This window comes from Mya arenaria, chromosome 12 (assembly GCF_026914265.1).
Source record: "Mya arenaria isolate MELC-2E11 chromosome 12, ASM2691426v1".
Lineage (NCBI taxonomy): Eukaryota > Metazoa > Mollusca > Bivalvia > Myida > Myidae > Mya > Mya arenaria.
This window is the reverse complement of record NC_069133.1, coordinates 5,010,000-5,141,243: the sequence shown is the minus strand read 5'-3', so window position 1 is coordinate 5,141,243 and position 131,244 is coordinate 5,010,000. Positions and strand designations below refer to the sequence as shown.

At 35.9% G+C, this 131,244-nt stretch overlaps 4 protein-coding genes and 1 pseudogene across 11 annotated transcripts; 3 read left to right on the top strand and 2 right to left on the bottom strand.

Moving 5' to 3' along the window:
- Positions 1–17,732: 17,732 nt before the first annotated feature.
- LOC128211700 (heat shock 70 kDa protein 12A-like) lies at positions 17,733–31,141 on the top strand (annotated as a pseudogene).
- Positions 31,142–47,639: 16,498 nt separating this feature from the next.
- On the top strand, positions 47,640–56,760 carry LOC128211855 (ADP-ribosylhydrolase ARH3-like). The gene is made up of 7 exons (XM_052916952.1): positions 47,640–47,787; positions 49,398–49,575; positions 49,858–50,074; positions 51,252–51,460; positions 52,132–52,376; positions 54,740–54,822; positions 55,814–56,760. The coding sequence occupies exons 1-7, from the start codon at positions 47,643–47,645 to the stop codon at positions 56,045–56,047; spliced, it is 1,311 nt and encodes a 436-aa protein (XP_052772912.1). The 5' UTR covers positions 47,640–47,642; the 3' UTR covers positions 56,048–56,760.
- Positions 56,761–64,775: 8,015 nt separating this feature from the next.
- Positions 64,776–80,799, bottom strand: LOC128212438 (cyanophycinase-like). The gene is made up of 6 exons (XM_052917900.1): positions 80,527–80,799; positions 79,981–80,213; positions 79,547–79,674; positions 79,241–79,379; positions 65,549–65,690; positions 64,776–65,319 (listed from the first exon to the last, which is right to left on the bottom strand). The coding sequence occupies exons 1-6, from the start codon at positions 80,728–80,730 to the stop codon at positions 64,870–64,872; spliced, it is 1,296 nt and encodes a 431-aa protein (XP_052773860.1). The 5' UTR covers positions 80,731–80,799; the 3' UTR covers positions 64,776–64,869.
- Positions 80,800–86,851: 6,052 nt separating this feature from the next.
- Positions 86,852–101,093, top strand: LOC128211699 (uncharacterized). The gene is made up of 11 exons (XM_052916719.1): positions 86,852–86,931; positions 90,663–90,779; positions 91,032–91,261; positions 91,751–91,895; positions 92,345–92,446; positions 94,019–94,801; positions 95,073–95,303; positions 96,232–96,317; positions 97,638–97,700; positions 98,135–98,216; positions 101,041–101,093. Exons 1-11 carry the CDS (start codon positions 86,898–86,900, stop codon positions 101,091–101,093), a joined length of 1,926 nt encoding a protein of 641 aa, XP_052772679.1. The 5' UTR covers positions 86,852–86,897.
- A 1,435-nt stretch (positions 101,094–102,528) lies between these two features.
- LOC128211376 (antiviral innate immune response receptor RIG-I-like) lies at positions 102,529–121,556 on the bottom strand. 8 transcript variants are annotated; one of them, XM_052916097.1, is made up of 24 exons: positions 121,433–121,556; positions 117,969–118,788; positions 116,945–117,091; positions 116,457–116,615; positions 116,000–116,218; positions 115,195–115,257; positions 113,149–113,207; positions 112,863–112,906; positions 112,448–112,552; positions 111,702–111,817; positions 111,230–111,348; positions 110,374–110,424; positions 109,619–109,807; positions 109,219–109,305; positions 108,888–109,043; positions 108,500–108,588; positions 107,995–108,243; positions 107,660–107,822; positions 106,282–106,368; positions 105,723–105,895; positions 105,394–105,535; positions 105,003–105,245; positions 104,260–104,427; positions 102,529–104,031 (listed from the first exon to the last, which is right to left on the bottom strand). In XM_052916097.1, the coding sequence occupies exons 10-24, from the start codon at positions 111,704–111,706 to the stop codon at positions 103,412–103,414; spliced, it is 2,541 nt and encodes an 846-aa protein (XP_052772057.1). In that variant the 5' UTR covers positions 111,707–111,817; positions 112,448–112,552; positions 112,863–112,906; positions 113,149–113,207; positions 115,195–115,257; positions 116,000–116,218; positions 116,457–116,615; positions 116,945–117,091; positions 117,969–118,788; positions 121,433–121,556; the 3' UTR covers positions 102,529–103,411. The 8 variants fall into 8 exon arrangements, with proteins under 8 accessions (XP_052772057.1, XP_052772061.1, XP_052772064.1 ...); XM_052916101.1 differs by having other exon boundaries at positions 117,969–118,163; positions 121,433–121,524; XM_052916104.1 differs by lacking the exon at positions 121,433–121,556 and adding an exon at positions 119,506–120,834 and having other exon boundaries at positions 105,759–105,895.
- Positions 121,557–131,244: the final 9,688 nt, after the last annotated feature.

Below are 131,244 nucleotides of genomic sequence, written 5' to 3'. Positions count from 1 at the left end.
GGAACGTGTTTGAATCACACACTAACATAAATGATAGAATTCAACGGAAGTCTTAGTTTCCCCCAATGCCTGCTAGTGTTTTAACATCAATTGTTGTGTCGTATTTATATATTGTAGATTTTACAGTATCAGACATTCGCTTAACTGGAGGCGACGTTCCCAGTAAGGGGCGCCTTGAAATATTGGTCGGAACACAATGGGGAACAATTTGTACATATAACCCTCCTACACCAGGGGGATATTGCCTAGGAAGGAATGAGGATAGTGTATGCAAGATGCTAGGATATTTGTGAGTAACTGGACTTAAATATCTTTTGAAATGTATGGTGACAGCGAAATATACCACTGACGTCAATATATGTTTCTTAAGTATGATTTATTCTTACAATAATTATGTAAAAAGCTACAGAAACAAGCTCAGTAGCATAAAGTTTAAACATAAACCCGGTTTTTTTATGGCACTGGGTAAACGCCAAAGACATATAACATAAAATTACAAACAAGAAACATGAAAAAACAGCACAAAACTCCACAAACAGCACAGTGCATTCATACTATATATAAAAAACTAGCTATGTTTATCAAGAATTGTTAGATACCGCCTTGGCACGGTCAGTAAAATGTAAATTTACTGGCGGTTAAAACCAGTTTATGTGCACAAACCTCACTCTTATCCCAACAATCCTTAATGAAGATAAAACGCAAAAGGTAAATCTTATCAAAGTATGCATTAACTTGAGGAATTTTAACAATAAAACAAATAATAATAATCTTACAGATAAACCCCAAGTACTTCTATGATTAGAGATCCCAACTCTATCTGCAGACGGAGGAATACAATTCAGAGCACCTAACGCAAAAACTTTTCAAAGATACCATGCAGTCATTGTTTTAAACTATTAACATCACACACAGTCTGCCTTATACAATAAAAGGTTTAAAACTGTGTGCTCGTAGAGTTTCATACAAGCAAACGTTGGGTTTAGAATACATGTCAAGGCGTTACCTGTCATATTCAGCTTTAAAACTGGCCCAGGTTTCGATTCGGTAAAAAAACGTTGTATATTTTACCTCGAATTTCAATGATAAGAGTTTGTTTTTAGTGGCTTATTGGGTATTTTTTCCAACTGAATGGATGTATGCTCATTTAACTCCAAAATGTATTTTCATTTGATAAATAAGTCTATTATACGTATGCATAATGACAGAATAACTGTCGGTTCTTAGGTCTGAAAGTAGTGTTCTAACATATATATACAGTAGAAAACGATGTGCCAGAACAGACTTCAACTCTAGTGTCAGATATGTATATTTTACAAACATCTTTAACTTGGCTTTTACAATCAAAAGCCAAAGGAATTTATGGTTTCACAATGAATAAGTCAGGCACATAACTCATAAAAATATAGTTACAATATGCATAGTCAGTTCTCGACCTCACATGAAACGGCCTATTGCACAAGGCCTTTTTCTAGTTGTGACAAAAGGCATATTTGATCAACGTCTACGACGTCAGCAAAAAATCACTTTACTCGTGTATGCCGATAAGTATAATAAAATAATGAAAACTCTCTGCTTTTGTTTATTGTAATTACTACAGACGTTGTCTTGAATTTATGAGTACATAGTTCTAAACTGTATGGTACGGTCTTATGTGCAACAGGTTTATTGGAAGTAAGATTCATGTTTATACAATTTGCTATTGATTAAAGAAAGGTTAAAAAATCAGCTCAAACTGGTGGGTAATAGTATAGTGTTGAACAGGTCAGTTATTCATGAAATATACTCAGTTACTTCACATAAATATTACAATATTCATATCGTTAACAGATAAATCTATTTAAGTTATTTTGAGTGTATGTATTTATATTCTATAGTAAGACTACGAGAGTACCTGTACCTTTCGACAAAAGCCAGCTTACAAACAATGCGTCTTCTCCCGTCCTGATGACACTTGAAGGCTGCACAGATTTAGAGTCACTAGACTTTGAGAAGTATTGTAATGTTATTAAAGGCGAATTCAGTTACTGCCATTTCCACGAACAGGATGCTCTACTTATGTGTGAAGGTATGTATAAAGGACATCTTTGAGAAACTATTTGTGTAAACTAGTTTTACAGCGATGTTTATATCTCCAAAGCATGCATGCAACAGTTTGTTTATTATTCTGATAAAATATTATTTATATATTATTCTACAAAAACAGTGACTAAAATACCAATTGAGCTGTCTCAGAAGTGTGAAATAACCTCAAAGTTGGCAGTAAACAGGAATTGTTAATTGGTACGTTATAACTAAATGCCAAGTACCCGTATGTGGTTGAGAATGCTACTTCAGACTGAAATTGTGTTTAAGGCGGAGTAATGCACATACTTTATCGGTGTTATTCTTTGAATTCAGTTCAATCCTGCAATCAGATAAAAGAAAACGAATATATAAGAATTTTTTTCTGCTATAATATAATTAAACTTCGTCCGGTCTGATGCAACATACCCGTAACTAACTTTATACTTCATCCAGAGAAAAGCAACACACTATTTTATTGTTTAAATTATTTGATTTGTAACTGAACTTAACGGAAATGTATGGTTATCATCTAGGTGAAACGAATGAAATATCGTTTTTTTTAAATGTTGCCTTTTGTATAGGGAAAAGATTTAGCAATGTATAACCTAAATGTCGTGTTTTGGAATTGATATTATCAGCATGTGCATTTTTACATTGTTCAGACCATTTGGGGCAGTAGATGTTTTAAAATGTCACAAAAACTGCAGGTGCACTTCTATTATGCTGACCAACGTTCGCATGAAGTTGGTACTGTTACTTAGGCAAGGGCCATAATTCTTGTAGAGTTGTTGGACAAAGTGAAATATCACATAAATTTCAAGGGCATTATTCCCCATGCTGAAAAATATTACTTTGATATTGCATGTATGAAGATGCAATACTGTTGGAAAACATGTGACGCAAGAGTTATTAGAAAATGTTTAAATACGTCAAGAGGAATAACTCTTGTATAGTTGTTAGACGAATTTAAATGCCATAAAAATTGCAATGATATAATTTATCATGTTGAACAACATTCTTGTTATAGAGGTTTCAGACCGTTTTGACTAATTCATAACAACTTTTGATAGACGAGGTTAGATGTCCAACGAGTTGTATGTTCTCAATTTCCTATGCTGACTAGCATTCCAATGAGGTTCAATGTGTTTAGATAAAATACTGTTACTTGTTAAGATGTTAGGCGCGATGAAATGTCACACAAATTGCAAAGGCACATTTTCCCATCCTAAACAACTGTCCGTCAAAATTTTATCTGTGAAGGTGCAATATTTTTGGAGAAAAATGCGAGGCAAAATATCGCATTTTCTTCTAAGTCAAGGGTCATTACTCTTGTAAAATTGTTAGACGAGATAACATGTCACACAAATTGTAGGGGTATCATTCCGCATGCTGAGCAACATTTTGGTAAACGTTTAACGCCATTTTGACTAAGTAAAACGCCAATACATTTGATGGACGAAGTGAGAGGTCTCAAAGATTGTAGATTCACTAGTTCCTCTGCGGATAACCATTTCTATGAAGTTTAATATGTTAGGATGCAACATGAGTCTTATGTGACACACAATATGTGACATGACGTAATGGAGGAACACAACGTACGGAACTGAACATTTTTTTACAAAATATATGAATATATGTAAAACGAACTTAACACAAACAGTTATGCAGCGTGTTTTTGCTCTTTTTATATTTATTTAAGCAATACGCCTTGTTGGTGGTCAAAACATGTACTCGGGACTGATAGAAACATCAATAAATGGGAAATTGGTGACACTATGCGACTATTTCCATGACAAAGAGACTGCAAACGTTGCCTGTGATATGCTCGGATACAGGTAATTTTACGGGATGTTGGAACTTTGCTTGCATGTGGAAAGATTTAATTTTTACTTGTTACAATTCCTGCTTTCAGCAATTTTTTGATTGTGGTATCTATTTTACATGTGCTTACATTGTGGCATTTCAGTGGAGCAAATCAGGTCATTTCCTCAACTCGACATGGTGTTGGTCAAATACCTTTGTATACTGGGAGAATATTTTGCAATGGTGATGAAAGGTCATTGGAACAATGCAACCACGAAACAACTGAAGATTTACCTTGCAACAACCAACGAGGCCTCGGTGTTGTATGTCAAGGTATATATGTATACCCATATTGATATTGCGCTTGAAAAAAAAAAGATCGTCATAATGATGAAACCTTTGTAAAATGCATAAAACATCTTCTAAATAGACCGCACGTTTATTTTATAAATGGCGGCGTTGTTAATAGGTAATGTATTTATTCCGTGTTTATAATAAACGTCCTTTCGTTACTTTTTTAAACAAAGATACACTAATAAATTGAATTGATTAATGTAAAATAAATGTTTGCCCTAAAATACGATTGAATAATAAACTAAAAAAGAGTATCACTTTTTTCTTAAAAAAACGGAAACAGAAATTCGACAGCTACGTCACAAGCTATAACTTTGCGTGAGAGGCGTCCCACGTCCCACGGGTTGCGATGTAAATAACACTCTTTTGCGATTGAAACTCCTATAACCTTTATGAAATCAAATTGTAAAAGAGCCAACCCCTTCTATGATCAAAACCGTAAACCTTCATTTTACCCACTCTGTTTTGCTCCATGTACGAGCTATTACTAAACACTGAAACGTTTTGAATTTCAACGTCACATTCGACATCAGAGTGTACAAGCGTATAAAATACAATTAATGCACTCAAGTGAGGTCGATATGATGTTGTATCCACCTGTTGAAGCGATATCGACGAAGGGCGCAGTACGAGGTTATTATCGCTTCTTCAGTATTTATGCGAAAAACTACAGAAACAAGCGCAGTAGCAAAACATAAACCCGGTTTAATGGCACTGGGTAAACGCCAAAGACATATAACATAAAATTTCCAACGAGAAACATGAAAGAACAGCACAAAACTCCACAAGCAGCACAGTGCATACATACTATATATAAAAAACTAGATCACCAAATCGACCGAATTGAAAATGCAGCAATCGTCTTAGTATCAATATTAATCTGCAGTCTCTGTTTAGTAGCACATAGACCCAGAGAACATATTTCAGATAATATATATAAAGATTATGATAAATAGCATAAAGGTAGAATTAAAACAGATATATCAAGATGATTCTTAAACAAAACAGAATATAATTACTTAGTTTAAGTGTTACTATTATTAAGTATTGCAAATTATAAGATTACTTAACGATCAACAATTGAACAAACATGTATAACCATCAGAGATGTATCTAGATATATTCTTTTTTAAATAAAAAAGTGCAAAATTTAATCAAACATAACCATCACTGACTTTACTTCTCTTTTACAGTTAATTACGAGAAGTGTAACTGGCGGTAATGTTTGAGCAATCGTTTACAACAGGCATTGAGATCTTTTGTCTTCTTTGTGTGTTCATAATTTGGACTGATTATATATTTGATATTACTTTAGAAATATTCCAATATAGGGACTAGTTCATAAATTGCAGAACAATGCTTTCAATAATTTCCACGTTGCATGATTATATTAAATATTATATAATATTAAATTTAGTTTGTTTAATAAAACTTTATACTTTAATTGATAATGAAACCTTAAATCATAACAGCCCTGCTTATCATTTTGAAAATTTTGATTTTAAATACCAATTCAATCATAACAACTCATCCATCTCCGAAAAAGATACAGGCCGAGGTGTTCCGATTGATATCAAATAGATGAAGGTTACACGGTACAATTAAAATATCCTTTATGTTTGTAAACCTCCTACGCAGTAATCTCCCTAGGTGACAGCAAAAATGCCGAGTTTTTAAAAAATAATCTTGAGCTTAATTGTTTGTTTTGATAAAGTCATTCGAAGGAATGAACTCCAGATAATTCCCCTTTGATGTATAGTGTTTTTATCCCCGTTCTATACAAAATATAAAGCAAGGAATTAACATAACATGTCGGTACAAATAAAAGGTGAATTTCATGCTATTTAAAACCTATGTATTAGACCATTGACTCTATTTCATCCGAAGAAACGTTTGTATATTATAAAAATACGCCTCCGACACTAAGGAACATTCGTTGTAAAAACAAGAGACACGAAAATTATACACAACATGACAGTGGTAGCAAAAAGGTTTATTTTTTATTTATTAAAAAATATCGAATATTCGAATACCGATTTTGACATTCGAATACCATCCGTTCGATCGAATATTCGTTTGCATCCCTAATAATTTTGTTATAATTTAGTTTTAACCGGAGGATGAGCTTTGGGAAAAAAACAGAATATCTTTAATTCCGGGCTTAAACTATTGTAACAATATTATTAACCATAATGTCCTTCGAGCATAGGTACACCCAACATAAAGCAAAATATTATCATTGAAATAATAACCATTTTTGGTTATCTGCATGCACGTTTTTCTTCTTATTTCATTGCGCCGACTTGATGCTATGCATCAACTTTTTTCTTGTGTAAATGTGATGAAACTGTGTAGTTTTAAGGCATATGTTTCAGAGATGAGAAACCACTGGTTTGATCAACGCATCAACATGTTGCTGGTCTTGGTAGCTATCGCGGTTTCAAAAGTCACTAAACCGCGGGATCTTCTTTTTCACATAATAAACCGGAACTCGTTTTTATATACTCGTTCACATTTATTCCATACAATCAAACAGTCAATCAGTCAGCATAACAGTATGTAATGGAACACATCCTACGGCTATTGTACGTGTAGGAACGTAAATGAACGTTTAGGAACGTAGGAACGTATGAACGGTTATCTGAAATAACCCATACACAATAATCAAGACACATACATCATATACACAATAACAATCAAATAATGCAATTAACAAAGCAAATTGATGTTCACAGAGAATTTTCATGACATTCATAAATACTTAAAGTTACAAAAAATGCTCTGATGTTGTCTAGACATCAACAATTGCCTTAACTAACCTTTCCTTTATATTGTAGATTAACTTCATTTTATAAAAAACAAAAATGTTACAAAACTTACTTAACATTGGTACGTATTCCGATTTATTTAACAAAACCCAAACATTCATTCATGTCTTTTCACTCTCACCTCACTTACTGACCAAATTTACTTTCGCCCGGAGCCCTCGCAGCCACCAGCCAATCAAAACCCAAAACAAGCTCATGATAACCATGCTAAATATATTTTATATACGTATCTTGCATATCCCGGGCAAATAATCTAAAAATGGGTCTGATTAATTTGTTCTATTGTTATGATAATGAATCAAACTCGTTAGCGAGCTACAAAGGAATTTAATAAACATATTCCTAGCTGCAGTAAAGTAGCAATATGAGTTTTCCTCCATTTAAACTATTGACTTGGAATCTGTCAATGGTAGGAGTTTTTCTAGGTATACTCATTTTATATTACTGGTAGTTTCCTGATCACCTTCCGACGCGAGATGCTGCTCGTATTACATCAGTACTGTTTAATGATGATTCACTTTTGTGGCCTGTCATCGTATGTCTAGACGGAATCCGTGCTTCATCTAAGACGTGAACTGTTGTAGCACGAAAACAGTTGGAGGTATATTTTAAAAGTCTTGCCTCATAGTTCACTTTTTCCCAGTCTCAACAAATCATAGTTTTTGGTAGCAAACCCATACACCCGCTATATTTGTCGTCTGTGGTTGCTTGGTGGTAGTCTACGGGTGACATGCCATGTCTCTTGAGTTCTTTAGCTACAGATTTTAATAAAATGTTTGAGGTTTTGAGACCCACTCCTTTCAAAATGTCCACCGTATTCACTGTTCTGGATAAATCTCGTTGACACATGTATGCTATGAGTGTTGAATTTTTGTACAGTTTCCCGTTTTTGTGCCTTGTTTCCAAGTTAAAGTTACCGATCATGTGATTCAAATCATCGGAGTGCAGCTCTTCAAACAAGTTCGGGACATTTTTACGGCAATAGTCTTTTAAGCATGCTACGGCCGTTTGGTTCCCTGTTTGGTATTCGCAGCATCCTTGTTTGTTAAATTTTGCTATTTTTGCTCCTCTGAGAGGCAAACAAAACGCTAGTAAGACGTCATTTTTTGTTCTTTATATAGATATTAAATTTACGACGTAACAGTTTTTTACCCAAGCGATGCACACTTGATACGATTTACTTAACTCAATTCGTGTCTAGGCTCCTCGTACGAGTCAACATTGCAATTTGTCAGTCATGTGACAGCATTAAATCTAATTCAAATAATCAATACAATTAAATTCTATTTAATAATAATACATGCATTACATGAGGTACTTTCTGTGGACAATTGTTATATCATTCTTTATCAAAAACAGTGTTTCGGAAAAAACAAACGCAAAAAAGGTGAAATATCATTTTTTGAAAAAATTTACAAACACATGTATATTAGAAAATTAGCGTATTGATAATCTTGAATTTTATTTTGCAGGTGGTCCAATGAAACTAGAGCCATTTGCTGATAAGCCTTATGAAGGAGTTTTCACAACCTCACACTACGATGAATGGTATCATTTCACCGGTAACATCAGTGACGTTACAGCTAAGACGCTCTGCAATATGACTGGCTTTGGGCAAGTATCTTTATACAATAAATGGTTTCACATCGGTATAATAAACAAATAACAGTTATAATAATAATAATGATAATAATAATAATAATAATAATAATAATAGTAATAATAATAAAATAATGATAATAATAATAATAATAATAATAATAATGATAATAATAATAATAATAATAATAATAATAATTATAATAATAATAATAATAATAATTATAATAATAATAATAATAATAATAATAATTATAATAATAATAATGATAATAATAAAATCATAATGATAATGATAATTTTTATTATGATAGAAAATAAAAATAATGTTCATAATCAAATCAAATCTTTGTTAAAACACAGAAAGATATAAATCGTATGTTCGTCTATTATATTTGTCATGCAATTACTCTGAACAAAATAAATAACATGTCACAATCTCGATAAATTATTTACATGTACATACACGGTTCGCACATTAGGTGTAAGGCAGATGCCGTCCAACATTTGTTTTGGGAGATATCTTTTATAAACTGAACTCTAAATGTAAGCTCTAAAATTGATTTTTTTTCATTTGTAATGTAGTTTCAAGGGATATGGAATTAGTCTTCCTGAGGGTCCTTCGACTCTACAAAGACAGGCACTTAAATGCTTCGGGAACGAAACAAATGTTTTGGAGTGTACATCGGAACCCTTTAATTGTATTTATCCCATTTTAATGAAGGGTGGAGGATGCCACTACTTTAAACATGGCGTTCTCGGTCTCTACTGTAATGGTAAAATATATTATACATATGTCTGTTAATACCAGAAAATTTGTTGTGAAATGAATAGCTACATTATAAGTCCTTAATTCCTAAGCTCCATGTAAAGTTCCCAACGTACTAATGCATTTCAGATTATGATATTGAGGATGTACGGCTAAAGCATCTGTGGCCAACGCCATACCAAGGAGTACTGGAGGTGTTTGTCGACGGAGAATGGGGGACACCTTCAGCAGGACTTGGAATGGTTGAAGCGCAAATCATTTGCAAACACTTCGGATATTTGTAAGTGAATAGTTAAGGGACAATTTATGTGCTTAACCATAATGATAAACATCACTTCTGAACATCTGTGAAAATATCTAAGAACAAAACAATGACTTTTTTTCTCTTTTTTCAGTAATGCTAAAAACACTTTTAAGTTGTCCAAACAATACCTAGATTACAAACTAAAATTAATTGGAGTTCTGCGATGCACAGGAAATGAATCGTCTCTCTTTGAATGTGCGTTTCATCACCAAGGTTACCTGGGTACAACTGACACAGGCTTTACGATGGTTAATTGCTCAAGAGGTAAGCTTAAAGGATGTTTTCTCTCAGAATGTCTTTGATATTTTTTGCACTCGATTCTCTGATGGGTGGCTGGAAAACGTTGCCCCGTACCTTAAGCATAGTGCTATGTTTTATTCCTGGTCTTTAAGAATGATTGCGTGAAGCTTTTGCTTAAAATGGTGTTACAGGGTTTGGTTTTAACAATATTTATTCTAATACATAATACAACGTACAGCGTACAAACAAAATGGCAATGACAGTGTTCATATCGCGATTGCTTAAAGCGGTGATATGACAGCACGGTTTCTGCAAATAATGAAGTAATACAACTTATCAGTCTAGTGTATTATCATCCATACATACATGTCATCATTGTCTTGGCATAAATATGCTCCATCATATTGATAGTTCCCTGTTAAAGGTCTTTGAAACAATTTATAATTTATAGTAGACGTGTGTTTGTTATAATTTCCCCTTTGGTATCGACATTTAAAAGAGTTTACGCTGTGGTATTGTAAAATATTTTATTTGTTCCCTAAATATTGACCTGGAAATGAGCTTGTTAATGTATTCCTGTAAGTTGATATATCTCTTTCAAGACGGAATGTAATACTCGTTACTACCTTAAATATTATTAATCTGCTTATGAATGGACAGAGGGTAATTGGCATGGACAGAATAGATGCCATATTGACCTATCTATCTAGCAATAGAATAAATGCCATGTTGGCCTTTTTATCTATAAATAGAATTTCAAGGATTCGAGTCCTAGGTCAATAATGATATAGTCACATATAAGGTTAGTATTTGTAAAATAAAAACCGAGATATTTCGGCGAATATTTTATAGTGTTAGGACTTTTTATTTTAGCCCACGTAACTTGTTAAGCATACACTGATTTTGTACTTTTAAGCAATGCTGGAATCCTAAATATACAAGTATACCAACTCGTACATGTTAGTTTATCATTGTATAATTTAGAGTGCCGCAAAGACAGATATGGCTTTGAATCTTGCGACCAAGAATGCATGTGCATTTCGGCAAATACAGACAACTGTGATGATGTGTCGGGTGAATGTACATGTATCTCAGGATGGACAGGGACACACTGTGAAACAGATATCAACGAATGTCTAACTTCAAACATCTGTCCTGATGGTATGGATTGCGTTAATCAAAGTGATTCCTTGTGCAGTGGAGCTAACACGGAGTGCAGAAACATCGACGGAAGCTTCACGTGTGTTTGTGTAGAAAGGTATGCTCGAGACGACAACGATACATGTTTTGCTAGTAAGAGCCCGCACCCCCCCCTCCCCATTCTTAACAAGATCAAGCTCAGCTCGCTATATTTGTCTGATACATGATAATCACGTTAAACCATTTTTAAATTTGAAAAAAAAATATTTTGGCTATTAAAACATAAATTAAGTCTGTTATGCTCAAGTTGTTTTTAGAAAGTATGGGCTGTACTGAAGTTGAACATCACACGTAAGAAAAGAAAATTAATAGTGCGTTATTCACTCAGCAATGCTTATAATATTTTTATCTTGTGAAGTGATATAAATAATCGTTTAAGGGGACGCGTGACAAATTAACCTGCGATTAATTATCTGTGTTCAAAATGAGAGTATTTGTTATTTTTATAAAGTGATAAAACTTTAAAAGCTTAGTTTTTCAATTTCTTAGCATATGATCATAACATTAAACAAAAGTGTTGAAACCTGAAATATAAAAATAGAAACCAGAAACTTTAAAATCCGAATATATTTAAACATTTTATTTACAATTTTATCAAAACAAAACCATCTGACAACAACCCTTCTATTTTTTTGATTTTTGTACAAATTGTTTACCGCTTCACTAAATATTAATAATAAAATATAATATTTGATATTTATATGAAAAACTACAGAAAAAAGTCAAATAGTCGAAAGTTTAAACATAAACCCCACTCAATGACAAAATGTGTTTTTTCATCGTAATGTGTCTTATATTATTTATGTAAATATTTATATTTCAGTAACGACTAGCTCAAAAACCTTGCTTATAGTGATTATTTCATCTGTGGTCGGTGTCTTGATGGTGTGCGTGATTGTTGGAGTATGCTGGTATGTACGCAGAAACCGACAGAATGGTAGGATACATTTGCGTAAATATCTCCCTTCTTTCCCGCGTTATTGCCGTAGATGGAATTGCTTTAAAAACGTGTTTAGTCTTATTTCAGTACAGAGAACGATTATATGTTATAACCCTTTTGTAATCTTTACAGGAAGGCCTAGTCCGTCAGCTTCGGATGTACGGACAACTCAAGGGTAGGATACATTATTTAGATCTTTGTTTGTTAAGGCAATTTTTGTCCACATCGAAATCTCATGGATCAGATACTTTATTTAAATTCATATACGTAAAAACAACTGTTGCCGATCCCGATGTCCAAAGGATAAGATTCATTATTTATATTTTAAACATGTGCATAAACTATTCTCCTTACCGATATCTTTGTTTATAATTTATACAAAGAAAATATTTCATTTCATCTCTTATCAATATATTTCTTTCAAGGCAAAACTTGCTTCCAGTAATCTTTATTCATATGGCATATAGGTATATATTTGCATACAAAACAGACGGATCCATGCTTTAGCGGTAGAAAAAGTGCGAAACTGGGGAAATGCGTCCATGCTCCAAAAAAACAAAGTGTTCATTCTTTTAATGCGGCAATATGGGTCCTAACAAAATACTGTTTTGTTATTTTAAGTCTGAATTACGCATTGTTGTGTATTCCCTTCATATTCATATTATGGCGTTGACAAATAAAATGCACCTTGAACAGTTTTGGTGTAGGAAATGCGAGGGCTGAGGCCTTTGGGCGACCCTGGATGGGCCTTCCCTAATTCTGTCAAAATGGAGGGAAGGATACTTTGGACAGTCCAGACCCCAAATCCAAATAGTTTAAATGCTGTTATATCGTGCTCCTCCGAGTTATTTTAACTGTTTATGTTCCCTTGGTGCCCCATTCTTTTATCTGTTTGTGCAGAACAAAATCTGTCTTTAACAAAACACTACGTAAAGGGACATTATTCTAAACAAGTATGCATTTTGCACAGAGAAAGGATAACAAGAACTATTGAATGACTCTTCCGGTATGCGCTGTACAAATGAGCATGAATTTTGATCGACCAATTGGCAATTTAGTATTAAATTTGGATGCCGGAACATTTTGATATTGATTCTTTACATATTTGTATCCCCTTTCAAAAGATACCGAAATAATATTGGGTCACTAGCTATCAAAACCCCGACATTATTGTGAATAGGATAAGTTAATTAAGTAGACATCACACTTTACATCGGATTGCTAAACGGGTATCCACCTAATTCAATCAGTTATAAAAAATACAACGGTTTTCAATTTATTATTATTTTTTGGATGGGAATGGAGTGGGAAGGAGACAGGTTATGCACGATGCACACAAGATGTGTAAGCATAACAAAGACAATACAAATTAATGGAAAAGACTTCTGTTATTATTGAATCTGGAACCGATATCATAAAACAATGTATTACAGTAATATTGTTTGTCACATTGTCAAAAGGTGCATACAAGATAATTATAAATCTGCAAAGTATCAGGGTCATAAAGCCTCATGGAAAATGTTCATACAATCATATAAACCAATTTATTGCTGAGAAATGTATATATTAAACTTAACATAGACGTCTGAGTCGAATAAACCACGTTGCAAATATTAATATTAACCAAAATGCTAATCAAAAATAAATTTCGATTTTCAGTTTAAAATATAGTGAGATGAATGTATTTTTTATTTACAAAGGAAATCTCTTCTTACTCCCACGCCATTGCATCTTCACTACGAATAAAGTCATACCAAGCCTTACCCATAAATCTTCCGTATAAAAAGACATTTCAATGTCGCTTGTTTAATGTACGTTATAAACATCATTTTATAATTTGTTCTTAATGTACATTTTTTCAGTATGAAATCTGTTGTTCCAAGTTCAACCGCATTGGAAACCCGCTTGGACAATCAAGAGTCACCGTATTATACTATACAAGACGCAGATAACTACGAGTTGTTGAAGCAGTTGCCAGCATCTGCCGCGGTCTACAAAACACTTCAGCGTAACTATGTCGGGACAGACGGATATCTTAAGCCAAGAGAAAATCGTCCAGTGTAAAAATACAGTATAACGAGTGGCAAAGATACTTTAAGATTGTTCATTCCAACAGCATTCACATTTGGTATTCGACATGATTGTGTAAATAGTTGTTTAGATCTATGCCGTTAAAATAAGTGCTCTTTCTAATGCTTTTGGATTGTACCAGGATTTATTATTTCATTTTCATATTGCACATCTTTGTTAGAAATTGACTGTAGTAATGTTTCATCAGTGTGCCGTAAAACCAATGCTTATGTTTGTTCAATTATGGCACAATATATAACTGAAGTTATTTTTCTTGTTACATTTAAAACGCAGTTGAGGGATTGATACAATGTGTGTAAGTGTTATTCGTGAAATACGTCGATTATTTGCGAAAGCGTTTGAGATCATTGTGTTTTAACATACGTAGTTGTTTATTTCCAGTTGTAGGCATAAGCACATGCTTTTTATACTCGCAAACTTTACTGCAGTTTCCTGTTATATAATTAATCTGGTCTTTATTCAGATTAAGTTGTTTGGTTGATTTTCCATGTATCATGATTAAATAGGTAGCATTCATTATTTGCAAAAGTTCTTTCATTGACCGGGTTGTTGTTTTATACAAGCTTGATTTAAGTGCTAGTGTGTGGTCCGTTGCTCTTTTTAACCGGGTGTGAACCCAAAGTTTGTCTTGATAACTGACCGTGCCAAGGCGAAATTCCTTTTGTCAGTGATATATTTATTTGTGAGGTATTGCTTACCATTATTGTTTACAATTCGTTGACGTGATGGCCTTTTTGTAACATGTGCCTAGACAACTGGTTATGTGTTGTACGTTTCAATTTCCATTGTTGAGTTGTTTCGAATTGCTATGTTTATTTTATAATAGTAATGGTTTATCAGTAGCATTGATTAGGTGACCAATAAGTTGAGCTTGTGTTGTTGTTTTTTGTCGTTACTTGCTTGCCAAATTAAAACACATACTGCTTATCATATTTCGACTGCTCACGTGTAAGTATACAGTCCTACTTTGTTTTGCTTTAATTAATATCATGTTCAAATAAATGGGATTATTAGTTTCTTACAACTGCTTTGGGGTGTTATGTACGTTTTTTTAGAACAGACGTCCGTTTGAGCATTTTACTGGGCCTCAAAATATGTCCTCCCAACCCTGGATAAGGCAACTCACGTGCAGCATAGTGTCATTTTAGAATGATTAATTAATTAATTAATATAACGCGATGTAAAGTATGTTCTTTTAGAAGGGCACATCCAAACGAAGACATATACATAAACAAAAACTATAACACAATTTTAAAACCTTATGGGTGACGTTTCTCGGGAACTGTTTGTCGTTCAGTACAACATACTTAGTTTCATGACGTTCACGACAGTAAACAAATACACACGCTCTATTTTTTGGAATATTTAAAATCAGCATTTTCAACATCAATTTGATGAAAATTCAAATGTATAAGATACACAACAAAACATTACTCACGCAAATGAGAGGCGGGTCGAAATTACCAACCATGGTATCGCTGTGTGACCGATAACTCGGCAGGGTTCGTAACCGGCTCACGCACGTGTCCTTTAGTCGGATAATTAGATCTGGCTCGCTGACATGTGACGGTTACATATATTCCACACCTGATAAGGTGGTAAATGAATTTTACGGAGTTGACTTACAGACAGGCAGACATCCAGGATGTTGAATTGTCAATCTCATTCCCCCCTGCCCCAACACACACTCAATTGTGTGCATTTTAACTGTTTATTATTAATTTTGTTTTTGATTTATGAATTTACCACAAAAGGACTTTCATTTATACTTGCTCCTTGTATCGGATTGAGAAGCTTCGTGTGAACTGTTTCTTAAAGGGAGAGCAATTAGTCGTTGCTTTGTCAGTCAGTTCTTTCTTCCAACCGCCCGTCCTTCCGTTAATATTTTTATATAGCATAATTCAAATCCAAGTGAATTATACGTGTTAAAATTATTGAAAACATGGATGTCGATGAGGCAAATTGCAGTTTTGTTGTGCTGTGGTTCAGGCTTTGGCCCTATGCCATTGAACGGGGTTCATGTTTAACCTTTCGACTACTAAACATGTTTCTGTAGTTGTTCGTATGAATACCGGTGTAAATGCAGTGAACAGGTTCAACAAGTTCAATATTAAAGTACTCATTGAGTTTTATCGCTTTTCATAAAAGAGGCGTACAATGTTTTCCGGATTATTTCTGAATAGCGACGGAATGGATTTCAATGAAACTTGGAATGATGGTAATTTAAATATGTGAAGGGCACAAGAGCCAATACTACACGTTTCATATCTTAAGAATTACTTCTCATTTTTTGACGTAAAAAGCTCATCCGAAGCATATCACTTCACTGTTTAAGAAAACCCTGTATATGAGCATCAAACGTTTCTACCGATGTTTTTGTTTTAATATTCGCGTAGTTAGACGAAATATGCTTAGTTTGAATAATTCTGAAAGAGAACTTACACATTTTCGTTGATGTGTAAAATGGTTTAATATTAATGTCAATTTCAGCTTAGGAGTTCCCTGAAACATATTACATGTAGGTTTACACGTTTGTTCGAACTAAACGTTTGCCATAATAAATAATTACACTTTATACGAATAAAGCATCAGCCAAAGAAACAATTAAAAATATTATAAATTCAGAACTGATTTTAATTTGTATTTTGGCAATATGGAGATGATTATATTACTGGAATCGTCTGTTCGAGCTCTATTATCATATCAAACTTACAGCATTGAATATGTACATTTAAGAAATATATGAACTATGACATTATGTTGTATTTCATAACTTCAAGAATACTTGCAATGAAAATAGTACTCTTCAGGGCGATGAAATATTACTATATAGATCAAATATAGAAATTACAGGAAATTATTGACAATAGAATGACCCGTTTGTGATATTCAAAATCTCAACTGATAGATAAGAATCCCAGACTGGAACCTGTAAAGATTCATCTTCGCCATTAGCTCTTTCATACAAAATTGTTTTCTCAGAATCATATTGTAACATCCGTCTCATACGTTTAAAGTTAAATGATTATTAACTTTCGATGACATGTGGTGGATCACTGCTTACACCAAGTATTTTACCCGGTGAGCCAAAGTATATCTGTGGTGAATCACTGCTTACACCAGGCCTAGTGCCTGGTGGGCCAAGGTATACTGTATGTAGTTTAATAATGATCAGTGATGAATATTCGAAAACGCAAGTCCGTTTCTCAATTAAACGTTATTTATTCAAGTTAATATCAACTCCACAAAGCTAAGTCAATAATTACAATTGCGGACATGTTCAGTGGACAGTTGACGAGTTGATCAATAGTTTAATAAAATTAAGTTCAATGTAATAATAATGATTATTTATTCTTATATTAGTTTAAATAATATGCGAGGTTCATTTCCTTAATAAATGTGTGCGTTGATTTAATTATAATACGTGTCAAAAGAATATACCTCGCATGTTTGTTTTCAAGATGTTGAAAATGGTTCAAGTTTCAGAAATGTCAACTGTCCCAAGCTCGAACTTGACACTTCTTATATACCCGCAAGATGCTGCAGCAATGCTGCAAGGCTTTTGATTGGTCTGCAGGGCTGCAGCTCACATTTGCAGTTGAGAAGAAGGTGCCAAGGCTCGAGTACAATAAAACAAGTAAATATGAAAAGTCTTGCAAGACAATCATAATAATAGATACATCAATCAATCGAGAATGACAAATTGCATCCTATTCGAACACTTAATTAAACAATCTAATTATAATAAAACAAATATCTTAATGCTGCAGAAATAGTATTATCATTCATCCGCGAAATAGTGTCATAGCAACAATCAAATCAAATAGTGCGCTCGCAGCATTGTAATTGTAATCTGTAACATGAGCACATTTATATAAAACATTAATAATAAAATTATGCTTGAAACAATTAAACTTTACAATTCATACAGGAAAAGTTTACTCCAATGAATAAATATCTAATAAATATTACTGCGCTGTAACCCAAAAGTTAAAATGGCGGACATATTTGTGACAGTCGTGTGTACTTCAAATTTATAAACGGGTTATACAGCTTCGATTCAAGGTATACTTATGGAATTTATATCTGAATTGAAATTGTAATTATCAACATATTCATGTACTACAAGACTTCTGGAATAATCATAAAAGAAATGGAAAAACAGCGATAAGACAACAGAGTGTAATTAAATTTGGATATCCGGACAATTGTTAAAATATAAAGGGGGTACAACATATTACAATATCCTTATACCTGGATAAGCTGTGACTTTGACAAAGTGTCATAGCCTAGGTCATTTCAGTTTGGTAGAGAGCAATCAGTTGTGCACTATTAAGCCACACCTTTATGTTAATTTATTCATTGTTGATTTAATATGTAGTCCACATGAAGAAGCTGATTAGGTCTCATTTAGCATGCAGCGTTAAACATCATGATCACAAATGGCATATATTGTCAACTGCAAATAGATGAAATTTGGTTAAAAACATTATCTCTATATTACAATGCATAATATACGAAGTACACGCGGCCCCATCCCCGTACCCGTCCATGCCCTTCTGAAGCACACAACCTTAATACTAACCAATATCCTGTTTAAAGATACAAACAGTAAGGCCAAGTAAACTTTTAAAGACAGACACACATGAATCGGAGTGTCATATTGATGCGTTTGAAAATGCTCTCAGCTGAAGCAGTCACACTTAAAAGGATATACTCCCGCAGTATACAAAGCGACGTTATTGAAGGACATGCAGACAATGACCAACCAAATGTATTCAAAGGTTTAACAAGACAATGTGAAATGGAAATTCAAAAGTATGCGTACTCAACACTGCTCATATTTTTTTTTGCAAATATAGAGACTTTCATAATTATGCTTCGGTTGAATCAAAAGTTTAGACAAGAATTCTAGATGGAGGAAGTCGGGAGTTTTGTACCAGGCTAGATCATATAAGATATCCCAGCGATCTAGTTCCTCCCTGCCACCCACATGATGATAAGCAATAGTATTGGATAATGCTACATCAAGGTTAAACGACACTCGTATTTCGTCTTTCCATTCACTATCTCTTATCGAACAGATATAAATTTTGACCTTATATCGCAAAAATGTGTGATCGATAATATTTTATCCGCCTAAACAGAGCTATCTCATTTACCTGGGTCATCAATTGTGCAGACAATGTTTGGTTTGAGTGAAATATTGCTAGTTATTTGGATGTCGGTGATGTGAACGTGGTAAGCCAATTTTGTGTAAATGTTTGAAAATAAAACAAATGCCGCTCTCGCTAAAAGTCGAATATAAATGTAAAAGGAAATTGGTGTTGAATCCTTTTGATGCTTTTTGATGTTTACTCTTTTGTTATTTGCATATGCTTTTGAGCAACATGAAAAGTATATCGAGGGAAATTTTATCGCTGTCATTTTAAAATAACAGTTTGTTTGATCAAACTTCTTTCGCCGAAATAGAGAAGGCCGTTGTGTTATTTTGGTTTAGAAGGAAGTCAAATAGAAAAAAAGCGTCATGTTTGTATGTGTGTTGTTGTTGTGTGTTTTTTTTATTTGGAATAAAGTTATATTTATTGTTTCTATTATGAATCATTGTTACAATTGTACTATGATTTATAATTTAAGCAATGAGTCTATATACAAATAACTTCGTTGGCTTTATATTAACAGCATTTCGGCTGAGATACTCGTATGTTAGTGTGGATATACTAAAGTTATCAATCATTGCATTCATTTAAGTATACGTAACGGTACAATATTTACTATGTGTGCCAGTCTCTGTGAAAACCCTTGATAAAACTATATCAACCATGTGCCTAATAAAGAATTCCGAACTTAAACTATGTTTTATGCAAACTAATGAGTACCTCCACCTGACCTTCTTGACATGTTATAATGTAATTGGGTATTTTTAAATGATATTATTTTTTCAACTCTGAAAACATGTGTTTATATTTATTTTCAAATAACAACTTAGCAGATACCGGAGTATCCTGAACGATTATACAGGGACTCGCGCAATTCTGGCACCATTTGTTCCGGTTATGCATCTGAAAACACTTACAATTTAATTATTTTGCACTTTCATGCCGAAATTCGCGAAAAGAATACTCTTTAAGAATAAAAAATATGATTTAGTAGGGTGCAATGCCACGCCGAAACAGCAAGTACAAAACTGAATTGAATTGACAACAAAAGCTAACGCCCACTATGACTCATATATAACTTCATCTTTAAACCTTTATTAAATCGCGTTTTAACGCTTTTCGTGGAATTCAAAGACAATATTTTGGCATATGTTTATATTTTATGAAGTATTCCAGACATCGGAATGTTTGTTTTATCTTTTGACTTTTTTGTATGACGAAATAAAGTTTTACAAGGTATTAGAAGTGTAAAAACTAAGATATCAACAGTTGAAACCCTTTAGCAAATGTTGATATTCTCAAATATTTGAAGTTAATAACAACCTCGGAAAAAAATATTAATTAAATCATATTATATTAGAAACCCAAGTATGTACACGTTTATCAAACTAATGTTATCTAAAAATGTAAGCATACTTGGTAGCTTAGATAAACATATAAATCAAGCATTTCTGATAAGTAATTCTTATATAGATAACATCGTTTACATCTTAGAAGTAATATAGCCTCCAATAAAATTTCAACACTCTTTTTTTTATATATTTCACAGTATCGATGTATCTCTTTTTTCTTCTTTTATTAATACCTTCTAGTATGTTCTTCAATCAAATTTACATAGTCTTTCACTTTTCCTTGTGTTTATGCCATGCATCGCTGATACCATACTGGCTATTTATATATATGGTTTTACTATTACATTTTGTCAAGAAAATGTTAAATAACATGTTTACGACAATAGGCATGTCTGTCTGTCTGACTGTACGTCCTTCCGTCCGTCTGTCTGTTAGTAACATTAATTACGGCTTTGTTGTTGCGGGATTGGTTAATTGATAACGAGATGTTAGCAATGTATTGTAAAAAGTTCAAAATACCCATCACTTTTGTGGCCTGTGTAATGGTTGTAAATGCGTCGGGGTTATTAATAAAATAATATTGACTTTACCTGCATGGGTTCGAAACCCACTATAATCAAAATACTTCTACAGTTGAACCCCATTGGCTCTATCTCCCAGGGACCGGCGAAAATACCTCGGGACTCGGAAAATTCGAGCCAAGTGGGAATGTTTACTTTCAGTAAATCGGTCCTTAACATCTAGTTCGAGTCAACTAGGAATTCAAGCCAAGCGAGTTCGAGCCGCCAACGAGATTTGACTGGAAATGCTATAATCCTTTACCCGGAAAACTAATTGTTGGTCCAAAGACATGAGCGATTACCTTCAATACAATTCTCACGTTTGAAGACACTAGTTTCGTACCCTCCTGTAAACATGTAAAAATGTAACCCTGTTAATAGTCAAAGTGGGCATACAATTTATATCAGATGTCAAACGTTTGATAGCTCTAAACACATTTGGCAGAAGCTAGAATGACCATTTTCAAAATAGACTTTAAATGGAAGGAATGATACTTTGTAGGTAAAGTACATGTTGTATTGGCATGGTTGCTATAGCAACAAGTACTTACAAGCATAAGATAAATGGCAATTTCGATCGAATTTAAAAAACAAACAATAACAACAAACACATTTTAGCTTTTATTACAATATCATTAGGAATATTTTGACCGACAGTCTTTAGATGTTCCACTTTATTTGATTTTCAATCGATGGATTGGTGTAGATTTAAAACACCGATTGTTCAACACTTCAGCAATTTGAAATGTTAAATTCACTTGAAAACAGTAGTATGATCTTGTTCCCGTTTAGTACATGTATATATCTATATAGCTCCCTCTATTATTTTATCTTTTAAGCCAATCAGGAATATGGGTCATGGGTGGAGTATGCTGCCGCCAAAAAGGTGATGAGGATTAAAGTCCTTTTTTATTTATTCCATTCATCGTTTAAAAGAAATATTTATTTAACAAATTCAATTTAGCTTTAAATTATAACATTATATACTATTTTTCGGAGCCGGCAATCTGTTTGCAATGTATTAAACTAACGCACATAATTATTATTTTTTAAAGTCGATCAATTTTTTTTACAAAAATATTTAATACATGCACGCTTCATTTACAACACATGTTCATTTCGTTTCAGAACGTTATAATGCGCAAGGTAAGATTTGACTAAGAACACTTTTAAACACTTAACTTTTCCTACCAAAATCTGCACTAAATGACGTATTAAAGGTTAAAAATACGAGTTCAGGTAATTTCAATAATGCTCACTTATTATTGGTTAACGCACTATGTTATAATATATTCGGTCAGCTGGTAATGCACTTTCATTTCAGAGACGTCGCTACATGATCTTTGGTCAGGTAAGATGTATGCTACTGTAAATGCATATAATTGGTAATATTTTTATTTCCATCCATGCGTCTGTTCCAAAGTTACAAGTTCCCAACCATTTCTACCACACTCATGAAATTTCATTGGAATATCTGCATGCGTGGTATAGTGTGCACCTGCAAGTAGTGTGACATTTCTCTTTTTCTAACAAAAGTTACATCCCTACATTTAGTTATAAATGGCCTGTAAAATATTGTGTTGAAAGAATGCTCCAAAGGCTATGTCGGATACTTGTATTTATATGACTTATCGATGGCACTGGATATCTGGCTTGATCCATTCGTTTGCAGGTGACGTTTGTATTAAGTCGTTTAGTAGTTGAAGATAGATTATCAGTGCACTTGACCTATTTCAAATTATCTCCACCGTCTTCAAATTAAAGCTCGCTCCGATTATGCCAGTGTATTAATATCAGCCTTTAAACTAGGCACCAACCTATATTACGCCTACAACATGAAGGAGCAACGCCATTGGTCCAGGTCTGGTCACGTGGGGACTCCATATTTTTACATATTGGGTCACCAAATTTATATCGTACCAAAATGGCATCTATTTTCCGATTCCGATGAATGAATGAAACATTTAAACGTGTAAACATGTTGTCGACGTGATATATACGTTACGGGGTAAGAATGGACCCGATATGGGATATACGGGGCGCAGGCAACCGCACTAGGGCTTCGCTCTCATCCGATTTGGTTTCCTTTGCCCCGTAGCTGATTAGTTTATAATTGTTATTTAAAAAAACAATGTATAATTATGTCAACCGGTTCATGAGCTATATGAGGGGTCAGTATTCTACGTGTGAATGGTCATTTTTCTACGTGCGTCGGTCTTTTTTAGGCTTGATCTTTTCTCAAGACTTTGGTAATACATTACAAATAATCACACTTTAATGTTACGGTAATATATTTTGAAGTCATGGAGGAGGAAGAATAAATTAGGACGTTATCATTTATAATACACATAATGCCAACGGAAAACGGAACTTATATTGTAATAAATGCAGTTGCCCAACATTATACGTATGCACAGGAAAGACAGAAAAACAACCTTTCAATTGATTCACTGTAAAAATAGCAACTTTCAACCATATTAGGATTGCAAACAGGGCTATGGGTTGGTTGGGGATGTATTTTTAGATTGAATGTTTTCCGTCTTCAAATACAACAAGGTCTGTTGTTTTATTGCAGCTCCACCAAGGCCAGCACCTGTTGTTAGACCACGAAATGTCACCAGACCTCGCGGTAGGTGTTGAGTATAAATATTCAGGATTAAACGGGCATTTTAAGAAAACGAACTTCGTGCATTTGCCTTTTGACATATCCTTCATGCAAACCAAGATAGAAAGCCTACTACCTACCTCTGATATAGCTTTGTAGGAACTTAATCTCGTACAAAAATCCCTTTACTGAAAATTTCACTTTTATCATTTAAAGTTGCACTCTCACAGATATACCTATTTTCCAACTTTTTTTGTCTTTAAAAGAGCAATTTTCTTTAGTACATATATCCACAAACCAATGATATAAAATTCCTGACAAATAGTCAGATCGTAGATTTTCATATTTCCTTTCGAAAATTAATGTTTTATGTCTTAAGCGTTACTAACAGTTTACGAAAAATGCATTTTGAAACTTAAATATAAAAATCTGTGATCTAATTGTTTGTTAGCAGTCTTATATAACTGATTTCCATGCATTTTCGCGACAATTGGCTCGTTCGAACACACCAAAATAAAAGAGATGTAAAAACGTTCAATCTGTGAGAGTGCAGCTTTAGATAAGTGTGGGAAGAAATAAAATAATACATCTTTTACAACATTTGAAAAATAAAATCGATGATGAAACTTCTGTTGTAAATATGGTAAGAAAACATCCATAATAATATAAAATCAGGAAACGAAACAAGCAAATTATCAAACATTAATTTATGCAAGAGCTATATGTTTAAATCAACATAATGTTAATAAAACACATATTTAAAATGCATGAATAAACGTTTTGTTACTTAAGTATTTAAAACTAATTGAATATAGGTTTTGAATTGCTTGCGGATTAAAATAGCCGCATGTCATAACATGAGCCTTTTATTTAAAGGGAAACTGCTTCGACATGATAATTTCTATAGTTTCCCCAAACATATCATTCTGCCTATTATACATTGAAATGTTGTCATTTCAGGTCGGCATGAAACAGCACTTGATCTTGGAGTTTCGTCATCAGGTGATTGTTCTCTTTATATTTACATCCCATAAACCACCTTAAAATTAAACATGCTCCTCATTCAATATATAACCTATTGAAGCCTTACGCAAGGGCGTTTAATACAACACCTAAATAATATAATAAATACCTCACTTGTCAAAATACGTTAAAGAACGGCTCGACCTTACCCGTCAGCATAAACCTAATGAACGCCGCGACCTTACCCGTCAACATAGACTGAAGCATACATTGAATAAAGCTCGTCATCATCCGTCATCATACATTGAATGAACATCTCGTCACCATCCGCCAGCATACATTAAATGAACGTATCGATCTCACACCAAATGAACGCCCCGACCTTACCCGTCAGCAAACATTGAATGATCGCATCGGCCTTACCCGTGAGGAAACATTGCCTCGACCTTACTAGTCAGCATACATTGAATGAACATTTCGTCATCATCCGTCAGCATATATTGGATGAACATCTCGACCTCACCCGTCAGCATACACTGAGTGAATGCCCCGACCTCACCTTCCAGAATACTTTGAGTGAACGCCCCGACCTCACTCGTCATCATACACCAAATGAACGCCTCGACCTCACCCTTCAGCAAACATTAAATGAATGCCCCGACCTCACCAGTCAGCATACATTAAACGAATGCCCCGATTTCAATTAATGTTATCTGTGTTGCGCGTCTTATGTGCCTCTTCAATTGTATGCTTTGGCATTTGGTCAGTCATACCATTAAAAAACACATTAAATATGTTTGACCGCTGGACTTGTCCCTCTAATTTCCTATGCATGTGTGTTTTATCGATATACAAAAAAAATAATTCTTGAATTTTGTACATTGTGTTTTTGTGTTCTTATTTTCATTTTGTGTATTTCATTCTTTGTAATCAGAATTATCTCATGGTCATCGATATTTTACTTGATATGAAAGTGAGGGTTCGAAAAAAACCCAAGTGTTTTGGATATTTATTTATTGATAACATACTTTAGCAAGATTTAAAATCGTTTGTATACGTTATGATAATAACTATAATTTATATAGTCTTTATGATGTGGTCCTGTTTTAATTTTCGTTGTTTTAATAATTTGATAGTTTGATGAACACTCAGAAATAGGATCAGGATCGGACCAATTAACATCAAAACAGACACCTCGGTTTGAGTGGTCAATGCTGTCAACGCCGCCTAACACAAGATTTAGCATTTTTATATCTTCTTGAATTATTGAGACATACTAAAATAAAACGATGGGTAACATATAAAAACCTAAGCATGTGCACGAAGTACGGTCGGTCTTGTTCAGCAGCCACACATGATTGTCAAACAGAACCACACAATAAATATTACGCATAAAAAATTAACATAAATGATCTGACATGATATATTGGTTTCATTCATAAACGTCTGCGGGATTTTGCATTTCGAAGTCCTTCAATGTTAAAACTAATAGTATTACACATTATTCTATTGTACTGTATACTTAATGTCATTTGAATGACTGAAAAATTGAAATTTCTTTGAATTGCAATATCCCTTGTGCGATTTTCAGGTCACATTACATAAGTCTTGCTATAGATGACGATAAAACCGTGTGTGTTTAACTGCTACGTCGGAAGACAAGATTTTGCTTCAAATGAAGACTTTAAACAAAGATAGCTTACCTATTTATTCACCATATCAAATGAAACTTGGCGCAATCTACGCAGCTTACATAGCCCCGCATTCGGTCTTTTATTAGAGTTTGATTGAGAGTTTAATTTTTTTAAACACTTCGACAAACCTTTTCAAGAAACCATCGCCTGATTGAGCACTGGCAAGACATTATTCTGAAAAGTTTTTAAGGAAACTTAACACATAATCAAAGTCCGATAATAAAACGAAGGCGGGTCTGTGTAAGGGGCATAGACTGCCCTTTGTTTAATTTAAAATGGTTTACAAAAAGAAAAAAATATTTTTGTTTTTAGTCGTCATTCGAGCGAAATGTTGCCTTCCGATGTAGAATTGATGATATAATTTATCAAGTGGTATACACATACGGGATAAAATAGGTATAAGTTTAGAATTATTGAACATGACCAAATTCAGTACGATACATTATATAGGTATACATTATACATTTGTATGTAACAAACAGTTTGTTTGAGTAAGTTCAGTTTACACTAACCTTTGTTATTTTCTCATCTAGTTACATATATTTAACTTTCATATTAAACTCATATTTCCTATAGACAATATACAATTTAACGCGATGACTATTCATACTATTCACCCCTTCAGCTCAACGACTTATGGAACTCCGGAGGGTTAGTTCTTCTTCAGATGCTAAACTGACGACGGTTGGTTATTGATAGCTATTACCGTCATTTTATGACGGCTGTAGTGGAATATTATCAATACAAATAAATAATTCATACATTACACAGGGTGTATTTTTAATAAGTCTGCCAAGCCCTGAACATTGCACAATACATTACCATTTTATATTTTCTCTTTTAAAATTAACGCAAATACGGGTGCAGAAGTGTTTTACTACCTTGTCAATCAATCCTGCCACAACAATTATCGAATTCAAAATATCATACGGAGTTACTGAAATAGGCTACATACATAAAGTTAAAGTGTAATACAAATATATTTCAGCCTTTTTTATGCAATTATAACGTAAACACACAATTTTCTCGGGCTTGAACATCTGCATGCCAATTAAATTGGTTTATGCCCGCATGATTCACACTCAGGTATTAAGTTTCTTGTGGGCATCCGTAGATGTATAATCCCTATTATATATGTCTTGTTTGTACAAAATGAACCCAAAATTTGATATTCACTGTAATTTCAGCAAACAGTTTACACACGAAAGAAAGAATCAGCCATTGTCTGCGCTGCCATAGATTTCGGCACCACTAATACCGGGTACGCATACTCGTTTAAGGCAAAGCCAAGAGATATCATTACCAACTATTGGTACGGACGTGAAATTAAGGTACGTCTTTGTTATTTTACAGGTTATATTCATGTAAAAGAAGCAAGAGATCAGGTTTCGTTATGCCCGAAATTGAATTCGAATCTAACATGACTAAGATACAAAATGCCATGGTATACTATCGATGACAACATACTTATATTGTACAAGTACATCTAACACTCACCGTCAAGGGCGAGTGACACTTATAACTTATGAATGAGTTTGTGTATTGTTGTTTGGGAAATATAATGTTCCTACTTTAGTGTACCTAAATCTATTTTAACTGATTGAGTACCGTTCCGTGTTCAACAACATATAAGTTTTCTTCAGACTCCTACAGTGGTCCTACTACATCCAGACAAATCATTCCACTCATTTGGGAAGGAGGCTAGGGACAAGTACGAAACATTGATGAAAACAAATACCCACAAACAATGGTACCTGTTTGATATGGTCAAGATGAGGCTATACACCAAAAAAGGGGTCTGTTTAGCAATCACTTCAATTTTTAACTTTAGACTTATAAGTATTTTAACAGGAACATAGTGATGTATTCGTTTTTCCGCACTGCAGTATTCATTCACTTTGAAATGGTTGTGCGGGAGTATGTAATGCGTATAAATGATTCATGTAGATAGGGTATCGATAAGTCGATGCTTGTGCATGAGCATTGACAGTGTTCTATTACTCATTATTCATTACTTGCAATGAACATATTAAATCAAACTGCTTTTTTACATGCATTAAATACACTTTGTGTTTCCGGAGGATGGCCCGTCAAGAATGTATCAACGCTCTTTCATGTCTTTTGCGACATAATAGATTTGAAAACAAATGTAAGTATTTCATTACTTTTTTGCTAGCCGCTCGATAAGGATATGGAAATTGAAGACATACTTGATAAACGTATGAAGGCAATCGATATCTTCACTGTGGCGATTAGATATATAAAGGATCACTTTATGAAGGAGTTGACGGATAGACATCGGATGAAGGAGATCAAAAACAAAAGCGAGTCTGACATTCACTGGTTGCTCACGGTCCCCGCCATCTGGGATGACCTCTCCAAGCGCTTCATGAGAACAGCCGCAAATAATGTGAATATCGAATTATAAAAACTTACAATTATACAATGCATGGACATGAACACCTCGTACGTTTTTTTGGTCTTTTTGATTGTCTTGGGCCCTTTAAAAAAGATCTTAGACGATATAAGTTGTAAATCAAATTCGGTTTATGTCATAGCTTCATTTTTTACTACATATTTGAGATATTTGAGTCAATTGAACTTTAGCCATTAAAATGATTGAACACAGTGTTGAGGAATTAAAACACAATTTGGACGCTGTTATGTATAGACACAATGCTATGAATCGGAGTGAATACATAATTATCGACATTGACAAAAATGTATATAGAACACAATTAAAGACTTTTAACTGCAATATCTTTAATTAAATAATTAATTACGACCCCTCTCCAGCGATATTCAACAGACTTAATGTGCATGCTTCAGGCTGGTATTCCGGATGAGATGTTGAGCCTGGCACTTGAACCAGAAGCCGCCTCATTGTATTGTGAGGAGTTGAGAATGACTGTTCCTGTTGGCTGTCGCTACATGGTTCTTGACCTCGGTGGTAAGCGCTTGGTGTGGTTCAATCAATTATTTAGTTCTTCCCAAACTATATTTTTATGCCCCCACAAAGTGGCGGCATATAGGGTTGCCCTTGTCCGTACGTACGTCTGTCTGTCTGTCTGTCTGTCTGTACGTACGTACGTCCCGAAGATTGTTTCCGATCTAATTCTTGAAAACTGTTTGTCCAATCCTCACCAAACTTTAAACACATGTTTGTGACCATAATATCTTGATCAAGTTCGATAGTCATGGAAATCGCTTTAGTCATTTAGGAGTTACGGCCCTTTTTTGCCAAAAATACTTCAAAAATATATGTTTCCAATCTAATTCTTGAAAAGTATGTGTCCAATCCTCACCAAACTTTACATACATGATTGTGACCATAATATCTTGATCAAGTTCGATAGCCATGGAAATCGCTTTTGTCATTTAGGAGTTACGGCCCTTTATTTGCAAAAAAAGACTTGAGATTATCCTGAATAATCATTATGGCTTATTTTCTGTGACAAAAAATCGAAGTGGGGGCATCCGTGTCCTATGGACACATTTCTAGTTGAATCTGGATTAACAGACTTACTCAGTTGTTTTATATCTGACTGTTTTATTTCATGTTTCACAGGCGGCACAGGAGACATAACAGTGCATGAGGTAAAACCGGATGAAAGTCTGAAAGAGCTACACCAGCCTACTGGTGGGGACTTTGGAGGCACCAATGTAGACAACAAGTTCATAGACGGACTGATAGAGCTCTTTGGAGCACCTATGGTCAAGCAGTTTAGACTCAACCATATGCAGGACTTCTGGGAATTGATGACTGAATTTGAAACAAAGAAAATGAAGTTTGATGGAACTGGAAAAATGGTTTTAAAGTTCCCGACTCGTTTGCTAGAGTTGTATGAAAACGAGGTTGGCCTTAGACTTGAGGCAAGCTTGCAACAAACTAGGTTCGAAGGTAAACTTGAATTTAAACTCGGGAAAATGTTCATCACGGAAGGACAGGTCAAAGAGCTTTTTCAGGAAGCTGCAACCAAAGTCCGCGAATTCACGCAATACATTTTGGACGAGGTTGAGAATATAAGTCACATAATCATGGTCGGTGGATTTTCAGAATCACCTTACCTACAAAGTAAAATGAGAAATAATTTTGGTAACTTGAATATTATCCCCGCGGATCCCTCTGGAGCAGTGCTAAAAGGTGTTGTCCTTTATGGGCAAAATTCCAGACAAATATCTGCTCGCGTATGCAAGAAAACATACGGCATCGCTCGGATGATGAAGTTTAAGCCACATCATCCACCACACAAGAAGATTACAATCGGCAAGATAGACTATTGTGATGACCTCTTCAATAAGCATATAGAAATCGGAACGAAGGTTAATATTGATAGCGAAAATAACGCGATTGAACATGAATACTTTCCTTCAGCTGCTAAAATGTACAAACGGTGTTGGAAATTTTTGCAAGTTCGAAGAGAAACCTCACATTTGTTGACGAGGATGGTTGTGAATTTGTCGGCTTTATTAAGATTGAAATTGATCCGGAGGGCGATATTTGGTCGAACATTATGATGAAAATGCTCTTTGGTGGTACTGAACTAAGAATCAAAGTGCGAGATGTTAAACAAGGGCATGTAGCTACTGCGGCTGTTGACTTTCTTGGTTGAAGTGGCCCCGACTGTCTTGATCCGAATAAATACATTTACAAGTACTGTGTTCTGTGATATTTAATGTTTTTTTGTTTTGTTTTTGTTATTGAATAAAACATTTCTGGCATAAATTTGCCAACCTCAATGGAAATGTTTCATACAAAGTCTTACGTACTTTATGTTTAATATATGTGTTGTTTATTTGCTCTTTTTTCAAATGTTTACTTTACTTATATTAGGCAATGTTCATGTCATCTAAAATACTCTTATTCCCTGAAAACCATTCTTTAACCTCCTCAACAGACACATATTATAAATTTGAATACTCTTTATCCTATCAAACTAATACAAAATAAAATTCAATGGAAACTAAAGGGACAAGCCCTGTAGCCAAACAATAATAAAGACCCTGTTTAAATGAACAATAATGAGGCATAACTACAAGACTCACACAGAGTGAAAACATAACATAACCAGGAGAATTGTTAGGCAATACATGGCAAAACGTCAAATCGAAGATATGGTATCCCGCTTAGTTGATAAAGCGATCGTCATTTTTGTATCCCGTATTCCTTGGTCATAATTCTTACAGGCAATATTCGATTATTTAAATTATCTCAGCGATATACTGCTGACGGTTCGTACAAAAGGATGCTCATGTTTTAAGCGATTTTCTTTATTTCTATATAAAGCTGTATCAAAAATGATAGCATACTTGTGTTTATAAGATTTACTAGATTTTCAGGGTTGGTATGAAGATCAATAATCTAATATTTATATATATATATATATATATGTTGTAAATTCAAACGTCGTGAAATTCGAAATGATCCATGAATACGGTATATCATATTTTCACTCGTATTTCATTGTGTAATATACAGAGATAATTGTTGAAAAATTGAAAATAGGGGTACATAAATTGACGGGCGTTTTGTGTTGTCCAAAACCAGAAAGTAGAATCAATTTCAGTTTTGATGTCTAATTCTATTTTTTATAGCGGCATGTGCCATTTAAACTTGTAATATGCGTAAAAATAACAACTATACTCACTTTAAATTTAATATTCCAAATTAATGATCTAAAGTATAATTTGACTTAGTTGTAGTGTTTTCCATCATTATGCACGTACTCTTTAAATATAATTGCATGCAGGTTGGAATTTACGTTGATGTCAAACTGAAATGTTCAACCAGTCGCTAGAAATTATTCAACCAACCTGTACCATAGTGTTCTGGACATAAACACCAAAAATACTAACAATCGAGAATAAAAGACCCTGTGTGAAAATCTCTAGATTGAATGTCGATGTACTTAATAAAGGAAATTAATTCATCATGAATACTACGAGGGTTGATCCAGAATTACGTGGACTTTTTAATAATTCAAATATCGTTGCACATAGAACATAGAAAAACCACATTAAATACATATAACATATCTGGTATAATTTTCAGCCCAATACATTTTTTTGTTGAATTACAAAGCATTTATGACATATGGTTAAACCTAACTGGCGCAGTTTAATGACGTTAGTGACGTTGCGCTCATAAAGCGTCACATTTTTTTCACATTTATCACAACAACCCGATACACACTTTCCACGATTAGGATTTATTTTGATTTCAATAGAAACCACTCTGGAGATAGAGGTATTGCATCCCGTCATCAAGGACGTTCAATTTGTGATTTCGTAACAAGCTTGTAAGAATAAATTATTCGATCAAATGTCTATAAGTGACAGAAGGGCATGCTTTAAAAATCAACTGATAACAACAGTATTTATTGCTCCTTATCGTATCAGATTAAAACCTAACATGTAAATGAAGCGATTATTTTGGCAAAGCTAATTTGATTCCCTCAACAATTAACAATGAACGCCACCCTGTAATCATTTCAGACAATTAAGAAAATTGGCATGGGCGGTGTTTGCTGCCTTAAGAAAACAGATAAAAGTGACAATGAGCTTCTGATAGTTTTAACGTTCAATATTCCTATCACTTCATCATAAGCGAAAAATATTTATATCTCATATGGGTCGAAATTATGTTTTGTTGCAATGCCATGGAAGTATTTTTCAAACCTGCGGTCGATTAATTTTGGTAAATCAGCTGTAAGCCGTTATTGATTTTAATCAATTTTCGGCTAGTAGATAAAATATAATCGCGACATCTAAGGTGGTGAAAGCGTTTTACGTACGTACGAAAATAAATAGTAATGCGGCATTTAAACATTAAAATTTGGTCCACATGTACTATAAAACTTTAACTAATACAAAATGTCTGATTGTGTTTAAGAAAATATTTCAATTAGAAAGATCTATTTACTTTATTTCTTCTGTTTTAGACTGTGAATGTGTTGTTTTTTCATATGTAAAACAGTGATGAACGACAACTTACACAATACTTATTTAATTGGTATTCTACTTTATTATGCATACCATTATAGTTCAAGGGAAGTAATCACGTTTATTATATATGATATGCCTGTATTGATACATTCACGTACTACATGTTTTCATGTGCTCATTCACGTACTACAACTTGTCATGTGCTCTTGCATAATTATGTTGTTTGTTGTGTATTTCGGCCCGGTGGCCTTTTATTAACTATTGACTAGACTTGGCTTTATGGAATTTGTATTGTTTCAGAGACGCCACAGCGTCAGGTTAGATTTTAATGAAATGCAAAATTGCAGAGTTTATTATTATTGGTTTCCAAGTGCGTACGTCTTTTACACTTAATGAATTTAAAGTTCAAGCTTAATTATTCATTTAAACTTAATATAGATTAACAAAGGCATGTCAATATATGCTGTGTTCTAGATGACCATTATGATGAGCTGCATTTTAAGAATTATGTATCGAGTGGAGTTGGGGGTAAGAATGATGTATGGAGTGCAGTCGGAGGTAAGAATGATGTATCGAGTGCAGTTGGAGGTAAGAATGAAGTGCTTACTGTCTGCAAGTAAAAACAAACAACGGGGCCATGATTACGAACAGTCTCAAGTCCAAGCCTAGACTCACACTCAGAAAAGTATTTTATGAAGGAACAAAAAAATCATTTTTTATTTCATTTCTTTTACAAACATATATGTAACTAACAACACAGCATTTTAGTACTAACATATTTCAGCAAATTTCACCATCAATGATTTGCTAGAAGGAAAGTTTCAATGAAATGAAATTTTACCATATTGAGTCTTGAGTCTGAACTCAGACTTGAGACTGTTCGTAATCACTGCCCCATAACTGTAATATGTAAATAGACATACACGTTTTAAAAGTCATCAAGTTGGTCCACCATCATAAATTTTCAATACTATTTTTTCTGCCGCTTTCAGTTAGTTCCGCCTTTCTAGAGGCCATTTTTGAAAATATTAGTGAAATACTTTTGTCGCAATATCTATGGTTAGTTAGCACAGTAAAACTTTGAGTTAAGCACTCTGTTTTCTTCAATTCTACCTAATCTAATTGCAACTCTATTAAGACATTAGAAAACATGTACCAGGTTTTAGATTTGTATTTAATGTACTAATAAGATTTCTTATTATTCAGCGCCAAACTAAACATTTGCATTGTCTTAAAGTAATGCATTGATTTATTTTACTTGTTTTCGGTCCTGTGAACAGGTGAATCTTTTCCTGGAGGAACAATGTACGATGCAGTTGAGTGCATTACTTTCGAATGGCATTGTTCAAAATATTGCTTTATTCTTACTAAGAAGTAATTCCTTCAAATGAACTGTAAGGGCATTGAATCCACCATATGTTCGCTCTATTCTTATTTGATAGCGTATTTTTCAGTGGCTTATGTACTATAAAGAGCCCATCATTACACAATTACTCATTGTCCAATACGATAAATAGGTAAGGGTTAGGGTTAGATGGCTAAAGCATTAACTGGTGAGTATATTCTACACATCATTGATACATGGTATCAATAGAACATTTACAAAATCTTTTTGTCAATCAAATATAATACTATTACATATTCCCTTCTTTAAGGCAGATTGATAAAATCAAACAATATTCATGATCATAGAAATAATTAATGCATTAGGATAAACATTTTTTATCGGTACGCATTGTTCAATAAAAAAAATAATGATAATAATGAAAAACAGTCATTGAATTCAAATTTTATATAAATGACAGTCGCGAATATGTGATCAAGACATGAATATAAATACAATAAACATAATCACCGTTGTTTCTAGCCGGCCCTCGCCCTTCAGGGCTTGGCCGGGTTGTCTTCATTACCGTAGTAGCTTCCTCCGTGTCCTCACTCGGGGACGGAAAGGTTGTATCCGGCACTTCCATTTCTCGGAATGGTCACGTCCTTTTGCGTCGATAGCGTTGGTTGCGACGTAAGACATTTCCATTTTCATTCAGTACAATGCACGCTCTTGTCGGACGGTCAATTATGTTACCCTTCATACGATCCATGTATCGTTCGGGTAGAATACGAACAGTGTCACCTGGTTCTAAGTTGTTTAGTGCTTTTGAATATTGGTTGAAGTAATAAGATTGTCCTTTTTACTTTTAATTGCTTTAGATGGCACCTTTTCCGGAATGCTAGGTTGCAGCTGAGACGATTATTCGGGAAGAAGGGTTCTAGTCTTTCTGTTCATTATTTGCTGTGCAGAGTTGTAGCCAGTTGATTGCTTTGTTGTATTTCCGAAAATTCAGTAATGCAAGCATAGAATCTGTTTGTAAGTGGTTGACTTTTTATGATTCCATTACCAGTTTTGACAGCTCTTTCTTTCTTTTTTTAAGAAATAAACTAGCTCTCTGACCATTTCTTAAGATCTTACTTCACAATTTAATGACTGCTGACCCTATATAAGTGTTTGTTGATTACAAGTATAAATAAAAATGGCTGTTTCTTACATGAATGACAAAGCGATTGTATTCTTATTAAATGAACAACTGAAATTCTTAATTCAATCATATAGGTGTCGCCATGTCATGTATTTACATTGTATAAACCTCATTTGCCATAAAAGTAGTATGAGAGAATAAATACTGTTTGAATTGATTTAAATTGGAACCAAATGAACTAAGCGAATAATTGTAAAATTGGAGGGTTCCCCCTCCCCCATCTATAACGATAAAATATACTAATAGTATGCGCACTACACATTTATGACGTTACAAAACTAGTAAACAATCGGTTCAGCCAGCTTTCAAACATTAAAAAAATCATTGCATATAAGTTTAAACCTTACTAAGATAAATTACTCTTCGTGGTATTATTCGTCACGTTATACAGCAATATTTCCCATTCGCATAGGGAGATGATTTCTAAAGATCATTGATAGAATGATGTTCAACTTCTTACGAGTAGTTTGCACAAAATCACGTTCAGAGAGTCGTCCAATGTGTATGCCAAAATTACCATGTTCATTGATTTCTTTGAAATGTGTGCTTTGGACATGTTGTTTTGTCAAAAATCAATTTATTGATAGTGTTTTTGTTTTGTTTTTCACAAATATCATTTTATATATTAACTATAGAGCATTTTAGAAGACAGAGTGGATTGATCTATGTATCTGCATTGTTAATTGTACTCATTGCTTTCCTGTGTTATTAAGTATTTTAAAAGCACTCGAGATCAAAGATTAGCACTAAAATACAGAATCAATTAAGTCAAAATAAAACACTTCAAATTTATAATATCAACAAGACCAAATATAGTTGCCAAAATATAAGCAATAATCTAGCAATCTAGTTAAAAACAAATGCTCTGTTAGCATGTATTGTGTTTTCCTTGCGAATGAATTTGCATTTATTGGCAATGTTCATGAATACAGCATCAGTCAATATAACAATAAACATTCTAAATTGTTATATACAAATGAGAAATGAATTACGTGTTTGGTGTAATTATCGGAGTATGAACGCAGTTGGGCTGGTTAAAGTGTGTGGACTCTCAAAGGACTCCTCGCGTTCTTTAACCAGTCCAACTGCGTGTATTTCCCCGATAATAACATCAATCACGCAATTCATTACATCTATTTTCAAAAAAAGTTCATCATTTCTTTCCAGAACGGTTACAAAAATACTTATTTCATTAAAGAAAACTTTACCTTAATTCCTGCTAACCCATTATCTCAATAAAACGACCCGAGCGGTTTACACATTTTATTGCTATGGACAAAATATAGTACCAAAATAAAATCGCTTTTTAACTTAAAATTGAAACGCTAAGGACAACAATAAATTTAACAGATTATAAATTAACAATTTACAACATTTTGATTTAAGTTTGTCCTGACTTGCTGACACAATACAATCAATAACAGGATATACGCGATGATTCGCAATCTGCACATATATGTAGATGTTGCGTTCATCGGAAAATATTCGCACTTTCCGAAAGGCCGTTTATTTAAGGAACGAAAGACAATGTGTAAAAATATTTGTATAACACTTAAATTCACAGTACATAGAATGCGGATGAAAGACTCTGAAAGTATATAATAGTACACACAAACACAGTAGGCAATAATGCATATAGGGGGCAGCGTCCATAGTGTCGTCAATAATGAAAACTCTATTCAAAACTGCAACCTTGATATCCTTAAACGGTTGAAGTTGAAACTACTCGGCCATTGAGGCCAATTCGTAAAAAAGTTTGATGTATATGTAAACTAAATTAAAAATAGTTGTCAGCAGTTGTCATGAAGTTTTCAACGTTTGAGTGTCCATGTCCGTACGGCATACAGAAATATATAACATGTTTGTCCAAATCAATCGTTCAATAAATGTGGAACACAAATTCAGGCCAGTGTAAAGACTGCTGCTATACATAAAAAAGAAGTTATATAAATCAATAAATATAAAGACACTTGTAATCGTTTTTTAGTTGCTGTTCATATCATTCAGCATTGTAACTTCTGAGGGTCATAAAAGCAATTGTAATTCCGATTATTTATCGTGTTGTGCAATATTCAACTATTCACTGAGACAGCCACGGGATTTGAAACTGCCTGAAACAATCCGTTTTTCTCAAAGTCCTGATCAATCATTTATGCATTGATGTATACATTCATGTCTAGTTGACGGAAGTTTCACTAAATTGGCATTCCAGGTAATGTTCTGATAAACAATAGTATTTAACTGAATCCAAAAAACTAGTTTGATGTGATATTTATTGTAGGAATTATGACAGAAGTATGATTGAAGTCAGAAGTGAAGTTTCCCTGTGTGGTTTCGTTATTATCATGATGCACACCGACGGGGTCAAAGTCATTGCCTTTTGCGACGCCTTGTAGTCTCGGCGTATCATGCGAGTGGGGAACTCTAAGTACTAGACTAGCAATCACAACACACATCATTAATAACAGTAAGAACAGGACCAGCACTGCAAGCATCTTGGCAAGGTTGGAGTATACTCGCCCTTTGACTGTTTTCTTCTTATAGGGTGAGGGTGTGACCAGCATATCGACGGTACAGTCATGATGTGTGCCTTGAGTGATCTCAATGTCCACGTGGTGTCTGTCCGTCGGCTTGAACTTGATAGTTGAATATCTTAGTCCATCAACCCTTGTGACTGTCATTTCATTGTTCACTGAGCGTTGAATGATCAGCTGCTCTTGCCCGTGTGCTTCATCTGGGGTAATGTAGTTCATGGCTGGATATTACAAAAGCTGTCACTGACTGTACATTTCACCAGAAATGAAATTCAATTCTTTAAATCATTCTCTCGTAACAAATGGTAAATTTTGCCCTGAAGAATTATACAAACCTGCAAAATATACGTAAAAATACTTGTGGAGGATGAATATAAAACCGTAGCAATAAATGTTACATCTGTGACATTTAATTATGAAATTAAACACTCCGGTTATGAACAAACATAACCATTTACCTTTTTACATCCTACTATTTCAATCACATAACATAATTGGTACACGTTTCTCAAATATACCATTTGCTTTAGGCTATGAACTTTAGAATATTGCAAAGTTCTGCAAACATAGAAGCGTCTCTTAGCATATTCATCATGATTGATTTTATAAAAATATACTCACGGCCGCATATTGAGACATAATCTCGAGTACATAGCCATTTGTTAACAATAGCAAACACAAATTCACTGATCATACATTGTAAATATCCGGTCGGTAAGCTACTCACTTAAATTGTAACAGCGGATGAAACAATTCGAGTGCGCTGGTAAACAGATACTTAATTTTCATTGTTTCACTTCATCACACCAGGCAAGCATCTCTAATTTAATGCATTCACTTTGCTCCTTCAGTACAACTGCCTGTTACTACATTATATGCATTATTCATTTATCAATCGTGATGATAGCATATATCCCCCTAACAACTTGCCTACCAAATATTCCATCGATTGTTAGCTGAATCCTTCATACCATACAAGGTTAAGCCTGAATACCGAACTAGCCATGTTAAAGTGACACTCTTATTCAAAATCAATTCAAACACATGTATAACAAACACAAATTTTGAGTGATAAATCTTAAACTACTTACTAAATAATGGATTTATGGAAAATATTAATAACTGATAACAAGATTGTAACAGTGTATTTAATAGCTTAAAACCCCGAAATATTAATGATTGGTGAATGCTTAAAGGTTTACAGTGATCTACAATAGTCTCATAAAGTAGAAGTACCTTGTTTTCTGCACATTTCTTTCAAATTAAACTCGGAATCCTTCATAAGAATCATCGTTTTCGACATTTATTCATCCTTTCTGGTATATCTAAACAATTGTATTAATTGTGGTAAATCGTATTTGGGAGTAATAGTGCATCTTTAAGTGTCTGTATACAGCTCTACGCCTTATCGTGCGGAATAGTAATTACCGCTTACTGAAAAAAGTGGTTCAGACTAAATGGAAATTATAAAATGGGAAACAACTCACACATAACCATAAAATGAATGATCTCACCAAAGTTTTAAACTTTATGTTACGAATGGTTGTTCGTCAGTTCTATTAGTATTATATTATATTTTATATTGACTTTCTGTGAAATTCGCAGAAATGAACTGAATAAAATTTTCATTGGTCATGGTTATAATATTAAACTAGAAATCCCATTGATCATTTTAAAATTAAGAGTATCGGAAGCGAGCTCTTTAGATCTCTGATTGTTTAAATGTTGAAACTTTGTATTTCTTCGTGAACGATTTTTTTTTCAGAAAAGTAAGACAGATCATCTATTAAAGTTTAAAACAACGAGTAAAACGCTAGAAATAGTACACTCATCGTTTTCGGACTTGATTGTTTACGGTCCTGTTTTGTTTATCTGCCTCGTTTTGAGAACTACTAAGAAGGGGTGAAAACATTTCTGTACTGAAAAATAACACGTGTTAAATGGACTCGCTCATGTTTTGGAGCAAAATCAGTTTTCCAGGTAATGCATCTGAAAACACTAACTTTATCATTATTTAACTCTATGATATCAAAAATGCAGAAAAAGTATTTTGGCTTTACTTGAGTGCGGAAAAGTCAAGAAAAAAAATAGTTTACCGAAGGCTTATTCATTAGGCCACAAAATTATACAACAGTGATAGATATATTGACATTTTACAATGCATTGATAACATCACGTGATATTGTCAATCAACCAATCACACAAAACGAAAACGCTGAAAGCCGTTAGTAGCGCTATTGAAAATTGTGTTCTTTATAGACTTCATTTGCTGAAGAGTTCCAGCTGTCAGTATCATAGTTTTAACAGTTCTAATGATTTGCCACACGTTATTAGGTAAAAAAGAGATGCATTTTACAAACCAAGAGCGCATTGTAAGTCAAACATTGTAATACTGTGTAATTCTGTACATGGTTATTATATTCCTTTTAAAAAGCTGAAATGATTCATGAACTACCCAACACAAATTAAACCAAAAAAATCTCTACATGTCGAGTATCATTTTAAGATACTTTTGTTTCTCAATAGGAGACTCTTTCGATTCTGAAAATAGACAAAAAAGACACAAACACGAAGGGTTAAATATGTCGAAAACAATACCAAAGTAGTAACAGTGTGAGTTGCTAACAGAAGTGAAACATCTACATGTGGAAAAAACGTCGAGACGTTCGATATAATGAGGTAAAAACAAAGTTTACCGATAACTTTTACCTCAATGACATCTTTGGATTGTTTATCATTACAGTCGAAACTCGATGGCTCGACATTTTAGGGACCGGCAAAAAATACTTCGAGCATCGAGAATATCGAGCCAAGCGGGATTGCTTACTGGGTGTATTTTTTATTAGTTACAAAAAGTCTTTTTGTTATTGGCTAAGCTATCTACGCAAGAGAAGAGTATTTATTGGACATAGTTTCACATCGTACAGTTCGTAACATGACTTATTCGATACTTAGAAAATATCATTTGATTTTTTTTATTTATTATAAAAATACATTTATGTGAAAACAACAAACAAACAATATTAAACAATTTGAAATTTATACATACGATATCGTAGATATCAATTAGAGACTGAACTTAAAGTGATGGCATGTTTATTTAAACTGTTAAACCGTTTTTATTTGATAATAATTATAATAAAATCAAGCATTTTTTTATCGATTAGCGCCTTGTGATAAATGAAGCCAAGCAAACAAATTAAGGTGTAAGATGCTTACCAGAACCCGCGATAATAACATCGACCCAAGCAAACAAAACAAAGTGTGAAATTCTTACTTGGGACCACGAAAATGACATCGATCGTGGAGAAATATCGACCCTCAAGATATCGAGCTATCCGATCGAGTTTTATATGAACAAAGGGAAAAAAATCGGTCCTTTTAATCTGGTTCGAGCCAACGAGGATATCGAGCAATGAGATATCGAGCCAACGAGTTTCGACTGTATAGAACAGTTCATGTAAGCTTGACCTATTTGAATTAAACCTGAATTGGTTTGTTTCCACTTTCCCAACCGCTATTTTTCACACTAAATTATCACCAATTATCTCCTCGAACCTTAAAGTTACCTGTATTTTCTATACAGTTCAAAAAACATAATTGAACTACACACAAAAAAACTTGTACTTGCAGAAAACTATTTCACTGTTGTTTTTATAACGGACATCTTGTTCCACTCTGTTTGAAATGCATATTTATTGTAGAATATAACTTATAAAGTTGTCATTTGTTTGAAATGCATATCTATAAAAAAACACACACAATTTCTTTAATTGTGTATAGATAAAATACAAATTGTCAAAATGATAATTATTAATAATAGTTCATAATTATTCTGAAAACAATACTGATGAGTCCTCATTAATGCAATTAAGACATTCCTGGTAATGAACAGTTTGAAAACTCAGACCGAAACTAACTGTAAGTCATTGTTTAACAAAGTATAAAAAGAAGATCAGTTTCCTCAGCATTCATAATCCACCTAAAATGATAAACGCGCTAGTAAATATACGGTTCATTATGAAAAGCAGAGGAGGCCATACTCTTGTTTTAAATACAGGCTACATGTAAAGCTTGAAAACCAGAAACCATTGGACCCACGACGACAATGAATGTCCACGCACTACAAAACATGTTGAGGGTTAGCACCATAAAACCATAAAACTAATAACCAATGCCTACCTAATGTATTCACTCTGATAGATATTGTCCAGAAAGATATTCGAGCACGCCAATGGTAGAAAGCAGCGACCGAGGAGGCGGGTCTACCGTGAGCTGGAGTAAAGGCTCATCAGGCTTAAGCACCAGCTGCAGACTGGCCATATGGATATAATGATATATGTTGATGCTGCTGTCCATTTAGTAAAACTGAAGTAAATGTGTGTGAATAGGTAACATAAAAGTTTTGTATTATGAGTTAATATATGTTTTAATTTCATATCAATCAATACATAAGTTATAAATATTTGAATATGTGTTATTTATTTTTACTGTTAAAATGTGTTATTGAAGAATATAATTATATCTTGAGTGTGCTGAGTAATCATATATTCATAAGTTAATATAAATTCTTATGTTTTTTTCCCATATATTCATATTATTCTTGCATTTTTAATCATATGAACTTTTATGAATTGCAAATAAACATCAGCTCTACATTTGTGTGTTTTTTATTAAATTTACGAACAACTTTCTCAAAACTACACACGCAACTTTTTCAGCACATTATAGCAATTTTCGCCATTTATAACCTTTCAACTCTATAATTTAATTGTAATAACACACAATACATCTCCCCCACCCCAACCTCAATTTCTATAGGAAAAATTAACGGTTGGGAAAGTGGGAACACACCTTTGAATTTTCCAGATAAGTCCGTTGAAATATATGAATACGCACCATGATAGCTGCCATATTTTATCCCGGATAACCAATTGATTAAACTAGAGTTCAATGAAAGACAGGGATCGATTGCAGCCCATCAAATCAACTGTATTGATTTAACGTTAAAGCTGGGGGTAGGATTAAAGGGAGGAGAAACCAATTAGTAAATCATAAGTCAGTCGGAATATGCTGTTGTCGGTTGATTTCATCACTGATGACAATGATTCGATAAATGATTTACAACGGTTCAGTATCAAGTTTTTTTGGTATATGTTCATGTTAGGAGAAGTTATTAACAAAATGTTATTGATGGCTTGCTTCCTTACTTTAAATATAGTTACAATAAGCTTTCTTTTAAGCAACGTGTGTGTGTTATTCAATTTATTATCGTTTTTGTTAATCGTGTTTGAATGGATTTAATGTTTTTGTTTTATTTTGTTTTCAACTAAAATAAAGAAAGAACTAAAGAAGTTTAAACAGCTTTTTTCCTGTGTTTTTGTTTTTCAGTCATGCCAAATACTGATGCAAATAAATGACATCGGATATTACTAAAAGCCAGCGGTACAACAAATCGTTCATTTGACAATTATAAATAAGTTTAATGATATAACTTTAATAAAAAATGTATACGTTTCAGTATTTAAACAGCAATTTTAACAAAATCATGTTTAAAATGGCGTCCAACATGGCTGCCAAAGTATCCAATAACTTTGATTTTTTTTTCAAAATATGTGCATTGGCTGTGCTAATTTGTCAGATATCAAGTTATTGATATTATTTTCATTCTATCATTATTATTATTATTATGTATAATTGCATATCGTTTTAGGTCATACAAAGTTCAACATGGCGTCAAAGGTTGTCACCAAAATGTACGTGAACTTGATAAAAATGCGTGTAAGAAGTGATATCTGTAGATATAATACTTTTGATTCGTATAGTGATATTAAATGTTATTTCGACTGTTCCGACATGGGTTTTTTTCATTAATATTTACTGATTTATATGATAGACGCATATCTACTCATAGCCAACATATATTCTAAATAAAGTCAATAAGTTAAGGACTGTCGTAATATATTAGAAAATAGTTTTCAAAATGAACAATTCACAATTTGCTACGCATTAACCTCTGTTCCATAAAAGATTAAACGCGTTCCCTACGTTGAGATCTTAACTACCTCAATAATCTTGACTAGTCCATCTAAACACTTAGCATTCCAGCTACTCGACGATAGATGATGTTTTAGTACATAACATATTTATTACATTTAAGAAGTGATATCTTTTTGAAATCACTAAATGCTTCTTATACAATAAATAGACGTCTAAAATAAGTTCTTATATTCAAGAAAACACGCCAATTTGGAAGTAAAGTCCATTTTGTTTTATTTTTGCAGCCATTTCTCACGTCATATTGAACTCGATATGGTCGAAATTAAATGCTTTCGTATAACATTCAAGTATATATATATAATTATATAATATATATATATATATATATATATATTATATTAAACATTTTGAAGATGCTTAATATACAAAATGTCGTCCAAGATGACGAAAATGTTAAATTTCTTATGACTTGTCCATTTGACTTGATGGTCCGTCAAAATGATCTTTAGTATGGTATACATTTGAATAAAAAAGTATTATTTTACTTATTTTTAGCCTTTTTTAATCATACATATTTTACAACGATTGTGAAACAAGAATATTCTTTTAAGCATTTCAACAGCATTTTGAACAAGATCAACGTGCCATGGTCGCCAAAATGGCGAATTTCTTTCAAACATCGGTTTGTTTCGGTTTCCCATAATCCTTTGCGAGCGCATGACTACCGGTAAAATGTCTTAATATTTTGTCAGATCTCAGCATGGTATTGTTGTTTTGTTTATAAACATTCGACAAGTATATATATATATTCCATCACTTTAAAACTATGACTGATATGACTAACAACTAAATGGCAAGGTTCATGCAAATACTGATGCAAATATTGTACTTTTGAGCTCAGTGGCGGCCATCTTGAACGCCACATTTAATAAAAGATGTCACCAAAGGTGGCGCAAAACCATAAATAGTAGTTTAGTAATAAAAGGTCTAGTCTACTAAAATATGCAAAACATATTTTCTACACACTACCATGCGGGGTTCTCAAGTTCAGCTGTCGAACTGTTAGGAAAATAGTGAGAATAGAAACTTACATTTGCGAGCTTTGTGTCAAGGAATGTACTATTTAAGGATTAAAATTCGACATGTTGCATTTTATCGGGGTATGGTATGCAATGGGGCTGTTCAAAATGGGTGGAGTCCGAAGGACTCCACCAACATTTTGAACTGCGCCATTGCATACCATACCCCGATAAAATGCAACATGTCGAATTTTAATACTTATATTTACATTCATTTAAATCTACATTTCTTACATTCCTACATTGATTATTCAAGAGCATTTTCTCTTTTCTTTCTCTCGTTGTTCTCAACGGTGGGTAAATTAGAACAGCTATCGTAACCTAATTGTATACGACAATGAATGCACAGATACAATAGTTCCTTATTTATATGTTTATTTTCTATCTTTTCAAGGTCAAGAATATTATGAATACGTATTTTTGCATACAATGTGTGTTTTCGGTCCGTTATAGTGGTGTATTAAAACGCAAAATCCCGGGCGTTATCGGTAGAAAACGGTCATTATTCAGTAAATTCACGTGCTGTTAATGCCCGGTTTTTTGTTTTACATATGCGCTTTCAGGGCCCGCATCATAACAATGAAGGCTGAGCGACCTGGTTTCTGACCGAAAGTTGGTCAACGATGCAAACTTTTGCATAAAAACATATTTTAGAATATATAATGTAGCTGCATACAAATACCAAAACAGGAAATAAACCACAAAAGTCATATAACTTACATATTTTGCTGATGTGTTTACCAAATAGTTTTTTCTGCAGTTGTTTTGACTATTAAAAGCACTAAATTATGTCTAAAACTCCTCCGAACTTTAGTTATTTCTGTCGATTTTATTCAGAACATACGACTTATATGGACATGATTCCACTATGTCGTATGCAATGAACAAAGAAATTTCAAATATTTTTTCTCTGATGCTGAAGATGCTGTACATTTTATCAAGAACATGTTTACAAAATTTTCAGGCTTACATTAGTTATCAAAACAAAAAATGGTTAAAGTAGGACTGAATAGGTAATTAATTGATTACCCAATAGGTATTGTGTGTAAATAATCCCAGTAATCCAGTCACTTTTCGAAAAACAACACTTTCAAAACGAATGAACACTGCAAAAAATGGCGTCGAACCAAAATGCAGCTGCCGAGTTATGTTGCGGCCCGAATCGAGCTTAATGTAAAACTTTTTCAATGACATCACTCATGACGTCATACAAGCACCCGTTATAGAGGTTATTTTGAACTAACTGTTTTTGCATTTTCGTGACATTTAACAGCATTTTTAAACACAAACGTTTCTTCAACTGTTCCATCCATCATGAAATTATCTACCTTAAAATCAATCAAATAATCGTTGCTTATTTTGTTTTAACTGCTTTACTGCAGATTTCAGTTTTGCATGTTGCCAATAATTGTACTACGATTTCATTAAAAAAATAGTTCCGTAGTAAATATGCCCCGCCCCTTAGTATTATTGCGCCCAATGACAGGACAGAAGTATCGAACAAACGCACGTGATATCGATGGGAAATGCCATTGCACTTTATACAGAAATAAAGTGCAATTGATAAACAACAACCATCGTTAAGGAATGAAGTGTGAATGTAAATATTTGCCAGTATATGGCAATGGAACTTGCCATTGATTTATCATTCTTCTCATTTCAGGTCAGATCCAGCATAGGCCATAGACTGCTTCATTGAAAGAGTAGCAAAGGCAGCAGTTGCCTTGGGACATATTGCTTAATTCAAGTAATTATGTCCACGGCTATTTGTACATGTATATAGCTACACATGTAGGTTTAAAAGTATCTTTTTTTTCTTTTGCCTGCAACATTTTTCAGTATTATTTTCGTCTTGTACCATCCTATTCCATGGAGTGCACTAAATCAGACTATCTTAACGGTCTGGAACACCTTTGTTAAACTCAATTATTTACATAATTTTGCTGGGACGCATTTAAATTGTATTGATGTACCGATTGGTAAACTAGTTGTATGTAGCCTGAGCCGCATTTTACACTTTTCAATATGGCAGCCTCCAAACTAACAAAGTTTCAAGGCAGTCTAGTTGGAGCTGTTTTAGGCGATTGTATCGGTGCATTGTTTGAAGGCGAATGGTTCAACAAAATAGAAATGAACAAGATACTGAAAGAAGTGGCCAAAATAGAGCATGGTATATTAATAATTATTTATAACGAGATAACAAAAAATCCAGGAATGCAATTCCAGTATCACTTAGACGCTCATTAAGGGATACTGGTACTGGACTTACTAGACATTCATTACGGGATTGTTTTTGTATTTCTTTAGACCTTGCGGGCAAGGATAACCCGTGATAGTGCAAGCACTTATTGCCATTGGGGTCCTTTGTTTTTGCTGAAACGACAGCACACTGAAGAGACAGTGGTGGGATTGTAGTGCAAGTGCACTATCTGACCTAAGGTGCTGACGTCACTGGTCTGTGAGCACATCTCGGGGAGTTGGAGATCAGCTGTTGAAGAAGCAAGACGTACTTTGATATATTGCTTAATAAAGACCTCACGTGTTCTTTCCCTAAAGTTAATGGTAAGCTAGGTTTGGTCTAAGTAATAATAGGGAATACTTTAGGATTCAAGAATGGCCGGGTGCGATACCCTAGCTCTTTTTCGAAGAGACCACTGGGTTACAACTTTCCTGGGTTAAACGAGTTCTGAGTACACTAGGTTTCCAATCAATACCCTTTAAATGCCAAGCGCCAGGCAAGGGAGCTACTTGTACCAACTTTAAACGTCTTTCGGTATGATGTGGCCAGGGATGGAACCTAAGACCTCCTGGCCAGTAGGCGGAAGCCTTAACAGTTAACCACCAAGCCATGTATGCCATATCTGGACTTACCAAAATACAATCAATTACAGAAATATGTGACATGAATTTCACTAAATGTGCCAGTTAGTGTTATCTCCCCAACCATGAAAATCTCTGGCTGTGCCAGAGGTAGATTTGTTTCTCCAGAGAGGTAGATTTTACAGATTTGTTGGCGCGTATTTCTTGTGTAGTAGTTTTTGCGTGCGTTTAATCAACACTTAATATAATATTTTGTAATTACATATCTCCTTTTCCCCAAAACTTTACATTATTTTCCCAATTTGATTAATGTAGATTATGTTAATAAACAAAAAACAATTAATTTTTTGAAATTTAAACAAAATCTTGACAATACTTACTCTTTCATGTTGTAGCTTTATGTATGCATAAAAAAGTAAGAACATGTATATTTACCATTATATTTGCTATTTTGGTCTGATTTGAATCTATTCAATTTTAATTTCAAATATTTGCATGCATTTCATTGATTATCAAGAATTAAAAGTTATATCATCATACTTAGTATGAAGTCACAAAATAAATGAAAAGCTCTCATTTACTACCGCACTATCTTTAGTTTGACTTAAACTGATTTATTTTACATCAATTGCGAAACAAGTTATGACAACAGTAAATTAATCACTCTTGTTGGTACGATGGTACACCAGAGTGTGATTTTGTGTACTGAGGAGACTTGACTCACTGGAGTACCCAGAAAAAACCCACTTGTCTGGCTTGGTGACCATGAACCGAGCTCATTATCCCAGGCTGGGAATCTTGCCTGGGTCACCTATCTTTATAATTGTCAATGAGTTCTTTGTAAACTATTTACCGATAGTCTTTTTGGCAATGAGACATCAATCCACCTAAAATATGATTTTGGTTTCTGATCTGCTTATTTGCTGAAAATGCCATTTTAAATTTATTTCTCAATTTTAGCTAAAAGCAGCCAGACAGGTCAAGAAAATTCTCCAAAAAAAGGTCATGATGATTCCTTGCCGGCGAAGAAGAAGAGAAAGGGGGAGTATAGTTTCACGGATGATACAGCAATGGCCCGAAGTGTCGCCAAGTCTCTAATACAGCACAACCAGCTCAACGCAAAACACCTGGCACAAAGGTATGAACTACTTTCATGAGTGTAACGTTGTAGAATTAAAAAATTGGTATCAATTCATATTCACTAAACAGTGATTGTAATTAGACTTTTAAATAAACAATTGCTTGGCATAAAAATGTCTGCAAGCTCAGCTTTAAAAAGTCCAGAATTTGAGCAAGCCCAGATAGCATTTTACTTGTTATCATGAAAATGATGAAAAATTGAATGATTTGTTACAGTCATACTCAGTCACAAACATGTAATTCATTTCCTTTTACTTAATTTATATTTATTCACTGGAAGGTTCACAGAGGAATACATGAGGGAACCTTTCCGTGGCTACGGTGGCAGTGTAGCGACTGTTTTCCACGGCCTTCAAGAACAGGAGTACAGTGATGTGTACCAGCCGGCCAGCCAGCAATTTGAAGGAAAGGGCTCCTATGGAAATGGTGGAGCAATGAGAATTGTTCCTGCAGCACTGTTTGCATGTAGGAAAGGATACACCTTTGAACAATTAGCAGTAAATATGTGCTCTTCATATACAATTGAGCAGTCGCCAAGGCAACTACTGCAATTCGTTGAGAACATTTGGCGAGGTTTTTCAGTTAATCCATTTGATAATGCAACCATGTGCTTTTATTTGTTTATTAAATATATTCCTATTATAAGTCAACTGACATTTGGCAACTGGTCAGGTCAACTCATTTTTGATTGACAATTGGCACTTGGTCAGGTCATCTGATTGTTTGATTGACAATTGACAACTGGTCAGGTCAACTGATTGTTTGATTGACAATTGGCAACTGGTCAGGTCAACTCATTTTTTGATTGACAATTGGCTCTTGGTCAGGTCATCTGATTGTTTGATTGACAATTGGCACTTGGTCAGGTCATCTGATTGTTTGATTGACAATTGGCTCTTGGTCAGGTCGTCTGATTGTTTGATTGACAATTGGCAACTGGTCAATTATTTTACTTAGAAACCTTTCTTAGTTGTAGTATGTCACATGTATTGATTTACTTAGTTACATTAATTACTCATAATATTGTACATGTTAGGTTTGAAGTAAATTGACGATTGTATTGAGACCAGAAAACATAACTTGAAAGAAGTTATATCTTTTAAGCTTGTCTGTTTGTCAAAAGAAAAGAGGTATTGTGATTGCCCTGGTGTCATTGTTGGTGTCAGTGTTCTAAACCTTGGGAGTTTCAACCAGGTTTTTTAGTTGTCCAGTTAGAATAGTGGTTAGCACACTCACTTCTCACCTAGGAGACCCTGGTTTGATTCCCGGCCTTGGGGCATGTGAGTTTGGTTTGTGTTCACCAAGCCCGACAAGTGGGTGTTTTCTGGGTAATCTGGTCTCCCCCGCAATACAAGGCCACATTCTTACATAACTTCATGCCAATAGTAGTGCTTAATATAATGTTGGTATAACTGTTTTTACAATTGTTTTATAAATAAATTTAAAGCACTAGATTTTATCAAGGACAGGGTGCTGCCAAAGATGGACACTTTGCTAAAGAGAGAAAATGGCACATTGTTTCAGGCTGTGAAGATTTTGAACAGCGAAAAAGTGCAAAAACTATTAATAAAAAAAGATTAAACTCTGTTACAAATTTACTGTCTTTTCATCTGACTGTCAACTTAAAGCATTTTATTTTCATTGCCAGTAACAGAATACTCATTATTGCTTCAGGACCTCACTGAGAAGATAACTCGGTTGACACATTCCCATCCACAAGCCATACAAGGTGCAGTATTGCAGAGCTATGCTGTATACCTGGCATTGGTCAGCGACAAACTAGATGTTGACACCTTTATTGACAGTCTTATCAGCAAAATGAAACCACTAGAAGAGAGAATGAGGGGGACTTTGGGTGATGGCTCAGATACTGGGGCTGAAAGGTATAATAAAATTAATTAATCAATTTGAAAACTATGTGATTCTGGTGGATGGCTCAGATTCAGGGATTAGAGGTATAATTATTGAAAACTAAGTGAATGATTCAGCAAGCCATTGCACGCATGTAATTAGCTTGATTAAAATAAAAAAATATAACTTTATTGATTTCTCATTTTGTAATATACCACTTGTCCTTGAAGTGTCAGCATTTTTTGCTTGATTGAATACTGTTTGCAAATTTCCTTAGCAAAACATGCTTGTTAATCGGTTAAACAAAGCGTGGTCACATGACAATGTTGTACAAAGCCATCAGTGCAACATAACTGCCATATTACCACTGTATTACCGCCATTTGTAATACCGCCAAAACTAGAACAGTCACAATCCACATTTCAAAAAGTTTAATGTTGCATTTGAAGTCACCATGCCACATTTGCATTCGCAATTCGTCTGTTATGGGCTGTCAATCACATAAGTGGCACACAAATATACATTTGATTTTAGTTTCAACGTTCAAGTTTTGTCTTGTGACACTCTGAAACTGATATGGTTCAAAAGGCAATCCTAGTTTCAGGCAGAGTTAAGGCACTATCAGTGTATCAAACTCCAAAAGGCTAGTGCCATTTGCAAACAATGAACCAATAACTCTGATTAAGCGAAATTAATTTTCCAGGGTTGATGGCAAGGCTGATAGCAATGTTAACGCTGATAATAAATCAGGAGAGACCTCGGCAGTATCAGGGGAAACAAACATGGATTCCAGTAGTACATCAATAGACACGGGCCAGCAATCAGGGGAGGCTACTGTAGGGGTAGGGGAGGTAACTAGCCTTCCCTACTGCCAGAAGCTGGAGAAAGTGAGGGAGTTTGTCAAGAGGCAAGAACAACCGCCCGTGGAGGAGATCACGCAGGAGCTGGGTAATTAAATACTTGATGTTATTACCTTTATATGGTCTATGTGCCAAGAACTACATGTCGATTTGGTCAGCTTTGTTTTAGTTCTGCCAGAACTGGGCTTTTCTTGGATACTGAATAGGTGTTTTTGGTCATGTGACCAGCCTTGAAATGTTGATCTGACACCCCCTATGGGAGATGAGTGACAAATTTCAAATTATTGAATGACTATACAATTCAAATTATGTCATATCAAAACAGCCAAAATGAAATATCAAAACAGCCAAAATGAAATAATTATTTGGAACAAAATAATATTTTAAAATTACTTGAACCCTGTTTACCGTAAATGACTGGGTATAAGACGATAGGGGGTATTAGACGCAGGGAAAAAAATCTGTGAAAAATCCGAGAAAAAAACTTTTAATCTATGTTTTTGGTTAAAAGACGCATAGAAAAAATGTCAAAATCGTCCGGCATTTTCAGCCACCATGTTTGTTGACAGTGACAAAAAAAAATATTTTCGTGAAAATGGCGATGGTTATCTTTAAAACCATACTGTCAAGAATGCAAAGTTATGTTAAGCAAAAAATATTTTGACAGTGCCCAACTTTGCTTTTTTATATGTAAGTTTGATTATTGTTTAATTCAATTTATTATTCAAAATAATATTGAATACCGTAATTCACAAGAGTTCGGACACAATAAATTAATTATTTTTTCTCTCTCCGAATACATAGAAATTTATCATTTTTACATTTTATTTACATGTTTGTTTAACCTGCCTTTTTTCTTCATGTTTGCTTTTTACCACTTATTAATTTATCCGTAGTAATCAATGGTAATAAACTTATTTATTACGCCTATAAGCCTATAAGTGTAAATCCTTCATGAAGTTAATTAAAACACCATTTTATACATGCACTGAATAAACACATTCTATCGGCTTCAGATCAAAGAGTCACACTGGGTGACGTCACATATCTTACAGTTATGCCCGCGAGGATCTCGTGGAGAGCATGGACATTGCTATGCAGGATTAATGTATAACTGTACGATTATTGCTTCATATAGTCTATAAGTGTGGTACAAGCTTGAAAGCTTATTGGCAGATCGTTTTACAAACATGCCATGTCGATGTTTTCTTAATCCCTTGATTGCCCTTGTTGTTTGTTTAATCCTCAAATAAATACATCACACTTCCTTTTCAACAGGCAATAAATCGTTTAGGATGGGTAGTAACTAATTAAATTGTCACAGTGGTGTATACGGTTAGGAAATCTAGCCAGGCAGTGTAAAGATAAAAGTCAATATTCTTCGTCTGTGAAACTTGGTAACTATGAAAGTTATGATAGATGTCCTTTGGGTGTCCGAAAATTAGGTACGCAAAATAAATTATTTTGGGAAATAACTATGGGTGTCCAAATATAAAATATTTTTGTTGAAATTATAAACGTCTTACGATATACCGTATCCCGATCTTCAACTGCCGTTTTAACCCGTATATACTCGATCAATATGACGCGAGAAACATCCCTTTCTACATAAATCTAAAACTCTCGTCTTGAAATTGACATCAGAAAAAAAGTTCAAAAAATTGTTACTGGGTATTATACGCAGGCATTTTTTTGCATCAAAATCTGAGGGAAAAAAGTGCGTCTAATACCCAGTCATTTACGGTAATCTGACCTTTTTTTACATCAACTGTGATTTCAAATTTATGCCCTTCATGAGGTCAACAAACAACATGCATCGGGATGATGTGTAACCGTTACCTAGCAAGACTCGTTACCGGCTATTGCATGTGTCCTTTGGTTGGATTTTTCCATCCACATTGGAAATACATGAAAAATTCTCCTTGTAGTTTCAATTATGTCATTACATTAGTTAATTAATCTGTTTCTACAATGATACTTTTCTGGAAATTGTAACAAGGAAATGTTCCATGTATGGTCCAAAAGGAAACCAGGGATACTCTAGCGATTCAAGATAACTGGGTGTTGAATCAAGTCATTGGAAATAGATTTTAAGATGAACAAGCCCAAATTCCAAAAGAAGCTATATGCTGTGCTTTATAAATCCCAGAATTACAGCAAGCCCTTAAAGCATTTTATTTTTATCCACGCATGAGGTTCCCTGAAAAGATAATTCAGAACATTAATTTAATAATCTGAATAGATTTGTTTGATAAACAGTAGTACATTGCAGACATCGCAACCATTGGTCGGACTGGTAAATTTGTCTTGGTTTGACTAAGATTGTAAGGGGTCCAGTCCGTTCAAGATGTTATTTTTGGACTGACAAAATTTTGTCAGACAAAATGACTGACTCTTTCTTTGCTTAAGCAGTGTCTGACATTGTACAAGTGTGTTTTCTGTGTTTTGCAGGTGTATATATAGCAGCCCTGGACTCAGTCCCGGCAGCCATCTACTGTTTTCTGCGAGCCATGAATCCCATCGATGAACTGCAGGTTGGTATGATTGTTCAAGGTTTGATCATGACTGATTGTCTCATTATATACATGATGATTAACTTCCGTCACAGAAACCATCTTATTTACAATGTATAATCCTTGTTATAAAGGTGTGTAAAGATCAGTTGTTCAGAATTCAAAACTAAAATATGAAATTGCTTCGAAACTGTTTATGTATTTATATATATATATATATATATATATATATATATATATATATATATATATATATATATATATAAAATAATACTATATTATTTCTTTTATGCTTTATGTGAAATATCATGTTATATTATACCTCACATAAATTTGTCCCTTCTTTTTATATATAATCCCGATCGGTCCGTATATCTCTGTATGGCTTAAGATCCTCAAACTTGGTGAGAGGTAAGGCATGACCAGTAGATGACCTAATTGATTTTGAGGTCAAAAGGTTAAAGGTCACAGTCATGGTAACCTTGAACCCCAAAAAAACTTGTCAGATTGTTAACTATAGTATCCTTGGTTCTACGGTCCTCAATCTTGTTAGGGAGGAAAGTAGTGACCAGCAGATGACCACCATCTTTTTTTGAGGTCAGTAGGTCGAAGTTTGCTGTCATGGTGACCTTGAACACTTGGACCTTGACTCAATATAAAGTGATCCTCAACCTTGGTAGAGTGTTTGGTCATTACCTTAAATTATCACACATAAATTTATTGCAAAATCGCTCATTTGCTGACACTAGAGTGGCACAGATGTTTATCTTGTGCTCTAATAATAGCAGTCAGGGGGCATTTGTCACGGGACTGTCGTAATTGATTTTGCTTTACTGTTTTTTCTATTCACCACCATTAATTTTCAGCAAATGGTCAAACATGATGTTATCTTTATAATAAAATGTATGATCTTCTCATCACTTCCTGTATATAATTGTTTTTATCTACCGGTGAAGGAATCATGCCAAAACATTTAGATATTAAAGTTAAAGAAAAACTTTTTTTCTTCCAGGACAGGAATGGGTTTGAGCGTACCCTGCTGTACAGCATATCCCACGGCGGGGACACAGACACAGTGGCTACAATGGCTGGGGCAATTGCTGGTGCATATTACGGGCTTGAAGCCCTGCCCTGGGCCTGGCAGAACTGCTCTGAGGGGGCCTCTGATGCCCTTCAAGATGCTGAACTGTTGTGGAAATTGCCGAACAATCCTGGGGCAGGAAAATCAACAAAAAAAGGGAAATGAAACTTCACGCAATTATAAGATTGACTTTGAGCTGTTGTGTTTTGCGAGAAACGAGACTTTGGCTGTTGTGATAAACCTCAATCATCATTGGAGGGGGGAAAAAACCACTACCATTCCTAAAAACATTTCAAAGTATTCAAATGAAATCAGACCACATGTTGCTAGAGACAATACACACACATGTTGAGCAAGGATCATTAACCTGGCATCAAATCATTTAGTTGTGCCCCTTTTTGACTGAAAGAAACATGAACAGACGAGCATAAGGGTTCGCTGTGCAGCTCTCTTGTTTTAAATTAAACATTGTTTTCATTAACATAAAATGAATGAAAATTATTTATAAATGTTTATATATTTTTATTGAAATAAAAGACAGTGCATTGCATATTAAAGCAAATTATCGACTTTTGCATATGTTTATTTTATATTTTTGAACAAGTAAAGAAATAACTTAGGTGCTTGAACGCTTCTTCTTGGGCACAAATGATAAATTTGTTCCAAAGAATTTCGTTTCACCTCCACCAGTATAAGATAAACATTCATATATTGAAAGCTTTCGTTTCAATTTTGACAGAAATTGCACAAATTGAAATCAGGTCTTGTTAAACGTTAAGATTATACGATATTTAAGTGGGTAAAAGTATCTTTAAATTTTTATGCTTCATATGCAGCCGAGTAGAAGATTCCCCAGCAATATGAGTCTGATTTTTCTCAGTTAATAGTTCACCATGTCTGCATCTTTGAGAATGGAATTTGATAAGATCAGGTATGTGGTACAATATCAAGTCAGTGATCTAATAACGAGCATATGACAAATATTGTAACATCAAGAAGTGTATATAAATATTGAGTTAATTTGTTTCACATTCAAAATGAACATTTTCAAATCAAATAAAATATGCAAAAACAAACATATTAAGCTCCTAGTTTTGAAAAAAGACACAAAAATACTCAGAAATAGTTTTTAAAAGTACTCAGAAATATGATTTCGAAAAAGCGATCGTAGGAGACGTTGATAATATGGCCCGTTGTCTTATTTATAAATTACGGTATAAAGACAGTTTGTTCGAAATCCTAGGCAGTGATACGCGAACAGTGGCCTGGTGTTTGACCTCGGTATTGATATTGATCCGACCCTGGTAAAAGATGAAGGGGTAATGGTGCCCGACCTACGCCCTATGGGTTCGAGCCATACCAGGGATTTTTGTGTTGAACTTATGAACATGGAAGTGATTCATATGTACATACAGCTGTGCCTTTATTAAAAAAGTACGATGTATGCTATAATTCCCGCGGTTATAAGGTTATTTAGCGGGCACGAACATCTGATACCAGACCTTGACACTAAAGGCCTAGTTTAAGCCTTCTAAAAGTGTCCCCCCCCAAAAAAAATAAAAAAATTCTGTTTAGTACACAACCTCTGTTTATTGATTCTAATCTACTTGCCTTGATCCCTCTTATCAGATCTCTGATCTGAGTATCCTACTCTGCAGATTTGTGACATCAGTGCAATTAGCAGGAGATGCACAGCAGGGGATTATCATGCTAAACATTCCTTAAACTAGGCCTTTAGGAAGCTCTGACGTGTGCAGACTAGCTCGCTTAAAGGCCTAGTTTAAGCCTTCTATAAGTGACACCCGCCCACAAAACCGTGTATTAGTACACAACCTCTGTTAATTGATCTTAATCTTATTGCCTAATTGGCTTATTAGATCTCCAATCGGAGTATCCTGCCTTGCAGTTTTCGATGTTTTATTATAAAAATGGCCATGAGCCAATAAACCAATACACAGGAAATTGGCCCCTACTGTGACATCAGTGCAACTAGCAGGAGATGCCGTCAGGGGGTTATCATGCCAAACATTCCTTAAACTAGGCCTTTAAGAAGCTTTGACGTGTGCAGACTAGCTCGCTTAACATTAACCCGGCTACATGTGATAAACCTGTGTGTCTCTAGGTCAGACCCGAACATGGGACGACTCGACAGACGGTAGAGCGACAGTTGCATGTATGATACTGTTCTCCATTCTGAGAGCCTTGAATTAGGATTGATTTAGATTGATGTATCCCATTCTGAGAGTCGATTTCAATTAATAATGTATTTAGGTAAGGCATAATGTATACAAGTACATTGTAAATGAGGTAAGTCATGACGTGGGTCACGTGATTAATGCATACAGTGGCAGTGCTGGTCCACGCAGTGCCAGGTTTCTTGGTGACAGTGCAGGTTGCCAAACAAGTTGTGACATTCCTCCGCCGTTTCGCACTGGTACGTGTCTAACGAGTTGTCTGCAAAAAAGGCAATGTCAAATTTCTGTCAGTCTGAGTTGGTATGAATACGAGTTAATATAACTGAACATAATCACAAGCTATGCTTACTTGACGGGGTCATACGTTCGAATCGGCACTGCGCTACTGCTATGAACAAACTTATCCACAAGAAGTCACTGTGCTTTACGCGCTTTTTTGCGTCTGAGATACACGTAAAACAGCAGGGGGTAACTTCGGGCTCTTCATCAGTATAAACGTGGTTCGGGAAGGATAATGTATTATCATATAAAAGTAATGGGGTCACCAAGCAACAACATTTAACTTAGTTGAGGTATCAGAGAACCAGCTAATTTGTCGGTATCAATACATGGCTGTGGTCGTTACGATCTTGAATCGTGAAGGTCAACAAAGGTCAACAGTGCCGATTACTCGCAGCACGTACTGCCCACCAATACTGAGCGAGTGAGTGTCAGAAGCCACTTGCAACTAAATGATAACAATCTTCATGACGTGCCACGGACGTCCGTGTCTATCCCAAGGAAATAGCATATTGGAAATGACAAGACGTCATACATGGATGTAGGCATTGATAAATAACAAAGACGCACATGATCCTCTTTCAACGCCCGTTCATATGGTTATAGTAACTTCAGTTTTGAAGAGATGGATCGATCGACCCCTAATTTGATCATTTGACCACCACGAGGTACAGATCATTGATGAATATATGCCTTTATACGCATTACAAATGAACGAATCGTCTCACCTCCCGCGGGGACACACGTGCAGAGATTGGTATTGCGTCCGCAGTCTATTTCCAGACCAGCCTTGCACGCCGTTAGTTTACAGTCACTGTCATGGTCGCAGTTCTCGGCGCTCACTAACACTGTGGATAATAAAAGTTTGGCATTGTATTCAACTGAACCTTGCATGATATTTGTAAGCGCACATGATGCCATTTATATAAATTGAATGGGACTCTTAAACGGATTTTTTTTTAATTGGTCATTTAATTCATTTCACTTGAAGAAACTGTAAGTGTATCTAATGGCTTGTGGGCTTCTACAAACACGATCAGGTTCTAAAAATCTTTCGGAGTTTCTGTTTTCTGTAAACACCACAGATTGTTGTGGATGACATAAGCCATTGTGAATGTTAATGTCTAAGTGTTAAGATGAGAGACAGATTATTGCACAAATACGTACAGCACTTAAGTCCATTATAATGTATATTAAAGCACACAAGTCTGTTATGCTGTGATTTTTTAGCATTTTTAAATGTCTCGATAAAGTACAACAGTTGGTAGATTATCTAATCTTCAATTGGTCTTGCAAACATTATATTAGTATTAATTAGATTTTCACATTTACGTCCAGAAATGTCTCAGCCGTAAAACGCATCACGCACAGCGTAAATAGATTATATGAGTCCTAATAAAGCTTGGTTTTTGTATTTGTGTGTGGGCCAATGACAATCAAGGATTTTTCAAATTTTCTGTTCATTAATTTAAGAAGATCGATTCTAACGAATGCACCAAAAACACTAAATAAGTTAGAGAACAATTTTGACGATCTACCGGAACTAATGTTACCTGGCTCGCCCTATTTTCTGTAGATCGTTAAAATTGAGCTCTAAGATTAACATATTCTTATTACTGTTGTGTTATAGTAAATCTGCTCTTCAATCAATTTCACGTGTTTTATATTTGATACGAGTGCATCAATTATACACAAATGCGCTATGATAATATTATGCACCAGTCAATTGTAACCACGCCCCCCGGTCCGGAGAATAGCGTGGACTTTGATTTTCGGTCCAGCCAAGCCCGGGTAAGATCCCCGTCCTGCGGGGACAAACTGCTTGTAAAATCCCCGCCAAATGCCCCCGCACCCCAGGGACTCTTAGTAAGGCCCATTCCCGGCAATATTTGGCGCAAAGACAAAACCGCATTAACCCGGCATTGCGGGGCCACCTGAAAGGTAAACACACGACCCATTTCCCCGGCTATCCCCGGTATACCCCAGACCTGGGGGGCGTGGTTACAATTGACTGGTGCATTAGTTCTATAAGCATTATCACTTACCGAAACATATGAGGATAATGGTTGTTTTGATCATGCTCGGTCTTCTCGTTGCAAATGTAAAATGGCTCGTTTGTTTTGTCAAGTTCAGTTTATAATATTAAGATAAGGACTTGTTTGTCTTAAAAGTCCACCAGAACAGCTGACATAAAGTACAGGTTTGTGATAATGTGCTGTCGGTCGTTCACAGCTGAATGTGTACTTTACCACACGATTGTTTAGCGATAGTATAGAGAAGTATTCTCCTCAATTGAAATAGCAGTATATGACATGACATATTTGCACCAAAGGGATGGTCAATTTGTAACATCCCAACAGCGGCTTCTGTCTAGACTGGTACCGTACGTTACTTTTGGGAGAAAAAAAACCCAAGGGTACCAGTCTACTTCTGTCAGTTTCAACACTTCAAAGAGTTTCGTTTGTCATCGCGCCGTATCTTGCTTCCGTTTTTTAAAGCTACCATATTGTGTATTAACATATGCAAACTGAACGTGTGTAGATGTTTGCGGTTATGAGCCCACCACTTAAGGCCCTTCAACATTGCAAAAATGGGGGAGGAGGGCCAAAAATTAAAATGTTTGACAAGTTCATGTTTAACATATTTTTGAGGAATAATCTTTATCATGAGTACAACCGAATTCCTTTGCAACATGTTTTGGGGAAATAAGGAGTTGAGCAAGTTTTACAAAAGAAGATTTTATCAGATTTTGGTTCAAAAAGCATTTGAACTTTTTCGGAAAAGTCTGTCGAAAATATAAATATTGTGTAAAAATGCTCAAGACTACCCATCAAACAATGTCTTGCGGGTTCTTGATGATAACTTTTCAAATAAGAAAGATATTCAAGAAATATAGTGCATTAAATTTATTTCCTGGTTACAAAAATGCAAATATCTTTCTTAAAATAGCTGCATTCACCAAAAAGCCGAAAGTCATTGTTGATCGAATAGTCATGTCTATTTCGATACAAATACATAGCAATTTTGCATAATGTAATTTCCGTAAAAAATGTAAATGCTTTTTGATTGAAACTCTGATTATATCTTATCCCATAAAAGGTGCTCAAATCCTTTTGAAACCTACACATGTGCAACGGATGTATGTATTATGCTTGCTAAATATTAAACCTCATAACATATTATGTATATATATAGTAAAAGAAGGTTTGACATAGTTATATTTCACTGAACGCACGCAACGCATTGTGTTGAATATCTGTCACGAGTCGTCATATAATACACTATAAATAGTTAAAGATACACTATTACTCCCAAATAAGATTTACCACAATAAAAACAATTATTAATTTACCAAAACTGGATGAATAAATGTCGAAAACATTGGTTTCTTATGAAGGCATTATGCGATTGCTATGTATTTGTATTGAAATAGACATGACTATCCGATCAACAATGACTTTCGGCTTTTTGGTGAATGCAGCTATTTTAAGAAAGATATTTGCATTTTTGTAACCAGGAAACCAGTATAGAACAGTCCGATTGCCTAATATGATTCCAAGCCGACGCATTGACGTTCGTGACGTACGTTTCTACCATTATAATACATCTCCTTAGGCCAAATAAAAAATAGGTGCGTTTCAGGTAACACTGCCAAAAAAAAGGGTAGGTAGGTCGGAATATTTTTTTAATTTTTTTTATATATTTTTGTGATATATTGATTTCAGTAACTGTTGACCCACACTGTAACAAAAATAAAAGTCATCAATTTTCAGGTTTATCAGCAGTTTTTAAACATCTTCCATGCTTCAAAGGAAACATGCTTTATTTGTCTGGTTAAATACTTTGACAATGATGGTTGGATTTCAACTAAGTTATGGTACACCACTCTGCTATTATTAAAGACTTTCCAGGAACGGTTTTACTTTTCTTTATGCACCCTTTTGCTTTCAATCACCCTCTGTAGTATGCTAAACTTCCTGTAACATAATTACATGGAGAGTGGGGCAGCAAATTTACCATATAAGCCATCAGCCAAGGAAACCTCATTGCTGTCAAGAGGACCTGGGGGTTCAGGTTTAAAGAACAAGTAACATGCAGGTTTTATTGCCAAAATTGCACTTAAGGCTGACATATCAATCCGAAAGTCAGTATCTGACACATTTGTATCTGACAAGAAAATATAGTTCAAGAATTGAAATATACCTGCCACACAAGCAAAAACTACCCGTAATTCACCTTACAGTTCAGACACTCTAAAAATTCAGACATCCATTATTATTTTCAAAAATAATTTATTTACGTACCTAATTTTTAGACACCCAAAGGACATCGATTATAACTTTTACAGTTACTAAGTCTCACAGACAAAGATTATAGATCTTTTTCCTTACAATGTATTTGCCTGGCTTGATTACCTTACCGTATACTGCACCAGTCACTTGTAACCACCACCACCCTGCCCCCCCCCCCCCCCCCCCCCCAGGTCCGGTGAATAGCTGGGACTTTGGACTTTCGGTCTAGCCAACCCCGGGTAAAATCCCCGTCCTGCGGGGACGAACTGTTGGTAAAACCCCGACCAAATGCCCCCGCACTCCAGAGACTCTATATAAGGCCCAATCTCCGCTAAATTTGGCGCTATGACAAAACCACCGCAGTCACCCAGCCCTACGGGGCCACCTGAAAAGTAAAAACACGGCCCTTTTCCCCGGTATACCCCCGGACCTGGGGGGGGGGGGGCGTGGTTACAACTGACTAGTGCATAACATCACTGTGACAAGTTAATTAATAACTACTCATCCTAAACGATTGATTGCCTGTTGAAAAGGAATTGTGTTATGTTTAATTGAAGATTAAAGAAACAACAAGGGCAATCAAGGGATTAAGAAAACACAGACATGACATGTTTGTAAAACGATCCGCCAATAAACTTTGAAACTTGTACCACACTTTTAATATAGACTTTATGAAGCAATAATCGTACAGTAATACTCATTGAAACATCAATAGAATAAATAAAAGTCAACACATTCAATGATACAGGTAACTATTTAATGTGATGAATTAAAGTTAGATATGCAATACTTAAGTTACAATCGAAAACACCACCCAGACACATTAATCCTGCATAACAATATCCATGCTCTCCATGAGATCCTCGTGGGTCTACTGTGAGTTATGTGACGTCACACAGTGTGACTGTTTGATCTGAAGCCGAAAAAAGGTGTTTATTCATTTCAATGCATGTATAAAATGGTGTTGAATGGGATTTTAATTAACTTGATGAAGGAGTAACACTTATAGGCGTTATAACTATTGATAACTACGGATAAATTAATAAGTGGTAAAATGCAGACATGAAGAAAAAAGGCAGGTTTAACATACATGTAGATAAAATGTAAAAATGGTTATTTTCTATGAATTCGGACAGCGAAAAAAAATATTAGTTTTAGGTGTCCGAACTCTATTGTGAATTACGGGGTAAATACAATCAGAAATCCAACTCTTAATATTGTCAACTTTTCGTATTTATTTCGTAACAAATGTTTTTCATACCCAAATCACAATTTTTTTCAGGGAAAAAATAGGTTAGGGTCGGCGGGAAAAAAATAGGGTCGATCGGGTAACCTGAAACAGACCTATTTTTTATTTGGCCTTACGAAAAATTGTGTATTAAATTACATGATGACGAGTGTCAGATCTTTTTTATCACATTCTTATCCTTTCTTGAACAATGAAAGATCCTTCATTTTCCACATTTACCTCTTATGAGACGAACACCACGAAGTAACGTCATTTCCCGTGAGTCTTTTATTGCAGACGTGCACAACACAAAATACCTTATTTTAATGATATATCCGAATTTCCCTTTTTAAAAAATAATGCTAAGTTGAAATCCGGAAGAAATCACAACATAAACTGTAAAATATTGAAACAATATGCATTTTCATCGGTGAAAACATTAATAAATTAATGAACACCTTGACATATATTGTAGGGAGAATCGAGAGGAAATATTGCCTATATTTTGTACTCCAGTTGTTCAAATTACTTTACATTTATCATTACAAAACAATAAAAAAAACTATTCTTTATGAATTGCCCACTTGTTTTCAATCAAGCCAGAAGTTGTTTTCCAAAATAATTTGTTAATTGATATTATTATATAAAAAATGAGCAATGCTGTATTATGAAATTGTTTTGAAACTGATTAGCTTCAAGACGTAAACCATAAAGTAAAAGCCCACAAAAAATACCAATTCAATATTTCATATATTTAGTTGTGTTCACTCAATTTTGTCAACAATTGGGCGGAACCATTTGGTGATGGAATGCCGATAGGTCACGTATTGCATGTTTAAAAACTGTCTTCTTTGTTTCATAATATATATTTTTACGGATGTTTGATAACAATGCTCAGATGTTTAAATACCATTTATTGTTTGAATAAATAAGGATGATACACGGATAGCATACATTCTTTCAACGACTTTCATATAAGGTAAATATTTAGTTTCAGTCCGCATAAATGGCGACCCGAAGGTTTTTGTACGAAGTTATATCAGAGTGAAAAGAATGACGTCTCTCAACGTAGCCAATGGCGTCGTGCCCCTCGGCCGACATGTCGATGCGAAATCGTGGGCTACCCTCCTGTGTAGTTCCGTGTGTAGTTCTGCCGTTCCTGGCGTCAAAAACGCTGGTAGCGATTCTAACAAACTCTGACTTGCGTTCGCTGTCTGATTTTGTTCCGTAAAACACGTCATCCGTCGTTAACACGTCGTCGTAGTTTTCATGGTTTTTCATTGGCGTTTTGGATGAGGAGAATGTCACTTGATGGTCAGACAGTCTAATGGCGTCGCCATGAGTTAGATAGGTCAGGTAAACGTCAGATATGTTGAAGTATCGCGAGATGTGGACCCGAGAATTGGACAAATCAAATACGGTCACACCGGAAGCTCCTATAACCTGAAAATATTCGTCATAATACTTCAATGTGGGATTTACGGACAGAGACGTGTTACATGTCCGAACCTGAACTGTGATTATTTTGTTTGAATTTACATATTTGAAAATAAACGATTCATTTCGACATTCATTTGCTGCTTAAAATACGATAGCATTTAAGTTTAGCGAATTAGTCGACAACGTATAGATATCCCGATGTATTACATAAGGCACACCCAAGAATGCGTACCGTGCCAGACACCATGTTAGTGTCCGCATGCTTGACCACGAGCGCGGTATTCTCGTCAACGCCTATCCCACGGGCCGTGCCCTTTCCATGCGCCATTGTGTCTGACAGCAACCGTATCATCCGGCCCTCCCGGCCCCGCTGCCTGCAATAATGAGAAGTAGTACTCAAAAGGGATAGCATACATTCCAAGTTATGTTGTCCAAATTGATTGTTATGTTATTCATTTAAGTTGGTAGTGAGGCTGCGAAACGTCACGTGTACGTATATTTGTACGTGTGGATCACATTTTGAGAGGGTCATTATCTGTGGTTTAGAAGTGTAAAGGGTCTTATTGATATCAAGTACCTATGGCAAATATTTCATCTTAGTCACGCAGGTTTAGGTATACTAAAGTATTATTAAATATATGGCATTGAAACATTGACTGAACGAAAGGTACAAAACACGTGGAGTTAAAACATGCAAGAAGTGCAATTGGCATTTCTAAAACGACTGTTTTTTAATCTGTTTACCTTGACTGTGTCGAAAGAGAAAGTAGACCCGGTCTTTATAACATACTATTTTTAAAGTTTAGACAATAGATATTCAAGCATATATGGCTATAGCATCCGAACACTTTGAAACCATTCACGGTAAGTAATCTCAGGAACAATAACCATAGACTCGAAAATTAGAATGTACATGTAGTTATATTCTACAATCAAACTTCTATTTATGATAAGCATGTCAGTCTACCTAGGTTATTATAAGGTTTACAAATACGTGATATATCGGCACATATCATTGCCTTAATTGCTTATAAATGCATACAGAAATGAACAAGTCTAAGAACCTTTCGACCTCTTCAATTAGCTTTATTATATCTTATACAACTCTCAAATTTGAAACAAGAAATGTTAAGATTAGAATAATAGTGCTGAGATAAAATAGTTAAATCACCGTATTTTAAATGCCGACCAATTGTGGCAAACGATATAAATGTTTATAGGTAATGTCCAATAAGTTGTATAACAAAACTTTGTTTCTGTCAGCGTCGTTGGAGCATATCGTTAAGTCCAACAACACCCTTTACTTGTACGGCTATCTACAGGCACACGTTCTAGAAGCGTTAAGTCCACTTGTACAGCCAGTTACATGAACACGTACACGTAGCGTTAAGTCCACTTGTACGGCTTAGGCTACAGGCATACGAACACGTAGCGTTAAGTCCACTTGTACGGCTAGCTACAGGCATACGTACACGTAGCGTTAAGTCCACTTGTACGGCTTAGGCTACAGGCATACGAACACGTAACATTAAGTCCACCTGTACGACTAGCTACAGGCATACGTACACGTAGCGTTAAGTCCACTTGTACGGCTAGCTACAGGCATACGTACACGTAGCGTTAAGTCCACTTGTACGGCTAGCTACAGACATACGTACAAATAGCGTTAAGTCCACTTGTACGGCTAGCTACAGGCATACGTACAAAAAGCGTTAAGTCCACTTGTACGGCTAGCTACAGGCATACGTACAAATAGCGTTAAGTCCACTTGTACGGCTAGCTACAGGCATAAGTACAAATACCGTTAAGTTCACTTGTATGGCTAGCTACAGGCATACGTACACGTAGCGTTAAGTCCACTTGTATGACTAGCTACAGGCATACGTACAAATAGCGTTAAGTCCACTTGTATGGCTAGCTACAGGCATACGTACAAATAGCGTTAAGTTCACTTGTATGGCTAGCTACAGGCATACGTACAAATAGCGTTAAGTCCACTTGTATGGCTAGCTACAGGCATACGTACAAATAGCGTTAAATCCACTTGTATGGCTAGCTACAGGCATACGTACACGTAGCGTTAAGTCCACTTGTATGGCTAGCTACAGGCATAAGTACAAATAGCGTTAAGTCCACTTGTACGGCTAGCTACAGGCATACGTACACGTAGCGTTAAGTCCACTTATACGGCTAGCTACAGACATACGTACACGTAGCGTTAAGTCCACTTGTACGGCTAGCTACAGGCATACGTACAAATAGCGTTAAGTTCACTTTTACGACTAGGTACAGGCATATGTACAAGAAGCGATAAGTCCACTTGTATGGCTAGCTACAGGCATACGTACACGAAGCGTTAAGTCCACTTGTACGTCTAGCTACAGGCATACGTACAAATAGCGTTAAGTTCAGTTGTATGGCTAGCTACAGGCATACGTACAAATAGCGTTAAGTCCACTTGTATGGCTAGCTACAGGCATACATACACGTAGTGTTAAGTCCACTTGTACGGCTAGCTACAGGCATACGTACAAATAGCGTTAAGTCCACTTGTATGACTAGCTACAGGCATACGTACAAATAGCGTTAAGTCCACTTGTATGGCTAGTTACAGGCATACGTACAAATAGCGTTAAGTCCACTTGTATGGCTAGCTACAGGCATACGTACACGTAGCGTTAAGTCCACTTGTACGGCTAGCTACAGACATACGTACACGTAGCGTTAAGTCCACTTGTATGGCTAGCTACAGACATACGTACACGTAGCGTTAAGTCCACTTGTATGGCTAGCTACAGACATACGTACACGTAGCGTTAAGTCCACTTGTATGGCTAGCTACAGACATACGTACACGTAGCGTTAAGTCCACTTGTATGGCTAGCTACAGGCATACGTACAAATAGCGTTAAGTCCACTTGTATGGCTAGCTACAGGCATACGTACACGTAGCGTTAAGTCCACTTGTTTCGGCTAGCTACAGACATATGTACACGTAGCGTTAAGTCCACTTGTACGGCTAGCTACAGGCATAGGTACAAATAGCGTTAAGTTCACTTTTATGGCTAGCTACAGGCATACGTACAAATAGCGTTAAGTCCACTTGTATGGCTAGCTACAGGCATACGTACAAATAGCGTTAAGTCCACTTGTATCGCTAGCTACAGTCATACCTACACGTAGCGTTAAGTTCACTTGTACGGTTAGCTACAGGCATACGTACAAATAGCGTTAAGTCCACTTGTATGACTAGCTACAGGCATACGTACAAATAGCGTTAAGTCCACTTGTATGGCTAGCTACAGGCATACGTACAAATAGCGTTAAGTCCACTTGTATGGCTAGATACAGGCATACGTACAAATAGCGTTAAGTCCACTTGTATGGCTAGCTACAGGCATACGTACAAATAGCGTTAAGTCCACTTGTATGGCTAGATACAGGCATACGTACACGTAGCGTTAAGTCCACTTGTATGGCTAGCTACAGGCATACGTACAAATAGCGTTAAGTCCACTTGTATGGCTAGCTACAGGCATACGTACACGTAGCGTTAAGTCCACTTGTACGGCTAGCTACAGACATACGTACACGTAGCGTTAAGTCCACTTGTACGGCTAGCTACAGGCATAGGTACAAATAGCGTTAAGTTCACTTTTACGACCAGGTACAGGCATATATACAAGTAGCGATAAGTCCACTTGTATGGCTAGCTACAGGCATACGTACACGTAGCGTTAAGTCCACTTGTACGTCTAGCTACAGGCATACGTACAAATAGCGTTAAGTTCAGTTGTATGGCTAGCTACAGGCATACGTACAAATAGCGTTAAGTCCACTTGTATGGCTAGCTACAGGCATACGTACAAATAGCGTTAAGTCCACTTGTATGGCTAGCTACAGGCATACGTACAAATAGCGTTAAGTCCACTTGTATGGCTAGCTACAGGCATACGTACAAATACCGTTAAGTCCACTTGTATCACTAGCTACAGGCATATGTACAAATAGCGTGAAGTCCACTTGTATGGCTAGTTACAGGCAAACGTACAAATAGCGTTAAGTCCACTTGTATGGCTAGCTACAGGCATACGTACACGTAGCGTTATATCCACTTGTATGGCTAGCTACAGGCATACGTACAAATAGCGTTAAGTCCACTTGTATGGCTAGCTACAGGCATACGTACACGTAGCGTTAAGTCCACTTGTACGGCTAGCTACAGACATACGTACACGTAGCGTTAAGTCCACTTGTACGGCTAGCTACAGGCATACGTACAAATAGCGTCAAGTTCACTTTTACGACTAGGTACAGGCATACGTACACGTAGCGATAAGTCCACTTGTATGGCTAGCTACAGGCATACGTACACGTAGCGTTAAGTCCATTTGTACGGCTAGCTACAGACATACGTACAAATAGCGTTAAGTCCACTTGTATGGCTAGCTACAGGCATACGTACAAATAGCGTTAAGTCCACTTGTACGGGTAGCTACAGGCATACGTACAAATAGCGTTAAGTTCACTTTTACGACTAGGTACAGGCATATGTACACGTACCGATAAGTCCACTTGTATGGCTAGCTACAGGCATACGTACACGTAGCGTTAAGTCCACTTATACGTCTAGCTACAGGCATATGTATTCGTAGCGTTATGTCCTGTTTTACGGCTAGCTATAGGCATATGTACACGTAGCGTTATGTTCACTTGCACGGCTAGCTACAGGCATACGTACACGTAGCGTTAAGTCCACTTGTACGGTTAGCTATATGAACACGTACACGTAGCGTTAAGTCCACTTGTACGGTTAGCTATATGAACACGTACACGTAGCGTTATGTACACTTGCACGGCTAGCTACAGGCATACGTACACGTAGCGTTATGTCCACTTGTACGGTTAGCTATATGAACACGTACTCGTAGCGTTAAGTCCACTAGTACGGCTAGCTACAGGCATACGTACAAATAGCGTTAAGTCCACTTGTATGGCTAGCTACAGGCATACGTACACGTAGCGTTAAGTCCACTTGTACGGCTAGCTACAGGCATACGTACAGGTAGCGATAAGTCCACTAGTATGGCTAGCTACAGGCATACGTACACGTAGCGTTAAGTCCACTTGTATGGCTAGCTACAGGCATACGTACAAATAGCGTTAAGTTCACTTGTATGGCTAGCTACAGGCATACGTACAAATAGCGTTAAGTCCACTTGTATGGCTAGCTACAGGCATACGTACAAATAGCGTTAAGTCCACTTGTATGGCTAGCTACAGGCATACGTACACGTAGTGTTAAGTCCACTTGTACGGCTAGCTACAGGCATACGTACAAATAGCGTTAAGTCCACTTGTATGACTAGCTACAGGCATACGTACAAATAGCGTTAAGTCCACTTGTATGGCTAGCTACAGGCATACGTACAAATAGCGTTAAGTCCACTTGTATGGCTAGCTACAGGCATACGTACACGTAGCGTTTAGTCCACTTGTATGGCTAGCTACAGGCATACGTACAAATAGCGTTAAGTCCACTTGTACGGCTAGCTACAGGCATACGTACACGTAGCGTTAAGTCCACTTATACGGCTAGCTACAGACATACGTACACGTAGCGTTAAGTCCACTTGTACGGATAGCTACAGGCATACGTACAAATAGCGTTAAGTTCACTTTTACGACTAGGTACAGGCATATGTACAAGAAGCGATAAGTCCACTTGTATGGCTAGCTACAGGCATACGTACACGAAGCGTTAAGTCCACTTGTAAGTCTAGCTACAGGCATACGTACAAATAGCGTTAAGTTCACTTGTATGGCTAGCTACAGGCATACGTACAAATAGCGTTAAGTCCACTTGTATGGCTAGCTACAGGCATACATACACGTAGTGTTAAGTCCACTTGTACGGCTAGCTACAGGCATACGTACAAATAGCGTTAAGTCCACTTGTATGACTAGCTACAGGCATACGTACAAATACCGTTAAGTCCACTTGTATGGCTAGTTACAGGCATACGTACAAATAGCGTTAAGTCCACTTGTATGGCTAGCTACAGGCATACGTACAAATAGCGTTAAGTCCACTTGTACGTCTAGCTACAGGCATACGTACAAATAGCGTTAAGTCCACTTGTATGGCTAGCTACAGGCATACGTACAAATAGCGTTAAGTCCACTTGTATGGCTAGCTACAGGCATACGTACAAATAGCGTTAAGTCCACTTGTATGGCTAGCTACAGGCATACGTACAAATAGCGTTAAGTCCACTTGTACGGCTAGCTACAGGCATACGTACAAATAGCGTTAAGTCCACTTGTATGGCTAGTTACAGGCATACGTACAAATAGCGTTAAGTCCACTTGTACGGCTAGCTACAGGCATACGTACAAATAGCGTTAAGTCCACTTGTATGGCTAGCTACAGGCATACGTACAAATAGCGTTAAGTCCACTTGTATGGCTAGTTACAGGCATACGTACAAATAGCGTTCAGTCCACTTGTATGGCTAGCTACAGGCATACGTACACGTAGCGTTAAGTCCACTTGTACGGCTAGCTACAGACATACGTACACGTAGCGTTAAGTCCACTTGTATGGCTTGCTACAGACATACGTACACGTAGCGTTAAGTCCACTTGTATGGCTAGCTACAGACATACGTACACGTAGCGTTAAGTCCACTTGTATGGCTTGCTACAGACATACGTACACGTAGCGTTAAGTCCACTTGTATGGCTAGCTACAGGCATACGTACAAATAGCGTTAAGTCCACTTGTATGGCTAGCTACAGGCATACGTACACGTAGCGTTAAGTCCACTTGTTTCGGCTAGCTACAGACATACGTACACGTAGCGTTAAGTCCACTTGTACGGCTAGCTACAGGCATAGGTACAAATAGCGTTAAGTTCACTTTTATGGCTAGCTACAGGCATACGTACAAATAGCGTTAAGTCCACTTGTATGGCTAGCTACAGGCATACGTACAAATAGCGTTAAGTCCACTTGTATCGCTAGCTACAGTCATACCTACACGTAGCGTTAAGTTCACTTGTACGGTTAGCTACAGGCATACGTACAAATAGCGTTAAGTCCACTTGTATGACTAGCTACAGGCATACGTACAAATAGCGTTAAGTCCACTTGTATGGCTAGCTACAGGCATACGTACAAATAGCGTTAAGCCCACTTGTATGGCTAGATACAGGCATACGTACAAATAGCGTTAAGTCCACTTGTATGGCTAGCTACAGGCATACGTACAAATAGCGTTAAGTCCACTTGTATGGCTAGATACAGGCATACGTACACGTAGCGTTAAGTCCACTTGTATGGCTAGCTACAGGCATACGTACACGTAGCGTTAAGTCCACTTGTACGGCTAGCTACAGACATACGTACACGTAGCGTTAAGTCCACTTGTACGGCTAGCTACAGGCATAGGTACAAATAGCGTTAAGTTCACTTTTACGACCAGGTACAGGCATATATACAAGTAGCGATAAGTCCACTTGTATGGCTAGCTACAGGCATACGTACACGTAGCGTTAAGTCCACTTGTACGTCTAGCTACAGGCATACGTACAAATAGCGTTAAGTTCAGTTGTATGGCTAGCTACAGGCATACGTACAAATAGCGTTAAGTCCACTTGTATGGCTAGCTACAGGCATACGTACAAATAGCGTTAAGTCCACTTGTATGACTAGCTACAGGCATACGTACAAATAGCGTTAAGTCCACTTGTATGGCTAGCTACAGGCATACGTACAAATACCGTTAAGTCCACTTGTATGACTAGCTACAGGCATATGTACAAATAGCGTTAAGTCCACTTGTATGGCTAGCTACAGGCAAACGTACAAATAGCGTTAAGTCCACTTGTATGGCTAGCTACAGGCATACGTACACGTAGCGTTATATCCACTTGTATGGCTAGCTACAGGCATACGTACAAATAGCGTTAAGTCCACTTGTACGGCTAGCTACAGGCATACGTACACGTAGCGTTAAGTCCACTTGTACGGCTAGCTACAGACATACGTACACGTAGCGTTAAGTCCACTTGTACGGCTAGCTACAGGCATACGTACAAATAGCGTCAAGTTCACTTTTACGACTAGGTACAGGCATACGTACACGTAGCGATAAGTCCACTTGTATGGCTAGCTACAGGCATACGTACACGTAGCGTTAAGTCCATTTGTACGGCTAGCTACAGACATACGTACAAATAGCGTTAAGTCCACTTGTATGGCTAGCTACAGGCATACGTACAAATAGCGTTAAGTCCACTTGTACGGGTAGCTACAGGCATACGTACAAATAGCGTTAAGTTCACTTTTACGACTAGGTACAGGCATATGTACACGTACCGATAAGTCCACTTGTATGGCTAGCTACAGGCATACGTACACGTAGCGTTAAGTCCACTTATACGTCTAGCTACAGGCATATGTATTCGTAGCGTTATGTCCTGTTTTACGGCTAGCTATAGGCATATGTACACGTAGCGTTATGTTCACTTGCACGGCTAGCTACAGGCATACGTACACGAAGCGTTAAGTCCACTTGTACGGTTAGCTATATGAACACGTACACGTAGCGTTAAGTCCACTTGTACGGTTAGCTATATGAACACGTACACGTAGCGTTATGTACACTTGCACGGCTAGCTACAGGCATACGTACACGTAGCGTTATGTCCACTTGTACGGTTAGCTATATGAACACGTACTCGTAGCGTTAAGTCCACTTGTACGGCTAGCTACAGGCATACGTACAAATAGCGTTAAGTCCACTTGTATGGCTAGCTACAGGCATACGTACACGTAGCGTTAAGTCCACTTGTACGGCTAGCTACAGGCATACGTACAGGTAGCGATAAGTCCACTAGTATGGCTAGCTACAGGCATACGTACACGTAGCGTTAAGTCCACTTGTACATCTAGCTACAGGCATACGTACAAATAGCGTTAAGTTCACTTGTATGGCTAGCTACAGGCATACGTACAAATAGCGTTAAGTCCACTTGTATGGCTAGCTACAGGCATACGTACAAATAGCGTTAAGTCCACTTGTATGGCTAGCTACAGGCATACGTACACGTAGTGTTAAGTCCACTTGTACGGCTAGCTACAGGCATACGTACAAATAGCGTTAAGTCCACTTGTATGACTAGCTACAGGCATACGTACAAATAGCGTTAAGTCCACTTGTATGGCTAGCTACAGGCATACGTACAAATAGTGTTAAGTCCACTTGTATGGCTAGCTACAGGCATACGTACACGTAGCGTTTAGTCCACTTGTATGGCTAGCTACAGGCATACGTACAAATAGCGTTTAGTCCACTTGTACGGCTAGCTACAGGCATACGTACACGTACCGTTAAGTCCACTTGTTTCGGCTAGCTACAGACATATGTACACGTAGCGTTAAGTCCACTTGTACGGCTAGCTACAGGCATAGGTACAAATAGCGTTAAGTTCACTTGTATGGCTAGATATAGGCATACGTACACGTAGCGTTAAGTCCACTTGTATGGCTAGCTACAGGCATACGTACAAATAGCGTTAAGTCCACTTGTATCGCTAGCTACAGTCATACCTACACGTAGCGTTAAGTTCACTTGTACGGTTAGCTACAGGCATACGTACAAATAGCGTTAAGTCCACTTGTATGACTAGCTACAGGCATACGTACAAATAGCGTTAAGTCCACTTGTATGGCTAGCTACAGGCATACGTACAAATAGCGTTAAGTCCACTTGTATGGCTAGATACAGGCATACGTACAAATAGCGTTAAGTCCACTTGTATGGCTAGCTACAGGCATACGTACAAATAGCGTTAAGTCCACTTGTATGGCTAGATACAGGCATACGTACACGTAGCGTTAAGTCCACTTGTATGGCTAGCTACAGGCATACGTACAAATAGCGTTAAGTCCACTTGTATGGCTAGCTACAGGCATACGTACACGTAGCGTTAAGTCCACTTGTACGGCTAGCTACAGACATACGTACACGTAGCGTTAAGTCCACTTGTACGGCTAGCTACAGGCATACGTACAAATAGCGTTAAGTTCACTTTTACGACCAGGTACAGGCATATATACAAGTAGCGATAAGTCCACTTGTATGGCTAGCTACAGGCATACGTACACGTAGCGTTAAGTCCACTTGTACGTCTAGCTACAGGCATACGTACAAATAGCGTTAAGTTCAGTTGTATGGCTAGCTACAGGCATACGTACAAATAACGTTAAGTCCACTTGTATGGCTAGCTACAGGCATACGTACAAATAGCGTTAAGTCCACTTGTATGGCTAGCTACAGGCATACGTACAAATAGCGTTGAGTCCACTTGTATGGCTAGCTACAGGCATACGTACAAATACCGTTAAGTCCACTTGTATGACTAGCTACAGGCATATGTACAAATAGCGTGAAGTCCACTTGTATGGCTAGCTACAGGCAAACGTACAAATAGCGTTAAGTCCACTTGTATGGCTAGCTACAGGCATACGTACACGTAGCGTTATATCCACTTGTATGGCTAGCTACAGGCATACGTACAAATAGCGTTAAGTCCACTTGTACGGCTAGCTACAGACATACGTACACGTAGCGTTAAGTCCACTTGTACGGCTAGCTACAGGCATACGTACAAATAGCGTCAAGTTCACTTTTACGACTAGGTACAGGCATACGTACACGTAGCGATAAGTCCACTTGTATGGCTAGCTACAGGCATACGTACACGTAGCGTTAAGTCCATTTGTACGGCTAGCTACAGACATACGTACAAATAGCGTTAAGTTCACTTTTATGGCTAGCTACAGGCATACGTACAAATAGCGTTAAGTCCACTTGTATGGCTAGCTACAGGCATACGTACAAATAGCGTTAAGTCCACTTTTATCGCTAGCTACAGTCATACCTACACGTAGCGTTAAGTTCACTTGTACGGTTAGCTACAGGCATACGTACAAATAGCGTTAAGTCCACTTGTATGACTAGCTACAGGCATACGTACAAATAGCGTTAAGTCCACTTGTATGGCTAGCTACAGGCATACGTACAAATAGCGTTAAGTCCACTTGTATGGCTAGATACAGGCATACGTACAAATAGCGTTAAGTCCACTTGTATGGCTAGCTACAGGCATACGTACAAATAGCGTTAAGTCCACTTGTATGGCTAGATACAGGCATACGTACACGTAGCGTTAAGTCCACTTGTATGGCTAGCTACAGGCATACGTACAAATAGCGTTAAGTCCACTTGTATGGCTAGCTACAGGCATACGTACACGTAGCGTTAAGTCCACTTGTACGGCTAGCTACAGACATACGTACACGTAGCGTTAAGTCCACTTGTACGGCTAGCTACAGGCATAGGTACAAATAGCGTTAAGTTCACTTTTACGACCAGGTACAGGCATATATACAAGTAGCGATAAGTCCACTTGTATGGCTAGCTACAGGCATACGTACACGTAGCGTTAAGTCCACTTGTACGTCTAGCTACAGGCATACGTACAAATAGCGTTAAGTTCAGTTGTATGGCTAGCTACAGGCATACGTACAAATAGCGTTAAGTCCACTTGTATGGCTAGCTACAGGCATACGTACAAATAGCGTTAAGTCCACTTGTATGGCTAGCTACAGGCATACGTACAAATAGCGTTACGTCCACTTGTATGGCTAGCTACAGGCATACGTACAAATACCGTTAAGTCCACTTGTATGACTAGCTACAGGCATATGTACAAATAGCGTGAAGTCCACTTGTATGGCTAGCTACAGGCAAACGTACAAATAGCGTTAAGTCCACTTGTATGGCTAGCTACAGGCATACGTACACGTAGCGTTATATCCACTTGTATGGCTAGCTACAGGCATACGTACAAATAGCGTTAAGTCCACTTGTATGGCTAGCTACAGGCATACGTACACGTAGCGTTAAGTCCACTTGTACGGCTAGCTACAGACATACGTACACGTAGCGTTAAGTCCACTTGTACGGCTAGCTACAGGCATACGTACAAATAGCGTCAAGTTCACTTTTACGACTAGGTACAGGCATACGTACACGTAGCGATAAGTCCACTTGTATGGCTAGCTACAGGCATACGTACACGTAGCGTTAAGTCCATCTGTACGGCTAGCTACAGACATACGTACAAATAGCGTTAAGTCCACTTGTATGGCTAGCTACAGGCATACGTACAAATAGCGTTAAGTCCACTTGTACGGGTAGCTACAGGCATACGTACAAATAGCGTTAAGTTCACTTTTACGACTAGGTACAGGCATATGTACACGTACCGATAAGTCCACTTGTATGGCCAGCTACAGGCATACGTACACGTAGCGTTAAGTCCACTTATACGTCTAGCTACAGGCATATGTATTCGTAGCGTTATGTCCTGTTTTACGGCTAGCTATAGGCATATGTACACGTAGCGTTATGTTCACTTGCACGGCTAGCTACAGGCATACGTACACGAAGCGTTAAGTCCACTTGTACGGTTAGCTATATGAACACGTACACGTAGCGTTAAGTCCACTTGTACGGTTAGCTATATGAACACGTACACGTAGCGTTATGTACACTTGCACGGCTAGCTACAGGCATACGTACACGTAGCGTTATGTCCACTTGTACGGTTAGCTATATGAACACGTACTCGTAGCGTTAAGTCCACTTGTACGGCTAGCTACAGGCATACGTACAAATAGCGTTAAGTCCACTTGTATGGCTAGCTACAGGCATACGTACACGTAGCGTTAAGTCCACTTGTACGGCTAGCTACAGGCATACGTACAGGTAGCGATAAGTCCACTAGTATGGCTAGCTACAGGCATACGTACACGTAGCGTTAAGTCCACTTGTACATCTAGCTACAGGCATACGTACAAATAGCGTTAAGTTCACTTGTATGGCTAGCTACAGGCATACGTACAAATAGCGTTAAGTCCACTTGTATGGCTAGCTACAGGCATACGTACAAATAGCGTTAAGTCCACTTGTATGGCTAGCTACAGGCATACGTACACGTAGTGTTAAGTCCACTTGTACGGCTAGCTACAGGCATACGTACAAATAGCGTTAAGTCCACTTGTATGACTAGCTACAGGCATACGTACAAATAGCGTTAAGTCCACTTGTATGGCTAGCTACAGGCATACGTACAAATAGTGTTAAGTCCACTTGTATGGCTAGCTACAGGCATACGTACACGTAGCGTTTAGTCCACTTGTATGGCTAGCTACAGGCATACGTACAAATAGCGTTTAGTCCACTTGTACGGCTAGCTACAGGCATACGTACACGTACCGTTAAGTCCACTTGTACGGTTAGCTATATGAACACGTACTCGTAGCGTTAAGTCCACTTGTACGGCTAGCTACAGGCATACGTACACGTACCGTTAAGTCCACTTGTACGGTTAGCTGTATGAAAACGTACTCGTAGCGTTAAGTCCACTTGTATGGCTAGCCAAAGGCATACGTACACGTACCATTAAGTCCACTTGTATGGCTAGCCACAGACATACGTTTACGTTGCGTTAAGTCCACTTGTACGGTAAACCTCGTTTCCGCAAAACACCCTACGCTCGGGTTGGGATGAACCTATCTTACACTCTCGGCTATGGGAGATACTTATAATCCTCTATATCCCTTTAAGGCTGATACGTAGAATAATGTCAAAATGGACATTTCTAATGCTTACACATTAAAAGAACCTTTTACGCCAAGTTTAACTTTTCATCACAGTTCATACCTTATTACTTGTCATTGGCGATTTATTCAGAAACATACATGGTTTATCATTAAAGTGTCCTTGAAACCTGTTTGTAACCTTCATATAATTATATTTAAAAACAACAACTTATCGTCCGATACATACGAGAAGTGAGAGTCTAGGACGTATCCTTTCATAAATCCTATTCCCCCGGAAGAAAGGTAAACGAGCGGGTACGCGTGCGCAATGGTCGGCTCCACGTCCGGGAACGCCCCATACGTGAGAGCATCCCAGCTCACCCCACCTAGTAGAGAAGGTTTGTCGCCAAAACAGTTTGTGTTTCATTATAAGAACAGTCACACAGTTTGCACAAACGAAACAATTCACTGTCGATTCTACCAACACTACATACAACACGGGGACGTTTAATTTGGATAACTGTTGCTTTGTTTTGTAATGAAAACTACTCACCTTCTACCATGTAGTTAGCTGTCTGACAGGAGCACCCGGCGCTGGTTCCAGCGATCACGGCGCCAGCGTCATTCATCTGGTGCAGCGCAAGGAGAGCGGGCGTGTATTCCCCGTACTGGCCTAGCAACCTGTGGGATTGTTTTTCCACATGTGAAACATGATAGTACTTTGTGAAAGTCCCGGAGGGTGGCGTATACTCGAATACTAACAGACCGTTTCAATTAAGCGTTTACATACCAACCTTTTAACACACACTTTATTGAAAATGTCGAGAAGCATTATGTATAATCATTATAATGAAACACTCAATCGACTACTAATATTCTGTAGAGTTATCGGAATATCATCTGTCCGGTTAGCGCAGTGGTAATAATAAATACAAATCAAAGAACCGTTTGACCATGTATAAAAAGGAACTAAATGGCCTAACATACGACTTGACGACCCTCTCTTGGTCACCACCTCCGAAAAAGAAGCCAGTCTGGGCGTATATTAAATCAATGGTGGCCTGCGGGGCGTTGTCAGCCGTATGGTTCAGATCGATGGGGATACGGGCAGTCTCGAGCGCCCCGTATTTGAGAAAGAGGTTCCGGTAGTACTGATACCCGTCCAGGGGGTCCGCGCTCGCTGCGTTGATGATTCCAACTCTGGCCACCCCCTTACCACCCTGAATAATACAATAATAATTTCCTTTTTAATAAAACCAGATTTGTTTTATTTTTAATTTCAATAAATGTGTTGTTTTTCGGTATTTTTCCGTTTGAAATTTGTGGAAAAGACGTTCGAAAACAAAGTTAACAGTGTTTTTTAGTTTCCTCCTTAAGCATTTTTGTATTCTTTCATTTTTTTCTGATGTTCTTTTACCAATTTGTTACTGTTGTTGAATATGTTTGAACGTGTTAACTTGCCTCACAAGGCAGTGCAGTGTTTGAAAAAGAAAAAAAAGAAACTGAACGTACGTTCGATATTTAAATACTTACGGCCATACGAATAATTGTGTCATATATTTCTGTGTTATTGTCCCACAAGTGTCCGCCCACAAGCACCATAGAACGCCCATACTGAGCGTACTGGGGGAGCTTGGCAACGTGTTGACGTAGAATGACGTCATCAGTTAGAACGAATCCGTGCACATGATTTACAGCATTTAGCACTACGGCTATGCATAGAAAATACATCACCATGGTTGTCAACTGTGCGGTTATTCACGGCCTATTTCAGTCACATGTTCGAAGATAAGAACGCATATTTCTCCCACCTCAGATAAGTAGATCCAATAATTTAACCATGCTAGATATTCTTATCTTGCCCAAGGGCGAAGATAAAATGCCCGTATGGAACTCCTTTTACCACATTGTAATTACCTCCCTTGTTGAAGACTGTCGTCAGTAGCATCAATGAAATCTTGTCTTATGGTAATATTTAGAACGCTAATTAATTATTTCTCGCTTCAAATGTCATCATAAAACAGTTTTCAGGCACCATTCAAGAAAAAATGCTTCATTCTCCTTAGAACTATTTTAAAAGACCGATTTGACTATTAACATTAACTGGATCACTGCGCGTATATCCATGACAACCACTTGCTATCGCATATCCATACGCAATTATTTTCACTAAGCAAAAAAAGAGTTCCAGCAAAAAAAAAACATTTTTACTTAATTTTGTTTAACTGAGGTGGGAGAAAAAGCATCTACCATAGCCGCTCGTATAAGATAGGTTCATCCCGACCCTCGCGCTGGGTGTTTTGCGGAAACTCGGTAAACCTCGTTTCCGCAAAACACCCTACACTCTCGGCCATGGGAGATACTTATACTGTTCCATTACTAATAAACATGTAGGTATATAGAGGATTTTTATTATAAAATTCAAATTACAATCGAAACTGGAGACAATAAACTCGAAGTTGTACCATGAAAACAAGTGGATACAAATAAAAATATCGGGATAACTATGTTAACTATGTTATCTATGTGTCATAAAGTATTATATTTATATACTGCAGTTACTATTAGGTAAGATCTTGTTCATAGAAGATCGTCGGTGGTTCGACACTTAAGAGAAGTGCCCACATATACACAAAAATTTAAATCATCATCATCATTCTCATCGTCATCATCGTCACCATCATCATCATCATCATCATCATCATCATCATCATCATCTGGGATGTCATTCCATACCGTCATACTGTAGTAAGAAAATGAATCCTTAGAATAATTAGTTCGTGGTATGTTTAGTAAAAAATTACTCATGTTTTGGAGCCGATCTGACTGAATGATGTTCATTGTTTGCAAAAACAAGGATCTCTGTCATGTAACAAGGGGGCCATATCATTACGCGTTATGTATAACAAGTGGCACAGTGGTACTTGCATCGGTCAGTAAAAGTTAGCCATTGAGATTGCAATCGTTTGGTTGTTTAAGAATTATTGTTTGCAATCCTTCATTGCAGCGTCTTTACTTTATGTATGCAATAATTATTATATTTACCCCAAATATGAAAACAATAGCCAAGTATTGGAAGTATATAAGCATTGTAAATCACACGTTTCATATCATTATCTTTCATTCTTCAAAAGCGAAATTTTCCAGTTGATTTATTTGCAAACAAAGTTAATTTTAAACAAGATTTAGATGATTTATAAAAAAGATAATGTACTTCACCATGTTTTGATGTTTAAAATATGTAATGGGAGTATGACTTGGTTATTATCCAACGTATTGAATCAGCTACTTGATATTCTTCGATAAATTGATGGTTTTTGAATGTGGGAAGATAATTTTATGTTTAACAGGCTTGTATGCCAAGGACAAAGGTTCCTGATATTCTAGAAAAACCAACACGAAACCTTATTTTATTTTTTATTTACATTTTAAAAATGAGTGGGCCAGCGTTTCTGCGTTGGAACAATTCCTAGGATGAACTGCCTTTCGGTAATTGCGAATATATTTTCCGATGAACCTAACATGTTCGGATCGTGAATCATCGCATATGAATATACACGTTAATTGAACATTGTTTATCATGTTATTGTTTGTATTGTGTCAGCAGGCCCCCCAAAAAACTTAAATCAACATATAAAAAGTGTTAATTTATGATGTGTTAAATGTATTGTTGTGATAAGTGTTTCAATGTTACATTTAAAGGTGATTTGGAATGATTGTGGACTGTTTCCGGTTACGGTCGGGTCGTTCTGATTATAAAATAGATGAGAAATTATTACTGTAAGATTTTTTTCTAAATGAAATGAAGTATTTTTGTAACAATTCTTGATTAAATAATAATGTATAGGTGTAAATATAAGTTAAACATTGGGTGATTGATTCCATTATCGGGAAAACGGACGCATTTGGGCTGGTTCAAGAACGCGTGGAGTTCGGACTCCACACACTTTAACCAGCCCAGCTGCGTTCATACCCCGATAACCACGCAGTTTATTCTTTAAATCAGCTTATAAAATGAAACTAAGGTGTCATATTATAACAGCGAACCTGCCAGAAAAAAAAGCGTATGGTTTTGGGCCCGAACCAACGACCGCCGGTTGATTCGCTTTTAAATAGCCAACTTGTCAGTTGAAAGCCTTATCGCAAACTGCAATTATTAAACTATACCTTAAAAGGACTGTACACCAGATTTGCACCCAAAATAGGTTTTTTTGTAACGAATCTCAGGACAATTATCTAAAAGAATGTGTTACGCTTTGATATCATAAATGTAAAAAAGTACAAAAATATAAAAACAAAATTGATTCGGAGAGCGGGTTCGAACCCGTGTCGCCAAAATTGAAGTCCAGCGTCATATCCACCGAGCTACGACGGCTTACTGTAATTGGGTGACATAATTAAGCTATACACCTACCTCAGTAATATCACATGATAACACCGACTAGCCAATTACGCATAAGGAATAAATTCTACCTGGTAGACATACCCAGTAATCTTTTTTAATAGAAAAATACGAAATTACTGCTAAACTTAAATACATTGTGAACTGTGTGGTACTAAAGTTAGTAAGTTTTAATGCATTTTACACATCGATGCCAAGTTTATGTCAGTTTTCGACAATTTTTTTTTTTCGCTATTTTATCATACGGAGTACAGCCCCTTTAACGTTTGAATCATCGGGTTCTTAAGTGAATAATTAACCGAGATTCTAAATATTTCTACGACGACAATGGGCACATTATCTTAACATATCTATTAGAAAGCATTCGAAGCGTTGCTTGATTTTCATCGAGATAATGAAGTATGAAATGAGTATAACAATTACAGCAATGTTGGAAGCAAATGTAGGTGTAAACTGTGAGGAATTAAGTTTCTGTTTTTGAAGGTCTGCCCTCGCTTATTTGCTGCATTATGGCTTGACTCCGCCGCATCGCCATATTTAAAATTATATAGAAAGTGACGGCAATTGCCAGAAACGGAGTGAGAAATAACAAGATCCTGATGCAATATCATAAAGCAGCATTTGTCTTGGTTAAAACAGTACTCCGAATTTTCCAATACTTCCCTCGAATGCCAAACGCGGGCAAGGGTGCTAACCATTATAATGTATTATGATGCGGTCGGGTATGAATCCGTGGCTTTCCGCACCCAAAGCGGACGCTCTAGCACTGACCAATCGGGGCGGTCCGTGAGAAACCAAATGATACTTGCACTGTTATAACTGATGCTTTGTTTTTTGAATAGGTAAATACAAAGAGATAAAATGAGTTACACAAAAGTAATATCCCAAATGAAGCGAACTTTAAAGTCTGACTGTCGCTGTGTTTCTATGCCAAAGTCTATATTCGCTTTTACTACCCGTGTGTATTGTCTCTGGCTACAAAATGAACAAAGTTGGCATACTATTTCTTTTGATTTGATAAACAAACAAACTTCATAATTTATGTCTCTCTTCTATAACTTTGCCAGGGTGCTGATGTTGGTGTCATGACTGTTAAGATTTGTAGACTTATTTAACCAAACTCACGCTTAAAAGTATACAATACTCAGACTTAAATATCAGTCTGAAATAGCATTCTCTATCTTAAACATGGAGAGTTTATCGTGAACTACATACAGAACCTTAACATTTAATAATAACGTACCTTACATGTTTAGACTCCCTAAACTTAAAACAATATCTCATCTTGACTAACTTTAATAGTGATTTTAAGTTATGATATAGTGCCCAAGTTTGAGCCTTTCGGATTGCAACATTCACTTTGGAGTTATTGCCCTTGAATGTTGCAATTGACCATCTCCGCATATATCGCATGAAATGTTCAGACTGTTTTCATCCAGTTTAACAGGGAAACATTTCACTTTAGTTGCTTCATCAGTCCTACTCGTAAATAATTTTCTATTCCAAATCGTGAGCGCTCCATGCAGGAGAAATATTCTAGGTATGGATTTAAAATGGAATTTAATTATTCTAAAAGCTCATTTTGTAGTATATACGGTCAGTTTTAAGGATGTAGTGGAAGCCACAGTAACTGTAAATGATAAAGATTGCATGAAATTTTAAAATATTTAATATGTAAAAATATTCGACTAAAAGTGGATTATTTGTTTAATTGTGTATCATAGAGTACTAGAACACATTTTTTTATGATTCTCAGTCCATAAAATCACCCTAGGGACCAATCGCTCGAATTAGGTAGCTCGACTGGCCAAAAATGCAGTCCAATTACCAAGTAACTGTAGTGGTCACGTTCCATTCATCCTTGACCAACAATCATGACAGACTTATTTATTAAAGTAAAACGAGCATGATAGTGTGTCAAACTGATATAATAATGTCACGATTTTCTAAAACTGGCGAAGCCGGATGTATTAAATCTGTTATACTCTCTCTACAAAGTTGAACTGTATAAGCGTTCCAAATACTTTAATCAACATTTGTAAGATCCTGCTGCAACAGTATGTTCAACATGTTCTGTATAACGTTGCGCTTATATGCCGGTCATATGACCATGGTGCAAATTTGCCCCTGGCCCTGGTGAGCAAGTGTAGCATCTTTGGAAAATTTGACTTTGATTTTTTGGGACGTGTTTATGCGGCAACTCAAAAATATTATGTTGCAGCCATTTCGAGTAAAATGATAAATTAAATAATCTTTCACAAAATAGTGTCATACCGTCAGAAAGGTTTAAACTGTACGTGTTCATGTTTGTTCCATTCTAAAAACAATTCGAGCCTCATGGATATGTTCTTAATTATTTCCGAAATTACATTACGGTCTCATTCAATTTGACACGCTTTGCTGAAAAAAATACAATTAAATATCAATTTAGACACTTTTAAGGCATATAATAAAAACGAAATAGATGTTGGTTTCAGTGTACGATTGCATTGAAACAAACAATTATCCTCTATTTGGGCTTTACTAGTTACTATAAAAACCCTGCACGTTTGAATATATTATTGATATATTTGAACCATTATTTTCGTCCGTTTATTAACTCTTATACAAATGGAGAATGTTAAGTGGTGAGGGAAAGGTTTTAAACTTATGCTATATCACAATATATATATATATATATATATATATATATATATATATATATATATATATATATATATATATATATATATATATATATATATAAACCACAATCAGCGGTATTGAAATTTGAGTCAATGAAAGCTGGGATTTACCAAATTATTTTAATCGAGAATTTGCCATTTGTTATATGGATTATGCTTATGTACGTGAGTAAAACAATCAATTTCAGCAAAGAATGATAAATATGTTGCTAAAATCTGATTGCATTTATATTCATATTTTTAATCTTGCACATGGTAACAATTAACAATGAAACAAAAACTAATATACAAATTGGGTCAGTATATTAATTGACAACCCAATCAGTTGTAGGTAAGGAAATCATAAATAATTAATCAAATAACTAATTACTTAATTTCATTGAAATATGGAAAGTCGGACAATGCATACCGTTAGACAGTTATTTATTTAAGATATCATAACATTTTAGACCATCTGAAATACGTAGATCTGTGGCTAATTTCTCGAAACTACTTAATTCTGTTAAAACATATTTTTGTTGTAAATTGAAGTTATCTGTCTGATAATTATGAAAAACTTTTATTTATCAAAATCAGGTTACAGTAAAAAAATAGGCTTAAGAAGGCTTAATAAGTTTCAACAAATCATGGCATAATGTTTGATCTGACTGAAATTTCATAAACAAATGTTGAGATGCTCATTGTCGTTAGAATCCTTTATCTACATAACATAAAGTCAAACGAGCGGAACCTCTCTGAATAGGTCGTTATCAATTAAGGTCAAATTAAGAATATATATATGTAACAATTTCTTATTTCAGCACAGAAGAGTTGCAAGTATGCTGAGCGGATTACTATTTTCTGGGCTGTTTGGTATATTTATTTCATACTTTCTCTCTCTAAATGAACCGAGCTGCTCAATAACGGTGACGCATTCGCTAATATCTGACAAACCACGTTTCATTTAATGATCATCTTCGTATCTCTCTCTATATACACATGTCCCAAATAGAACACACTAGAACATAACATATGTTATTTTACGTAAACTTTACAGTTTTTGTGTTCTTTTGTGTGTTAAGTTTTCATATATCAACATTACAACTATTCTATGCAGCGAGCGACTAATATTATTGACATATAAAGGATGAACTGAAAAAAGTACTATTGCAATTATCAAAGTTAGTACAAGTCGTTAGAATACCATTTGACTTTCGTATATGTCCCAAATAGGAACACGTTGATTTCTAATTGCTCACTTGATTGTTTACTTTTAATATTTGCTAAAATTAATCGTCAAATGATGAAAATAAGATTATTTTAATTTACGACTAAGACTGTTTTAGATATTTTTGAAGGGGTCATAGGATACATAAGATCTGATTAGATTAAGGTATTACAGTTAATGTTTTGGTTCTTTTTTCTACTTATTTATCAATTTTTCAGAACCATAAAAAGCTTATTTAAAATATTTGTTTCGACATCTATGTTATGTATTATGTTTCTCCTCGTAAACCCCATTCCAACGATACCAGAATGGGGTAACCAGGCATCCAGTAGTCACATATATGTACCATGGTTATCGTAACAGTTCAGTAGTGCATGGAGCTTAGATAGGACATGAGATAACCCTTTTCTTTAAAACAATGGATTGTGACATTGGGACGCAAGGAAAACATTAACAACAACAACAAAAACAACAACAACAAGATCAACAACAATAACAACAGCAGCAACAATAACAAAAACACAGCATCAACAACAACACAAGTGCATAAAATATATACGTAGAAAGGAAATGTCATAACTGATGTCTACATAAAAAGTTGAACGCTTTGTTAATGTCAGCAGACCCATCTGGAGTTGAACTCTTTGTTAATGTCAGAAGACCCGTCTGGAGTTGAACTCTTTGTTAATGTCAGGAGACCCGTCTGGAGTTGAACGCTTTGTTAATGTCAGGAGACCCATCTGGAGTTGAACTCTTTGTTAATGTCAGAAGACCCGTCTGGAGTTGAACTCTTTGTTAATGTCAGGAGACCCGTCTGGAGTTGAACGCTTTGTTAATGTCAGAAGACCCGTCTGGAGTTGAACTCTTTGTTAATGTTAGGAGACCCGTCTGGAGTTGAACTCTTTGTTAATGTCAGGAGACCCATCTGGAGTTGAACTCTTTGTTAATGTCAGAAGACCCATTTGGAGTTGAACTCTTTGTCAATGTCAGAAGACCCATCTGGAGTTGAACTCTTTGTCAATGTCAGAAGACCCATCTGGAGTTGAACTCTTTGTCAATGTCAGAAGACCCATCTGGAGTTAAACGCTTTGTCAATGTCAGGAGACCCATCTGGAGTTGAACGCTTTGTCAATGTCAGAAGACCCATCTGGAGTTGAACTCTTTGTCAATGTCAGAAGACCCATCTGGAGTTGAACTCTTTGTCAATGTCAGGACACCCATCTGGAGTTGAACTCTTTGTCAGGAGACCCATCTGGAGTTGAACTCTTTGTTAATGTCAGGAGACCCAACTGGAGTTGAACGCTTTGTTAATGTCACGAGACCCATGTGGAGTTGAACGCTTTGTCAATGTCAGGAGACCCATCTGGAGTTGAACTCTTTGTTAATGTCAGGAGACCCATCTGGAGTTGAACTCTTTGTTAATGTCAGGAGACCCATCTGGAGTTGAACGCTTTGTTAATGTCAGGAGACCCATCTGGAGTTGAACTCTTTGTTAATGTCAGGAGACCCATCTGGAGTTGAACTCTTTGTTAATGTCAGGAGACCCGTCTGGAGTTGAACTCTTTGTTAATGTCAGGAGACCCGTCTGGAGTTGAACTCTTTGTTAATGTCAGGAGACCCATCTGGAGTTGAACTCTTTGTTAATGTCAGGAGACCCATCTGGAGTTGAACTCTTTGTTAATGTCAGAAGACCCATCTGGAGTTGAACTCTTTGTTAATGTCAGGAGACCCATCTGGAGTTGAACTCTTTGTTAATGTCAGGAGACCCATCTGGAGTTGAACTCTTTGTTAATGTCAGGAGACCCATCTGGAGTTGAACTCTTTGTTAATGTCAGAAGACCCATCTGGAGTTGAACTCTTTGTTAATGTCAGAAGACCCATCTGGAGTTGAACTCTTTGTTAATGTCAGAAGACCCATCTGGAGTTGAACTCTTTGTTAATGTCAGAAGACCCATCTGGAGTTGAACTCTTTGTTAATGTCAGAAGACCCATTTGGAGTTGAACTCTTTGTTAATGTCAGAAGACCCATCTGGAGTTGAACTCTTTGTTAATGTCAGAAGACCCATCTGGAGTTGAACTCTTTGTTAATGTCAGAAGACCCATCTGGAGTTGAACTCTTTGTTAATGTCAGGAGACCCATCTGGAGTTGAACGCTTTGTTAATGTCAGGAGACCCATCTGGAGTTGAACTCTTTGTTAATGTCAGGACACCCATCTGGAGTTGAACTCTTTGTTAATGTCAGGACACCCATCTGGAGTTGAACTCTTTGTTAATGTCAGAAGACCCATCTGGAGTTGAACTCTTTGTTAATGTCAGCAGACCCATCTGGAGTTGAACGCTTTGTTAATGTCAGGAGACCCATCTGGAGTTAAACTCTTTGTTAATGTCAGGGGACCCATCTGGAGTTGAACTCTGTTAATGTCAGGTGACCCATCTGGAGTTGAACGCTTTGTTAATGTCAGGGGGCCCATCTGGAGTTGAACGCTTTGTCAATGTCAGGGGACCCATCTGGAGTTGAACTCTGTTAATGTCAGGGGACCCATCTGGAGTTGAACTCTTTGTTAATGTCAGGAGACCCATCTGGAGTTGAACTCATTCTAAGGCACAACCTTATCTACGACCGCATTGAACTATTACATAATAATTAGTAACAATTCTTCAGTTTGCGATGTTTTTGACCTACGCTTGTAGATAGGGCGGCATCACAATCCTTTGTTCTTAATTATCAAGTTTTAATTAAATCAACATAATAAACCGGACAAGACAGAAATACAGAATCACAGACGAACATAACATTCAAGAAGACCGAGTCGAGCCATGAAACTATTAATTCTGTACGTGCTAAGGCAATCAAACAATAATCGTTTATGCCTCAGTCACATTTGCCACGGCGACCGTAGGGTCTGTAATATATACGGCCAATCGCAGTTATATGGCTGCCGCCGCATTTCTACGGTTATATACCGAAGCAGTCACAATTGTAAGGGGTGCCGCACCGCAAATTTTAAAGTTGTGGAGACTAAAAATCTGCGGCTGCGTATCTGTGAAGTAATGGCACACGGTCGCCTTAGGGCGTCTCCGTGGCAACCGTAGAATTTCGACGAAAATATCAAAGGCAATGAAACTATGATTATTTTAGCTCGGTGCTCATGCTGTCGATCAAACTATGCTCGTTTTATCTCCTTTCTAAAGCAATCACACTATGATCATTTCAGCTCTGCGATAAGGCCATCATTTTCATACATCCTAGGTTTGATAATGATCAATCTGTGGTACGCATACTTAGAATTATCACTATGATGTTCGAAAATGTAAGGCCATCAAAACATGACCTGTTCATCGATGGTTTAATGCAATCAAAGTATAACCTTTTTAGCGCTGTTGGGTGCCTCTTGTGTTCCAAGCCACATTAAGCTCGGGTATGGCACTGTGCGTGTAACAACAGTCGACAGACAGTATCAGCTAGGCGATATCTTCTACAGGGACTGTGCAGGTAAATTATTTCATCAAATACGTGATAAGAAAGTTATTTGTTTGTATGGCCTTTTCACAATTGCTCAACCCTTTTCATGTACAATGTTAATTCCAGTTTCACTTAGTACTAAAAAGCATTGGGTTTATTGTTTGCTGGAATATTCAGGTACTATAGACATCTATCTAAGCCGTTTATAAAGTATTCAATGTGGATATTTACGACAACCTGAAGGCAATTCTGCTTAAATTGGTTGCTATATTCTGATTCTAGCGCCTGCGGACCGCGAGCACATCGGTTGGTGCCCGGATCCCCATGACCTTGACCCCAAGATACGGATAAACTTCCCGGAAGTTACCGCCCTCAGTGCCATAGTGTTCCAGACCACTTACACCGCCTGTGACAGACCGACTGACTACAACCGTAAGGCTTTCCTGGAAACGTTTGACCTCCACTACCTACTTCCGGGGGACAACCAGGAATCCTGGGTTCTGTTTGAAGAGGTGAAATATCTCACATTTTTCTCAAATTCGTAATAGCTTTCCAATCAATGGTATAATTTGTCGTAATCACAACGAATTTAACAAGAACCATATCGGTGCATTTAATAGCATGTTTATTAAACTTCGCTTTATATGGCGTTTCAACGCATACACTGTGGCGGGTCCGTGGTCTAGTGGTAACACACTTGACTATCAATCCAGGGGTCGCAGGTTCGATTCCCCGTCTCATCACTAAACAATACTCATCGTCTTCCGGGAGGGACGTTAAATGGGGGTTCCGTGTGACAGTGCTTTACACTGGTGCACGTTAAAGAACCAGGGTAGCTCTAACCAGGGTTACATTCTGTCTCTGCACTATGCTCCAAAAACCTAAAATGACTAACAATCTAAACGGAGCAGTAGCCGAATGGGCAAGGCCCGAGTGCGAGTATAAATAAGCTTACACACCACCACTCTGATACATTGTTATCAAACTTCTCTGGCATTCAGGGCATGTCGGCGTTGGACGGCCACTCGGCGGAGAAGACAGTGACGTTTGATCGCCCCATTACGACCCAAGTCCTCAGGATCACACCGAAAACACAAAACGTCTACCCGTGCTTCAGAGTCAAGTTCATAGGCTGTAATGCCGAAAGTAAGTGAATTGGGAAACAGCTGGCTACATATCAAATGTGATTTCCAACGAAAGGATATGATACACAGTATAATATTATTTTTAAAATAAAAAAAGGTTTCGATATATATGGAAACGGAGATTTTTCAAGTGTTCCCAGTTTTCACTGCAGGAACGTGACTAAACTGCATGCCTCAACAGGCCTATAACAAAAGCATGTAGCAATAAGTCAGCCTTAATCGATTCTATTATCAATAGCGTTACACCTTCAGGCTAAATAAAACATTTTGTGTCAAAAAATATGTTTTATTTCTTTTCTTTTCCGAATTCTTATTTCTTTATGTCTTATTTCATGTAATATGATATCTTAGTTTACCTTCTGATGCTGCCTTACAATAAGACGCGCACACTTCAATGTTTGCTCCAATGGAACGTGTTGCATGCTATGTGCGAAATGGCTTCCATTTCAGGTCTTTGTCCCTCTGAGTGGTGTCTTAATGGCGGGAAGTGTGCGGGTGAGAACTACTGCACGTGCGCTGAAGGTTTCCTTGGCAACCGTTGTAACCAAACAGGTAAATATTCAACTTACACGAACATATTTAAAAACTTTTAAACATTTCAGTAGAAAAAACACCTTTGATATATGTTATCATGTTTTTATGAGAACACCCCCCCCCCTAAAACAAACAAAAACAACAGAAAAAACACCAAAAAAAACCCCACAACAACAATGCCTCACTGTATGCTTAATGAAAGCGTAAGGGTTTACATTGCTGTAACCAGTCAATGTCAAACAGACACTAAAACCAAAACAAACACAATCACAGGCAATTCATAAAGACTCCTAGGAGCTAACTCGCTCCTATGGGTGGTTTTAGGTAATAGTAGTGTACTTCTGAAAACCTCACCTGAGTACAAATACACAGATACAAGATACACAGTTAGAACACATTAGGTAAACTCTTAATGATTAAGATGGGCTGAGCAAGTGAAGCAAGTCATTTTCAATCATTACGAGTTTTCCCCTATCTTAAATGTATTATATTGTAACCTGTATTCAGCAGGCGGGGAACCAATTGATGACGTCATGTCTGTTCAGTTCTTAGCAATTGAACGTTGATCGTTTTTGAATCGTTCGCTCGGAATAAACCCGGAAAGATCTAGTTTAAGTATTCACGTGTAGAGTACAAACATTGTGGGGCCTCGAGCTGCATCGTACAGCCTCTTGTCCGCCAAATGTTTAGTCAAGATAAACAGACAGACGTACAGTTGTTCGGTCTCGTTCAATATCGCCCTTTATGACCCGATTTTCTTTGTAAACAATGAACAAGAAACATAATACATTCTGTTTTGTTTCCTTTTCAGTGGAAAACATGTAGGCGTACTGAGCCGTTTTACATGATTTGAATTGCAATAAATAATTCAAATTTACGTGTGTGTTATTAAAACGTGGTTCTTTCAGTCTGAGAATCACATTTGATCAAATATGTTTAACTGTTATTACTTTATTCGGAGGTATTTCTTAAAATTAAAAACTGCATTTACGGAAAATATAATGGTGACGAATTAGAAGTCTAGTCCAGTTGAGCGACTCATTAACAGAGCTGTCCAAAACAAATATAAACCAACAATACCCTTCGTTCATCAACCAGATGGCCGTTTTGGGCAGGTCACAGCATTACAGGAAGGACTAACTTAGTCCTTAACATATATAAATCTTACCTTTATATTGACAGCCAAATAGTGTGCATCTAAATAAGAATGTTTTTATAGTTTTACCTCACGTTATGTTCATCCTAAACCATTACTGTTGAATATCAGGATGTGAAAGCGAAAAGGTTCTATCTTCTTTATTAAATGTCACTTAAATCATGTTTGCTCACCCCTCGAATTATGGTAACCTCGGATGAAACTGAAGCATGCTCTTAAAAGCCTGATAGAGCTGAAAAGGAATTGAAACGGGCATACACGCTACATGAAGGGTCACGAGAGTGTCCATACATTAAAATAATGCTCACGATCACCTTACCATAACATTTGTTAACGTTTTGTCTCTCGGAGTTCTACCATTTTCATTTCAGCCGCTATGTTTACTTCTTGCTTATCTGAACTCATTGATTACGCTGTTTTGCTTTTATTGCCAGTGGAAGACTTGGACCAGTACGACTACGACTTTAAAGAAATCACAAATGGTGAGCTGATTACGCCTGACGCCGTATTCTCCGTCGTTGGTGACGTCACGTTGGAAACGGCATCAAGGAAACGTCGTGATGGTCACGGTCATGGACACAGTCATGGACACTCATGTCACTTCCATAGTCACCACGGTCACCACAGTTACTGCCAGTACAGCCACCAGAACCATCACGGCAGCCACAGCAGTCACAACTCACACAACCAAGGCACAAGCAGCGGAAGTAGCAGCGGAGGAAATAGTGGCAGCGGTGGTGGTCATTGTATGAACAATCTGAACCAACACCACCATGGCTTCACAACGTCAATGAACGTCCACTTCCACCACAACCACCAAGGCCACTGCCATCTTTTCTCGAGCGGTGGCAACTTCCCGGGTTACCAGGGAACGTCACTAAGCTACAACACCAACCAACATAAACTCGAGTTCCACGTTAGCACTAATACGCATAAATGGTCGGTCAACGTGCATATTAACCTACAGTTACATGTCACACACTCCATCTCTGTCTCCTGGCATCCCCATACCGGCGCCTCTGTAACGGTCAATAATCAGCACAAAGGTTCCTGCGCATGCGCACAACCCCATTCATCACCCGCCAATAAAGTTATGGAGCTGCTGATAGGGGGCGGGAATGTGAAATATGCTCTCGACACCTTAGTGAACATGTCCATAAGTGGCCTGAACATATTCGCTGCCCCTGCTTCACAGCTCCATAAGGCTGGCGTCCAAGGTAACGAGAACCATTATTAATGTGTTATTTGACTAGGCAATGACTGAACGTGTCCCACTTATACTTCTTGACCAAGGGATATAACTTGTCAGTAACTAGAATGATATTAAACGTACATGCTGTCATAACGGTTACCTTTACAGCAGGATGATAAAGGAAAATGCAGTAATCGCCATCTCATTTAACTTCACGCAAAATGCAAAATTGATAATCTGAACACGTATTCAACTGCAAAATTTACATAGGGATTTAAAACGGTTTTTTTATTTAGCTCCTTTCACCCCGCCTTCCCTGTCCACCGCCTCTCCAATGACTACCACTACAACATCAACAACTTCTACAACGCCTACAACCACCACAACAACTACCACTACCACCACAACTACCCCAGCGCCAGTCACCGCCACCACCGTTAACAAAACCCCACAGACCACAACCGCCGCCACCACACCCACGTCTACCTCAACAACAACAACCACGACGCCAGCCCCGACAACAACGCGTAAGTTAAGCTATTAAGCTTATTATTTTTTTACGAAAAACACCAGATAATCTTTACAAAGTTTGAATCAGTTCTTCGACCCACTTACTAAAACAATTCTAGTAGAATTATGTATGACATCTTGTATCAAACATAAGCATTTTACAATAATTTCTGAACTCTTTCACGTCTTATCATGGTTACCGAATATTCTTTAAAACTGAAACATAAAAGTTTTTAAATATTATTAATTTTCGTCTTATTCTTTATTATACAAGCATGTAACAAACTTATAACCGTTCATCTATAAACAGATGTCTTTCGGAAACGTCTTCGCGTTGTTAAAAATAAAGCTCACTAATTATGACAAACGTTCTAATACCTGATCAATTCGTTAGCATTTTTGTTTTACGTTGACCTTTGAACTATGTGTGGCTTGTATATCACATGGCTCAATGTGGATGGCATTTGCTGAAAGCTGTTATGAAAATTCCGATATGCATAGCGCAGTTTCAGTAATAATACCTAATACCTGGTACATTCAACGCACAAAATGTGTGCATCACATTGATATGGGGTATGTGAGTTTCATTGCTGGTCGCCAAGCTGGCCAGGTGGGTTTCCTCCGGGTACTCCACGGTCAATCACATTATAAAACCACATACACTCTCGAGTAGGGTTACTAAACTTAACCATACACTCGTGCAAATATAATTTACAATACAGTTGAATACACACTTTTGTATTGTGTCTCACAATCATTGTAATAACGATATAAATAGATGTTTATGCTTCGAAAGTCCAAAATGTTTATTGATTGGTCAAAATGTATTCAATAATAACTACTTACCAATCAAATCGTTTTGATGAGTCTGTTAGCCAAAAGATAACATGTGAACATGTGGACAACTTATCAAAGTTTTATGCAAATGAATGCGGATCATTACAGCCATCCATGGGCCAACATGTTTCACATACACCAACGAGAAGACGATCGGAGCGGTACAAACCCACACCCGATGTGCTGCAGGCGAGGTAAGACACTGTTGCATCTTCATTATTTCAACCGTTGATGGCTAATTGGCCGATTAACGCATAAACAGCTATTTTAAGCGCGGTCGGCAACCCTGGGTCAGTTTGTTTGGACATTTTAACCCACGGTTTGCCAGCAACCAATGGTACCAAATGCTTACTTCATATATTGTATTTAACTCGTTTTTCAAACATCATATCAGCTACGTATAAAATATGGAGTAAGTTGAAGTGATTGTCGTGGTTTAATGGTATACATACAAACCAGGACCCCGGTAAACTCTTGTATCTCTTATTGTTCCATGGTCAGCATTTGACCGCTCCGAATATGTATTAATGAAAATGTTTAAATGCATGTGTACTCTGTCTTTCTTGATTTCTGTATGTTTCTCGTTAGGACTAAGGCAAGTTTGACTGCTATAATTGTCCCTTGTAAGTTCAAATGCATTACTAAGTACACAAAAAAAACATGAACTAAACATACAGTGGCTAAGATATACATATTTTAATGGTTACCTTGACAAATGTACGGAGTTATGCAGCGTCTGCAATCAAGTTAACGTCAATAGTAAACACACACACACGATGTATCAGCATATAGCGATACAGTTTTAGGGTGTTAATGTGATTTTAAATAAGTAATTTTAATACACACACATATTGATATAGATTAAAAACTATCTGTCATGAAAATATAACTTTATATTTCGTCTAACTCGTTAAAGCTGCACGCTCACACATTGACTGTTTTGACCTCTTTTATTATTTTTTACCTAGAATGAGCCATATTTTGCGTGAATGTCTGGTAACCAGTGACATAAGAAGGCAGACTAAAGATTGGATCAAATTGTTTCCTATTATGGTCGAAAATTGATGTTCAAGATTACAAGTGTTACTAACGCTTGAACAATATTGGAATTTTCGGCCGTTTTTCCAACAATTAAAATATGTTCTATTGTGAGTAATCTTATATGACTGAATTGAAGGCGTTGATGCAAAACTCAGCTGATTCTGAGACAAGATTAAAAAAAAAATGTCAAAAATGTCAATCTGTGAGGGTGCAGCTTTAAGGTTTGTGAAAAGTTATGACATCGTTTAGTTTCCCTGCCGTTGGTTATGATGTAATACATTATGTCACGATTTACGGCATCATTTGATAGGATTTGTTTTATTTCATAACATTTGAATGCTAGTTGTAGTATGGATATGAATAAACATTTGCGAAATACCAGCATTCCTGTATACTTATTGTCACTCGGAATTCACTTCGGACTGAGTCGGTTTACGTCAGTTTGCTTAATGATTTGTTCATTTCTATTTCAGGTCTGCTCTTTGTTTAAAGAAGTCCAAGGCCAAGGCTACACCGCTAAGTGCTTGGAAAAGAATGTAAGTATATTCACATCTGTTTTTATACAAAGCAAAGATATGTTGGTATATCAACTCCTTTTTGATTTAAGTACTCCAGAATGTAAATAGAAAATAATCTAGAACGTAATCTCCAAAATGTCATGCAGTTTCTATAGCAAATGTAGCTATAATTTGAAGAATGTTTACCAAATTTACCTAGTCTTTTATTGGTATAGTTGCTATTTAAATAATTTGCAACTATTGGCTTTTGGTGGTTATATTTCACAACCAAACCTTACTTCAAATTACACTAAAACTGAAAAAAGTTTTAAAGTGTAAACAATAAAACATTAATATGACAATTTTACAAAAGCGGTAATTAGTAATACAGCTACAGTATATAGTTTTCTTATAACTTATCGACCACTATAATACATTGCATAATACTGATAACATTTTGTCACCTCATTCAGCTGTGCGATACAGGAAAGAGGCTTGCTTCCGGTGCCTGCTGGGAATGTTGCGACAGCTACCTCTGCAACGACCATTGCTCTGGTAAGGAAGTCACTACAAAATTGACCATTGCTTGTGTTTCTTGGTCAATAAATATAGCGTTTGTGTGTCAGTCACTACATAGTTTATATATACCATTTGGAGATCCTGTGAGTGAATCTCTTAATCGTTAACCTGTGCAAAGACACAGCTTTCGCTGGTACTCAAAATACAACTGATACTAGTTAGGACATAAAATTCCATAAATGTAAACTTTATGGCTTCCGGTTCATAACCATTCATATCGTTATTTCACACATAGCTTCTTCATCTGCAACGTGTCAAGACAAGCCAACGTGTCAGACAATTATGGCGACCGGATATGACGTATGCACTGATACCAAAATGGCGGTCGACCTTTGTAGCAAAACATGCAAAATCTGTTAAATGTGTCTACCGTCTAGATGGATGCTTTTCGCTGATATTAATTGAATTTTACAAGTATTTAATTTGGAATTTGGAAACCGTTTTTCTGAAATATTAAATAAAACAAATATAAATCTTGCGCTTTGTTTTTATCCATACACTATTGAAAGCGTGTGTGTTCATAAACGTAATATCCTACATGCTAATATTTTATGAAATTCTTAATTCATTTTGTTAAACCTTTTTTAAAAGAAGTCAGCGGTATATGAACGGCTTTAGATACAACGAAAAACATTCTATACGCATGAAAACTCCCATCACTGAATTGCAAGTTTGAGAACAAGTAAACGAATACTTAAGATTTATTCTGTAATGTATCCAATATATGACGATATTAATACAATATACACACTTTACCTTAATGACAAAGTACAACAGTACGACAGTTTATCTGTCACATTGGATAATTCAAACAACATAAAATACTACAAAACTTCTTGATGATTTGTGTTGCCGAGTAACAAACATTGTTTGTGGTTAATTAACCAAAATGCCTATTTGAACGTATGGTATATCTCGTATTAAACTGCACATCAAATGCTGCATTCCTTAAATATATGCATTTCATTATAGATTGTTATTTCCTCCACATTGTTTGCATTCCTTTTGATGATTGTCAAAATGTGCTGTATTCCGAATGCATTGTTTCAGACAAATAAATATATATAATCTTAAAATAATGAATAATACGGGAAAAATATTGGGTGCTAAATTGCAAACTTTGATAACATAAAGAATGTCAAAATAATTATACAAAGTTGCATTATTGATTAAATACAATATGTCATTGAGAAAGATGTTGAAGACTAGAGGCCCTAATATAGATCCTTATCATCAGGCTTTTGGCACGCCTTTTAGGATGAAGTCCCACTCACTGTTGATTTGACCAAGTTTGACACGTTGTCTTCTGTTTGTCAGATAGCTGTGCATAAGTTCACATGCTGGGGCTGAGAGACCATATGCATTAAGTTTGTCTAAAATGAGATCATGGGACAGGCAGTCGAATGCTTTTGAGATGTCCAATAGAACTGCACCTTCATGTTTGTTCTCATCAAGGTTTTTTTTCAAATCTTCCACCAGCCTTAACAGGGTAGTTTGACATTCAAATGATGTTATGAAAGCTACCAGAAAAGGACGAAAAATGTTATCAAAATGACTAATCAGTTTCTCACTTATGACCCGTTCATGTATTTTGACATTGATGGTAAAATACAGACTATAGTTCTTTTCAATAAAGGGGTCATCTTTCTTGAGCATAGGGGTAACTTGTGGTAGCTCAAGACTGTTTGGAAATGATCCATGGCGTATGATTTCATTGGCCATGTTTCTGATGGGAACTTTTAAAGCATCCTTGCCAGCAATAATTATCCAACTCCCACAGATAACGATAGGTTAATAAAGAGTTTTTATCTCTAAATATATCAACCGAAGTTAAATTAACAATGATGACGGTTCCATTCATATACTAGTATGTAAGATTTCGGGCAACTTCGTCTGCACTTCCAAAGAATATTTGAATGTTTTTCATGTATGTCTCGGGAACAACATATATAAAATATAACCACTTATTGTTTGCTGAAACATCGACAGAAAGCATGCTTCGAAATTTAAAGAATTGTATGTTCAAAATCGAAAGGTTGTCGTAAGCCCTTTCTATAGCTATGTCTCTGTCCAACGGGCATATTTTGCAAAACATTTCAGATTATATTTCTATGCCATCGTTCTGTTTTGGAGATTGTTCCGACTTCGTAATAATTCTGTGAACAAAGTTAGTGTCAAAGACAAAATGGTCATGGACACCTCACAGGAGTTTGTGTCGCATCTCCTGTATAGTATTTCTAGATCAGCTACCGACATTTTGCATTTCTTAGCCTTTTCATATTGCATCTTATATCTATGAGTATGCATATCCTCCTTTTGGTAAATAACAACTTAATACCTTATGTTCTTTGAGTTTAAATCGCCTTCAATCTAAGGTTTACTTTATATACTATTTCCACCTGAGGCAACATTATTCAACGTTTGTTTGTGTGAATGAGGTGAATCGTAAAATAATATTTTGATCATCCTGACATAATCCGATTAATTGTATGCTATAATAGTCATGGTGACTGACAGCTACCACAGTGCATAAATAAGCGACAAAGCAGTAATAGTGTAATCAACATACAGCTATACACGCCAATGCGTGTTGACGCGTTTGATGAATTTTACAAACCACGAGTATGTATAACAATTTGTTCTATTGTGGTACCGTCTGTAGCCTCGTCTGCAATGAATCAAAAACATGGGATTTTGTTGCAGTCTCTCACATTATCGTCGACAATTATTTCTCCACATATGTATTAAAATCATTCTGAATTTCAGGGAACGTGCACTTATTTGTGGTTTCCTTCTTCAGAAAATGGTCAAATAAAAGCCCAGTATCCTTACTTCTGTACTGAAGCAACTTAATGAGGTTCCCACCATCTTCTCTGTGACCTCTCAATGTTAGTACCTGGTTTCCTCAAAGGATATTGATGTCTAAAGCATTTCAGTATCTGTCTGTTAGAAACAACTGTGTCATGCCCGTCAGACAGTTAAGATGAGATAACGTTCTCTTTACCTTCTTAAATCTTGATGAAGTCGTCTGTTATAAGAAGCGAACTTCCTCGTGATTACAACGTCTGGTGCATGTACTGTGGCGATCTATCCTATATTGCTCCCGTCCTTGATTGGCGATACCCCGGAAGACTTTTCCTTCGAATCCTCACCTTGAGGACCAAAACACCGACTATGCCCATAATACACACTATCCTTGCTTGTGGAATATCTCAACCAACTATTTGACACGAACCAGTGAGGCTGTCACCGCGTCGAGCTTGATCCAATAAGAAAAGCAAAAGTTAATGTCAAGTTGACATCGCGTGTATGGACGATATGCGCAGATACGTATTATATGATTAACAGATTGAATCCGAGTCCCTAAATTGAAATAACACTGAATATTCATGAAGAAAAATATCTTTGATAAATGTTATGTAGAATTGACATACTACAATAGTTCATATAAAAATACATTTTATAATTATTATCCAAACTGTTAATAACATTGAAATAAATGATAGAGCTTTTATGCAATATTTAAATATAATAAAAGGGATTAGAAGTGTAGTTCTAATGTGAACATTTGCTACATTTATAATTGTATGTAACTATATATAATTTATAAATACTTCTTTTCCTCTTCTTCTTTTTCTTCTTCTTCTTTCTTTTCTTGTTGTTGTTGTTGTTGTTGTTGTTGTTGTTGTTCTTCTTCTTCTTCTTCTTCTTCTTCTTCTTCTTCTTCTTCTTCTTCTTCTTCTTCTTCTTCTTCTTCTTCTTCAGTCGTTTGCCATTCAAATATATTAAGGCTCTAGGAATATGTTGTGACAATATTGTCTTTCTTAAAATTGGACATATAAAGAACTTCTTACAAAGTTTGTGTTACCTTGGTAATGCATGGAATTTCGGATTTCTGTTTTGGAGTTTCGAAATATTATCTGATTTTTATATTTTTGTTGGTATTGTACATGATGGAGTGTTTCGACGTATTTGTTGATGGTACAAATATTTTACCAGGTTATCGTTATAACTTTGGAATGCCAGCTGATTTCTTGGGTATTTAAATTTAATCGGGGTATACATACATTGATCATGTAACCAGCTTGAAGACATTAAAAAGCGTCATTTTTGTATGACGTGAGATAATATATATACCCCTAAAGGTTTTGAAAGAGTATGTTTCAATAAAGTTGATATGCTAAAAGATTATATGTTTAACTAAGATATATTTCTGTTTAAAAGAAAAAAAAAAGTTGCGGTAGATCAGCATTTACTTCTCAAAAAGCATCTTCATACAAATCAATAATCTAAGTACTGTTTTTTATTAAATCCTTTATAACATAACATTCTCACAAATATACAGCAAATTGCAAGTATTGTACCTTGCGACACAAAAAGAAAAATACACAATGCATGTCAGCAACAATAAAAATATGGTTTAAAAGATACTGTATACAGAATATACATCACAGACATGACTTGTTAATAACCAAGTGCCTACAAACAGGGCATCATTGATTGTGGGTTACTGAGCTTGTCCGTGTTTCTTCTATTGTATTATCAATACAAGCCTAACACAATCGGATTTGAAAAGAGAACATTCAAACAAATTTAAATATATCTTTTGTCACATTTGATAATTAATACTGCATAAAACATGTCACAGTTTGTGAAGTGTTAGTGTTAAATAAACATCGTTCAAGATAAGTAAGACCTTACGCCTAATAGAAACCTTCCTCGTATCAGAAAGCGCAACACAAGAAGTTTTCCTTAAAACAATAATGCTCCTAAAACAGAGTATTCCCCTTAGCTTATCTATTTGTTTATATTCATTTAAAAGATTACAATTGGTGCTTCAGACAAATAAGTTCACATAGTACTTAGTATACAGATATTCGTAATATATTTCGTTTCTTTGATTAAATTTAATGAATAAATTTTCAAAACAATACTGATAGTCTGCACTTAAAGACTGATCTACGTCCGAAACATAAAGCGAACATACAAAATAAGGGAATACAAACTACTGATCCTTAGATAATAACAATGCAAGTTTTATAATAAAGTCTAAAGCATTCATCATACACAACGTCCACAGATTATATATATAAATAAAGAGTTGTTATCTCTAAATGTATCGACTCATGTCGACGGAACGCTGATCAAAGTTCCATTTGAATAAAAACAGTTTAGGCTACTTCGTCTACAGTTCCAAAGAACTTTGGAATGTCTTCCAGGGTCATCTCGGGGACAGCATATGGAACTTCTATCCACTTCTTGTATGCTGAGACATCGGCAGAACGCATGTTCCGAAATTTGAAGCATTGTATTTTCAAAATCCAAAGGTCGACGCCATCCCTTTCTGCAACTATTCCCCAGTCCATTGGGCATTTTTTACAGATCATTTTGGATTTCTTTTCTATGCCGTCGTACTTTTTGGGGGTTATGTGCGGTTTCGTGGTGAATCTGTTTGCAAAGCTCTTATCCAAGACAAGATGGTCATGGCCAAGCTTTCGAATGTCAGAAACATGACAGACCTTTGTGTTGCATCTCCTGCAAAGTATTTCCAAATCATCTTCCGACATTTTGCTTTTATTAGCCTTTTCGTATTCCATCTTATATCTATGTTTTTGCATCTCCTCCCTCTGGTATATAGCAACCTTATACCCAATGGTCTTTGGGTTAAGCCGCTTAAATTCATCCATCGCCTTATACATCAGGTTTGCTTTGTACGCGTTCACCATTTCCTGTTCCACTTGTTTGTCGCCTCCAACTATAACATGAGTGGCGCCCTTATTCCTGCTGCGACCTGAGAATAGAAACCAAAAAAACATAAACAATATGTTACTATTCATCATGAAATGGCCTTGTGCGTGTTAAATTAAAAACCGTTTTTCGTATATATCACAAAATACGTATATTATGTTTCGCTTCAATTTTGCCTGGCTAGAGAATGAATGAGAGACAGTTCGGAGGCACTTAATAGCAGTCAAGAATGGATTGGAGCTGGATATACTGTGAACAGAGTTCTATTGACCTTTCATTTGTATCTTGGTTATTTCATCCCCGGAGTAGTTGTAATTCACCACGATGTTACAATCAGGAACGTCTATGCCCTCTGTTCCGACGGAGGTGCAAACCATCACATTGTAATGCCCTTCCCTGAACTTTTCTACAGTCTCGGTTTGAACGCTCTCAGTCATACCTGTAGGATTTATAACAATACCACAATGGTACTGCATGATGATTTACAATAAAAGAGCTACATGGACACGCCAAGAAGTCAAACTTTTAACACGTCACAGGGCTAATGCATTATGGACACTGTGCCTGAGACACACAACACAGACAGACCACACATACATAAAATATCTGTATAAAAAATGTACCGACTTAAGTTTGTTTGGCCTTCTAAAATACTACTTAACAGTAGCTTAAAACGACAAATTATTTCATGATTTCAACTGAACCTAAAACCATTTATACAAGTAGTGATATTCATATATTATTCAAAAGGTCAAGAGGAGGATGCAAATGCTGATTTCTCCTTATTTGTTAATGGCTACAAATTCGACACCTCGTTAATTTTACAGTCACGATCCTTTCTTTTAATTCTATGTAATGTCATTTACATCGTGTGAACTAAGTTTCATGTGAATATTGTAAACGTTTTGAAAAATGAGCAGGATTGAGCTTTGAGCAATATTCTTTGACAGCACTAACGCCAACACTAAGGCTATCCTAACTCGACATTCATTAACTGTTTTATTTGAGTATTACCTTGGTCCGCTCCGCGGGTTTGTTGGCCATGAAGTGGGCTTGCCCGAACACCCATATCTCGCAGATCTCTATCGATATACTCTGCCAATGCTCTGCACGTTGCCCGTGCCTTCACAAATACTATTGCTCGCGGGTCATCTTCCTGTTCCTGGATCATCTGGCGCAATTGATCGCTGACTATTTTCGCATTTGGGTTTTCAGTCTCTTTTTCTTTTGCTCTTGAAGACAAATTTCTCTGAACATCTGTGAAATATACTTCATATAAATACCACTGTTTGCCTCATGTAAACTAGAGAGAACTATGAATTTAATAACTTAAAAAACACACATTCAAAAGACTTCAACAATTGGTTCGCTCTTACAATTTTATACAACTTTTTGTAACACATACCCAACAACTTTTTGAAAAGAATTCTTTCTTGATCTGTGTGATTGCCTCTCCTTTGACTTTCTAAGGTATGTTTCTCTGCCAGGTAGTTAATGACGTGTTTCAGTTGCAAAAGATTGTTGACTTCCAGGGCGGAATTGTACACCTGAAAAGAACACCGGCTTGCGCAATTATTTGCTTCAATATCGTTCTGCATACATGAAGTTTATTGTTTATTACAATAATAAATTTTGTAACGTAGAACATAGTCAACTACTAACTAAGCTTACAAAACAATCTGCCTTTTTACTGATATAATGAAATACATATTAAATGACTAAATAATGCTGTACATTAAAATAACGTGCACAGGAGCTGATGTCTCGCACCGTGTCGTGATCTGTTACGTTCAGTTGTGCCGCTTTTTCAAGATCAACAGTCCACTTGTTATATGCCTGTGACTCCTTTTCCGCTGACCTTTTCTTCATCATTAAATCAGTAAGATCAGGCTGTGAAAACGCCATATCTGTAATTGGAATACCATTTTTGGTTTTAATCGCTTAAAACGTAAACCGATGTTGTAGATCAATACTCAATGTCATATTTGCCAAAGATAGAACATTCTAAGCCTACTTGTTATACGGAAGACTGTTTCATTTGTCGTTGATATTGTTCTGACCCAACATTCATCTTCCTGTACAGTTAAGGACATTTTCTCAATATATCACGTAAGGCTGTCAGTTACAAATATGGAAGGCAAACACCATAAACGGAATTGATTATCGATAATAGTTTGGTCCGATTCAGCAACACTTATACTTTCATCACGTCCTATCAAAACGTATATTGACCAGATTTACAAACAAAATTTAAATTTTAAACCGTCTAAAAATAACGTTATTGGAAGCTCACCTTCAAGTAACGATTCTGTGTCATTGATTGCACTGAACAAGAAATCCCTTCCAGGATCAGGGTCCCGTGTTACCATCTTTACAACTTCTGCGAATCAAAATATTTACCTTTAATTAACCTCAATACTTCTGTGAAAAACTACAGAAACAAGCTCAGTAGCAAAAAGTTTAAACATAAACTCGGTTTAATGGCACTGGGTTAACGCCAAAGACATAGAACAAAAACAACAAGAAAATCACAAAAAAACAAGAAACATGGAAGAACAGCATAAATCTCCACAAACAGCACAGTGCATACATACTATAAAACAAGAGCTGTCACAGAGACAGCGTGCGAAACATGCATGGATCACTGTCAGATTAGATTTCAATGCAATACATGATCTGCTGAGATATTAACAAAAATTTGGTGACATGCAAAATTTTAACTAGAATTTTTAAGTCTTATAATAAAGGGCCATTATTTGCAAAATACAGTTATCTGACTTGGTTATTCAATTAGGCTGGGTGGTTCAATACCATTGTATAAAGTCTCACAGGTGTTCGGATCATGATGGTGAACAAGTGTGCAAAGTTTGAAAGGCAAATGTCAATGGACTTTGAAAATATCTGAGGTAGTACGCAAACTTTAACATAAGTTCTAAGTAAAAAAGGGCATAATATTGTAAAAAAGCTTGATACTGTGACCTCCTCCTGTACACAGGTTGAGATTATGATGGTGAACAAGTGTGCAAAGTTTTAAAGCCATATATCGATGGACTTTGAAATTATTTGAGGTGGAACGTAAACTTTAACGTAAATTCTAAGTCGAAAAAGGGGCATAAATCTGTCAAAATGCTTGATACAGTTACCAGCTCATGCGTACAGGTTGGGGGCATGATGGTTAACAAGGGTGCAAAGTTTCAAAGCCAGATGTCAATGGACTTTGAAAATATTGAGGTGGTACACAAACTCTTACAAAAAAATTAACATATGTGGTTACGCCGACGCCGACGCCAACGCTCGGGTGACTAGGATAGCTCTCATTATTCTTCGAATAGTCGAGCTAAAAACTAGGTATGTTTATCAAGGATTATTAGGTACTGCCTTGGAACGGTCGGTAAAATGTAAACTGTGGGTTTAAACCAGTTTACGTACACAAACATCATGTACTAATTAACCTACACTCTTATCCGAATAATCCAAAACAATGAAAGCTTATCCCAAGAATGTATTGATTTTCTTTTAAATACACTTTACACAGCTTTTGGATTGGTCAGGGCATTTCTTATAAAAAGATCGGATGTTGTATGGGCTAGCCCGACTGTATCGATGTAGTGCAGGACAACATACCTAGCACTAAGTTTAAAATAGTATATTATCCAATGAAATTAGCTTACCTGTTTTCGGTATTTTGATCCATTTAATTAGGTTTGCCTTGCATCGTTCAACAGTTGATAAGATTGTTGTGTCAAGCTTTGCACAAAGGTGCAGAATATAATCAACAGCTTCCTCAACGGTTCTCGACGGCCCGATACCGATTGAAGCTGTTAGACCAACGATCTGTATAAGACAATCATTGTTTAATTGACACATACGAGTATTCGAAATCATTGGGATGAAGAGTTGACAAATATGTCATGCAGAAATAAACTGACAAGTAAGCTATTTAGCACATTAACGCCACATACGAGATTGTGTATGTACTGAATACGTGTCATTTACAAGCGTGTACCTGTGGTAATCCCTCTGTTCGTTTTTCCTTTTCTACAAGATACCTTCGAGCAAGTCTGGCGTAAGGCTCATCTCCCCTTGTGTAGTGACACTCATCGAAAATCAACAGCGAAAATCTGTTGAGGGTTTCAATGTTTTTGCTGTCAAGATTGTTAATCAGTACTTGCGGGGTTAAACACATGATATCATAGTTGACCACACAGGCGTCCAACATTCGGGAATCTTTTTCTTCACCAGTGACTAGCTTGGTCTAAATATATTAGGAAAGCGCACGTATATGTATTGAATTGTACACTAAAAACTCAATTTTTCTGATGCTGATCATGTTTGTCTCATTAAATAATACTGTTTTTGTTAGTAAATCAAGAAGGTATGTATCGATTCTATTTAAATAACTTGATCTTAATAATGTTAAGGCTAAAAATGTGTTTTCAACCAACACAGGTTGTAATAAATTAAAGCATGCATAAGACGCCATATCATTGCTCAAAAACGTTAAATCAAACCTGGTATTGTGGAAGATACCGTTTAAACCTATTCGCTTGTTGCTTTATAAGAACGCCTGTTCTGGCCATAAACACAACCTTCTTTGGTGCTAAAAATGATAATTATAAAATGCAAAATATTAACATGCACATGATTTTGTATATTCTATTAAGCAAATGCATCTATAAAAAGATATCAAGATTTGAAAAGTGCTTTATACATTACGCAACCATTATCACTATGGTAAATGAATATCAACATTTAAGTGTAGTATTATTTTCTTTTTGTTGCTAGGAGATGATTAGAAATATTGAATTCTGACATGGAAACCAGCAGCAGCGGCGGTTCAATAATATGAATGACTTTTGACTACGGAGCTTGACCAATATTATTATTTAAAATACCTACAATTGCTAGCTGCCGCAAGATGACTGGCAACAATGTGTAAAGCAACCCAAGTCTTTCCGGTTCCGGTTTCAGAGCATATAATCGTGTTCCTTCCCTTTATAGCGTCCTCTGCCAACTCTATTTGATAATCCCTTAATTCTAATGAATGAGGCTTTGCTGAAAAATAAACAGTACAGCAGAAAAGTATTTAATTCATTTACTTATAAACCATTTGTGCTTTTCAATCTGATGTGATAATTTAACATTTAAAATTGAAATATTCTGCAATATCATGGCGTCTTAATCGGGCATGTATCTATATTTTACAATTTCGTTTTATATCAGTACATACGTTCTTCTTTTTCAGCATCTGAACTTTCGTAATCAGAACAAATCGAATTTTCTTCTTCACTTTCCTCGTCTGATCGATTTATTTCGCCTGTAATAGTCGTGTTAAGTTCTAAAATGCACTGTTCATACAATCATAGCAAAAATTACTGGAGAATCCTTTGTGAAACTAAACACATTAAGACTTTGAAAACAGCAGCTTCGTTGTAATCGATACTGCCAATGTATGCTGTGAACGAAACACAGCAACGGCTTTTAATTAAGCAGTTTTTTTTTTTTTTTAATTATAATATCATTTTGAAAAATGAACCAAATGGCTAGGTAAGAGTTGTTAACTTCATTATTAGTATATTTTCCTAACAAATCTGTTCACTTGTTCACTACAAAGTAAAAAAAAACAATACCTGTAATATCCTTAACCAAAGTCATTCTCTCAGGTCTTATATTCAGGTCCTTTAAGTTTTCAATGTCCGAACCGCCATCTATTAGATGTCCACTATGGGTTCCCCGTTGAAGCATTTGTTTCTGCAATTCAGACGCCGACGTTGCTTCAAATGTCTCGCCTGTAGACGGAGTTGGTGCCTCAATGTAATCTAAAGTATTGAAAACAAGTCTTTTTGGGAATTATCACTTGTAAAAATGTTAAAAAATAATGATGTTTAAAAGTGCAGGAATTATCCTCATTCTAGTAAATTCAAAGTGACTTAAGTATTGATTCAATTTTTCAGTGCGTTCATGCGCTCGAACGTTCAGTCGTGTGTTTTTGCAAATCGATGAAGCGCGCTAGTACTTCACGGAAAAATACACAATTTAGCCAAATCGAAGCAAAAACTTCTATTTACATAATCCCCTCATCATAACTTTTTTCTCGACTTAAAAATCTACGCAATTTAATACCAATTAAAGAAAGAAAATCATCGAGAAACTTTAATCTTGTATTTAACATATGCATGAACCTGGTGAGTCAGAGGCCACAAAAGTTCAGCCGGATAATGCAAAATTAATGCAAATGTTATCGCACAGACAATAAGGTGCGAATGTAAATATTTTAACTTAAAAAAACAAGAAGGCAATGGAGTAAAACTTTGCGATCAGTAATACAACATGTTTGCAATGTTAATGGAATAAAACCTGTTTTATCGCTAAATATAAATATTACCTTCAAAGACGTGCTTGTTTGCATCCGTATGGTGTGATTGTTGAATGAGGCCTGAATATAAATATGTATATAACTAAGTCCCATAAGACATAACTTTGTTAATCGTATTATACAAATATATGCATAGCTTTGGTTTTATTTGGATATCTCTAGATGTTGGCGACATAAATCTAATTCTTAGTATCTTCACACAGAAAATTATTGATTGTATTAACCAAAATTGGCACAAATCTATTAACAGTTTGAGTCGGTGTTTTCATTATAAAGAATTTAAAACCTTGTTAAATGTAGAAAGTTATCTATTATGAGAGATACATTCATAAAATAGCATTTAGCAAATTTCAATGTTCAAATCATTAGTTATTAATTGAAACTGGCAGGCATACTCCTATCATAAGAAAAGAACGTTTTTGGTGTTTATTTTCTAGATACTGTAAACGTTTTTGTTTTAGACTGCGGATACCATGCTTTCTTTGTATGTCGTTAATATAATGTTATACGAACGCAATACTTAATCAATTGGTATTATACTGGTACGGAATTTGAAGATCTTTACAGCTATTAAACACAAATCAATTTGAAGATCCTTGCAAAATGCCTTATTATGTATAACATCTCCTATTGAATATAAATAGTTAAACTTAAGGGGAAGTCACCATGTTTTGATACCTATCTTACCATTGTATCAATTAATAACCGAGAAACAACTTATGCTTTTTTGTTCGCGTTGTAATTTATGTGCTTTTGGCCGATGGCCTGTAACTACTAAATAAACTATTTCTTTGACTTTAAATGTATTTAAATTAGGAACCATAATATTTTTAAATTGAATTAAATGAATAGAATTCAGTCTTACCAAACTTTGTCATAAATCCAGATGGAATTTCAAGGAAGAATGACTCCAATGTTTTTGCGAGAAAATGGTTCCCGGTGATGTGAAGTGCAAAAAGGAACCCACCGTACCATTCAGTTGGTCTAAAATTGGAAACGCTCAATACAGGAAACACCCGCAAGATATTTCCAATTCACTTTTCTAGACTGGACTTTGCTGAGTTTGACTTTCATCCTTCTGGCAACATTGCTCAGACTTATGAATAAGCTACTGTACAATCTAAGGAATCATATAAATTTGTCTTTATTTAGTAAATCGTATGCCAAAAGTTCAACCTTTGTTGTCCATTTTGTCAGTTTCCAAAAAGATAATTGTCGTAAAATCTACCAACAGGTTAAATACAACTGTAATATTAAACCGTACAAAGTGGTTGAATTATCTAATCAAAATCGTGTACATCCTTGTCCCTTTTTAATGATGTTGCTATGTTAACTACCTCATCAACTTCCATTTCTAGGTTGGTGGCGAAAACCTGAATCATAGTCTTTCCATGCTTTCTCTCTTCTGGTATCTCTATTTCTGATTCTTTTAAACGTAACTTACCTTCCATACCTACAAAAATAGTGACAAGAGGAATATACTACATGTATTTCATAAATTGAATACTTGAAAAGAAAACATATTTTCAGTTACTCAATACTGTACTAAGGCACTAGCAAAGGAGTGCACATCCGGCGTCCCCTCTAGCTACAATTTGTCAAAATAAATATTTTATATCAATATCGGAAAAAAAACATACACTAAAATGCACAAATTCAGACTAGAAATATACTACTTGTCAAGAGGAATCTGAGACCGCTCCACCAACATTTTAAACATTTTATGATTTGGTTTTGGGGTGGAGGTCGCATGTCTTAAGATGTGCCCAAAAGCTGCACCACTCTAATGGCTAATGCCAAATTTTGGACAGCCACTAGCTAGTACTAACTATTGTACCATTATTATATACCACTACTTAATAAATCAAATATATTTATTCCTCAACTTTTTATAAAACAAAACCAATTTTATTGTTAGACGTTTCATAATCACTTGGCTTAACAGTTCTTTATTTATCTCATTTAAGAATCAAGCCTTTATTTGCATAGTGAGGACATACTTATGTAAGAATATTGTAATATGGATTTAATAGCTATTTTAGCCAGGGTCTAAAAATATATATTTATTAAGAAATACACAAACTTTTGCAAAAACTCGGATCATCATCATTATTTTCGTGTTCTAAACCAGAATCAAGCTCATCTTTGTCCGGCTGTGCAGTGTTTTCGTCACGTACTGGATCTGGATCTAACGCAAAAACATAAGTACATTTATAGAACCTGTTAACCAAACTAAACGATTATGATAATATTCGCGTATTGAGGACTTTCCAAGTTCAATCTCTTGATGGAGACTTTATTTAATTAATCACCCGTAATGTCGATGTAGTAATTAAAACGTTTGTTTCCGTTTTATCCTTCTAGCGTAGCTGCGAAATATAAACAAACAGTATACTTAAGTCGCAATGCAAAAGATGCATGTGCATGCAAGTGCCCTGTCTTGCCAGTACGATGAGTTTTATAGCTAGCTCTTACAGTAATGTTGTAATGTTACATACCATTCGTACAACACTCGTCATCATTGACGTCTGTATCTTGGGTTCTGGAAGAAATGTGTTTATAGAGACGGCAATGAATGTTTGAGAAAACTTACAAATTAAAATAGAAATTCGACATGTGCTAAAAAGAAAGCAGTTCAAAACAGTACCTTGCGATCGGTGATATGCTTTTGATTACATTAAGTTGCTTTAGTGAAAAATCTTCATGTATCCGGCAAAACGTCAACTAACATTTGGCGAATTTTGAGAATTAAAAATCAAGTTAAGCACATGTGAAAAGGGTTACCTCATTTAGTACTGAAATGGAATCGGCTTGTTTCTCAGACTCGGGAGAATGTGGTTTTTCTGTAAGAAACAATACCTGGAAATGATTGTTGCATTTAAGCATTATAATGCATACGTGCATAAACACAGGAGTAGCATTGTTAAGGCTCGATTTACAATGACAACATTGAAAATATATGGAAAAGTAAAAAAGTAGAATAAAATAAAAATGTACCTTAAAGGCCTAGTTTAAGCCTTCTATAAGTGACCCCTCCCCCCAAACCTGTGTACAGGTCACAAGCTCTGTGTATTGATCTTGATCTACTTGCCTTGATCCCTCTTATCAGATCTCTGATCTGGGTATCCTGCTGTGCAGATTGGGAAGTTTTATTGTAGAAATGGACATTAAATGGCCCGAACCAATAAACGAATACACAGGAAATTGGCCCCAACTGTGACACCAGTGCAATTAGCAGGAAATGCACAGAAGGGGATTAGCATGCCAAACATTCCTTTAACTAGGCCTTTAACGACTCTAATAGATGACATACCGACGGTGAAGTGGTTTCGACAGTTTTTCAATAACGATCGTTGTCAATAATCAGTTTTAATCAACCTGAGATTATATTGTTTTAATGCTTTGCTGCTAAATAAACAAACGAACCAATCTCTAGATGCATTCCGTAGTATTTGCTTTGTGTTTACTTGTTTAAATATTTGAACACATGCATAAATTATTCAATCATGCTCATAAAAAATAGTAAAGTATTAATACAATGAAACATTCACGTATAAGCAACCTCTGCGTGTTTATGTAAATTCGAAAGATGTGTTCATTTTTCTTTCCTATCTCGCATTTTTACACACGCATTTTTCTGTGTATTGTATGTTGTTGTACAATTAACAGTTGCAGAGATGGTTGGCACACAAACGATTTCTTATAATCGTCATTATCTATAAACCAACACTGTAGTCGGTTTATGAAAAGGTAACAGTATATTCTTTATATTTGCATTGTATTGAAAATTGGATAAGATTATTTGTTATTATTGAAATATTATCAATGAAAACATCCTTTACAAGTTAAATTATTTCTTCTGAAACATATGAATTGGGGGTGTTAACAGGAAATAATAGAGTTTATTGGTTTATGGCAATGCAACAAGGGAAATGATTTAATATTGTTAAATGTTGTATTGGTTAAGGTCCAAACGTCATTGTTTAGCTTTAACATAAGAAAGTAGGTCAACATGTCACTGTATAGCACATTCGAAAACTACAAATACATTCGTTTGCAAAACTGCACACATGTTCTAAATTTCAATGTTGTAGCTTTATAACTATTAAATTACTATAGGTCAAAAGGTCACAGTCAAGGTCATCCAAGCACAACATTAATATTTATCTGTAAAATTGCACACATTTTCCAAATATCACTGATGTAGTTTCAAAAATAAGAAAGTAGGCCTAAAGGGGAGGGGCAGCTTTAACCCAAGGGGCATAATTTGAACAAACTTGGTAGAGAGCCATCATCTGATGGTATATAACAAATATCAAAGGTCTGGGCCATTCCATTTGCGAAAAGAAGATTTTCAAAGATTTCTCCATACAAATCTACAGGAAACTTGTGAACCCCAGGACGTGGCCAGTTCTGTCCCAATGGAACATAGTTTGAATACACTTGATGGAGGACCACTGTTTGATACTACATGTACTTACAAGATATCGACGGTCTGGACCTAGCGATTTCAGGCAATAGGATATTTAAAGATTTTGTTCTTATATAAATCTATAAGAAATTTATGAATGCAATATTTGTCTCATAACTTATCAAGTATTGCAAAATGGTCCCTTCAGTGAATCAATATACAATGTGTGAAGTGTCATTAAAAAATCGTGTTTAAATATTTATCAGTGCAACCCGACGAACATAGAGTTGATATAACGGTTTAAGCTTTCTCAACATGTTTTTTTTTAAAACGACGTTATTTTTTATCGTACAGTTTTCCCGCTATTACACATCGCATAAAAATGTCACATTACATTTTAAAATTCAAATAATTCATACCTGTTTGCCCTTCAACATTTCCAATACTTGAATCATTCTCCAATATTCGCTCAATGATTTCCCCTAAAACAGGTAAAACACCTAAATCATTTACCATACAAATGTTGTTATTTTATTATCATGTTAAAATGCATTTTGAATGACAGGGTCGATAAAGGTTGAAATATGAATACTCGGTGGACGAAAAAGTCCGATCGGTTATTAAGGTGACTGCCTATCAGTGTTACCCGCTGTGGAAAAGTTTTGACAGACTATTTAGGTAAAACGCCCGCGTTGAATAGGCCTTAAGTACAAAGGGCATAAAAAGTACAGTTAACAAATTGAAGGCATAGTTGTATGCTGAAAGGACAAACTTAATTGTTTATTCTCGATATCTGATTATTATTATTTTGATTTGCAAAAAAAAGGTTTTCAACCTTTTTCCGAATAAGTAACGAAGCTTTCCGTATTTATTTCCAGACTTCCCTGTCTGTTAATTTCGAGAAAGAGGCAATTACAACTCATTAAATATCATATAGGGTTAAACAGGCATTTCAAAGATTTTTTTACTCCCGATCGCCGTTCTGAGATCAGAACTGTCTTCAAGGGGACTGTCCTTATTTCTCAATCGGACAATTTCTTCCGCTGATAATAAGATATGAATACAAAATAAAAAATATATCATTTTGATAGTACAATATCAAAGATAAAACATAACAAAAAAGATTATGAATTTAAAAACCTCACAACGTCAACTGCTATACTCATGGCATAGCACTTAGTAAATTGGGTATTTTTTTACTTTAAATATTATATTAGAAGTTACCGGTCTCGTAGATGCATCTCCAAAAGTCTACCCTATCAATTATAAGTTCTAGTTCTAATTCCGGAGTGTTGAAATCTTTCCTTAGTGCAGATTCAAGGGGTTTGATCAGATCCTGAATTTTCCCGGAAATGACGTCATCAAATAACTTCCGTAGTTCCCTCAAATTTCGGCAGTGAATGTCTAGTTGAATACATGCTACTTTCCCATTAGATACAGGTCCTGCAATTGACTTTGTTGTAGTAGCAAGATAAATTTAGTTGTTTATAAATGTATATTTAGAACAGTACATGTTTAAAAGTCGCGATTTAATACATCAATCAAGAAATGCAATAATTCACATTTGAACTTTCAACAAGAACCTCTATTGCAATTTCATTACTAAGTTTTTGTATGGATATTTTGTTTAATTGCCCAAAGGATACCTAGTCAGTTAGCATTATATTTTACAAAGAATTACCATAGTCTGTTGTTCGCATTGCTTCAACCGCTTCAACAACATTTTGACAGTTTTCACATGAACAGTCAAGTCCTTTGTTGAACAAATTCACAACAGCTCGGGACATCTGCTTTTCTTTTTCGTTATCGCAGTGTTTGACTAGTATGGTGCATGTTGTTTCTGTAAGTGATAAGAGTAACTATAACTTAAATATAATCATAGATAAAGTAATAATAGTACCAGGAACAATTTCTACATCGGCATGCGTTCGTTATTTGGCTATTTTAACTAGGTTTATGTGCATGAAAACAAACGGTTCTTTTTTGAATTACTTACTATGGTTCCTATCTTTATCGTGTAAGACAAATGCGAACACGTTGATCTGGTGTGTTTTTAATGATGGCTTCTTTTCAACGATGATGGAAATATAGCAAGAGAATAACGTAAACTGAAAAAGACCTTTAAAAGGAAAACCCTATGGGACAAATTAAATTCCCAAAAAGCTTTACCCGGGACGGGTACTGTAGTTCCATCGATCTTCTGTAATATTTTATCGATCTTTCCCATTGCTACAGCTGCTTGACTGTTCCCACGTTACACACCGTCTTTTATTTCATACGAATCCTGCTTCTGGCAATTCATAAAGCTGACATGCGCTGAATGTGTAAAAGAAAATATACTTAATAGAATAAATGATGAAATACAATATAGTTCAGTTTTATTTAATACCCATCATAAACCCACACGCAGATATGTTAGTCCGTATTCAACTATGCAATGCGGCCACCGTATTTTACTCAGCTGATGCCACTTTATAACAAGTATCATTGCGCGTGAAATTTGAATTAACACGGTTTGCGCCTCTCAAAGTCCAATTTTGAAAAGATCCATTCGAGTCGCATACAAACCTCAGGATGAAACGCAAAACTTATAATTAAACCTTTTGTATCGTTGTATCATTGATTTTTTAAACTATATCTTATCGGGTTTACGAACATGTTGATGGTAATGTAAAGTCATTTTTCTATACTTATTAGCATTAGCAGAAAATGTTAATTATGTACAAAGTATATTGCATTCTTAATACGTTTAAGTTCTATTTAGGTTATTCAAGTCGGTAGATTTATATCACATATTCAGTTATTGTTTGCTAGTGGGTTGAAGCAAAATTATAACTAAACTAAAAATACATGAAACATTCTTTTCAATATCTATGTTATGTTATATTTTGACTGTTTTTGAGCACAAAAAAAGAACCTGCGTTATCAAAATGGCCATCGATTCACATACTACGTTGAATGAACGTAGCTTCAACACAGTTTGCATTATACCCTGATGCAGGTTAAAAAATGAAATTTCATTATTCTTATTTCAAGAGAAACGACATTTTTCAGCCGACCAAAAATAAAAGGACTTATATATTAACATCGGAAGAACATAGCATTCACTTAGATAATCATTTTTAATGAAATTTATAACAATTGTGCATTCATTTCAATAAATATATTATATATAAAAAGTAACGAAACTCACCCGTTTTATGTTCTTTATTCTCTTGTATGTCTCGTCTGTATGCTTCCTTGAACTCTTCAAATTCTCCCTGTAACTCCATTATTTTACATACTTGTTCTCGCTTTGAAACATTGTATGCTTTTATAATTTCTGAAGGAATGGGTTTTTCAATCGCGGCTACATCTTGTCTTACTTCCGTTGATAAAGTATCATCTTCTATAAAATTCAAAGACGACTCAATAAATCTATCACATCTTTCTTTAAATAAGTCGTACTCCGCTGGTGTAAGGGAAAAGCGTTCAGGGTGTGAAATTTTGTTTCTGATTTCTATAACTAGGTTCAGACTAGTTACTAGGTCATGCTTTAGACTGCATGCATTCAATATTAAAATGGAAAGCAGACTTATATCTAATGTGTCCAATTGTACTTTTCCTGTCGGAGGGAAAATGGCGTTTTTATGTTTCCTATTAACAATCTTATCCCTGTTTGCCTGTAGAAAACGATCTACATCCCAAGATGTTTCGTTTGGGGGCTTTAAATCGAATGCACGTTTGATTATTAATTCCTGCGTGCATCGCCTAGATGGTTCATGAACATATTGCATGATACGTGTAAAATATTCTTCTCCTTCTTCTTTCCTCGCTGCCATTGTAACTGTAGATAGTGTTTTTTTTCTGGAATGTCAATCGTTCTGTCTATAACCTTATTAACGTCATTACTGAAGCTTTTATTCAATTAATTGGCCCGATATGGGAACGATATGTTGTTATGCTCACATCTTCTCTCATAGAAATCGTGAAAGGTCTATATATGTATATATAACATCAACATCAGATCATCGCTGAAAATACACGAGGGTGACAACTTGATAGATATAGTGTGCGTGCCCTTCATTTAATAACATCGATAAGACAATTGCTTTAATTTTTGACACAATAGACAGGATGATACTTATACAAGGTTTGTGAAGTGATGTTTATGTTAAGTCACAAGATCGCAGCTTTACGTTTAAAATAATAAAAAAACCCACTAAGACTAGCGTTGACGGTGTCCATTTACTGATAACGATAAAGCGGATATTACTTTCAGTGAATAATCTACCTGGTGGTATATACATGTTCACCGCAATTTGTTTTACAAGTGGCGTTTAACCGTAATCTCGGTATTCGTAAGATTATAAAAATTGATTCCCCACGAACAAGTCCTTTTATTGTCTAAACACTTTAAAAATGACATGTTCAAGTTATTTATGGTTTTGAATAGTCAACATGGTTGGTTAAGGATAACAACACAGTATCACATTTGTTAAAATGGTAGACAGGAAATGACTTCGCTTTAAACATTGCCTGACATGCTTTTGGCAACATAACTATCAATTTCGAATCACAGAATGATGTGCCCAAAATATTTGAACGCTTAATCGGGATTAATTTCTACACAACTGTTTTATATGAACTACATGGCTTTAACAAAGCACATAAAAATTAGAAAAAACGTGTTCTTAGTGTTCACAATTGTAAATACATCATTGGTCTAAAATTTTATATTTATTGTTTACCTCGTTTTACTTGACGTTTGATACAGCTGCTTCCGTTGTGATAAAAATTGAACATCAAAATTGCCTAATGTAAAATAGTGTACCAAAATACACAGAATTGTAGAGAAATGCAAGCAAAACGGCAAATACAACCTTTTAATTGTTTGTTATTATTTGGTCCCAAATGACTTTCAAACGACATTCATGACCAAACTATAAGACAAACGAGATGTCACTACTTTGATTTTTCCACAGTGAGTCAAGATACATATCCACAGTCTTTCTTGTAACCCACATTGCAATAGTGATCAAGGCTGTTGAAAGGTAAGACAGAATCCAAACTTCGATTCGTCCTTTTCCCCCATCCACTTTTGTTTACCTGTTAGCTCTGTTAAATAATGCCTTGGGCAACGAACATTTAAGATTTTTACACTAAACCTGAACACATTATGTACACAAACATAATCCTGATCAATTTACACATTACAATTCACCTTTCTTGATCAAATTATCATTTGATGACCTAACCTTTCCGGTAAGATTTAGTATTGTCATGCAGCTGGCTGCCATTTTCTTTTACCCGGATGTAATATGAAGATTACAAAATAACCTTGTCTTACTCACGATGGATAAACGTACATAGTATATAGTAGCCTTAGCGAGACGTAAACAACGCAATATGGCAATATTTAAGTGTACAACAGGTACAATTTAACATCAAACAGCTTATTTGGAAAAGTAAACAAAAAAAAACAGATGTCATCACAATGACAGAGCACATGTTACCTTTAGTTCATGTCTAGTTAATGGGGAAATTTTATGCATTTGGCGTAGTCTAAAATTCTCTATATTTAAAAATTATATACGAAGTGTATATTTATCAAGTATCCTCCAATCAGGGCAAATGTTGGCGAGAACTTCAGACATTGCCAGTAAAGTGAAGCCGTTCTCCTATTTCAGACGTAAGTCATATGGAGGGCTATCAATTCCAAATCAGCGTGATGATTGTGTCACAATACTTTTCTGCTAATTACTGAATTACGGAACAGAGTATTCACAAAGTACTCTTAATAGGGAAAAATAAAATAGTAAAACCACAACATGTTGTACATATACTTCCTGTAACTTGCAATCTTTAAGTAACAATGCCAAATATTAAGTTAAACCTTGTGATTCAAATGGTTGTAAAGCGCATGGCATGTTGCACTTACTTAATAAAGTTGACGCCAATGTGTGCCTGTTCAAATTTGCGATATTTCGGGGGCCGCAATGTCCATTTTATGTACGTAACAAGTTTCCAGATACATCGCGGGAATGCTTATGTTTGTCCATACACGCGTTGGCGTTGGTGTTTATTTCTTTACAAATTCAATATCAAGATACATAGCGGTACAGATTTTGGTAAACATTCAATTCTCGACTAAGCACGCGGTGGTGTGTATTTCTTCAAAAATTCAGGACACATTCAATTAAATTTTCTGGCTGTAATACTTAGTTCTGTACTATTTAAATATCGAGGTAGTTCGCGAAAATGTGTATATCTGGTTGGATTCAATTTCGAAACACCAATTTTAAAAATTGATATTTTGTACACATTTAAATTTGGAAAGCTGTCTGTTAATGTGTAATGTTGTAGGTTATCATTCAATCCGTTAACCTCGCGAAGACGTTCATTCTCACGGAAATGTTTAAATCATGATACTCGAATATATTATATTTAAAACTTTTATGTTTATCTTATGTTTAAAATTAATATAATTATATTGTTATGTTTTACTGTTTTCTTACTAATTTCTGACATGATGATGACGATGAACACGCAAACTAGGTCATATTCCCAGATCAGGAACACTTATAACACGAAATAAATCACCACTAATTTTGTTACGCTCATACAGTACATGCATAATTCTACCTTAAAATCAGAACTAAGAAGTTTAACACTTACCGTTCCCATTCCAATAAAAGCTTTTATTATCTTTATTTTGCATTAATTTCACTTTTTTCCCAACAACTTTATTAAGGTAGAACAAGTTTGTGCCTCACAGAGATAACTGACATGGGATTCCTCTTACAACTCTATTTATATAAGATATGGGATTCCACACGGATTTCCCAATTGTATAATTATATCATAGCACACTTCAGTGCATAAACGCGCTGCCAAAGATCTTTCATGTACTACGTATAGAACTAGCATTATCAAGAGATCAAGGCATCTGTCATTGAAAGGTAAAATACTTCACAAAGAATCGTTTCAAATTTATTAATACCTTATCATTATTATTGATTTACATTTAACTATTTATCTTATTTGTTCAAAACTGAATAACCATTTATATCCCGTTATTGGTTTAATATTAAATTTCAATGTTTAGTTGTGCAGTTAAAATTTTCATCGGAAAAACTCGTCGATAATGGTATTGTACATTTAAATAATTTGCAAAATATGTAAATTTGAATTTGTGAGACTTAAAGACGCATAATATACGTTGATGCAAAAAAGAATGTTTCTAACTTCAATGCATTATCATGAGTATGTTTAATTCATTTGACTTTAATGATTAAAACAAAAAAGCACATGATTTAGGTTCAGATAAAAATATGTTTGCCTTTATAAAAAAAAGTGTGTGTTTTTTTTTTATAAATGACCACGTGGCCACAAATTTCCTTGTTAAAATGCGCCATAATTTCGCTTATATTTTTTATCTTTACCTAAATCATATGCATTATTTTATCATTAAAGTCAAATGAGTTAAACACGAAAATGCATTCTTTAAAAAAAGAATGGCATTAACCTATATTGTTCGCCTTTAAGGTATCAGAACCACAAATAAGTGAATCTGATATGCCTGGTGACCCCATATTAAAATGGATTCTAAAAAGGTTTTGTAATGTAAATAGTACAATAAACAAGATTGTTCGGTCTTCAAAGATTTCACATTTTGAGTTATTATCCGATTTTAGTTTAAATAAAGAACAAATACACAAGCTGTAATAAGTTTATGTATGGTGTACTTTCGATCATTAGATTGCAAATTAGCCATCATAGTGTGTGAATACAATGTACCATGTTATAAATAACGTCATAAATGCTACGTCGGAAGGTAATATTTTGCTTCGAATGAAGACTTTAAACAAAGATAACTTTACTATTAATTCGCCATATCAAATGAAACTTGGCGCAGTCTTCGCCGCTTACAAAGCCCCGCATTTGGTCTTTTACAAGGGTTTGATTGAGAGTATAGTTTCTTAAAACACTTCGAGAACCCTTTTCACAAAACCGCCACCTGAAGGCGCATTGACAAAACATTATTTTGGAAACAGGTTTGTCGAAGTGTTTGATGAAACTAAATCGCCTTATCAAACTCCGTAATAGCGAAGGTGGTGCTCTTTAAGCGGCAAAGACTGCCATTTGTTTCATTTAAAATGGTAAAGAAAAAGAAAAGTTATTTTAGTTTAAAGTCTTCATTTGAAGCAAAATATTGCCTTCCGACGTAGCATTTATGACGTAATTCATCACGTGGTATACACACACTGAGTCAATAAGTATACAATTTAACATGAAGGGTAATGGAACTATCAGATATATACATTATTGGTCGGAATCCCTTAGCTTGTATCAAGTGTGTCTATTTAAAAACTAGAAACTGTAAACAAAAAAAGTAGAAAAATGAGTGGAGCCAGCTTAGGTTCTTCATATTTTTCTAGGGTTTGTCCTTTGGAAAAGGGAAACAAATCTTGCTGATGATTGCAGGATTGTGGCGATCTTATGTTTTTAGATTTTGCTAGGATTTACCCCTGGGACAAGGGAAACAAATCATATCGCTACCTTTGGTAGGGAATTATTAATAGTTGTTCCTCTTTGACCAGCTGGATACAGGTGATTTCCTGCCTATTACTCAAAGCCGGGGTACAATTTATCTGGTCTTACAATTGATTTTATAGTTTAACTCGCTCGCCTAGTAGCGAAATAAGCTGCATAACATATACATAGAAGTCGTGTTTGTTATAAAGGATGAATTTTCTTTGTAAGACATGACACACTTTTTTGTATGACATGACACACATTTTGTAAGTACGCATTCCTGAAGGACGGTGTGTATTTTTGTAAACTGTATTATGACATAATGTCTTTGATGAAAAGACAGGGTGTTGCATGACATTTAAATCGTGTATAAAGAGGAATTAAATGAACCAATGAGTTAAAGGCAAAGGCCTAGTTTAAGCCTTCTTAAAGTGACCGCGTCCCCCCTCCAAAAAAAACCCGTGTATTTGTACACAACCTCTGTTAATTGATCTAAATCTTATTGCCGAATTGTCTTATCAGATCTCCAATCTGAGTATCCTGCTGTGAAGTTTTGGATGTTTTATTTTAAAAATGGACCTTAAATGGCACTGAGCCAATAAACGAATACACAGGAAATTGGCCCCTACTGTGGCACGGGTGCAATTAGCAGGAGATGCACAGCAGGGGATTATAATGTCAAACATTCCTTAAACTAGGCCTTTAAGTTTAAGTTCAAAGAAGCAAAAGAAAGAGATTTTATTTAGTTGCGTTTAGTTTCTTCTTTTTTCGTTAAAACATTGGTTACTTGTTCATGTTTAAGCATTAAACATTAGCTAGAGGAAAGGAAAAAGCTACAAATGCACACTTGGAACACAACTTAAAGTCAGTCTTTTTGAAAACATACATCCACATTCAGCGCATTTTTAATTTAGCATAGTTTATAACACGTACAAACATATCCATTTTCCATATTATTATGAAGTTTTATAGATTAAAGTATAGTGAATTGTATTCAATGTTTGTTTATTAACTTACCAGAGCTTACAATGTTCCCGTTTACGTTAACTTAAAAACGCCTAAATAAACTTTTCTCCCACAATTGACGAATACTACATACAACAAGGCATTCTTTTGTCTTCCATTACGTTTTCTCGTTAAATATTTTTTTCGGTCCGAATTAAGGTCTCCGGATTTCACTTATATTTATTGCTAAAATGATTACTTTATTATCAGAAAATAGTTGCCTAATTTTGAGACAAGCAATGTTAAATTGATGCAACTCGAATAAAACCTTCAGTCACTTGTTATATTTTAAATGTTGTAGTTTGTTCACTTTATTTATCCTTTTGGCACACAAAAATAGTTTTATCCGGAGTGTAAGCCACTTGTAGATCACTCGCTTTTACTGTCATTTAATTATAACAAGATCGTGCGTTGTTTTACCGATGTATCTTCATTTCATTTTAACGCATGTACTATCGATTTTTATAATAGCGAAAGGTAACTTACTAGAGTAGCAGTCAACAGTTACATTGTGTTCGATGCGAATTGACAATTTGGTTCGATCAACATGTTAGTTCTCCAGTTGCTTTAAAAAACTTGTTAAGCATCGACTTCATGACCAGTTTATCCAAAACTGGTCTAGCACAAGAGATCAATCAAGTAAATTATCGCATCTTTAAAAAATTATATTTTCACTGCAAAATAAGGAGTGAAAATATCAACTTGCAGAACTACTTTTAAAATCCTTTGTAGTTACTTCTCCTTGATCAAAACAGAACACTTTGAACCAGAAAATTTTGGCATAGTTTAAAATTTAAAGAAATGTTTTATAAATTTAAATAAATATATATTTTGAAATTATACCATTTATTACCGGTTATACCGCAAACGTTTTCATGATCTTGAAGCTGAATGTTCGAACATTTGCTTCATACCAAACAAATTACAGACGAGAACAACTGTTCGAACATAAATAGAATTTTATATCATCGTTCAAATGTATTTTGAACTGTTTGTCGTTGTTATACGTAAAACGAGCTTCCCGGAATCACGAAACACATTACAGATAATCTATTTTTTACACCACCCACGCCTCAAAATTCGGCAACAAACTAGCGTGGCATTCAGTCTTTACCTGGAAAACAAACCTGTTTTCAAGCGAAACAGACTGGTCTCTGACAGTAAGATGACTGAATATTCATGTATCATGAAACACTCTAAAACTAAGAAAAATGTTTAAAATCCAATGATTATCCGCATTTGTTTTGCTAACACATTTGACCTTTCAAATTTTCATTTATTAAATGGCAGCATTCATGCCCCGCTTAAAATAAAAGTGTTTTCGTTATTTTTTGGAACATATGTGCACTTATAAAACTTAATTGATTACTGTTCATATAAGCTTTGCACTAAAAAACGAGCGAATAATAAACTATAAGAATAATAACAGAGATCTTTTTCTCAACAAACCGAAAATAAAAAAGTTGACAGCTATAATTTTGCGTGAGGGGCGTAAATAAAACCCTTTTCAAAAAAGGGTTAATTAAGAAATACATTTAAAAAAACTAATAAAGCTCCGAAAATAAGCATAAAAGAAACAGATTTTTTTTTTCAGTGTAAGATCGTATTTTATTTCACGAGTGCTATATAAGAAAAAAATATATTGATGGTTATAATTACAATAATCCAAATACTTTAAAATTTTACCAACTTATGAATAGTACAAATAGATTAACTTTCTTAAGATTACTTTATTCTGTATAAAAATAATGCCTTTGTTTAGATAATATTTTATGCCTGTTTTCCTTGTTCACATTATATAATTTCATAATCATAATATGTCTCATTTTCAAGCTTTGATTTTTTTTCCTGTATATTCCAATATTCCACTTAACCCATTATCATTATCATTATTATTTTATTTTAAACATGTTTTAATGTTCATATTGTTTATTGCATTGTTATGTCAGATGCTCCAAATGAGCCTTGACTTCTAAAACTTGCTTTTTTTCTTCTTCCTACTGAGTGATATCCTTTCTCCAGCAGAGAAAGTCTGTGCCACCGCCTAAGACAACGAACTTGATTTAAGGTTATTAATAATCCCCCGCCACGGAGTGGGGAGGGGATTATAGGAATGCACTTCGTCCATCTATCAGTCTTTCTGTCCGTCCGTCTGTCCGTGTGGCTGTAACATTTCGTGTCCGCGCTATCACTTACTTATGCAATGATGGATAACCATATTACTGGGTAAAAATGTTGTCCTCTGTGGTACGATGTGCAGTGACCTTGACCCGGGTCCATACCCCAAAGGTCAAGGCCACACAAGACATTTAAAGGTCAGAGTACACATGCTCGTGTCCGCGCTATAACTTACTTATGCATTGATGGATTACCATATTACTTGGTACAAATAATGTCCTCATTGAGACGATGTGCATTGACCTTGACCCGGGTCCATACCTCAAAGGTACATGTCACACAAGACATTTAAAGGTCAGAGTATACATGCTCGTACCTGCGCTATAACTTACTTATGCATTGATGGATTACCATATTACTTGGTACAAATGTTGTCCTCATTGAGACGATGTGCATTGACCTTGACCCGGGTCCATACCTCAAAGGTCAAGGTCACACGAGACATTTAAAGGTCACAGAACACGTACTCCTGTCCGGGCTATGCTTTACTTATGCATTGATGGATTACCATATTACTTGGTACAAATGCTGTCCTCATTGAGACGATGTGCAGTGACCTTGACCCGGGTCCATATCTCAAAGGTCAAGGTTACATGAGGGACTTAAAGGTCAGAGTACACATGCTCGTGTCCGCGCTATAACTTACTTATGCATGGATGGATTACCATATTACTTGGTACAAATGCTGTCCTTATTGAGGCGATGTGCAGTGACCTTGACTCGGGTCCATACCTCAAAGCTCAAGGTCACACGAGACAAGGTCAGAGTACACATGCTCGTGTCCGCGCTATAACTTATGCATTGATGGATTACCATATTACTTTATCGAAAAAAAATATGGCTTGCTATTTAATAGATGTTATAAAACAATGACCCATTGTCCTTTTTTTAGCCAAAATAACCTTGACATTGATCTGATCTACATTACACACACAATATGAATAACTTTAACAGATATCCTTTTATAATATGTTCATATATCCAAGAATATTTAGGTTACCGATCAAACCACTTGTATTTTCTATTTTCCCACTCTTGACCAGTGGTTGTGTACAATTTTGGTCAGATTCACCGTACCAGTCAGGTTGCGAGGAAAACAAAATATACTAAAAAAACAACGGCGGGGGATATAGCTGTCCTTTGGACTGGCTTGTCTTTTTTATTTTTGATAAATATATATTTTGCGCGTGTTTATGTAATATTGCATTTAAGTTTCAGGAAAGAACATTAAGTTTACAGTTAATAAAACAATATATTTAAAAAAATAACTTTTTTGAATGCCGTCGCCTAATTATTATCATGTGACACGCGGAAGGGTCTACAAAATTATGACCAATGTTTTAATAATTAACACCCTCCCCCTAAGTTATCTCAAAAACTGACTGTTTCTGGGATGATCAAATAATCCAAATAAGAAAATCATTTTGCAGTATTTGCCCTTGTCCTTTGATTTGTAGGGTCTTGTTCTTTTTCAGAGTCTTCTTTCGCCGCATCAATATGTACCTCAAATTCAACAGGAGACAGGAGGAATTGACGAGGACATAATAGGCAAGAATGAGTGTCAAGAATGCTTTAATAAGTTTCAAGTGGTGTTTTCTAAGACTTTGAAAAACGCAAGGGTTGTATTGTGCGCTCCCCTTGACAAATATACTTTAATATAATGTGTTGAATTAAAGTCAAAGTCCGACGACGTATCTTCGACTGATCTGCATTTGTATGGATCGAAATGAGAACGGAGTTCGTTTTTATACGTACATCAAATGTTGCTACTTTTTCTTTTTTCCTGGAGTTATCTGTTACACCATTTACAAGTATGGCATACCTGCGCGTTTTATTCCTACACATGTTTATGCTGTGAGCAAACGTTTCAGGATCAGAAAACATTTTTGTTTCATTTGAGGAATAGACTTGGCACAATCCTGCGCAGTAAATGATGCCTTTTTAAAACCAAGTGTCATGCAGTTTTCAACCTCAGTAAGTGTTTGGATGACAAGTAGTCAAGTCATACATAATTGGGGAAAAAATGGATCTATTTGATACATGACCAAATAAGATGAGAAGAAAATTAAAAAGCTGAGCGTCGGAAAAGACAGGAGCTTTGCTCCAAAATGTATGTACGGATGGTTTTCCCGGCTGAATAGACGACAGCTATCACCAAAAGCATGCATGACGGTCAAGAAAGATGGCGTCGTCTAGGCAGAAAAATCCGAGACAAACTTCAGAAAAGTCCGTAAACTTCGTAACCATAGGGCAAGTATTAAGCTGAATGTTTCACTCACTCCTCCTCATTAGCGCTAAAGGAGTTCGTTGCGATGTACCAGTGTGACATTTTTTTTGAAAAGTTTCGGAAGACATGATAATATGTTGCGACATAAAATATCTGCTCATTTAAACGAAGATTCGGATGAAGACGCGATGTCTGACTTTACTGACCAAGACGATATTTTGGAACCTGTTGATGAAAACGAGTCTGATAACAATGACGTCAACATGTCTGTAACCTCGGAGAAATCTTCGGGTATTGATCCTTGGCAAGAGCTTGTCGATGAGGCTTTCGGAGGGTGTCAATCTCACTATGAGGAGGAAGTGCGTGGTGAACTTATGCAGGCAGATACCGACCTTAGTGAAGGCGAAGCCAAGAAGGATGTTTTGGAGGATATGCGAGGTACTTACAGAAAGGCCCTGATAAACATTTGGGGGCAAATACTTATGTGAAAAACTACAGAAAAAAACTCAGTAGCTAAACGTTTAAACTTAAACCCTGTTTAATGGCACAGGGTTAACGCCAAAGACAGAGAACACAAAAACAAAAAACACAAACCTGGAACAACAGCATAAAACTCCACAAACAGCTTAGCGCATATATACTATGTAAAAAAAACTAGGTATGTTTATCAAGGATTGTTAGGTACCGCCTTGGAACAGTCAGTAAAATGTAAATTTACTGGGGGTGGGGGGTTAAACCAGTTTATGAGCACAACCTCACTCTTATCCCTACAATCCCGTTAAAAGTACCAAGCTGACGTGGTTTGACGCTATCAAGCGAGCTGCCATCTATAAAGCCATAAAGAAGACAGTTAATCAATGTAAAGACACAGGTAACTTAGGACATGAAGCCGTCAACTACGCCATCCTTAAGCGGAATTATCAGTTCGATAAGGTCTTGGACAGTAACGAAATTCCTCAGTTTAATGCAGAGCAAAAGGAATAAACTTAAATGTGAGAATCACTCAGAGATACTTTGGAGCGGGGTCGAATGTTTCGGGGATTAATTACACAACCTTGGACAATGCAGAATGCAGACGCCATTTAATTCCATAACACATTTGTCTCTGATAGTTTTGCAACACGTGCTTGTTTTAAGTAACAGAAATGTCTAATTATGTAAAACAAATGTCTTATACGAAACGGAGTTGTTCTTGTGTTTTTTAGGTGTAGTTTTATTTATTTTACAAGCATTTTCCATATAAATACAAGGACTGATCCAGAACTTATTGACTTATTGCATGTAAATTTAATCCAATGATTAATTAAGAAAATCTTAGTTTTCCTAACCGACGTATTAAAAATTAAATATAAGGCACAAAGATAGGTCCAGGTTCTTTAATCAATGTTTCGTGGAAGGCGTTAGAGTGACAATTCAAAACAACATGTTTGCTACACGCTTAACGTTTTATGTAATTCATTATAATTTATTATAGCCATGTATGCAAATACAGGAAAAGTGCGCTCTGTTGAACCCTTCTATACCTATATAAATCAGCCACCTTGAAAATGAATAATTTTTAAAGGCTGCTATTCAATTCAATTCAAAAGCGTTGTGCAACAGTTGGGAATGTCATTGCAGTTATTGCGCTTTCATGTATAAACCACTCGACCACTCAGACAGCCTCCTGGCTCCCTCCTCAATCACTCCATGTGCCTAATGACCCGCTCCTCGAACCTCCTCAATCACTCCGAGTGCCTAAAGACCCGTTCCTCGAACCTCTTAAATTACTCCGAGGGCCATTTTTCCCCCTTTTCGAGCCTCATTAATATACAAGCCAAAAGTATTTATTTCGCCTTTCAAAAACAGATTACATTTCTGAACATTTTTATACCTTAAAATATGACAAATCAATTATTATTGTAATTTTTCAATTATTTATTGCACGGACTTTCATATTATATTGTCATGTAATCCCATAATGTTTTATTTGTTTCATTCTTTTATGTTTTGCATTGTAATTCAATTGAAAATTTCGACCGTGCTTTTTTACTTAATTCCAACAAATAATCAGTATATCTTCATCTTCTCATTCTTGTTCTCCTTCTTTTCCTTCTTCTTCTTATGCGTAGCCTGACCCGGCAGTACTTAAGTGATGCGTTAAAAATCGCTCCGTCATGGGTCTATTGTGTAATGGTAAACTTATTCACATCTTCAACAGGCTGGCGAATTGCAGATTACAATTTCTCAAACGAATATTTGTTTTTCGATGGCTTGTTTGAGTCGTTTGTTATTACAATATAATCTGGTTCTGGAAACTTGTTGTGGCTATATTCTCTTTCCTAAAACTGGACTTATCAAGAACTTCTTTCAAAGTTCGAGTTCCCTTATTAATGTATGGAATTTCGGATTTTTCGTATCTGAGTGACTTTTAACTAGGTTAAATATCTTTATAAACTTGGAATGCCGGACAAATGTTGGGGATATTTATATTTAATCGGGTTATAAGTACCTTGATGATGTTACCGACCTCAACAAAAAGGGAAAGCGTCATTTTTGTTTG

Excerpts from the sequence above, each read along its gene's own strand:
- LOC128211855 (XM_052916952.1), top strand. The coding sequence starts at position 47,643 with ATGGCAGCCTCCAAACTAACAAAGTTTCAAGGCAGTCTAGTTGGAGCT. Across the intron at positions 47,788-49,397 it reads AGTGGCCAAAATAGAGCATG|CTAAAAGCAGCCAGACAGGT; the intron begins GTATATTAATAA and ends TCTCAATTTTAG. Across the intron at positions 54,823-55,813 it reads ATCCCATCGATGAACTGCAG|GACAGGAATGGGTTTGAGCG; the intron begins GTTGGTATGATT and ends TTTTTCTTCCAG.
- LOC128212438 (XM_052917900.1), bottom strand. The coding sequence starts at position 80,730 with ATGGTGATGTATTTTCTATGCATAGCCGTAGTGCTAAATGCTGTAAAT. Across the intron at positions 80,214-80,526 it reads ACACAATTATTCGTATGGCC|GGTGGTAAGGGGGTGGCCAG; the intron begins GTAAGTATTTAA and ends TGTATTATTCAG. Across the intron at positions 65,691-79,240 it reads GTCCTAGACTCTCACTTCTC|GCAGCGGGGCCGGGAGGGCC; the intron begins GTATGTATCGGA and ends TCATTATTGCAG.
- LOC128211699 (XM_052916719.1), top strand. The coding sequence starts at position 86,898 with ATGCTGAGCGGATTACTATTTTCTGGGCTGTTTG. Across the intron at positions 90,780-91,031 it reads CTTCTACAGGGACTGTGCAG|CGCCTGCGGACCGCGAGCAC; the intron begins GTAAATTATTTC and ends TTCTGATTCTAG. Across the intron at positions 91,262-91,750 it reads CCTGGGTTCTGTTTGAAGAG|GGCATGTCGGCGTTGGACGG; the intron begins GTGAAATATCTC and ends TCTGGCATTCAG.
- LOC128211376 (XM_052916097.1), bottom strand. Across the intron at positions 109,306-109,618 it reads TTTGGTTAAGGATATTACAG|GCGAAATAAATCGATCAGAC; the intron begins GTATTGTTTTTT and ends CGACTATTACAG. Across the intron at positions 108,589-108,887 it reads TCTTGCGGCAGCTAGCAATT|CACCAAAGAAGGTTGTGTTT; the intron begins GTAGGTATTTTA and ends TATCATTTTTAG.